This window comes from Lygodium microphyllum, chromosome 29, assembly GCF_053477565.2.
Source record: "Lygodium microphyllum isolate KBCC chromosome 29, Lygodium_microphyllum_v1.1.10, whole genome shotgun sequence".
Classification (NCBI taxonomy): domain Eukaryota; kingdom Viridiplantae; phylum Streptophyta; class Polypodiopsida; order Schizaeales; family Lygodiaceae; genus Lygodium; species Lygodium microphyllum.
In genome coordinates, this window is record NC_141163.1 from 96,022,239 (window position 1) to 96,166,417 (window position 144,179).

At 40.9% G+C, this 144,179-nt stretch overlaps 2 protein-coding genes across 2 annotated transcripts; both read right to left on the reverse strand.

The window, feature by feature from the left end:
- Positions 1-29,691: 29,691 nt before the first annotated feature.
- LOC148010937 (EH domain-containing protein 1-like) lies at positions 29,692-69,558 on the reverse strand. The gene is made up of 16 exons (XM_087671254.1): positions 69,306-69,558; positions 62,092-62,171; positions 36,798-36,866; positions 36,657-36,714; positions 36,459-36,511; positions 36,294-36,330; positions 36,086-36,147; positions 35,628-35,741; positions 33,290-33,392; positions 33,152-33,201; positions 31,469-31,597; positions 31,120-31,371; positions 30,872-30,951; positions 30,570-30,696; positions 30,350-30,493; positions 29,692-30,255 (listed from the first exon to the last, which is right to left on the reverse strand). The coding sequence occupies exons 1-16, from the start codon at positions 69,388-69,390 to the stop codon at positions 30,070-30,072; spliced, it is 1,629 nt and encodes a 542-aa protein (XP_087527380.1). The 5' UTR covers positions 69,391-69,558; the 3' UTR covers positions 29,692-30,069.
- Positions 69,559-108,438: 38,880 nt separating this feature from the next.
- LOC148010938 (aspartyl protease family protein 2-like) lies at positions 108,439-112,882 on the reverse strand. The gene is made up of 2 exons (XM_087671195.1): positions 111,174-112,882; positions 108,439-109,240 (listed from the first exon to the last, which is right to left on the reverse strand). Exons 1-2 carry the CDS (start codon positions 112,122-112,124, stop codon positions 108,683-108,685), a joined length of 1,509 nt encoding a protein of 502 aa, XP_087527321.1. The 5' UTR covers positions 112,125-112,882; the 3' UTR covers positions 108,439-108,682.
- Between the last annotated feature and the right edge of the window lie 31,297 nt (positions 112,883-144,179).

Consider the following 144,179-nt stretch of genomic DNA (forward strand, 5'->3'; position numbering starts at 1 on the left):
ACCAATTATTAAGTTAAAACGGTGCATTAACTCGATTCCCGGACTTCGATACCCGACTGGGTCTCTAAATGCAAGTTCATTGATTACAAATTAAGGTGATGTGGAGCGCTTTTTTGCCAACGCGTGCTCATGTGACGGCTGGGTTATTTTAAATAAAAAATTAAAGTGCCTCTGTAGCACACGTAGCATGTGCTAATGAATGGCTGGTTTATTTTAATTAAAAAGTATGTGTGTGTTGAGCGCCAATGCGCGTGGAAACTGTGGGTGAATAAAAGAGTTCATTTTAAGAATTAATGGGTGATTAAGGGGGAAATGAAAATAAATAAAACACATAAAATAAATACCTGGAAGGGGTGTGTATGTAATGCAGAAATGCGCACGAAAGAGTCTCCCAAAAGAAGTGAATCCAGTAAAGGAAAAGTAAAGACCACTGATGAAACAACAACGACAACACCTTAGCGGATGGGTTAATTTGGTTTTTATGGGTTTTTTAATTTGTGTAATTTGTGATTATTTATGGTTGAATAAATGAAAAATGATCAAGGGAGGTGAGGGGAATTTTTTAGAATTTTTTAGAATTTTTTACTATTTTTAAATGAATTTGCTACATTTGTTGGCAATTTAGGGGTAAAAGTAGGAAATATTTAATTTTCAGAAATTGTAGGGTGGGTAATTTCCAGCGGACAAACTCCCAAAAATTAGCAAAAAGGAAAGGGAATTTTTAGAATTTTTTTTATGGAAAAATTAATTTAGAAATTAATTAAATCATATAAATCATGTTAATCAGATAAGTCAGTTAGAAGTAAGTCAGTTAAGTCTGGTTAGTGTGGGTAAATCATGTAAGTCACAGGAAGTCAAGTCAGGTTAGGTTAGTTAGGTTGGATAAGTCAGATAAGTCCAGTTAGTAGAAACTAACCTAAAGGGGGTTAAGTAACCTAAGGTGGGTTAGGGTTAGGGTTAGGGTTAGGGTTAGGGTTAGTGTTAGGGGTCCTAGTTAGGGTTAGGGTTAGGGTTAGTGACAACTAACTAGGGTTAGTTGGTTAGGGGGTGGGGTTAGGGTTAGTGACAACTAACTAGGGTTAGTTGGTTAGGGGGTGGGGTTAGGGTTAGTGACAACTAACTTGGGTTAGTTGGTTAGGGGGTGGGTTTAGGGTTAGTGACAACTAACTAGGGTTAGTTGGTTAGGGGGTGGGGTTAGGGTTAGTTAAAACTGGTTAGGTTAGTTGAAACTGGTTAGGTTAGTTGAAACTAACCTGATGGAGGAGGTGGAAAAGGAAGAGGAGGAGGAAGGGGAGGAGGATGGCGGCGGCACGGCCGGGGAGCGGCGGTCCACGCGGCGGCGGCGTTGCGACGGGGAGGAAGCGGCGGCGAGCTCCGGGCGCGGCGCCGGGCGGCGAGGAGGGCAGGTCGGCGGCGACGACCTCTGACGGCGTCGGCAGCGACCCAGGCAGCTCCTGGCGGAAGGCTGGGCGGCAGCAGCGACAGTCCCAGAGGCGGCGATCCAGGCGGCAGGCCGGGCGACTCCTGGCGGCGACGCGCGTTCCGCAGGCGGCGGGGCGCTGTTCAGGCGGCGGCGGGCTGCAACCAGGGGCGGGGGCGTTTCCAGACGAGAGGCGGCTGAATGGCATGCAGGGAGGGGAGAGTAGGGAGGGAGGAGAAGAGGAGGAGGAGGGGAGAGGAGATGAGAAGGAGGAAGCAAGGAGGAAGAAGGGGAGGGAGGAGGAGAAGAGGGAAGGAATGGAGGAGGAGGATGGGAGGAAATGGAGGAGGAGGGGAGGGAGGAGATGGAGGAAGAAGAGGGAGGAGGAAGGTGGGAGGAGGGAGGGACACAGGGACGCAGGGAGAGGGAGGTGGTTGGAGGGAAAGGGTCGGGTGGTTGGGGGGAAGGGGTGGGCAGGGGCAATGGGCGGGGGAATAGGGGAGGGGGCCCATGGGGGGCCATGGGTTGGGTAGGGGTCAAGAGGGTGGTAGGTGCCCATGGGGGGTGGGCAGGGTCAAAAAAAAAAAGGGTACGTATCCCCGTCCCGCGCACGAGTGCGGGGCGGGGTAAAAAAAATTTGCCGTGACGGGATTGAAATGGCACCGGGATGACGGTACGGGTCATGCGGACACGACCAGGGTGCGTGGGGATACGTAAAATCGAAAAAGGGCACGTTCACGCGCAAAACGGGCGCGCGAATACACGTAAAAATAAAGAAAAATTAATAACTCCCAATCCGGACGTCAAAACGAAATAGCGTAAAAACAAAAAGTGGGCAGGACGACAGGGGGAAAACAAGGAAAAGACGGGACGGAGATTCCGGGGGGGGAAAGGGCGGTCACATGCAAAAAATCCAAAAAATGAACCAAAAAACGCAATTAAAAATTAATATCAAAAAATCCGTGCATCGGAATGAGGTGCAGAGAAAAGGAAAACTGTGCAAAAAGATGTGCCCGACAATCCTATCACATCAAAACATAATTCCGACGGAGATAAGACGCGTTCACATGGGAAAAACCCAAAAAACAAACCCGAAAATGGGATCGAAAATTAATATCGGATGAACCGTTCACCGGAATGACATGCAGTAGGAATGAAAAATGTCCGCAGGAAGGAGTGGCACAGGGTTATCACATTAAACCGCAGTTCCGGTGGAAATAGGAGGGGTTCACATGCAAAAAACACCAAAAATACTCCCGAAAATACATTTAAAAATTAATAATAATAAATCCAAAAGTCGAAAGAGGGTGGAGGAAAAAGGAAAAAGGTGGGGGAAGGAACAGGGGACACGGTTGTCAAATCAAATTGGAATTCCGATGCAAACACGGTAGGTTCACATGGAAAAATGTCAAAAATACGCACGAAAAAGGTGTAAAAAACCGGAAAATTAATAATGGACAAACCGTGTATCGGAATGATACGGAAGAAAAAGAAAAAATGTCAGGGTAAAAGTGGTGGTCATGGCTATGACGTCAGAGCATGGTTCCCAAGCAAGAAAAGCACGTTCACATGGAAAAACGACTAAGGTGTACAAAATGCTTCAAAAATTAATAACTCAAAAACCGTGCACCGGAATAGGGGTAGGTAAAAAGAAAAAATGGTCAGTTCAATGGAAGGAACAGGGCTATAAGGTTGGATTATGAGTTCGGTGAATGTAGGATGCATTCACATAGTAGGACCTCCAGATCAGGGAATGAAGGAAAACTGCAAGGGAACAGCCCCAAAGGTGGGTGGAACATAATCGGGTGGGTGGGAAGGGACCCCATGAGGGTAAAAGCAAGTCATGGCATACATGCATGAGCAGGGTAAGGCATATGCAAAGGGGTATGCAATGTAGACGCGCAGGGACGCGTCCCCACACTTAAGACCTTAACGGATAGGGTTAACCGAGCAACAGGGACCTAGAACCATGCCATGGATTATCCACTAACGTCCCCACACTTAAAACATGACTGTCACGAAGAAACAGAAGGTGTAGGGTTAGAAAAACTTGGCCCGTTTCGTCAAGAATCAAGGTTGAGTGTCGATGGCACGTCCAGTGTGGTTGTCGGCGCTGGAGGGACCAAGGCATCTTCTCGGCACACGTTCGTCATGGCAGGGGCCACGCGGCAGCACCCAGGGAGGTAGCTGGTTGAAGGAATCGCAAGAAATTCGTTGTTGATGATGAGGGATATTACACTCAACTCGCAGTCACTCAATTGGAATGAAAGAACAGTCACTCGCCCCATGACTAATATCACTCGAGGAAGAATGATTAAAACCCATATCTCGTACCCGATTGAGGAATCAACAAAGGGAAAATGGTGCAGAAAGAGTATGCCAGGGTGCACAGTTGATGGTGCATTAGTGCGTCCAACGCGTCTGGCATAGGTGCAAAGAGGAAGGCAAGGGAGCCTTACAGTGCAGTGTACAGAACAGGGTGCCGTGTCTTGTGATGACAGCAAAGACCCATCCTGTGGGTGCATAGGGAAACGGGAACATACCTGACTCCAAGTGTCGTAACGTCCCTCAATCTCACCTCTCGGTAATTGATTGAAGAAACTCCAGTCACACTCATCCCACCCTCTGTCTCACTCTCTGTTGATAAATATGGAAGGGCAGCCTTTTCTTGAAACCCATTGATGTAATCCTCACAGTCACTTGTGCAAAGGTTGTATGCCTTGTGCGCATTTGATGGTGCAACAGTGCATCCCGCCTTGTGCCGGCATACGGTGCAAGAAGGAAGGCCAGGGAGCCTTATAGTGCAGTGCACAGAAACAAATTGTGCTTTGTGCATTGAGAGGCCCATCCCGTGCGTGCAACACTTCATTCACACTACTCACCTCTCATTTGATTTGAAGGGAAAGACTGGTCTCTCGCCCCACCCTCTGTCTCACTCTCTCGGTAATTGATATAAGAGGGCAGCCCATACTCACGTCCCCATCCGGTTAGGATGAAAGCTCACATCACTCGATTGTTTGTCGATGAAGATCGCATCATCAGTTGTTGAAGAGGCGTACCCAGGGAGGTAGCCATCAAATCGAACGTTTTATTGGACAGGAATATATCGTCTGCTAGAGGACAGTTAGTCACTTTGCAGAGAGACCCAGGACACAGCGTACCAAGGGAGGCAGCTTCAGAATTGGATCCTAGGAATATCAATTAATGAATCCACTTTCTGGACTGCTGGGTGTTACCACCTTTTCCACAGCCAGCTTCCCGCCCAAGGGTGTTTACCACCTTTGCTTGGAACGAGGCCTGCTATGACAGGGAATTGCTTCCTTTTCTCTCATAACAGATTTTCTTTTTCTTTTTCTTTTTCTTTTTCTTGTTTTCCCCTATTCCCAAGGGTGTTTCCACCTTTTCCTGAAGAATAAGTCAGCATGACAGGGACCTAAGTCCTTTTCTCCCATGACCGATATGTTTTTTTTCTTTTCTTTTTTTTTTTGAAATGAGCAAAGGAATGGTAGAACTACCATTTGTCAAGACCAACCTCGCCACTGTCGCTGGTGGAAAATAGAGGATAAGAGATCAAGGCTGGAAGGGGGGTTTGAGGGGACAGAGGGTTGTGTCCACTTCATCAGAAGTGACTGAAGAACGGTTATCAGAAGTAGCATCATAAGAAGTACAATGCCGTGCCAATGAGGGAAAAGATCAGGTGTCCGTAATTGTCAAGATCCCCAAGGAGGGAAGTACTTCTTCAGGCGATATCCATTAATCAGAAAGGGATCATCAGAGGCATCAACGGTCTGCACGTGGACAGAGCCATTAGGGTTGACGGCAAGTACCTTATAGGGGCCCATCCACCGCTGTTGGAGCTTGCCAGGAAACTTGCCAAATCGTGAATCATAGGCTAGGACCAAATCACCTTCTTTGAACTCCTTGTGCTTGATAAAGCTATCATGGTAAGCCTTACGTCAAGCTTGCGTGGCTTCCATGCACTGTAGAGCCATCCTACGAATTTCGTCCAAACATTCCAAGTGCAAGAGACGGCGTTGCAGTGAATCATCATCCCCCAAACGCTCTTTGATAGCCACTCTCAAAGAGGGTAATTCCAGTTCAACAGGAAAAACAGCTTCTGTTCCATATACCAGTTGGAAGGGTGTCTGTCCTGTTGCTGCTTTATGGAAGGTTCTATACGCCCAGAGGGCCTCTGTAAGTCGATCATCCCAATCACGACGATGTGCAGCAATTGTTCTTGTCAGAATCGAGCAGAGGATGCGATTGGTGACTTCGACTTGGCCGTTGGCTCTGGGGTAATAAGGAGTGGACTTGCGATGGCGGATCTTATACAACTCTATTAATTCTTCCATGACTTTGTTGAGAAAATGCGTGCCTCTATCACTTACCAGCTCTAAGGGACTGTCAAAACGGGTGATGATATTCTCGTACATGAACAGGGCCACGCTGTTACCATCGTCCCGCTTTAGGGCTTTAGCTTCACACCACTTTGTAACATAATCCGTACATACGAGGATGTATCGGTTCTGTTTCCTTCTAGTGGGAGGATCGATCGGACCTATGAAGTCAATGCCCCACTTCTCAAACGGCTTTAAGGGAAGGATAGGTTGCAATGGCATGGCACTTGTCTTCGTGGGTTTCCCCATTCTTTGACAAGCATCACATCTTTTACAGTAATCATAGGCATCCTTATGAATGGTAGGCCACCAATATCCTGCTAGCAAAGCCTTCCTAGCTGTAGCTTCTCCTGCAAAGTGACCTCCACATGGCTCGTCGTGGCAAGCCTTCAGAACAATCCCAATCTCATTTCCTGCAACACATCTTTTGAGCACTTCATCTTTGCCTTTCTTGTACAGTGCACCACCTAGCAGGGTGTATGGGGCTGATTCTAGCATGAGCTTCTTCCTTTCCCGACTAGAAATACCAGGAGGATACTGTTGGGTTGCCAGCAGATTGGCAATGTCTGCATACCAAGGAGTTACAGTTTCTACCAAGAATAGGGAAGCATCAGGGAGGTCTGGATCATCCTGCTCCTCGTCTGCAGTTTGTGGGATACGCGACAGATGATCAGCCAGAACATGGGAACGACCAGGCTTAGTAATCACCTCAAAGTCGAACTCCTGAAATAGAAGGAGCCATCTCATCATTCGTCCTTTCACATCTGCTTTTTTCATCAAGAAGGACAGGGCCTCATGATCCACATAAAATTTAAAGTGGGTAGATAGGAGGTAATGGCGAAACTTTTCCAAGGCAAACACCATTGCCAAGCACTCCAGCTGTGTCACTGTATAGTTCCGTTCCCTATCAGTGACTTTTCGGCTTGCGTAATAGATCGGTTGATCCAACTTCGAGGAGCCCTTTTGGCAGAGGACATCACCTAAACCTTCAATTGATGCATCAGTGTGTACATGGAACTCTTTCGTCCAATCAGGAGATTGCAGAATGGGTGCCTCTATCAGACACTGCTTCAGAGTGTGGAAGGCTTTGTCACATTCTTCCGTCCAAGTAAACTCTGCATCTTTCCTCAGAAGCTTGTGCAAGGAAGTTGCCTTTGTCGCAAAATGGGCTATGAACCTTCTGTAGTAACCCACATGGCCTAAGAATCCCCTCAACTATTTGAGGTTGGTGGGTGCTGTCAGAGCTGCGATCTTTTCAATCTTTGCAGGGTCTGTTGATATCCCTTGTGCAGAGACAATGTGGCCCAACATAACTCCAGAAGAGACCCCAAAGATGCATTTGTCGGGGTTGAGGGAAATCCCATACTCCCGGCATCGATCAAAGCATTGTTCTAGGTGTTCCCAGTGTTCACGGATCAAGCTATAGACACAGAAGTCATCCAAATATACCTCAATGAAGTCGTGCAGATGATTCTGAAATGCAGCCATCATGACTCGTTGGAAAGTAGTAGGGGCATTGCAGAGCCCAAATGGCATCACTGCTTCTGGGTAGAGATCCGACTCCTTCAAGGGAGTGGTGTCCTCGTCTGATGTCCCACTAGAACCAACTTCTTCTTTTGGTGGAGACTTAGGTTGCTCCTTAAGATGTTGGAATGGGATTAGAGCCGTTTCGGATTTGGTTTCAAAACTAATTACCTCTTGGCATGAAGACTCCTCTTCTGAAGATGACACATCCAAGAACGTCACATAACAGGGACCCTCTGATGCCTGTTGGATTGGTGGGACTGGTGCTTGTTGGCACGGTGCATCATCATCATCTTTCTTTGGCAAGGAAGGGTTAGGACGGCAGGAGCCACTGCTAAAAGACGGCTTGTTCTTCTTAATCCATTTCTTATAAAGGTTTTGCATATGAGAAGATCCATTTACCAGACCAAATGGTACCATCACCATTCTGTCCCATAGCATGAGCTCGTCTGCTTCTGGAACTTCTTCTCCAAATGTATCCTCTTCAGGTGGGATAGACTCTTCCGTTTCACTTTCATAATCTTCTTCGTCCATATCATATCCAACCTCTTCTGTCTCTGTCTCTGCTTCTGTCTCTGCTTCTATTTCTGCTTCTGCTTCTGTCTCTGCTTCTGTTTCTGTTTCTGTAGGAGCTCTGTAACAGAAGAACAGATTCTCTATTTCCTCTCCTGCCTCTGTTTCTGGCTCTGCTTCTGCTTCTGTCTCTGTAGGAGCTCTGTAACAGAAGAACAGATTCTCGGTTTCCTCTCCTACCTCTGTTTCTGGCTCTACTTCTGCTTCTGTTTCTGCTTCTGTCTCTGTAGGAGCTCTGTAATAGAAGAACAGATTCTCTGTTTCCTCTCCTGCCTTTGTTTCTGGCTCTGCTTCTGCTTCTGTTTCTGCTTCTGTTTCTGCTTCTGTCTCTGTAGGAGCTCTGTAACAGAAGAACAGATTCTCTGTTTCCTCTCCTGCCTCTGTTTCTGTTTCTGCTATGGCCATGTAATAGGGAGAGCAGTACATCCATGCTTCTATCTCACTATCAGAAGTGATTTCAGAAGTCATTCCCGGTTCAGGCAGGAAGTATTCACCCATTGATAATGGCTTTGCATCTTTTGGAAGTCGGCTTACAGTATCCACTGTTAAGGAATGTGCCACTGTTTTCTTGGGAAGGATCTGTTTGACAGCATCTTCGTCTACTGATGTTCCATTTGTAGCCTCATTAGGGGAGTCAGAAGATAATTCCAAGGAGGTGGATCCATGTCCTTTTTGAGAACCATACAGTTTTAGCACCACTTTGTAGGGCCCTCTACCCAAGGTCAAGGTTTCTTTGAACCAATCCGTCCTTGCTCGAGCTTCAAAAAGCCATGGTCTACCTAGTAACAGAGGGTAAGATGTACCATAAGAGTTTGGCTTCACCACCAAATAGGTTAGCCAATAATCTTTTCCAGCCACTGTAGTCTTCACATATGGGAGAATGCCCAAAGGCTTGATCCTACTCTGATCCGCCAGTCTGATGAGCCATTGGGTGGGTTGCACACCTTGTAAGCCTAGATCCTTCATTGTAACATCCGTCATAATGTTCACTGATGAACCACCATCAATCAGTGCATTTGCGATGAAACAGCCTTCTATCCACACACCAGTCTCTGGAGTACCCGGATCTAGGAAAGCATTAGCCACATCCACTTCTTTTACAGGCTCTGGAGCCTTGTTGGACTTTGTTGCTGTTGAGGGAGCAATCCTTAAACCACGTCTTCTTGTTAGTATACTTTTGAACCTTTTCCGGCAACTGGGAGACAACATCAATAATTGTCAGAATGTGAGGTTTGGTTTAAAGGTATCTAGATCTCTGACCAGATCGTATTCCTTAATAGGATCCACTGGCTTCTCTAACCGGTTAGGGAATGGGGCAACACCCATTTTCATTTTTCCTCTTTCTTCCAACAGAGGAATTACAGGAACTTCTTCTGCCACTTGTGGCACTTCCTCTTCTTCTGTATCCTGGACCTCTGGTCCTATCTCTATAACTGTCTCTGTAACTCTCTGTGGCACTGTAGGGCTCTGTACGGCACTGTTAGGCTCTGTTCTGTTCTGTTCTTTTGGTGGAAGATTGAACTTCACTGTTCTGGCAGGAGGGTTATTTTCTTTCTGGACAGGTGGTTCCTTTTGCTTTGCACGAGTGATGGCAGCAACTTCCAATTCCACTAAATTGGAGGTAGGCTCTTGGGCCTTGGACGGACTATCAGTAGCACTGTTTTTCACTAGGGCTGGGCTTGGACAGTCTTTTACAGTGTGGCCTTCTCCTTTGCATCGACTGCATAAGGGCTTGTAATCCACTGACCTTCTGGGATTTGGACAATTTGGTGAAATATGTCCCTTTTCTCCGCATCTGTAACATTCCACTTCTGATCTCTGACCACCGCCAGACTGTCTTCCTCTGTAACTTTGGGAAGGAAATCTTCTGGGTCCGAAATTAGGACCAAACTCTCTCGGCTTGGGTCCAATATCTTGTGTTGTCATTTTGGATTCCAGCAAGTTGAATCTTGCGTCTTCTTCCTTCCTTCTCCTATCATGCATCTCCTTCAGAGAGCAAATGTCCTCTGTATGGTTCTTCCGCAAACAGTAGGAACAGAAGGCCCCAGGAATGGTTGGTTTTCGTGTACATTCAGTGGCTAAATGGCCTGCTTGATGACACTTACCACACCAAGTATTTGACCGCATCACATCTCTTCCTGCTCCTGCAACGTTGGATATGCTCGCTGTGTTCACTTTTAACGTCTGTAGCTGCTCTGTAATCACATCCATCAACTCCTTTTTTATGTTTGCAACTGAGTTGGATAAATAATCCTTCAAGCTTTCTCCTCCTGACGTACTGGCAGGAGGGTTTTGAGGAGTTTCTGTAATCACTGCATAAACTGGTTGGGCTGGTACAGAGGGGTCTCTGTTCTGGTTCTGATTCAGTGCTCCTGTTTGAACTGTTGGCTGTTGGCTCCAGTTGGTAGGATTCCACTGTTGCTGCTAATTTGACATTGAGGAAATTGGTTGGGACCATTGTTGTTGTGGGTGAACCACCATTTGAGGCATGGATTGTGGCCACTGTGGATTTGGTGCACTGTATTGTGATACCGGGGACATCTGTTGGTAGGGGTAGGGAACAGTCCCTGGGACTGCATTTGGTGAATACATCATTCCTGGCATCAGAGGAGGTAGGACTCCTCTTCCTGTATTCATCGCTAGTCTAGCTTCCACTTCATCGTATAGTCTTGCACCTTCTGTTGCAGCTTGCAGTGTGGCTGGTCTTTGCAGCTCCACAAACTTACGGACTTCTGGTTGTAATCCTCTGAGAAACACCCCCTTTTGAATGCCATCATCTAGATTATGATTAGTCCATCTCTTCAGGATGGATTCCATTCGTGAGACATAAGCTTCTACTCTTTCTCCAGAGGATTGACTTAGGTTCATAAATTCCTCTCGCATCCGCTCTTCAAAACCTTCACGCCTGAATTTAGTGAGGAAGGCCAACTTCAGGTCGTCCCATGTGCCAAAAGTTCCTACTGCTTGTCTCTCATACCACTGAAACGCCGCGCCCTTGAAAGTGGCGGGGAATATTGCTAACCAATGCTCAGGGGTTCTGGCATTGTTAGCCACACATGCTACCATAAACTCTGCTACATGAAGATCGGGGTCTTCATTGTACTCTCCCTTAAAAACTGGCAATGGAACTACATTCGCTGGCCTGTCATCAATATTTCCAGGACGGATCTGGCTTGGAAGTGGACCTCCAGCAGGAGGAAGGGCTTGATGTGCCATTGGGACTTCTGTAAAGAGTTCCGCAAGGGCATCAAAGGCGGCTTCTGCTGCTAGCTCGTTCTCAGCCTTGATTTTTACTTTCTCTCTTCTTACGTACCTCTGGACTCGTTCTAACGCTTGCCTCTTTATTGCGTCATTCATCAGGGGGTTGGCTCCACTATGTTGTTAGTGCTCCACAGAGGGTTAACAGAAGACTTCAGTCTCTGGAGGACTCTCTTGCCAACATTACTTCTACTTCTTTCTTTTCAACGTCCCTGAATTCTGCTTTCATGCCACTGCACAAAGGAAGGTATTCGGTTCTGAAGGTGTCAAAATGCATACGTCTGAGCATTGTGGTGGTGCCATCGTCATAGTAATGCCAGCTTCTGATGGTTTCAACAGTGTATGTTGTGAAAAACACTCTGTCTACCAACTTCCAGTGGGTTGCTAATTGAACAAACAGAAGATTATCAGTACACCAAGCATCCCATGTATCTTGCTGTTGAGCGTCCACGAATAAATTCCAACTTTTTTCCTTCTTGTCTTTGTGAACCTCTACAGACCAAGACTCCTGAAGCTTCTTCACAATCTCCCACTTGATGTTGTCTAGAAACTTTTCAATGAATGCCAAATCTTCCATGGATGGTCATTCTCTCTGTTTCTGCTCTTCAGTTTGTTCCCAAACAATTTGCCACCAAGATGCAAGTTTCTGCTGCTTCAACAGGAAGAGGAAACTGTCCACCACATAGAGCATGCATCATGATGGTGATGTGTTTCCGCCATTGTGGGATGAACTTCTTGTGGAAAGTGGCTTTGATTATGAGAAATTCCAACTCCTCAGTGGAAGAAGGAACTTTACAAACATCCATTGAATTCTTCTCTTCTTGGCAATGCCAATTCCTTCATTTTCAGCCTCTTCTGGTGCTTGTTGATGGCAAAGTTCCCTGACTGCGCACCAAAAACATGGAGCCCCAAGAGGAGCACCAAGGAAAAGGGAATTCTCTTGCAAGAAAATCTATCTTGTAACATCAACAAGCTTGTTTATCATGTTTCATATGATCACAATGAAGAAAAGAACACCAGGCACAACAAATCTTCATGCAGCATCATGTAGATCTCCCACGGATTTGATAGAATTAACCATATTCTTCAACAACTTCACAAAATCCATCAATAGAACAAAGAAAGCAAAGGAATACACCATCTTTGAATGGAAATACATCACATAGTATTCATCTTCAATATCTTCATAGTCTTCTCTCTCAATCTCTCATATACAATCACTTTGTTTGAGTAGAATTGGCTATCTCTGACTCTCTCTCTCTCTCTCCATCAATAATACATCATGTCCTCGCTACAATCTCTCAAAATCACCCTCAATAATCCCTCTTAGGTCGTGGATACCCCTCCCAAGAGGTATGTCTGATATGAAGAGTCACCAGAGCCACTACAGTGTCCTTTCATAACTCACTACTGTCACTTCACTCCAGTCTTCACTTGAGTCTTCAGCAGCTACTTCTTCCACTTCTTTCAGCTCTTTTGCACTTGTATTCACCTCTTTCCAAGGCTAGAAAACTTTCCCAAGCTACACTCTCATCCATCAGAACACATACAGAAGCATACAGAACAGTCACAGAACAGTACCAGAACAGCTACAGTACAGAACAGAACAGAACAGAGATAGAGGCTCTACAGAAGACCTACAGAAGGTTACAGAAGGTCATCAAAACCTCATAACTCATTCTCAAATCATTCCAAACTCTCAAAAACTATTCAGTAAACTTTTACAAGATCTCAATCTTCATCAATCAATACTCCATCCCTCCTTACAGAAGACAATCAGAACAAAACTGAGCAAAACAGAACAAAACAGAAGGTATACAGAACCTATCAAAACATCACAGAACCACCAATAAACATCATGAACTTCCAAAACACAATCATTATCATCCAAAACACTCTCAAACCACTTCCAAACCAATCAATCATCTCATAAAATCAACCATTCAGCTCTCAAAAACAACAAAAATCAGCCAAAAAAACAAGTCATTTCAACACTCAACACACACACACACACACACATCTCTCTCTCTCTCTCTCTCTCTCTCTCTCTCTCTCTCTCTCTCTCATTTTTACTACATGGTATTAGAGCACACCAAGCTCTTGAAGGCCTAGGTTATTAGCTTCCAAGTTTTATCTACTCAATTAATCCTTAGATTTATTTCTTGCATGCAATCAAAACCAATTGCTTTATGTATAGATAGTAGGATTTGAATCCATGTCAAGGTAAACTAACCTTATCCACATCCACCTTATCCTCATTATCTTGAACTTATTTTATCATGTCCACCTACTTCTTATCTATTCTTATCATCTTCACCTACTCATATCTTCTTCATTATCACCTCTCCTTAAGAGAGATATATTTTTCCTCTTTATCATTATTGTCATCCTTATCTCATCTTATCTCCTCTCTCCACCTACCTACCCCTTTAGTCCTTTGCCATATTAAAGTCTAAAACCCTTCTCTCTCACCCTCATTTGTGGCCCACCCATCCATTACCCATTAAAGTGATCTCCCACACACAATATATTTAATTTTCACCCAACCTTATCCTCAAAGAATCTTTTTCCTAGCCACACATATTTTATATCATTTCTCAAACCAACCTCATCCTCTTTGCCTTTAGACATTGAGCTATCCATGCCACATATACTTCACTCATTTTTAACCTAGCTTCAATCTTTACATTACCTCCCATTTTCCTCCACTTTATCAATCCTTATCCACAAACCTTATCTCTTATCTTATTCTCACTTACATAGACTACCTTATTGCTTTGTGCCAACATGCATATGCTTCACATAGTTTCCTAGCTCCTTGCCCTTGCCACATGTTTACTCTCACCTCTTTTGTTAAACTCTTAATGTTCTCCCTTATCTAAATTCTTTATCACAAGATATTTCTATCACATCATGCAAAACATATGTTCCATTCTTGTATCCTCATTAAGTCCAATATTCACACTCTCCTATCAACTAATGGAATACATAGAAAATTCTTTGATGGACAACCCCAATTCTCTACCAAATCAAGGTCCCTCACATCCATCTCTCTGTCATGACTCTTCCATTTTGTGCTCTCATGCTCTTAGCTCATCCATCCTAGCTCTCTCAATCACTTTCAATATTGTAATGTTTGTCACCACTTTCAATCTCTCCTCTCACATCCTAAACTAGAGGACTCTATCTTAGTTGAAACATGTAACGTGTCCACTTGTATCTTCGGGACACGTCTTAGCAATCCATCGGAAAGGATGTCTAGAAAGCTCTGCCCGGCACTCCCATGGAATGTTATGGGGTTTGCGATCTAGGGCTTTCCGCATCTGCCACATAGCAGAAGTATTCCGGACATTCCCACTTAGGATCCACCTGAATTAGGATTTTCCTTATTGGTCATTTCCTAACGGCAACTAGCGTCGGACCCAAGCAAACTACTTTACGCAAAAACGCCAGGTCCGAAGCGGATTCACGCTGCACTTGGTTCAAGGAGAATGGGAAACGAGAGGGATGCAAAGCTCAACCTCTCTGCCAAGGCATAGTCCCATTCCGTTCCCCTAAAACAGCGTAAATCGGGATCAATCATAACTCTAGGTCAACGCTTTTTTTGGTCATGTTCTTCGACGATCTTCTGGCTGTCCATCGTGATTTGAGAAAAGTTCCCGGCCAACCGGGACCACCCATCCGTAGGACGGACCTATGGCCACATCCACCGCACTTTTCTCGGGTTGTTTTAGTTATTTAATTACCTAGCACATTTAGTTAGACATGTAACAATCAGCTTCTTTAATTAGCCTGTTAGGCACTAGTTCTTTCACATAAATCATATCACTTGACATAGAAGAACAGTGTCAGACAAGTTCCTTATTAATAGGTTATCATATTTATCTTTGAAATACCAAAAGTCCAGCCCGCAGCCTTATCCACAATCCACCCAAAGGCTATCCAGCAATCCACAGGGATCACTAATCCAAGTTTCCACCTGTAGACTAGTATGCGGGCCTCGAGATCCAATCCCGAGTCATGTTAGCCTCTTGTGCAGGGCCCGGAAGGCGAGGGATTTATGGCCAGAGCCCCCTGGCACCCAAGCGTCTTCCTGCTCCAAGTAGCGCTCAACGGAGAGACCTCTCGCGGCGGGTTCGGTCCACTTGCCCGACGCGGTTAACAACCCCCTTGGTTAGGGTCAGGCAGGCAGTCGGGGGTAAATGAAGCTGCCTCTCCCTTCAGGCCTTCAACTTGAAGTATAGATATCCATTTATCTTTTAATTCATTGATCAAACAAAGCCAAACAATGCTCTAAAATCTGTAGCAAGCATAAACATTTCCATTGATCGTTTTTGTTGGCAAACTGCTAAGGAATGAATCCTTCCTTTCGAATGCGTCCAGCACTCGATCTGGGATGACTTGCGACTTGGCAAGATCCCTATATCCTGGGTTAGTGCGTACCCTACTAACCCGACTTGGTCAATACCTTAAGTTCATATGTTATACAAATTTATTGGTTTGTCCTTTGCTCCAAGCAATTATCTTTACTCAAGAAATATATTAAATTAGGATGATTACTCATCCTTTTGCAAGATAACTTGTGTAAGGACCTGCCAACCTCATTGTGAGAATTTGGCCATTCCCTTGTGATCCAATCACAAGATCATATGACTCCGCACTTGCTGCGCTAGTGTCGCATCGAACTATGAGACTTATTCTACTCGTCGAACGGAGTCACGAAACAATCTGTTCCTGATTATATTAGGCTGATGTCGTTAGTCCTAGGGTTCCAAGTTTCATCTTGTAAGATTCTTAGGGACAAACCCTAGCTCACTTTCCAAATATGTTTCACTGTCCCTACATTTCGGTGAATGTGGGCAAGTATTTAGGATATAGGAGTTTCAGTTTTAGCAATACGTAACGATTAGGTTACGTATTAATTCCTAGTGAATTTCTTGGAATTTAACTCATTCTAAACGAGTACTCCGGGGTTGAGGTGTTTAGGTTTTATGCCAATTTGTTTAACTCTTGAAGATCGTTACGTTATCATTTCATAAACACATGACTCGTTGTCTATGCGTAAATTGATTTTTCAACCTTAACTTATCGATTAAGGTCAGGCATAGGTTAGGTTAATTCAACTAATCTTCCTATAACTTGCGAACAAAATTCATGCTAAATAAGCAACCTTCTACTTGATAATTTATGCAGTTGACAAACGATAATTGCCTAGTGTTATGCATCGTAAGAATCATTTCATGCCTTGCACTTTCCTAAGGATTCCTAGCACTTTCCATGATGATTCAATTTGCGAAGAGGATATGGGTTAATAATGCGATATGCAGTTTATACTTCCATGTTTAAATGAGGTATACTATTTTAATTACGTTCTATAACAATGGACATTAATCTAATTTTAATTCATTGCACTACATAAAGCTATTTACTAGAAATGCATTTATGCGGCCTTTATTTTGCTTGTTTTATTGAAAATATTAATGACTAAATTCCTCCGTCGTGAGCTAATTTTTCTAAAGTATTTAAGACCAAAAAATGTATTCTATTTCCAACAATTATCCTTTGCACGATTGAGTTATAACGATAATAAAAATGATGAAGGAAAACCTGGACTTGGGGTGAGATGTCCACATGGATGCTAGGAAACGATCCTCTTGCGGTTGCGCCTTGGGTTTTCTTAGGAGGCATCGCGAATGCGGCCTATCCGACTTGGATGCAGATTTATGACTTGGCCGTTTCCTTTCCACGCATAGCTCCCCTTTGTGACAGCTTGCCCCGTCTTTCGGAAATGGTTTCTAGAAGGTTTCCTCCTACGAACTTGAGTGCCGATTTCCTACAGGAAGGGTCTTTAAAACCCCGTCTTAAAAGTGGGCAAAAGGCCTTGATCTCAACGGGGTAACGGGCTTGTAAACCCCACTTGAGAGGGCAATACGAGGGTTCACAGAAAAGGGCTTTGGATCCTGGGACTGGGTGGAAAAGAAAGGGGGAAAAAGGGTGTGTAAGACCTTCAAGAGGTTATTTTGTGTGAGAAGGGGAAAGGCCTTAAAGAGGCACATGAGGGTATTTTATATGGGGGAAATAAGGGTTAAAGATACCATATGAAGACCCTTTTAGGAAATTTTTGGGAGGGGGGAGGGCTTATAGAGCCCCCCCTTAGAAGCTTAGAAGCTTCTAGAAGCACAGGTGGGGGGGTACAATCGACAGACGTCGACGATGGCGATTGCAGGCGGCTCTTCCTTGGCACAGGCGATGATGGGCCCTCCTCCTCTCGATGAAACAGTCACTCTCCCTCCTCACGGTATTGGCGTCTCCCCCCTGGCTGCATAGCAGCCCAACTCCACGTTCAATGGCGGCCTCACTCCTACAGAGCATTAATGGCAGCGCCTCCTACCCCACAGAGCCTTCTCTCTCCCACTCGCAGTCTCTCCCTGTACAGCGTCGTCCCCCTTCAATATATATAGGGGAGGGGATAAGATCCTCCCTCCTTGCATGTCAACGGGCATGGGTGCAAGCTTTGGCAAGCTCCAGCAAGGAGCTTGCCCACCATACTAATCCCCTCTTCCTCCAGCTCGACAGTCGGCTGGAGGAGAGGGAAAATAAAAAACTTGCTTTTATCTAAAGGATAATTCCATTATCTTCTATTGGGTAGTTCGCGCGTGCAAAACCTTCGGGGTATTACAAAACAACATTTGAAGAAGGGAATATCCTTCGTACCTTACATCTCGAGGCCTAAGAAGGCATTGTATGTGGCCTCTTTATTGAATGCATGCAACTAACGACAAAAAAGATAAACATTTGACTATGATGAAGACTAACTCAAAGAAAAAGATTATACCTTACTAGAGGCCTTGCACCTCTTAACAAGCCACATTGAGCAGCAGTGAGTTGCAGAGCATATTCACAAGATCATTCAAGGCAAGGTCCATACAATACTGTCACATGCTGCTTTACCTCATGGATTTTGGGCAGAGGCTGTTATGACAGTCGTACACTTGATTAATCGGTCACTAAACAGGTCTTTGGAGGCGGGGAGAGTCCCTCAAGAAGCATGGTCGGTCAAGCCACCTTTGTATGCCCACTTGAGAGTGTTTGGCTGCAAGGCATTTGTGCACATTCATAAAGAAGAATGCCGCAAACTTGAGTCAAAGTCCTGTAAATGTATTTTTCTAGGATATGGTGATGAAGGTGAGATGGGGTATCGAGTCTTGCTCAAGTTTGAAGCAGGTTTTAGAGATTGCTTAGAGTTTTTTGAGAAGCGCAAGGAGCAATATTATGAGATGATTGCTATCCTTTACCTATGGTTTTGACAAAGATTGAGGTTGAGGGAGTTAGAGAGGACAAGAGCCAAAGCAGCCAAGGATCCTCCAGTGCCCCAAACCCAACACATGAGCTTACCAATGGGAGAGTGGAGCATATTCACACACCTTGCATTGACAACTTGAAGGTATTTTCCATATTTTGGTATTTAATATACTACCATAATCAATCTCGAATTAGCTTCGTGGATGATTTTCTTGGTTCTCTTACTGGTTTTGAGGAAGATTATGCAACCAAGGAGTTAGATTTCACTGAAGAGGCTTTACGAGTATTTGAAATGCCACTACATGTAGTACAAAATCCATCATTTCAAGATGTATTTTTGCAAGATACATATATTTACAGCATGCTGAATACTATTCCAGGTCATATCACTATTCAGTCTGAAGAAATTCAGCAAGTTATTATTGCTGTAAACTCTCAAGTTAATTGCCTGTATAAGCAGTTTTCAGGACAACAAGCTTTAGGACAGCAAGTGATCAGTTTTCAGCAAGTTTTCGAGCAGCAAATGATCAATTTTTAGCAATCTCCAGGTTTAAACAGCAGATTGAAAGTTAGGAATTACAGACATCACTCCGTTTTTGTGGTTTTCATGATGATCTAAATAAGTTATGCTTTATGAATCAATCTTCAACTGAGATGATTCAATGGCTTTCTTTTGAGTTGGAAAATGAGAGGAATGCAACAAAAATTGCAGTAGTTGAAGCTTTGTCTGTTATTCATCAGTTTCAAGCAGAGAAAGCATGGCTTCAACAGGAGGTTTCTCATGTCAAGCATGCAATGGATTTGCAAGTTTCTCATTGTTCAGAGGTTATTGATGCTCTTGAGAAATTTGTTTTGTTGAAAGATAATGAAATTGCTAACTTGCATACTCAGTTGGCTTATTCTCGGATTCTGAGTCAAGATGTTATTCTTGAGGATCTGTATGCACAAACATTTAATATGATTGATGAAGTGGAAGAAGATGAGGAATAATTATGCATGCAAGAAAATCTTTATGTAGTCCCTATCTTGGAGATAGATGTTGAAGGCATCATTCAAGGAAATCAAGGCTTTCCCATAATTGAAGAAAATGCAGTTTTGGAATAGCAAATTGTTCATTTTGAAGTCCAAAACCTATTAGGACAATAGTATTCAGGCAGTTTTCCTACAGATCAGGAGCAATAATTAGGCAATTTTCCTGAAGATCAGGAGCAGCCTGAATTTCAGGATAGGTTAGGGAATGAGCAGAATAACTTAATTCAGGACTCAAGAATAGGTTATCCTAAAAATAAACTCAATAGGAAACCTGAAAATCAACATTCTACAGATTCTAAGCAGATGGATAATTTTGATATGCAGGAGGAGGAATGACAGAAGGTTATTCTTCAAGTTGAGTAGAGGTATGAGCACACTATGAGAGGATTTGTACGAGTAGTTGAAGATGAAGTTCGAAAGGTTAACCTAAATGAGCAAGAAGAAGGCAAGCCTATTACAATGAGTATTTATGAGAAGGATTTTTTTCTTCAGGGAAATTTATCTGTAGTGTCAATGTTTGGAATGGATATGTATATCATGATTCAGAGGTATCAGGAGCAACCCAACATGTCTGAAAATGAAGTTCCTACACAACAAATTGCTCTTTCTACAATTTATGATGATTAAGCACATCCTGAAGACTTTTTGGTTGAGCAGGAGTTGTTTGAATTTCAGGGAAGTTTAGGGACTGAATTGGATAAATTATTTCAGAATTTTGGATCTATACAACTTTATCCTGAGCAGCAAGCAAAATCTCCAGATGAAGATATGGAAGCATCTCAGTCTATAATGAACAATGTAGATGTGAATGATCATGATAATGATCAAGTTGTTGATGTCTCAGTTCAGTTTGATATTTTTGAAGTTTTTAAGTATTCTAATTTGTTTGGAGATGAGGTTGAAGTGAGTAGAATCATGCAAGTACCTATAGTAGTTGATATCTACGCAGTTGATGCTATAGAAGGAATGGTTGATATGGGTCATATCAATCGATTTTTGAGCATGGTTACGAGGATATTGGATGAGTTAGATGACAGTTTCAAAAGTATATTGTGGTTTTCTCCATCAGGAAGTATTCAAATCCTTTACCTACAAGATTGTTTTTTAGGTTTGCTGAAATTTCCAGGTTTACAGTAGATTTCAATAACTCAGGATTATTCAGGTTTGCTGGTAATGGCAGAATTTCAATATGGATTGCAGCAACCTAAATCCCTACAACTTGAGTTTTTGCAACTTGAGTTCCTACACTAGTGATATAGTTTCCTACAACAAGATATCGTGTGGCATCATCCAAATCAACAAGGAATGCAACACGAAGTGTTACAACAAGCTGGAAAACAAAAAGTACAGCAGCAACCTGAAGATCAAGTTTTTCAGAAACTTGAAAATCGACCTAAAAATCAGGAGATATATGCTATATCAGGCAGGATTGATGCAAAGCAATATTGTTCAGATGATATAGTGCAGATTGAAGCTATGGATGAGTATCTCGCCTGCATGGTCATCATGCCATTCATAAGCATCATCAAGGACATTCTCAAAAGAAGCCAGCTTTTCCCATGCTCTATCCAGGCTTGAACTAGAACCCTTCTTGGTTGCTAAAGAGAACTTCTTATGGATACCATTGAACTATTGACATAGATCAAACATGGTGAAATATTCACAAGACTTCCCACTTTCAAAGGACTCATGGACATGTGGATAGCATTTGGAACTATGCCCATGCTCAAAGTAGACTTTGCATCTCTTTTCCTTCTTCTTGGATTTACCCATAATGAAGCATTTCTATAGTTTGAAAAAGAATCCGCTTTGCTTTGATCCAACCTCCTTCTGCAATGATGGAGTAATAGGTCTTCAACCTATAATACTCATGGTACTTCTGCAATTCTAGCAGTTCAGGCTGCCTGAAATGCTCCTTTATAGGTACTTCTTGAAAATTCTTGAAAACTCTTTTATTGACCAGTCTTCTCAATTTTATCAAGCTTCCTCCCATCTTTCTTGCAATTCAATTTATGCCTAACATTTCCACCCTGCAATAATTCAAGTAACTAGCTTGAAATTCCTGCAGCTCATGTGACTGCTTGAAATTCCTACAGTGTTCAAGTAACTGCGTGAAATTCCTGCAGCTCAGGTTATCAGCATGAAACTCCCTGAATAATTTGCCTCGAAGTCACAGCATTGAGAACTTTCGAAGAGATTGAATTCTTCAAAAACAAGAACTTCAAGATATCCTCCTTTAAACAATTTGATTGCAGGGTATTTCTTATGTAGGGATATGCTAATACCTACAACTTGTAGAAGTGCAAAAAAATGACTAAAAAATGCAAAAACACCTTGAAAGATCTTGAAGCTTTCGTTATGAAAAATTTGGTTCCATGCCTGGTGCCTAAATCATGAGAATTTTTCCCACAAAACCAACAAGATCGCCAAAGTGTTATAGCCTATCAAGACCATAACAGAAAATGCAAGAAACATCAAATTGTCTGAAACAACTATGTTACTGTAGGAAACTCCCCAACATGATTTATAGCCATTTCGTACATTTATTCTTCAGGAACACTATGCAAACACGAACTACATATTACATTCATCAACACAAAACTATTGTCCTGAAAACTATCACACAGTTCTCTATCATCACAAACACTCCTGATCAAATAACTTGAAATAGACATCTTAAATATTCAGGACACAAATACACAGTAATAGAACCAAATATGAGCAACCAAAATCTGGCGCTGTCCTGAAGAAGATAGCATTACTCATCATGCAGGATCTCAAAAGATACAATTTCCTGAACGTGAGGAAGGAGCCTAAATGTCATGTAAAAACTTCATATGACATTTTAAGTCACTTTACATATGTTGGTTCTACATGTATAGTAGTACTAAGGTATTAAATAGCAAATATATGGTGGAATCCGAGCCGCCCTAACAGTTCTATCCTATTTCCTTACATTTTTCACTCAACATCTAGTCTTTATCTAAACTCCATTTCAATATAACAAGGGAAAGGAATGGATAAAGGACAAAGAAATGCATGAGCACATTGGTGTAAGCTACTTTGTATGGATAAAAGAGCATGCTGACACTAAGTATGCTATTACTGAAGATGTTATGTCCAACTCTTGGAGTCCTCTCAAAGACAACATGCATGAAATTCCTCATCAATCACTGGCTATTCATTCCAAAATATCGTCACAAGCACCTTATCGATCTCTCTCTTACTATGATATATATTCACATTGAGATCATACCTCCATCTACAAACATGCTCTGACCATTGTTTTACTCCACCACTATCAAGTTCCAATTGCAATACATCATCTACCTACATAATGATCATGTCTCTTATCGAGTCTATCATGAAATAAACTATGGTGATCAACTCTTCATCAAGGTATCCATCAACCCAAGCCCAAATATCTTCATCATCAACTTACATCCCTTAAATCATTGTAAGCAAAGATTGATGTATATCTTCTGCAAGAACAAGGACAAGGTCTAATGCTATAGTCATCATTGTAATCTTACTTCTCTTGTAGCCAAAATGATTGGTAGAAAGCCTTTGTATTGTAAAAGGAAATCCTATTTTCTTTTGAGAAGGTAGTAAGAATGTTAGAATATATTGTTAATCTTTTCTAGAGAGGGGGAATGTTAGAATGGACATGTACTTAGAGAATATCTAGGAAGACAATATCTAAATATTTAGGAGAACTAAATAAAATAGATCTAGAATATGTGGAGGATACTTCGCTAATAAGACCTACCATATCCATCACTTTATTTTATATATATGTGTACTCTCATTTATTCCAATGCAAGTATGCATTATGTGTGTGACTTATTCTCTCTCTCTCTCTCTCTCTCTCTCTCTCTCTCTCTCTCTCTCTCTCTCTCTCTCTCTCTCTCTCTCTCTCTCTCTCTCTCTCTCTCTCTCTCTCTCTCTCTCTCTCTCTCTCTCTCTCTCTCTCTCTCTCTCTCTCTTTATTAATGCTTTTGAGGATATATGCAAAAACATGAATTGGTACAAACCATGAAAGCCCCATTGATGTTGAAGCTCTTCTTAATCTCAACGAGCTATGAATGTCATGTATAATCTTCATTTTTAATGTCTGAAGAGTCCACTCATCCAAAATGGGCCATTCCAAAGAATTGAGAGGTGGACAAGGAAGTAATTCAAGAGAACATACGATTCAACTAATGTAGGCACTATATACATTAACTTATGGAATAAAATCTTGCAATGTAAAAGATATTGTGATGACTTTCCAATCATCATTGTCTCACCCACATCCACTTGCAGAGCTTTGTATGTCCCAGACAAGCTTCCCAAAGGCTAATCCTTAACAAGATTCAAAGGGAAAATGCGTGACGAGAGGGAAGAAGTAAAAACCTCAAAAAGATATGAGAAGTTAAGAACATAAAAGCAATGACTTACAATTCAAGGGGAAATTTTGTCAAGTAGTCCCCAGGAGGTAGCTTCAAGTCCTTCACACCATACACATGTTGAATTGATGCAACAAGACCACCATCTCAAGCCTCCTGAAACCTAAACACTCTGCCCTTCCAATGATTTTGTAGTACACCACAAGGACTCACTCTATGAGGCCCTTAAAGGTTACATGTCGACCCATGAATCCTTCTTGAACAATAATCCTTTTCATTTTCCATGTTCATCCTTTGTATTGTGTATATAGATAGTAGATATGAAATGACGAGATCACCTTTTCTAACATGTAGATGCCATTGGAATGGTAATGAAAGTAAGGAGGATTATGTGGCTATGTTGTGTGAGCATAAAAATATGAGAAATTTTGTGGAATGGAAGAAAGAAAATTACCATGGGAGAAAGAGCAGTTGGGTGTTGGGTGGCTATGGCTGGGAGAATATGGGGGTTGTGTGGCTATGGCTATGCTCGAAAGAAATAGAGAAGTTGGATGCCATGTGTCTATGGTTGTGTGAGGATAGAAAGATGATAAGATTTGTGGAATGGAGGTAAGAGAATGACCATGTAAGAAATAGAGAAATTGGGTGTTGCATGGCTATGGTTGAGAGAAGCTAGAGGCTGTGTGGCTATGGCTTAGAGAAGCTAAGAGCATAGAAGGCTGAGAAGATTTGCAAAATGGGGGTAAGAGAGGATGCCCAAAGTGAAAGCATGTCTTGCAGAGAGACACCAAAAAATATAATTTGTTAATATACATGTCATAAGAAGAGGTTTTTTTTTTTGGGTGGGGGGGGAGGCAATTTTCAAATTTTGGGTCACCTTTTTGGATGCCCAATTATAGGACCCACCTAACATGGGGTGATAATAGTAGGCGGAGAGGGGGGTGTAAAAGGGGACACATGGGAATAAGCCTATAAGTGGTAGGGAAGGGGGAAAAGGGAGTGGATAAAATATACATACCACCCCCTCTCCCATTGGTCCATCTCAAATATCTTATCATTAGGAGAGTCATTAACTCTGACGTTAAAGGGCCCTTTTTTAGTTCATATTCCCCCTAATGGTTCAACACATAGGATATCGATAGAATATAATGGTCTTTTTCAATTATATATCTCCTTTACCATGATAGCATTGGCAAATACTATGTATAGTAGAGATATTACCATTGTGAGTAAAATCCAACCTAGAGAAATATTTAGCATGAAAAGTTATGTAAGAGCTTTTTCCACTATCAATTCACCATAGTTCTTCTTTGATTCAATGGTCTACACTATTGTGTTGTGTAGCCTCCTCAATAGAGAGTAGAGAGTTGTCTTGAGAAAACATTAAGAGCTTCATTCACTATCAACAAAGCTACTTGATCTTCTCTTCTAATTATTTACTTCTTCTTAAACTCTTCCTCAAAATTTTCATATTTTGAATAATAATAACATTGAATTAAGTTACGATAGCCTCTACCTCTACCAATGTCTCTTCTTCTATCTCCAGAGGAATGGCCTCCTCCTCCATAAGAAGAATGAGTACCTTTATGAGATTGTTAAATGTTATGGTGGTTGGGCTAGTTTGATTAATGTCTTCCTCTTCCTCTTTGGGTGCTAAATCTTCCTCTTTCTCCTGTTGAAAAATGTGTTTTGTCCATTGTGCTTGTAGAACTACTTGTAAAGTTGTCACAATAAATGTACTTGATAGCTACTTATCTTTGAGCTTCATCTCTAAGAGTCTACTCCAACTCATCATGTAATGTTTTTTGCCTTAAATGATGAGGTGCTATACAATTCCTTCATATCCTTCTTGCAAACAATGAATGATGGTTGTAAGGAACTTGTTCTCTCTCATTTATTAGTTTGAAGAAAGGATATAAAAGACTTGTAAAAGGCCTCATCATTTTAAGGCAAATGCCTTCACTTGATGAAATGGAGTATATTCTTACATATGAAGATCGAAGGTAAGTAGCCATGAATGACATTCATACCCAAAGAGGAAGAGGAAGACATAAGCAAACTTGGCTGATCACAAAAATAATCAACAAACTCATGAAAGTAAGCATTCTTCTTATGGAAGATTAGGCCATTCCTTTAGAGGTAGAGGAAGGGGAAAATGTAGAGACTTTCACCATAACTCAATTTCATATTAGTTGTATTCAAAATATAGATATTTTGAGAAAATTTATAGGAAGAAACAACTTATTGAAAAAGGAAAAATCATTCAACTTTGTTGATAGTGAAGGAAAGCTTTCAAAATGCTTCTCTCAGGACAACTCTCTACTCTCTATTGAGGAGGCTACACAAGCCAATTGTGTAGACCATTGAATCAAAGAAGAAGCATGGTAGATTGATAGTGGGGCAACATGACTTCTCCTGCTAAATGTTTCTCTCAGTTGGATAAAGGAGACATACCTATCCAGTTGATGAACACGTGACTAAAATAGACACTTGGAGATATTCTCTCAATACCCTCCTTGGGCAAGAACCTATTGTATGTTGTAACCATGATAGAAAAAGACTGCAAAGTGTAATTTGAAGGCTAGTAGTGCCTAGTCAAAGATACGCAAAGTCACTACAAAGTGGTAGCTAAAGAAAAGAATGGAAATTTAATTAAACTTGATGGATCAACTTCAATATTTGTAGCCATACAAGATGAAAAATGTTAGCCTCTCTTTCTCTTACTAAATTATGGTATAAAAGGTAGATGTTTGATTTGGGCACATGCTCTTCAATACCTCTCAAAGTACAATTGCCAATAGCCATGAAAGAAACCACACATTTCATAGAGTTGACACATGGGATTTATGTCAACTACCATCCAATAAGAAAGCCATATGATGTAAATGGATTTACAATATGAAATTTAACATGAACGGATGTATTGATAGATATAAAGTGAGGTTGATTAATAAAGGATTTGCTCAAGAATACGCTACTAATATATAATATTACGATTATGCACTTTCCCTTACTTTAATATGATTGGTCCTTTAATGCATGACTAGATTCTTAACTAGAGATTCAGCTAAGACATCACAAAAGGTAGGAGTCATATTAAAGGATCCACAGAACCCAGGTTCTTGCAAGAAACCCTTTAACCATTATGCTTTCTAAGTTGTTTGATTGACTATATTTTGCTTCTTAGATCACCAAGATATTGCACCACTTCTAAGGAAGAAAGCATTATAACTAATGCTTTTGCAAACAAATCAGTTGCATAATGAGAGTACTGAATCCATGTAGATTCGGCTTATCACTTGCATATAAGATGCCCCAATTCTAAGTATCTTTCAAGTACCTCAATATCCTTTTGGCCACCATCCAATGAGACAGTCTTAGACTCTACATAAACTAATCAAGTGAATTGAACACATAACAAACATCATGCCTTATGATAGTCAAATAGTTGAGAAAACCAATGAGCTACCTACATGTTATAGCATGATATACCACAAGAAACACTATTTCCATCCTTATTTAGCTTGAGGGTTAATTCCATGAGTATCTTTCAAGTATGGACTAGAAATACTTCTATTGAGAAATAAAAATGTCACGACTGTAAATTTCAATACTTAGGATATAATCCAAAATCTTTCATTTCAAATTCATGGGAGAGTTTTGACTTGACATCCTCCACTAAAACATCATTATTTCTTGTTAAAATTACATCATCCATATAAACCAAAGCAAGTACAATATCATTCCCTTTAATCTTATAATAGGAAGTACAGTCTAGATTTCCTTTTTTAATACTTTCACATTTGAGATGGTCATCTATTCTTCCATATCAAACTTAGACTATGCTACACTTGCATCTTGTTGGCTCTTCACTAGCCTAGTTAGTTGCTCACTAACTTCATTCCTTATATGTAGGGTTTAGCCTGTGCCCTTTTGGAAGCTCCTTCTTATGCATGGTTGAATTTGTTATTTACCCCTTTCGTTTGTTTTCGGGCTTGTTTCAAATCATGTGTGATTGTCTCTTTTTCCCAAGTCTTGCAGTTTGGTTCCCTATTTTGGTTCTAATTTAATCACCATTCATGATTTTAAAAATCAACACAATCCATCCTTTTTAATGTAGCATGTATTGTGTCCTCATGCACAATCAAAGCTTTTGGCTTTTTGTCAATCAAGAGATTATGTGCACAACCAATATCTATAGATGATATGCAAAACTCATGGTAGCCATATTTATAGCTAAAGGAAGCCATTGAATTACATCTCTAGTAGACTACAGCCTACTTGTATCAAGGACTATGTGTCACAATCAACAATTGTGCACTAGATGGGCAAGGTCAATTGGACTTGATATGTTTTAAGCAAGAATAGACCTTGTTGTGATAGAAAGGAGCAGGATGAGTCAATATGACACAAACATGAGCAAAGAGTAATACCCATCAACAAGAAAAGTTCCATTGTGAATTGTGTGTGTGATGATTTTGAGGATGAGCCTTTATCAAGGTCAAGGCAAGTTCACATAGTATCCCAGCAATAAAAGAGGCTTTCCAAAATCTTCATGAGGTCTTCTCAACTCCTGCAAACATTGAAGATCCTATTATGAATTGTCCTTGTGGGATTCGTTCAATGTTTACAAAAGTAAAGGTAGTTCATGGCAATGCACCTTAAGAGTAGTTATAATATAAGACAGATTAAGCATAGAGTAACATGGTAGGTTGTGTAGCACAATTGAAATTAGAATCTCATCACAAGAAATGTACTGAGGTAAAGTAATATTGGTAGAGCTTTTGCGAAGAGGGATTGCACACCTAGCTAGGTGCAATAGAGGGCAGGAAGCTGCCGGTCCCCATGCAAACCCCTTCCCCTGACTGCACCTAGCTAGGTATGTGGCACACCCAAAGCAAAAGCTCATGATATTGTCATAATTTACATGGAAATTACTGTGGGAATTTGTTTGGAGTTTCTTTTCAATGGCATAGGCATCTTTGCTTCCACCTTTGCTTTGATGCAAAGTGTCAAAAGCAATGTTGTAGCCATAGATTCTATGTTCCATTGATCATTGCATCGACTTTGCTTGCATTATTCGAGGATAGGGTTATTTATGACGTGATATAATTCCTGAAAATCTCTCCTTGTTGCTTCTTATAAGGGACTTAAAGTCTGTGTTCTATTCACTCATGCCTGTGTTCTACTCACTCTTGAACCGTAAGATGGAAGCCAAGACCTTGCAAGTAATCCAAGGAAATGCATTTGCAAGCCTCACCTTTCCATGAGTCTGCATTATTCTTGCAAGTAGCTCTGAGTCAAACTATGGTGAAAGGAGCAGGATAGGTTACTGTTGTATGTTTGTCCACCCAGCCTTCTTTTACAGGCATGCTCTCTGGACGTGTTGTGTTCACCCTCAGTGGCTGCACTAGAGATACAAACAAAAAACCATTGATTAGGTGCATTAACAGAAGATGGTAGCAAGTTCATCAAGCCTCAAGGTTGTACCAAGGGCTAAATTAGCCTTCTGGATATTGTAGAATCTTAGGCTTCTTCACACAGCTATTTTCTAAGCGTGGCTCTCTTCTTATCATTTAGAGTGGCTCTTTTACTTGGTTTTAAGGGGTCAGATTCACAACACATGGCTTATGGAGATCATAAAGATGTTAGAATCAGCTTGGAGCTAGCCCAGTGAAGAAAGCTTCCCAATTCTACCATAGAAATTCATTGTTCAAGAACAGTTATCTCACTCACATGTACTCCATGAAAATGTGTGAAAGAAAAGTCTGCTTACAACACACTTCACTATATCCAATCTCATAAATTTCTTAAATTAACATATGTGCAACTATTACAGACAGGAGTCTGAAATCAACCGTAGAATTGAAACATACAAGGCTTGATCTCCACGTATCACACAGTAAAGCTAAGTTACATGATTGTTTTCATGATCTTGTATTTCCAATATGCTTGCTTGTATCATTGTTGCAATGTGACGTATAGGAGAAAACTGCTTGTCTGCCAATGCAGCCGCTGCTGGCACACCTTTGACTTATGCTCTTCAGGATCAGTGATTCTTAGCACAGTTGAGCATCAGCAACACCTGCATTCTTGATGTGTCAACCACACGCAATCATCCAAGCCCATACAAACTGGGCCAAGGGAAGTTGATACTCCATCTACACCCCATGCTTCAGTCGTAGGGATTACGGAATCTCTTCAACAGATTTGGAATATCATAACCAAGCATATCATCAACAGCCTGTATCATCTTAGGCTTTAGTTTCTCAAACTTGTCAAAATTGTAGCCAGATAAGATATCCCGGAAATGATCTGCACTTGGGAAGTCGCCTGCTGGTAAGTGATGCTCCCTTTGAACCTGCATACAGTCAAAATATGAAGACTGATGTTAGTCTTTGAAAGGAACTTAAAGGCTCCTGCTGCCCAAAGAAAAAGCAAGATCAGGTAAAAACCTTTCCAAATTCTTCCTCTAGATTGTCAATCAGGCGCTGCTGTACTTTGGCTTTGCCCATCATAGCAGGCATTTCCTTCCTTAAATGTCCAATTATGTAAGCATGGATTTTTGCAGCTCGTGCACGCTTGACAAACTCATTTATCTACAAATGCAGGAAAGCAAAAGTCAGTCTGCAATTCTGAGAAGTAGAGTATGTGCATCTACACTTTACAGCTTACCCGGCGATCACAGGCTTTCCTGGGTATGTCCTTCAAATCTGCTAGCAAGTCTTCTTGTTCTCTCTCAAAAAGTTCCTTCCCAATAGGACCTACTGCTCTTTCATTTATAGGCTTGTCATTAAATGACCTGAAAGCCAAACAAAACCTTTACTACTGAGAAGTAGCAAAACTTTCCTGGCAAACTCCAAAAACAGCCTCTACCATAACCATAATAGACTAATAGCAGTGCAATCTGTACTCTCTAAATCATAACACTCGGTCAAACAAATGCAAGCAATCAATTGGCAGTTTGTAAGGCTTACCCTATATATACTCGCATGACTTCTGGAGTATTTAAAACTTTGCCAAGAGACCACATGAGCGCCCCATACACTCTCATTAACTACCAAAATACCATCACCCCAATTAGCCACAGGAGAATAAGTGGACTAAAACCATGGGTCAATGTTCATTTACCAAGTCCAAATAAGAGAACTGGATCCTAACTTGTAAGTAGTGCTTGGATCTTAAAATGAAATATTATAACACAAGCAGAGTATTTTTCTCCCACCTGTTGTGTATCAACCTGATCAGCCTTATTTAAAACAACTCTGATTTTATCATCATGCCCACGTAAGGAACCAATGACCCGTTTGAATTCATCACTGATATCCAGCTTATGAGGATCAAAGAGAAGTAAGATAAGGTCACATTTTGCCGCAAACCACTCAGTGACTCCAGTGAAGTCATAACTACGTTGCGTACGCTGCTTTTCTCCAGAAAGCACTCCAGGTGTGTCCACAAATGTGATGTGCTCAAGAAGCTTTAAGAGGGGCAAAAAAGAGATGAAAGTTGACTCAAAAAAAGTGGACCATGCATAGCACAAAAGACATTCAGATGTTGACTGCTGCAATACTTACAGGGTGTGGCATCTGTGAGCACTCAAACTTTGACAAAAAAGCTGTTCCAAACTTTGTCAGCCCACTGAAAGGCATATCAGCCTGAACTGCAATAGTATTTCCAGGAACACTTCTACGATCTGCGCCTCCCTGTACAAGAGCAATTCATACATTGAAACATGAGAAGTGAAGAAAGATCTCTCATGTAACTCACTCATCACCATGACTATTTACTGCACACATCAAGCTATGTACACCATACGATCTCACAGAAACATTGATACAACAACTTGACCTGAACCCATGTTTTCTGCAAATAGGGCAAAGAACTGGTGGGAAAACAATACCTAAATAGGTTTCAATGAGAGCACTCCCATAACAGACAATGTATGCATAAGGACTGAGTGTCAAAACAAAAAAAATTTGTGCTCTGGTTCCTTTCAGAAAATCCTTTGACTCAGTCTCCAAGTCCCACCTTAACACAATAGCAGCCTTACAGATGTGTCATATCTCCCACATGGCATACATGTGCATGTCATTCGAGAGGATGAGACACCAACCAAGCTGTTCCCCAAGTCCCACCTTAGCACAATAGTAGCCTTACAGGACTGTCATATCTCCCACATGGCATACATGTGCATGCCATTTGAGAGGACGAGACACCAACCAAGTCGTTCAGCAGATGTTACAACGCATGGGAGTGTTCTGTCTTCCCTACAATGCTACCAATTGGAAGGACCACTGGGTCTAGCCTCCCCCACAATGCTTATGGAAAGTGGAGGGTACAATTTATGGTACTAATACAGTTGATATGATATTGTATGGGCTGAGTTTGGGATGCCCCCTTTCTTGATTAACATCGTATCTTGATTGTGATCTATGTCAAGACACACTAGGTGCAGATCTAAGACTAGCTTTGATCTTGTCAACATGATGTGGGATTGTCTGGTTTGCCACAGTGACACAGCTAGGTGCAGATCTAAGACTAGCTTTGATCTTGTCAACATGATGTGGGATTGTCTGGTTTGCCACAGTGATACAGCTAAATTAGCTTATTGTAGCAGGGATTTCATGGCCCAGCCAGTGCTGAGACCAGACATTAGAGCACCTGGCATCAATTTATATATTTGTGCAACCAAAACTTTGAAAGAGCTAAGCTTCATCAGATCACATTGATCAGCTTCATGGTGTGCATTGAGTAATGACTGGACATATTAGATGCTGATACCACTGGCATCAGGTAAAGATGGAGGAACATTCACAGGCAGGAGACACATATGCAGAACTTGAATATGGAAGAAAATGAAGATAAGCACAGTAGATGCCTTGTTTGATATCATGATTTAGAAGCAGCTAATATCATCTTTTCCAAGAGAAGCTTGGTCATCTTGCCACAACCAGCCTGTCCTAAGAATTTGACATTCAATGAATAGACAATAACTGCATGATTTTCTAAACCTTTAAGGAATCAATTTGCCATTATTCACAATGGCCACACTCAAAAGCTTCAGAACGTCAAATTGCCATTTAATTTTTTGTGCAGAAGTTCAGATTCTGATTACCACGGTCATCTTTCTAGATATGAGGGACTATGAGAGGTGAATCCCACAGGGAAGTATGGACTTGTGCTTTTTTTCTTTTTTTCTTTTTTTTTTTGTAGGGTATTTGCAGAGTACAAAGAAGGAATAAGGGCATGTACCGTACCATCACAACCACAAAGCGATCTGTTGTAGGCTCTGGCCCAATATGAGCTCCTAAACCAACCAACAAACACATGTTGATCTTCATTAGTTATTCCAAGCAGGTTTTAGCAATGTAACCAAATTATTTGCAGTGGCTCACCTGGATAAGTTCCCTTTAATAAATGTTTTATAAAAGTGGTTTTCCCAGTGGAATATTGACCAAGTAGCATGATCATAGGCTTAGCATCAAATTCACTCTCTGTCTGCGTAACATATTATAAAAGTCTCAACATAAGCAAGAACATTCTCTTTTTACTACATAGCAGGGGAGAGAAACATCAAGTCAAGACCTTGTTATCCAATGTTTCTCAAATCTCTGCTACTCCAAACAAACACAACAATCAACAGAAAAGAAATGCAAACTATTCACCCATGCATCAACAAATATAATTGTGCTGGTTCCTTTCACATCAGAGTGTATTTATATTACTTACAATGACACTGAGTACAAAATAAAGGGCACAATATGAGAGAGAGACAAATGGATAAGATCAAGCCAGATATGTCACATGGCATATGCAGGTGGTATGAAACAATGCTCAATAACAGTCCGACGACATCAAGCTGTCCATACATACGAGGCATTGATATTGGTAATAATCTCCCATCTATCCCTGCTGTAGAAATTGATAGACAGCACACTGCATGATGAGGGAATATCCTCACAGCCCAAGACGTTGCTTGACTCGACAAGCTAAACAACAGCTGCTGATGGTCAGGTGCAGACATATGTCATGCCTAGAAAAAGAGCTCAACAGCTGCAGAGCCAAATCTGCTATGCTACAGGGCAATCCCACAGGCAATGGCATGGTGCCTCACTGATACACAATAGCTGATTACCAACCACAGAACTGAAAAGCTGCACAGCAAGTATGAAAGCCACATTTACATGTCACAGGGTCACTACATATAATAGGTCATGAATTTGTAGTGTGTTTTGTACTGCAAGGTAATGTGTTCTGTAGGAATGTGTTAAATCAGGTGGACAAGAACGGCTATGAGGAAGTATAGTGACAATATGATTTGAAATTTGAGTGTCCTAGTCAAAGCCCCTTGTTGAGAGGAAAGATCTGCTATGACTGAGACTGAGTCACCTTGAAGCTAATGCAAGCGAGGGTACCCATCAACAAGCATGGATCTCACACCAGCCATTACTCAAGCGACTGCCATATTCACACAAAAAACACAAACCAAAAAAAAAAAGGAACAAAAGCAACAGCAGCAGCAGTAGCAGCACATTGTCCCATATTAACCATGACAAACATATTAGAAGGAACATGTTAAGAGAGAAAATTCGGAGGTGCACCCTAAAACTCAAACTTTGACCCCACATTGTTCCAACGCATGCCTTGGAAGGGGCAATACGTTTGCTCTAGATAAACATGAAAATGACTTGTACAGGTTTTCCTTGAGAGGCATCACAAAATGCTTCAAGGCTTTTATTAGAGGACAAGCCCACATCCCAATAAATGGTCCTTCAAAGACTTATGATGCTTCTTGTCAAACCATTCTGGATAACTCATATCATACTTGCCCATCTCAATATTCTTTCTTCACCACTACTATCATCATTCACAAGCTCTGTGATGAAGGGTAAAGGACCGCAAGGAAAGGTTTACCACACATATTATTCAGGCCTGGACCATGTTCTTGTTGCTGAGATGGCAACAACTACTGCAAGTGTTGTGGATGCCTGAGTGCACAAGGCAATGTGTGCAGCCATTGCAGGTGAAACTTCTCACTTTGTGACCGCAAAAGGCACCAAAATAAAAGGCACACAACCACTCCAAGTGTTGCAAAAAGTCCAACAGCTTACAAGGCAACAATGTCTACAGCTGTTGCAGATACCAACTTCCAGCTCCAGAACTGCAATTCAAATCATTTGGCACTGCTAAGGCAAAGAGTATAAAGGTTGCAGATGTTTGCTTTATTTGGCTAGCCTTTGCCATAGGCTGCAAAAATCTGCAGAACTGTCATTGATCTTACAGTGAGTTTAAACATTAGAATTGACTGTCATTCCAACACCTAGAAAGTGTGGCCAAGTGGTACATGTCTCATTGCAACATAAACTGGAACTATGACTCCCAGCAGGCAAGTCTTAGATTATGAAACCAATATTGCAGTACTGTATAGGACCATATCCCTTGTTTCCTATAAATATGCATGTCGACAAGTTGTTGACATTGTCATACCCTTTTCAAGTTTTCATAAGCTCTAAGTGAAGTTTGTCCCTAGATTACATAATCTGAAAACCTCACCTTATTGTTTACTTCCTTGCTAAAACTTCATACAGCACTTAGATTATAAAAGTGGCATTTTAACAACACGATAATGTTCATCAAACACATAAGGAAATCTTGAGCATTTGACACTTGCAGAGAAACAGTTAGTCAACCAGTAGGAATCAAGCAAAAAATTCAAAGGAAGATTTGTCTTACCAATAAAGATGAAACAAAATCATTGAACTGGTATGTGACCTCCAAAGGCTTGAGCTTTTCAACATACAGTTTTTTTAGGCCATCAATAACAGATGTAACATGTGACATTGGAATCTGAAGAAGGAACATAGTTTTTAAGCATCCATAATGTGGTGAACAACAACTGATGAAAATCCAAAGACAACAAAGGCATCTTGAGGTAGTTATATCCTCACAGTCATGAGTTAATACAATTGAGTATTAATTAAATGATTAGTTGACTTATTCTGGTAACTAGATCAGCAACCATAAACTTTTTCAAATGAATTTTCTATCGACTGCTTAGATTTCTTATGATAGAGTACTAAGAGCACACATTCATAGTAATGATTATGATCATAGATACAATTCACATAGTGCAAAGCATGTCGAAAATACATCAGAACATTATTCAGCACTAGAACCTCAGAAGAGCATACCTTCTTACTACCCTTTGAGTTGAACCATTGAGCTGTTGTTGTTTGCAATTGTGGAGAGGTTCCTGGAAATGGTTCGATGTTACTTTGCAGGAGAAAAGAAGTTGAAATTCGCTATATATTTGATGCACACCAATAATTGAAGCTTGCTATATATTTGATGTATACCAATGTTATGGCTATATCCAACATGAAACAGACGAGTAATTACCATTAACAAAAACTTCTGCTGGTTGCAGCTTACTTTTCTGAATCACAATTCAAATCAGCACAGAAAATTATAAGAAGACGAATTTCAAGCTGAAGGTTTTACCATCACAAAGCATTACTTCCCCCAGCTCAAAAATTATAAAAATTCAAGCAAAGTGGCACATACTGATAATAACTCCTCCATCCCTTCCATTTCAGGAGGACTGATATTTTCCAAATCTGCTAGTTTAAAAAATACAAGTCAATGTATCCAGAACTCAAAAATCATGTACAATTATTGTAGATAGCAGTTTGAATCTAACATTAAATAGAACGGAAACCAATTTCAAATGATAGTAAAATAGGCCAGAGTATTCATCATTGCCTGAATCTTTCAGCATGTCTGCAGATATTACGTGACCAGTTTGTGCCATAGAAATTATCTGCATTGTATGAACACACCAAATAAACTTCATAATCTTCCAGCACAGTAGAAGATCACAAGCTGAAAACACAATCACCTTACCTGCATTGCAGTCACAAATTCTTGAAATCCAAGATAACCTTGACGTTTGGAATCAGCCACTGCCCAGACCTGCAGTAATTGTATCTTCCATTAAGAGAAGTGGTATTATTAATGGCAACCAAAGAGGTACTAGGGTTGCCATAGGAATTAGAAGCACATTCACTAGCAACAAAAAATGTAAAATGATCACTGTTGAACATGAGGGAAAGGTTTAGTTATCAGTAAACCCCAACAAATACTCTTTAGCACATTTCATCCTAGCTAATAAGTTCTGGCACCCCAGACCACAAGAAGAATAGTCATGTAGCAGCATGCTACTGCTTCTTCCAAATACTTGTATAACAATGCGATAGCACAAGCATCCACCACGATCTGCAAGTAGCTCCCCTGCATACTGAGCTAAACCGGGGCTGACAACATGGACCAAACTTATGTGAAAACTTGTAGAGCTAGGTGCAAAAAGGTGTGGCTAGATGTATATTTATTGTTCATGCCTCATAAATTGGCACAAAAGATTTTTGCTACTTCTGAAGCTAATGTTAAATCTCACCTTTACTGCCATGTAAACCTGATTTGTGCTGTTATTTTAGAGGTTTACTAGTGCCCTGAAAAAATCATGGAATATCTAGAGCTAGCTAGCTAACATGGATCAAAATATAAATATCAAGAGAAGAGGTAAGGAAAACACCAGAAAGAACGAAATGGGCTCCAACATAAGTTTTTTTACTTGAGAATATTGGGTATCATAAGCACAAGGGCCTTCTTACATACATTTTTAATGAGGCCCAATTCCCTTGTACATCCGTGTGAGATGCAAGCACTAGTTTCCAATTTCTTTTTCATGGGGCCCAAGTTGCCACATGTTAAGTTTGGGTCAGTTTTGGGCTGCATGGAAGTATATCTTCCACATTATGCTCTTTTTTCCCTATTTTGCTCAGGTTTCTAGGTCATGCTGTCAGAGTGCAGCAATGCAAAAGCGTAGGACAAAGATTGAGAGAGAGTGAACACAGAGAGAAGAGAGAGAGAGAAAAGGAGACAGTGTAAACGCAGAAAATCTGCAGTGTAGTATGCTGTATAAGACTGCAGAAATACACGAGGCAGAGGAAATATCTGCGTATGTATCTGACTTGATGACCTCGATCTCCGTCAGCCCGAGCACAGTCTGTCTCAGCCAACAGATCTCAAGATCAGAATCTGAAAATAATGAATGCTGGAGTGTGCCACAAACTGGCTATAAATAGCCAAAAAATAGGAAATAACTACACCAGGTCGGCTGCATTAAATGCAGCCGACTGCAGTAAAAAAACTGTCCGACTGCAGGTGCTGACATGGCGCCTGCTGATGTGGCACTGCCGTACTCACTGTCCAGGAAATGACTGGCTGACACCCCCTCTCAGATCCTGGACAAGTCAAAAGACTAAGGGATCTGGAATGCTACCGAAGAAGAGCCTGGGGAAGCACCTTCGTAAACAAATCTGCAAGATTATCCTCCATCTTGCAATACTCCACATCAATGGTCCCATCCAGAAGCTTCTCCCAAATGAAGTGATACTGGATCTCAATGTGCTTTGTTTGGGCATGGAATACAAGATTCCATACCAAGGCAATGCAACTCTTGTTGTCACATCGCAAAAGAGTAGGACAAGTCTGGGGGTAGCCAAGCTCCTCCAACAATCTCCGAAGCCACACAACCTCACATGTGGTGGAAAACGTAGCCCGATACTCCACCTTAGAAGAAGAAAGGGTTACCGTGGGCTGCTTCTTGCTACTCCAAGAGATAACACCTATACCCAAGGTAAAACAGTAGCCTGTAGTAGACCGTCGGTGGTCCACATCGCCAATCCAATCCGAGTCACTCCAACCTGCAAGAACCAGATCTAAAGCATCTGAACCTACGGGATAAGAAATCCCTAAGTCAGAAGTCCCCCTCAAATACCGAAGAATCCTCAGGGCAGCCTACCAATGCACCTGTTTGGGTTCAGTCATGAACCCTGCCAAAAGACCCACAGCAAAACAAAGATCAACACGAGTGTTGAGAAGCCAAATCAAGAATCCAATCAATTGACGGTAGCGTGAAGCATCCATCACGAGAGAATTTGAGTGTGAAGTGGCCTTCCAATTCGGATCCATAGTAGTAATGGGCCGACAAGTCTCCATCTCAAAAGTCACCAAGAGCTCCTGAATGTACCTCTACTGAGAGATGAAAATCCCCCTCAGAGACTGATAAATCTCGTGACCCAAGAAGAAATGAAGAAGCCCCAAATCCCTTATCTCGAATGCCTGATGTAAAGCGGTCTTAGTCTCTCAAACCTTCTGTGCATGATCCCTTGTCAAAATCAAATCATCAACATATAACACAAACAACACATGACCAACCTTGGAAGTGTGGACATAAAAATGCGGATCGGCCGTGGAGCGCCAATATCCCAACTTCGACTAAAGAAAGAAGTCAATCTTCTCGTTCCATGCACGCGGAGCCTGCTTGAGGCCATACAAGGCCTTCTTCAACCTGTAAACTTTCCAGTCCGAGGATCCAAAGCCAGGAGGCTTCTCAACATAGATCTCCTCCTGCAAGTCACCATTAAGAAAGTCCGACTTCACATCCAACTAATAAACAGGCCATCTCCTATGGCCAACCAAGGCAAGAACAGCTCGAATAGTCGCCATACGAGCAGTGGGGGCAAAAGTATCATGGAAATCAATGCCTGGGTGCTGAGCAAAACCTTTAGCAACAAGGTGAGCCTTGTGCTTGTCCAAGGAACCATCGCTAAGGTACTTGGTCTTGAAGACCCACTTGATACCAATCACCTTATTGTGAGAGGGACGAGGCACAAGAGACCAAGTGCCATTCCTCTCAATAGCCTCCAACTCAACTTCCATGGCCTTCCGCCAATGATCAGGCTGCAAAGCCTCCTTCACTGAAGTGGGCTCACGATCCTGCATAACACGGGTCAGCAAACAATAGTTGGAGCAAACAAGCTCCGAAGAATGTTAATGGATCCTCCGCGACCTCCGCGGTCCATCCTGCGGTCCCCACACCTCAGGGACCCCCTCAATCCCTGAATCTCGGAGTGTGTCATGGGCCCAACGAGGAGGACGAACCTCTCCCTGGCGCTCTCCATCTGCTGAAGACTCGGGTACATCCACCGGTGGAAACTCCTCGGGGGTGGCCAATGGAAGAGAAGACTCGAAATCAGAAGAAGAATCTTCATCAAGAGGCTCTGGCTCCAAAGGAATTGTCTCGGAAGCCCAACTCTCCCCTGGATCTCCAGGGACGGTGTGCTCCTCACCCCCCTCTGTGGCCAGTACTTCCACGAACCGCACATCTCGGCTCGTGTAGACATCCCGCTTTACGAGATCAAACAAACGATAACCTTGGGACTGGGAGCTATAGCCAACAAAAACATGTCATCGGGAAGCCGCCTCGAACTTATCACGTTGCGTCTTCGAGATGTACACATAAGCGTCACACCCAAAGATCCTAAAATAAGAGACATCAAGCTTAGTCCTGAAGTAAGCCTCAAAAGGTGTCATCCTATCAACGGCTGAAGTGGGAGATCGATTGAAGATGTGAACGGTAGTAGCCACTGCCTCGGCCCACAGAAACTGAGATGTCTGTCGGTGCTCCATCATGGTACATGCCATCTCGATCACACTTCAGTTCTTCCGCTCCAAAATGCCATTCTCTTGGGGAGTGTTTGTGTTAGCAAACTCTTGGTGAATGCCCCTATCTGCACAAAAACGAGCAAACTCATTAGACATAAATTCACCTCCCTTGTCTGAACGCAAGGTCTTCAGTCGCCGGCCAAAACGGTTCTCTTCAAAGAGAAGCCAATCCTTGAAGTGAGAGAAAGCCTCCGACTTCAAAGTCAAGAAATAGGCCCAAGTCATCCTGCTGTAGTCATCTACGATCAACATGAAGTATAAGCTCCCCTTCAAGGACTCAGTCCTCATCGGGCCACAAAGATCCGTAGATACAAGCTCCATGGGTGAAGTATACCGCCTAGAAGCTTTGTTGGGAATCGCATCCCGATGCAATTTCCCACGAATGCAGGAGACACATGGCTGATGGCTCACCACTATGTCTGGCAATCCTCGAACAAACGACCGTCACAACGCCTTCCAAAGGTACTCGTAGTTCAGGTGGCCAAACCGAGCATGCCATAACTCGAACTGTGTCTGAGAAGTAAGAAGAAGAGAAGTAAGAGTTGGAGAAGACTTCAATTTGTAGACGCCATTCTCCTCATACCCTGCAGAGAGAACCTTCCTCGATCCACGATCAAGGACTCGAACAGTATCACTGTCAAACTCCACCAAGAGGCCAAGAGCACAAATCTTATGGACCGAAAGTAAATGATACCCCAAACCTGGCACATGCAACGCCTCAGAGGTGTGGATATCACCACGTCCATCTGGAATAAGCTGCATCTCACCCGGTGCAACAATAGACACAAAAGAGCTATCTCCAATGAGAATCTGCCCATGCGAAGGTCACAAATGGGCAACACCAACGGAAAAAGAAGTCATGTGCCGTGAGGCACCACTGTCCACAATCCACTCTTAAGCTTGGGGAGCTATCATCGCAGCATCAAAAGTCTTCGATGTAGAGTCCTCAATGACTGCTAAGTGTAGAAAAGCAGCTGATGAGGGTGCAACCACCGCTCCAGAATCCTTCGTGTCCTTCTTCTTGGTATCCTTCTTGTCTTTGTCAGGGCAATCCTTTCTTCCAGTGACCGGTCTTTCCATAAATATGGCAAGTCGATTCCTTCTTGTCCTTCTTGGATTTATTGTCCTCCTTCTTCTTCTTTTGGTCCTTCCCCTTCTTCTGAGAGGCTTGACCAACCAATGCCTCCGATTTGGAAGCATTATGCCCCTTTAATTGTTCCTCCTGGTCCAAGACCATAGGAACCAACTCTTCCTACCGAAGAGTCGACTCCCGCCCTGATGCAATAAGAGCGAAATAAAAAGTACCGAATCGTGCAACTGGGATAGTAAAGTGATCGCCATGTCTTCGGAGGAAATAGGCTCCCCCGCATTTTGAACCTACATCTGAAGTTGCCGAAGCTTGTTGATGTGTTCCCGAAGCAAAGAAGACTTATTCATGGACAAGGTCCGCATCTGCACCTCCAAAGAAACCCTCTTCATCAAGGTCATCCAATTGTACATCTAATCGAGCTCCAACTATATCTCTCGAGCCACCATCAAGTGATCAATGTGAGCTATCACGGCTGTAGTGCAAGACGGAAACAGAAAAGATCGAATCCTGGCATTCAATTTGTCCCAATGAGACTAGGCCTTGGTCAACTCCACACGAGCATTGGAAGAGAGTTTGGACTCATCCCTCACCGAGGGCCTGTTAATCTCCTCCATCACCAGTTCCGCCAAATCATAAGACTCCAAAATGGCCAACATCATCACCCGCCAGATGCGGTAATTGTCACCATCAAGCTTTTGATCCGATGGAAGAGCCAGTAGGACAGGCATCTTCCTGTCCATGATCGCCTGGAACTCCAAATCAGTCTCTATAGACATGTTAACCTGCAATACCTGCACAAACGCAAAATCAGTCCCCCTCTGACTGTGAAAGCGCAGCCTTCGAGGGTTGGTTCCTCCATTGCCCAAACCTTCTTCACCCGCCGGAGGCAATGAAAAGGTAAAACCTGCAATGGAAGGCCTCAAACACAGCCTTCCTCCCCTTCGAACAGCAATAACGTGCAGCAAATTCACTGATTAGACTCCTTTCCCGCACACCCACACTCACTTCAGCCTTGATCCGATGCGTAGCCCTCCCGCTCGCTCTCGAATCCTAGAAACGCAGCCTTGTGTCGCGCTGAAATCTCCTCTTCAGATAGGTTTGACCCTCAGTCAGTCCATCTTCACCGCTCTGATACCAGGTCAGAGTGCAGCGATGCGGAAGCATTGAACAAAGACTAAGAGAGAGTGAACACAGAGAGAAGAGAGAGAGAAAAGGAGACAATGTAGACGCAAAAAATCTGCAGTGTAGTATGCTGTATAAGAGTGCAGAAATACACAAGGAGACAGAGAAAATATCTGCGTATGTATCCGACTTGATGACCTCGATCTCCGTCAGCCCAAGCACAATCTGTCTCAGCGAACAGATCTCAAGATCAAAATCTGAAAATAATGAATGCTGGAGTGTGCCACGAACTGGCTATAAATAGCCAAAAAATAGGAAATAGCTGCACCAGGTCGGCTGCATTAAATGCAGCCGATTGCAGTAAAAAAGCTGTCCGACTGCAAGTGCTGACGTGGCACTGCCATACTCACTGTCCAGGAAATGACTGGCTAACACATGCAAGGCTAGAGAAGGCTGTGGAGATCGGTTTTTGGGCAGTACACAGCAGGTGATGCACATTTTGGAGCAGTTCACAACTGCTGAATTAGATTTTGGAGGATTAACAGCAATAGAGCCCCAATTTCTGCAAGGCAATGTGATCTACAAAACTTTCTAGGAGTAGAAACCCTAGTTGTCCATGTCCAACGGATGAATTGACTCATCCGATCTGTCATGTCCAATACAACACATCCAATGGCATCCGATGGAAATTGTTAGACTATTTTAAAGTGCCTATTTGTGACCATCTCGGGTTTCTTTTGGGGTAGTTGTAGGTGTTTGTTTAGGCTTCCTCTCCCACAACACATCTCTCTCTCTCTCTCTCTCTCTCTCTCTCTCTCTCTCTCTCTGTGTGTGTGGAAAGATATTGAATTAAGTAGCAATATTTACATCAAACCATCAAGTCGGCTAAGAAAACAGAATAGACACAAATCAAGCCAGAAGGGTAACACACAAATATCACACAGAAAGTACAGCTGGAGTGGAGTGAACAATATCCAAGCCAGGGAGCAACAATGTCAAGAAGAAGCAAATCAGCCGAAACCATAGAGGAGATTTGCCATAATAGTAAACTACGAATATGGGCCACATGACCATGGATGCCCAAGGCAGAATCAAAAATAAAGGCATTCCAAGTACGCCAAATATGCCACAATGCTGTCCATCGAAGGTAATGGAAAAGGCAGGAATAATTGATTGCAAGGCGGACATAGAAGGCATCCTTCCCATAATCCACGAACGAGCTGAAATCTACTGCTAAGTCGCCGAAGACCACACACGGGAAACAAAACTCCAAATTTGTTGAGCAACAAGGCAAGAGACGAAGAGATGATGCAATGTTTCATTGCATGTAGTGCAAAATACATAGGGAGCACATGAGATCTTGCAAGCACGCAACACATCCCCAATTGGAAGACCCCCAATAAGCAACCTCCACATGAACACTTTACTCTGATAAGAAACAAAGTTGGAGGAATCTCTCCTACCACTTCTTTTTGTTGTCCCGAATATGCCATATTTTATTGGCCTTTCCAGTGACCCATCTCTTGGCCTCAACCATCTGATGATAGATTTGATTAGCTGTCCTTTTCTCAAAATCATTAGGAAGCACAAACATCCAATCCCACCAAGGAGACGATGGCTATAAAGCAAACAATGGATAGAACCTCAGAAGCTTCTCCTGAAAAGACGACCAAATGTCATGATAGCCACGAGGCACCCGAAAGTGCTGACGAATGCACCGGAAAGAATAAAGACGAGGCTGCCCAGGAATGATACCATCATGGACTATCTACAACCCCAAGCGAGCCATCCAACTAAACTTGTCTTGCTGCAAGTCTTTATCATGCCAATCCAACAACCTAGAGGTAGCCAACACTTCTCCTTGCAGCGAATTCTTCTCCTTACGAAGATCAGGAGGACGCCAAACTCCAAAATGCAAAATCTCCTGCCAAGATGCAATCAAATGAGAAAGGAGGAAAGACTGGGAGACCTTTATAGGCCTCGTGGAGTTCAGCACATGCTACCAAGAAACTTAAATAATTGTGCGACCATGCGAGATACAAATCTTTTCAATGAAAATTTTTGCAATATCTGACTGGGGATGACTATGCACACATAATGCCTGCAAAAGTGTCAATCTCAAAGCAACCATATGGAAATTAACATCCAATAAAGCTGCTCCCCCCATCCTTTTAGGAGTAGTCGCATGCTGCCAAGAAATCCACACCTGTCCCAAACAATTCCCTTTCTTTTTCCACAACATGAAGTGGATAGGTTGAACCAATTCCAAAAGAGACTTCTTAGTTCAAGGAAGTAAGGGCAAAAAAAACGAGACCATACTAATCATAATGCATTGAGCAACTTTAAGTCTGACATGAAGAGGCCAGCCTTGAGATTTCCGGTAAATGAACTGATCATGTATACGGGATGACATCCAATCAAGCAAGGCATGGGGAGCTACATCCACACCAATAGGATAACCCAAGTGTCAGGTAATATCTCCTTTAGAAATCACTGCTCCTTGCCAACCCAAAGCTTGCAAATCACTTTCCATACAAGAAATCAGGGTAGATTTCTGAGCATTAATACGAAGCCCCGACACTAAAGCAAAAAGATTCCACATAACCATTACCCGATTAACATTAGTGCGATCAACCTTAAGAAACATAAAAGAATCATCAGTCAAAGATTGACCCAAAAGTTGGGCACCACTGGGAAGAGACAAACCAACAATCTCGCCTTGATCAACCAACTTATCCAACAATAAGAGCATTGGGTGAGTGACCAAGGCAAATAGCAAAGGACTGAGAGGGTAGCCTTGCCCAAGAGAACGGGACAAGGCAATTCCATATGTGATCCCCCCATTAAGTGCAATACGAGCCACAGCACCCTAACTAATGGTATCAACAAGAGAGGTCATGCGAGGACTAAATCCCATGGTAGACATCAACTCTCTCTCTCTCTCTCTCTCTCTCCCCCCCCCCCAACAATATATTCTATCCCTCTAATTTTAAATTCAAATTTCAAGCTTAACTTTCAAGCTCTCTATTCTCAAACTCTCTCTCCTCAAGATCTCTACATGCTAACTAGCCTCTTAAACAGCCCCAAAACATGCTTAATTAATGAAAACCCTATAACAGGAAGTGGTTCGAGAGTGTTTTTGTGTAAACCCTAATTTGGGAGGGTCCATCCACATCTATAAATAGACAAGCTTCCCGCCATTCAGCCCATCCTTTTGTGCAGGTTTCTCGCTCTACCATACAGATTTCAGCCATTAGCCATCTACAATCTGCTGTCCAACCATCATCGACTACAGCCCATCACTATCCACCTAGGCGGCCTGTTTCCAGCCATTGCCCTGCTGTTTGGAGGTTTCAATCTGCTACATCATTATAGCACTTGATCAACTTGCATTTTCAACATCTGGTGCCAAGCAAAAGGTTGCTATCATCTTTTCCACTAGGCAACTACTGTAGTATCTACGTTTTTGCTATCCAACAAGCCACCTACATCAACAAACACCTCTCCTATTGTCTTCTGTCAGTTCTCTACCTTGGGTTCAATTTTCAGCCTTCTCTAGCAATACACTACTGCGTTTCGTCCTTCTTTGCGAGACGAGTCCAAACTCTCTTCCAATGAGATAAGGTGGAGTTGACAAAGGTTCAGGCACATTGGGATAAACTCTATGCTTACATTCGCTCGTTTTTATTTCTTTCATGTACTACAACTGTTCTCTCTCATATTGAGCATTTGACGGTGGCTCGAGAGATATGGCTAGAGCTTGATCAGATGTACAATTGAATGACCATCATAAAGTGAGCTTCTTTGGAAGTGCAGATGCGGAGCATGAGTATCAACAAGTCATCTTCTATGCGGGAGCATATTAACAAGCTGAGACAGCTTCAAATGCAAGTTCAAACGCACGGAAGATGATCACTTCTGAGGACATAGCAATAACTCTTCTTTCACAGTTACCGCTCCGTTTCAGTGGTTTTTATTCCGCCCTGATTGCCTCAGGGCGGTCTAAGACTCTTCAATGGGAAGAGTTGGTTCCTATGATTTTGGATCAATAGGACCAATTGAAATGTATCAATGCTTCGAAATCTGAGGCTTTGATTGGTCAGTCCTTTTAGAAGAAGGGGAAGGACCAAAAGAAGAAGGACAAATCTAAGAAGGACAAAGAAAAGGAGTCTACTTGTCACATCTGTGGCGAAACTAGTCACACGAAGAAGGATTGCCCCAACAAGGAGAAGAAGAAGAAACCTTCAAAGGATGCCGAAGCAGTGGCTACTCCCTCATCAACTGCCTTCCTCCATTTGGAGGTGGTTAAGGATTCACCCTTGACCGCCTCTGATGCTGCGTTGATGGCCCCATACACTCAGGAGTGGATTGTTGATAGTGGTGCCTCCCAACAGATGACTCCTTCTTCAGCCGATATTGCTCATTTGCAGCCTTCACATAACCAGATTCTCATTGGTGACAGTTCATCTATTCCTATACAGGGACAGAAAAACATGCATCTTATTTCACATCGACGTGGTGGTGCCCATACATCGGAGGTACTTTATGTGCCAGCCTTGGGATACCATCTACTTTCGGTACACAAGATTTGTGCCCTCGGCTTGATGAGGATTCTTTTTGGATTCTTGATAGTGGATCGAGGTAGGTTCTTTCTTCAGGTTACGAGGAGAATGGAATCTACAAGTTGCAGTCTTCTTCTGCCTTGACTTCTCTTCTTCTTACCTCCCAAACTCAGTCCGAGCTTTGGCATGCTCGGTTTGGCCACTTCAATTATGATTACCTTCGGAAGGCATCAAAGGGATAGCTCGTTCGAGGTTTGCCAGATATTGTGGTGAGCCAGTAGCCTTGTGTATCCTACACCCATGGGAAGTAAACTCATGATGTTCCCAGCAAAGCTTCGAGGTGGTCTTCCGCACCCTTGGAGCTAGTTTCTACCGATCTTTGAGAACTGATGAGGACAAAGTCTCTTCAAAGGAGCTTGTATTTCATGCTAATTGTGGATGATTACAGCAAGATGACATGGGCTTATTTCTTGAAGCTGAAGTCGGAGGCTTTCTCCAACTTTAAGGATTGGTTGCTCTTTAAGAAAAACCGATCAAGCCAAAAGCTGAAGACCTTACAATTGGACAAGGGTGGGGAATTTGATTCTAATGAGTTTGCTCGTTTTTGTGCAAATCATGGTATTCACCAGGAGTTTACCAATACAAACACCCCTCAGAAGAATGGCATCATGGAGCGGAAGAATCGCAGTGTGATCGAGATGACCCGTAGAATGATGGAGCATCGTCAGACACCTCAATGTCTATGGGCTGAGGCTGTGGCTGCCAGAGTTCACATCCATAATCGTTTCCCTAATTCTATTGTTGTTGGCATGACTCCATATGAGGCGTACTTTGAGTCTAAGCCCGATTTTTCTTATTTTAGGGTTTTTGGGTGTGATGCTTATGTTCACATCCCGAAGAGACAGCATGACAAATTTGAAGCGGCTTCCAAAAGACGGGTGTTTGTGGGCTATAGCTTCCAGTCTCAAAGCTACCAATTGTATGATCCTATTAAGCACGATGTCTACACAAGCCATGATGTTCGGTTCATGGAAGTTCCAGCTTTAGAGGCAGGTGAGAAACACCCTATTCTTGGAGATCCCGATGATAGCTAGGCTCCAGTAACTATGTCCACATCTCATGTGGAGGTCGTGTGTTGTTTGTCCTTTATGTGGACGCCTTGATTGTGGCAAGTGACCGTACTCAGATGGTCGAGTAGACAAAGACAGCACTTCATGAGAAGTTTGAGATGACGGATATGGGACTTCTTCACTTCTTTCTAGGTCAAGAGATCTATCAAACTCCGAGGGGGATCTTTCTTTCCCAACAGCAGTATGTACAGGAGCTCTTAACTACGTGTGAGATGGAGGGATGCAAGTCTCTTACAACTCCTATGGACCCAAATTGGAAGACTACAGCTCATTCTGGTTTTCCTTTGGCGGATGCTACCCATTATAAGCAGTTGGTTGGCTCCTTGATCTCACTTCTTAATACTCGTGTTGACTTGTTATGTTGTAGGTGTGTTGGTCGAGTTCATGAGTAAACCCACGATGGTGCATTGGTAGGCTGCTCAAAGGATTTTGAGGTTCCTACACAAGACTCATGATCTTGGGATCTATTATCCTCCTCGTACACGTGCTCTGGACTTGGTACTTATAGGTTGGAGTGATCCTAATTGGCCTAGTGATGTGGAACATCGAAGGTCCACTAGTGATTATTGTTTTACCTTGGGTGTTGATACTCTTTCATCGAGCAACAAGGAGCAACTCACAGTTGCCCTTTCTTCGACTGAGGCTCAGTATCGGGCAGCATCTTCTATTACCTATGAGACGGTGTGGCTTCGTAGGCTCTTGGAGGAGCTTGGCTGCCGGCAAACAAGTCCTACAATTCTATAGTGCAACAATGAGAGTTGCATTGCCTTGGCCAGGAATCCTGTGTTTCATGCTCTGACGAAGCATATTGAGATCTACTATCATTTCATTCGGAAGAAGATTCTAGATGAGACCGTTTCCCTAGTCTATTGCAAGACAGAGAACAATCTTGCAGATTTGTTTACTGAGGTGCTTCCCCAGGCTTTACTTCCATAGCACTCCAAATCCCTCAGCCTTCTGCCATGCCCAGGATCTGAGAGGGGGTATTAGAGCTGGTTAGCTGATCGTTCCCTGGACAGGAGCAGCAGGCACAGCAACTCGTTATCAGGCGACAGGTGCAAAAGGCATGTCACATGGCAGCTGATATGGCGCGGGCAATTGGACAGCATTCGGATGCATTTAATGCAACTGACTTGCATTATTTTTTGTGTTTTTCCTAGCTTATTTATAGGCCCTAGTTTCAACAATCTTTATCAATTGGTTGTCACAAATTTCAGGCTACAGACCGTGGAGACTGCTCTCCAAGCTAACGGAGACTAAGATCTTCAAGGTGGAGACATACACAGACATTCTCTCTGCACCCATGTATATTTTTGCATTCCTATATAGAATCTTCACTGCAGATTTTCTGTGTTGCACTGTCTCTTTCTCTCTCTCTCTCTCTTTTCTCTCTGTTCACCCTTTGTATTGATTATTCACTTCCGCATTGCTTCACTCTGACAAAAAGCTCATGCCCAATTGATCATGATCCCAAAACTGATGCAAAAGTATAGTCTCAGAACTACCGTAATAACCTACTCATTGCATACATCTCACAGTGGCTAGTACATTGAGTAGTGACCCCATGGTAGACATACTGTCATCACAATACCTTGGATTACATGCTTAATACATCAAAGATCCACTACATACGAGAGTTGTCCACAACTAGAGGAGTGAAAGTACTACCTCCCCCTTGAACATCACATAATACTCCAAATCCCTGCCCTACTGAACTTGACTAAGCCCGAATTGAAATCGGCTCTAACTAAAAGGTATCTGGGTAAAGCTATAATAACTAAGGCTAGTCTACCAAGTCATCCTCTTCCATCCGTTTTGCATCTATTGGTGAAACAATGTTGAAGCTTCACCAAGAAGCATATGGAAAGTTTACCTCTAACTTTACTTGCCTCAAACCTCCACTAGGTTGTAGGCTTTTCTTCCCCTTGAGCATTGCGATACTTTATACTTTCACATTGTTGCAATTCCAACTTAATTAATATGCAACATTGCATCTAGTTGACTAGCCCCTCGTATATACCTAACATGATAGGAGCACCAAATGCATTAGGAAACATTCTTATTTGCATACTTTTGACCATTGCAATGTGGTTGTGCATGCGAAACATACTATCAGACATAACAAGATACATTTTCCCATACATTGCATGCATTACTAGCTGTATTTTTCCTCATGACCAACACTATACGGAGCATTTGCATGATCAACATTATTACCATGAGCCCCATAAGCATTCAGGGGTACAAATGCATTACCAAATATGCTACTTTGTGCCCCAAGCATCAAGCCAACACTGCCATACATAGGGTTTTGCACATTTCCAGCAACACCTGAATACATTCGGCCTTGCATACCATGCATTGGCTGCTATGTACCATAGGGATTTGTGCCATACATTCTCGTATGTAGTCCCTGTCCAACCATAGCATGAATAATTGTGCTACCACCAATGTATCCTGGCCGCCCCATCATAGCATGCATGCCGGACTGTCCAAAATCCATTGGACTAGCACTTCCATGATGGCCCTGCATTTGCATTCCTTGCCCCACAGGTACCAACTATTTTGCTTCATTACCATCTTTGGGAGCTTCAAGTAAAGGCTTTGGCATTACCTTCGATGCACCTTGCTGTCCCGAAGACGTAGAAGATGACTTCTTCTTCTTGCCCTTGTTGTCCTTCTTCGGAGTATTCAAAAATCAAGTAAACTAGGGATCCTTTGCCAATTCAGCAAAGAAATTTGTTGTTGTCCTCATCTAATTCACTTTACTAGTCATCAATGTCATTATGCCTTGAAGGTTCTACATCTTGCCCGACAGCAACAATTTCAACTTCTTGTCCATGGTCTGAGCGTTGTCCAAGATCAAGCATTGCACTTCTTTCATTCCAATGTGAATGTTTATACTGCGAGGCATCATTGCTACTTGATTCCATCTCACTATATAAAGACGTATTGCTGTAATTTCTCAGCTAAGAGCAAAAATCAGCACTAGCACAAAGCTCTAGCTTGCAATTAGGTGCCTCATGCCTACCAAATCAAGAGATCTAGTGGAATCTCGCCAATGGAACCATGAAACCAGCCTTCTTTCTTGGAGAGGGCGGTAATTCCCTAATTAAGCACTTAATTAGGGCAATCAGCAAACAAACATAAATTATAATGCATAACTTACCTTAATAACCTTGGACATTGGAGACCTTCTTGACCCCAAAACTGGCACCCCTTTCGTTATTTCTTTAACTTTGATCGCTAATGGAATGAGTACAAGCTGAGATTCCACAATCTCCTTGCTATTCCAAAAGCCCCTTGATGTAATAACAATCAGCAAGCAATTCGGACCAATGAATGGACTAGCATCTAAATTCCCTAACAATTACACAAATTTCAGGGGCTGAATTCAGTATATGAAGCCTCCTCCTATTGGCATGGATCCAAAGGTGGCTGTCAAACCCTAAAACAGTCATTTCCTAGACAGTTGGTGGACAACAAAGTACAACACGTTCCACGTCAGCAGTACAGCAGGACATGACAGCACTACGGCAGGATGCCACGTGGCGTTGGTACAGTCGGCTGCATTTAATGCAACCGACCTGGTGCTGGGGATTTCCTATTTTTGGCTATTTATAGCCAGTTTGTGGCACACTCCAACATTCATTATTCAGATTCTGATCTTGAGATCTGTTGGCTGAGACAGACTGTGCTCGGGCTGACAGAGATCGAGGTCATCAAGTCGGAGAACATACGCAAATATTTCCTCTGTCCCCTTGTGTATTTCTGCACTCTTATACAGCATATTACACCGGAGATTTTCTGCGTTTACATTGTCTCATTTTCTCTCTCTCTCTCTCTTCTCTCTGTGTTCACTCTCTCTCAGTCTTTGTCCTACGCTTCCGCATCACTGCACTCTGACATGGTATCAGAGCGGTGAAGATGGACTGACTGAGGGCTGAATCTATTTGAAGAGGAGATTTCATCGCAACACAAGGCTGCGTTTCCAGGTTTCGAGGGCGAGCGGGAGGCTGTGCATCAGATCAAGGCTGAAGCGAGCGTGGGCGTGCAGGAAAGGAGTCTAATCAGTGAATTTGCTGCAGGTTATTGCTGTTCAAAGGTGAGGAAGGCTGCGTTTGAGGCCTTCTATTGCAGATTTTACCTTTTCATCGCCTCCGACGCGTGAAAAAGGTTTGGGCAGCAGAGGAATCAATCTTAGAAGGCTGCATTTTCACAGTCAGAGGGGGCTGCTTTTGCATTTGTGCAGGTATTGCAGGTTAACATGTCTACAGAGACTGATTTGGAGTTCCAGGAGATCATGGACAGGAAGGTGCCTGTCCTACCGGCTCTTCCAATGAATGCATCTGGCGGGTAATGATGTTGGCCATTTTAGAGTCTTATGATTTGGCGGAACTAGTGATGGAGGAGATTAACAGGCCCTCGGTGAGGGATGAGTCCAAACTCTCTTCCAATGCTCGTGCAGAGTTGACCAAGGCACAATCTCATTGGAACAAACTGAATGCCAAGATTCAATCTTTTCTATTTCTGTCTTGCACCACAGCCATGATAACTTGACGGTGGCTCGTGAGATATGGCTGGAGCTCGACCAGATGTACAACCGGATGACCCTGATGAAGAGGGTTTCTTTGGAGGAACAGATACGGACTTTGTCTGTGAATAAGTCTTCTTCGCTTCGGGAACACATCAATAAGCTTCGGCAGCTTCAGATGCCGGTTCAAAATGCGGGGAAGCCTATTTCCTCCGAAGACATGGCGATCACTTTACTATCCCAGTTGCTCTTATTGCTTCAGGGCGGGTTGACTCTTCGATGGAAAGAGTTGGTTCCTATGGTCTTGGACCAGGAGGAACAATTGAAGGGACAGAATGCTTCCAAATAGGAGGCATTGGTTGATCAAGCCTCTCAGAAGAAGAGGAAGGACCAAAAGAAGAAGAAGAAGGATAACAAATCCAAGAAGGACAAGGTAAAGAAATCAACTTGCCATATTTGTGGAAAGATCGGTCACTGGAAGAAGGATTGCCCTGACAAAGACAAGAAGGATACCAAGAAGAAGGACACAAAGGACTCTGGAGCGGTGGTTGCACCCTCATCAGCTGCTTTTCTACACTTGCAGCCATTGAGGACTCTACACCGACAACCTCTGATGCTACGATGACAGCTCCCCAGGCTCGAGAGTGGATTGTGGACAGTGGTGCCTCACGGCACATGACTCCTTCTTCCGTTGGTATTGTCCATTTGCGACCTTCGCATGGGCAAATTCTCATTGGAGACAGCTCTTCTGTGTCTATTGCTGCGCGGGGTGAGATGCAGCTTATTCCTGATAGACGTGGTGGTACCCACACCTCTGAGGTGTTATGTGCCAAGATTGGGGTATCATTTACTTTCGGTTCATAAGATTTACGCTCTTAGCCTCTTGGTGGAGTTTGACAGTGATACTGTTCGAGTCCTTGATTGTGGATCGAGGAAGGTTCTCTCTGCAGGGTATGAGGAAAATGAAGTCTACAAATTAAAGTTTTCTTCAGCTCTTACTTCTCTTCTTCTTACTTCTCAGACACAGTCCGAGCTATGGCATGCTCAGTTTGGCTACCTGAACTACGAGTACCTTTGGAAGGTGTCGCAAGGGTCGTTTCCGAGGTTTTCCGGACATAGTGGTGAGCCATCAGCCATGTGTCTCTTGCATTCGTGGGAAACTGCATCGGGATGCAATTCCCAACAAAGCTTCTAGGCAGTCTACTTCACCCATGGAGCTTGTATCTATGGATCTTTGTGGCCCGATGAGGACCAAGGCCCTGAAGGGGAGCTTGTACTTCATGTTGATTGTAGATGACTACATCAGGATGACTTGGGCCTATTTCTTGACTTTGAAGTCGGAGGCTTTCTCTCATTTCAAGGATTGGCTTCTCTTTGAGGAGAACCGTTCTGGCCGGCGACTGAAGACCTTGCATTCAGACAAGGGAGGTGAATTTATGTCTAATGAGTTTACTTGTTTTTGTGCAGATAGGGGCATTCACCAGGAGTTTGCTAACACCAACACTCCCCAAGAGAATGGCATTTTGGAGTGGAAGAACCGAAGTGTGATCAAGATGGCACGCACCATGATGGAGCACCGACAGACACCTCAGTTTCTGTGGACCGAGGCAGTGGCTGCCACAGTTCACATCCTTAATCGATCTCCCACTTCGGCTGTTGATAGGATGATGCCACAGTTCACATCCTTAATCGATCTCCCACTTCGGCCGTTGACAGGATGATACCTTTTGAGGCTTATTTCGGGACTAAGCCTAATGTCTCTTATTTCAAGAGCTTTGGGTGTGACGCTTATGTGCACATTCCGAAGACGCAGCATGATAAGTTCAAGGCGGCTTCCCAACGACAAGTTTTTGTTGGCTATAGCTCCCAATCCCAAGGTTATCGTTTGTTTGATCCCGTTAAGCGGGATGTCTACACGAGCCGAGATGTGCGGTTCGTGGAAGTATCGGCCACAAAGGGGAGTGAGAAGCACCCCATCCTTGGAGATCCAGGGGAGAGTTGGGCTCCCGAGACAGTTTCTTTGGAGCCAGAGCCTCTTGATGGAGATTCTTCTTCGGATTCAGAGCCTTCTCTTCCACCGGCCATCCCCGAGACGCAGCATGATAAGTTCAAGGCGGCTTCCCAACGACAAGTTTTTGTTGGCTATAGCTCCCAATCCCAAGGTTATCGTTTGTTTGATCCCGTTAAGCGGGATGTCTACACGAGCCGAGATGTGCGGTTCGTGGAAGTATCGGCCACAGAGGGGGGTGAGAAGCACCCCATCCTTGGAGATCCAGGGGAGAGTTGGGCTCCCGAGACAGTTTCTTTGGAGCCAGAGCCTCTTGATGGAGATTCTTCTTCGGATTCAGAGTCTTCTCTTCCACCGGCCATCCCCGAGGAGCTTCCGCCAGTGGATGTTCCTGAGTCTTCAGCAGATGGAGAGCAACGGGGAGAGGTTCGTCCTCCTCCTTGTTGGGCCCGTGACACACTCCAAGGTTTAGGGATCGAGGGGGTCCCTAAGGAGTGGAAACCGCAGGATGGACCGCGGAGGTCACGAAGGAATCAAGGCCATTATTCGGAGCTTGTCTGCTCCAACTATTGTTTACTGACCCGTGTTATGCAAGATCGAGAACCCACTTCAGTGAAGGAGGCTTTGCAGTCTGATCATTGGCGGAAGGCCATGGAAGTCGAGTTGGAGGCTATTGATAGGAATGGCACTTGGTCTCTTGTGCCTCGTCCCTCTCACAAGAAGGTGATTGGTGTCAAGTGGGTCTTCAAACCGAGTACCTTAGCGATGGTTCTTTGGACAAGCACAAGGCTCGCCTTGTTGCTAAAGGTTTTGCTCAGCGCCCAGGCATTGATTTCCATGATACTTTTGCCCCCGCTGCTCGTATGGCGGCTATTCAAGCTGTTCTTGCCTTGGCTGGCCATAGGAGATGGCCTGTTTATCAGTTGGATGTGAAGTCGGCCTTTCTGAATGGTAACTTGCAGGAGGAGATCTATGTTGAGCAGCCTCCTAGCTTTGGATCCTCGGATGGGAAAGTTTACAGGTTGAAGAAGGCCTTGTATGGCCTCAAGCAGGCTCCACGTGCATGGAACAAGAAGATTGACTCGTTTCTTCAGTCGAAGTTGGGCTATCAGCGCTCCCAGGCCGATCCGCAGCTTTATGTGCACACTTCCGAGGTTGGTGGTGTACTGTTCATGTTATATATTTATGATTTGATTTTGACAGGGGATCATGTATAAAAGGTCCAAGAGACCAAGACAGCTTTACATCAGGCATTCGAGATGACGGATTTGGGGCTTCTTCATTTCTTCTTGGGCCACGAGATTTTTCAGTCTCAGAGGAGGATTTTCATCTCTCAGCAGAGGTACATTCAGGAGCTCTCGATGACTTTTGAGATGGAGACTTGTCGGCCCATTACTACTCCTATGGATCCGAATTGGAAGGCCACTTCACACTCAGATTCTCCCCGATGGATGCTTCACGCTACCATCAGTTGATTGGATCCTTGATTTGGCTTCTCAACACTCGTGTTGATCTTTGTTTTGCTATGGGTCTTTTGGCAGGGTTCATGACAGAACCCAAACAGGTGCATTGGCAGGCTGCCCTAAGGATTCTTCGGTATTTGAGGGGGACCTCTGACTTAAGGATTTTTTATCCCGCAGGTACAAATGCTTCCAATCTGGTTCTTGCAGATTGGAGTGACTCGAATTGGGCTGGAGATGTAAACCACCGACGGTTTACTACAGGCTACTGTTTTATCTTGGATACAGGTGTTATCTCTTGGAGTAGCAAGAAGCAGCCCACGGTAGCCCTTTCTTTTACTGAAGCGGAGTATCGAGCTACGTCTTCCACCACATGTGAGGTAGTGTGGCCTCGGAGATTGTTGGAGAAGCTTGGCTGTCCCCAGACTTGTTCTACTCTTCTGCGGTGCAACAATGAGAGTTGCATTGCCTTGGTACGGAATCCAGTATTCCATGCCCGGACAAAGCATATTGAGATCCAATATCACTTCATTTGGGAGAAGCTTCTGGATGGGACCATTGATGTGGAGTACTGCAAGACGAAGGATAATCTTGCAGATTTGTTTACAAAGGCGCTTCCCCAGGCTCTTCTTCCGCAACATTCCAGATCCCTCAGCCTTTTGACCCATCCAGGATCAGAGAGGGGGTGTTAGACAGTCATTTCCTAGACAGTTGGTGGACAGCAAAGTACAGCAGGTTCCACGTCAGCAATACGGCAAGACACGTCAGCAGTACGGCAAGATGCCACGTGGCACTGGTTCAGTCGGCCAGATTTACTGCACAGTAGGCTAGATTTACTGCAGTCGGCTGCATTTAATCCAACCAACCTGGTGCTGGGGATTTCCTATTTTTGGCTATTTATAGCCAATTTGTGGCACACTCCAGCATTCATTATTCAGATTCTGATCTTGAGATCTGTTGGCTGAGATAGACTATGCTCGGGCTGACGGAGATCGAGGTCATTAAGTCGGAGACATACGCAGATATTTCCTTTGCCCCCTTGTGTGTTTCTGCACTCTTATACAGCACATTACACCGCAGATTTTTTGTGTTTACACTGTCTCCTTTTCTCTCTCTCTCTCTTCTCTCTGTGTTCACTCTCTCTCAATCTTTGTCCTACGCTTCCGCATCGCTGCACTCTGACAAAATCCTCCTGCTGTCCCACCAAATATGGCTGAGATCTGCTCCAAATGGCTAAGAAATGCTGAGATCTTTCGAGAAATTATTGGAGAAGGTGAGAGAAAACCAAGATGAGAGAGAGATCCGATTTTCTTCGCAGAAAACCCTAAAATCTGCCTATTGCCTGCTTCAGCCTGCATTTAAATGTAGTAACCTGCTGCCAAGCACCTCTAAAATGCTGCCACCTAATTAGCAATGCTGTTGCCAACCCCTACAAGGTGTCTCCCTACTATCCCCTGCCTACCAAAGCCCCCAAATGGCTGTCTTTTGCAGCAAATTGTTATTCTCTGATTAGAAAATGGACCAGTAGCTCCCCCTCTCTCTCTCCCAAGCTGTAAACGAATTGAACATCTAAGACCCAGCCCCCAAAAACGTTTTCTCAGTTTGCATGGGCATTTTTGCCAAGTGGCAGCCTTCTAAACCCATTTTTCAGCATTATCCAACCATTTAATTAATTTTCAAGATTAAATAATCCTAAAAATTAATTTCAACCTTCTCACCCTACCCAAAATTAAATGTGCCCATTCGTAATTAGCCATTTGCAACCTGGAGTCCTCCGCAACCTCCATTGACCCTTAGACTAGTATTAACTAATTAATTAATGCTAGTCCCTAGTGTCACCACTAACACTTATTGGCTAAACAACTGTGCTAGGGTTAAAACTAACATCAACTGACCTCCAGAGCCCAGTTAGCATAACTTATCACAACTTTTGCTTTTGACACAAACTGCATCCTCGAGGTCCTTGGCATGTTACCATGAAATAACTGCCACGTGCATCACATGTGCTAAACAACCTCGCACATTTGATTAATAACTTAATCAAATGTTATCGACAAGATTAAAGCATCTTAAAATTTCACGTCTTTGTGATACTAAAAGTGTTGAAACTTCCATAAACCTTAGTCCAAGACATTAATTGATCTAATTATCTAACCCATTGACACTAAAAGTCATTCCCAATGCACTTACTAGCACCTATCCCCCACAACTTTTGCCAAGCTCCCCATTGCCTAATCTAGGATTTGAATATCAACATTTCAACTTAACCTCACATATGCACAACATAAGTGCATAACTCATCCAAAATGCTTAAGCATGGGGCCAACCATCTCCAATATTGTCCTATTCTATTGCTCCACCACACCATTATCTGATGGTGTGTCAATACTAGCATACTCCATGTGAATGCCATGAAAACAATTGTACCACTGATACTCATGGGAGGTAGATTCTCCACCCTGATCCACTCTCATGGTTCAAGCTCTATGAGTGGATTGGCTCTCTACCATGGGTCTTCCAACCACAAAAGTGTTGAAAAGCCTCAAACATAGCCTTCAAATAGAAACAAATCTACAAAAAGCCATCAACAATCAACCTAATGTAAATGGCCTTGCAAATAATAAGAGTGCACGTGGGGCTGCACAAATCCATATGGACAAGTTCAAGAGTAGTGGTTGGACAAGAAGCCTTATGCGAGAAATGCTTTCGATATTGCTTGTCGGAATGCGATTGAGACAAGGTACCAATCAGCGCAGCCCAATATCAATAATCCCTCAACCAAATGTGCACAACTAAGCTAATGCGAGGCCTCATGGTGCAAGTGGCCATAAGGAGCATGCCAAAGAAGGCCCAACTTGAAGAAAGACCTCGATATAAGGGCCAAGAGCATATACAAACCACCCTCTTAAAGACCGAACTAGAGAGGCCGACCACTAGCCTAATCCTCAACCCGCACGTCTCAGTTGGTGAACACAATCCTAGTGCCTAGCTATGCAATAGCATAAATAAAAAGATGATTAAATCCCAAAATCTAGAGCATAAAGGATACCAAAAACTGACCTTCGGCCTTGACAATCTAGTAACAAAGGTATGATACCACACGACAAACTAGCATAAAAGACTTGTCACTAATGGTAACCAATCCCCTTTGTTCTCAACATCCTGCTAACCACCCTCGATGACAAGTCATGTGGCTAGTGGCACCACTATCCACTAACCAAGACTTTGGCTCTGAAGATGCCAAAGTTGACAAATACGGACTTTGTAGTTGCTGCTACAAAGGTACAATCCTTTTAGCCATATCGAATGCATTAGCAGCATTAGAAGGACGCCAAAGAGGATGCTTCCGTCAACAATGATCCTCCATATGAATATTTGTTTTGCACTAAGGGCACCTCTTGAAATATCCAGAGTGTGAGTGCAAGAAGTGCTTTGAATTATGGATGCAGTGCAAAATGCAAGCCTAGGTACACAAGGGTACACACAAGAGTACATAGGTGTGTTAGTGCAAGTGCTAGTACACCAAAGTGTACATAAGCACAGACAAGTGCGTATACGAGTGCACACAAGTACACTATGGTGCAGGGTCTCTTCATTGACGTATGATTAGTGCTAGGATGGCACATGCATGCTGCAGAGTGCCTCGGTGTACCTCTAATTAGGCAAGAAACCCTAAAATATTGTCGAGTAGTGTTCTAGGCCAAAAAGATGAACCAAGGCAGAAAAAGAGGGATAAAAGACAATAAGACCAAAATGACCAAAATGAGTAGAACAAAGCTCCTAGTGTCCCTCATGGACTAAGCATAGGGCTCACAAGTAGGAGATGACCATGACCCACAACAAGATCATGGTACTTAAGTCACTATCACACTTAGAAAGTGATTGCTAGTGATGAGTTGGCACTCACAATCACAAATATGATTATGAGGACTTGCTTCACAACTTGGAAATTGCACATGCAATCCCTTGCTTCTAAGGTTTGCAAGATCAAAATTGTAATCTCAAATGCAAAGGCCACGCACAATCACATACTTGCCATCACGACTGGGAATCTAAACTCGCACTCGTAGTGGATGGGCTCGTAGTCACGAGTGCAAACTCACATTGACAATGGGCAGACTCGTAGTCACAAGTGCAAACTCACACTCACAATGAAAAACTCTTATACTTTCCTTTGTGCTAACCTTTTGTTGTGAACTCCAAATAGGATCTGGTGGTAACCTTTGATCGTGAACTCCAAATAGGAATTTTCTTATCCAAGCCTTTGGTCATTGTATCTCTTCTCAACAAACCTTCATTCTACATGCCAATTCTCAAGAAAAAATATTAGACCTGCCCATTCGAGGTGAGTTTTTCCATACTCAATCCACTGAAACTTTGACACTTCAAGTTGTCACCTTAGAGTTTTCAATCTCCTGGATTTTCAGTGGCAACCAGCATCAACATGCATTCTAGGCATCCTACAGGTAAGGTTGATGCCATTCGTATTGACATGACAACTTAACATGGTTGTGTTTTTATGTACTCAGGTTGCCTATGTTGTGTGTGGCTTCCCATGCGTATGCTTATGGTTTAAGACAATTTAAGCATACAATAGCTCTCACACAAAGGACATTAGCACAAAAAAACATGCTAAAATCCAAAGACTTTAACCTTTTGCTGATAGACAGAGTTGAAAGTTATCCATGTTGTACAATGATCTGACAAAAAAGTAAAATGATCTACAATGATAGACACAGTTGAAAATTGTTACCCCAAAGGAAAAAAGAAAACGTGTGCAAGTATATGCACATGTAAATCCAAAGATGTTCCATTCCATAGTTTTTCCACTGACAAGTTTTATACATGTTTCTTTTCATACTAGCAAGTTTTAGGGACTCCAACCCTAAGCATGCAAACTTGGAGGGACTGGAATTTTTCTCTCTATAGATTTTCAAAAAACAATACAACTTGGGCAAAGGTGTTTTAATGAGATATATGCTTGACGATTTTCCAAACACTCACTTCCTAGCAAAAGGGAATGTAGCACCCGCACCTCCCACATAGAGATCGTATGGTACAAGACATTGATTATATGCACTTGTTATAAGTTCCCACTGCTTTTAAAATTTTCCCATGGTGGCCTCTCCTTGAAATCCCTCACAATGCCAAAGAGTAGGGACTGCAACCCCCCCCCCCCCCCCCCCCCTTCCCGGATAAAAAAAGAAAGAAAAACAAAACAAAAGAGGGATGTCCGTGCACCAACACATGCAACATTTTTCCATGGTGGTCTCTCCTTGAAATCCCTCACAATGTATACAAAGAGTAGTGACTACAATCCCCCCTCACACCCCCCCCCCCCCCCCAAAAAAAAAAAAACAAACAAACAAACAAAAGAAGGGTGTCCATGTGCCAACACAAGCAACATTTTGAAGGTTCTTAAGCCAAAAATCAAAGAATTTATTTAAAGATAGACTCACTCCATACTAATTTGTCATTTGCAACTTGCCAAGTTTTCTGGTTATCTTTGTTCTGGATGTAGGAATGCCATGATTTTAGAATCCTTTTTAAATCCACACAAGCAACTCGTTGAAAAATCTACAATGTCTCCAAGACTTCCTTCCATCATGCATAACTTCAAAATCTTGCTAAAATTAGCTAACAGAGTATCGAAACCCTTTCAAAACAAAGCAATGTCTATTGACTGACAACATCCCCCCTAGTCCAGCCTGTAAGTGAGTACCTGCTTAAGATCTGGCCTAGACAGCTTTGAAAGAGAAAAAAAATTGACTGCATCTGCACCTGTAATCCTTCCATCACCATCTATCACCAACACACATGAGAGGTTCGATATGTTATCACATAATAAAAACAAGAATAAGAGAATGTCAAAACAAAATAGCTACACAAATTATAGCCTTCATATGTTAGTTACACAATAAAACAAAAATAAAAGGAGCACAAAGACACTAGAAAACAATATGTTAAGTTACAGTGTCCAGCTCATATCCAGGCATCCAGTGCATTGTGCGCTACTCACTGTAGTCACCATTTAGGTCACTTATGCTATGTGTCAGGTGGTGCACATATTTAGACCAGGCCGGCCATATTGTTGGATCTCACTAATGCAAGTTGGCCAATTGCATTCCCAATGCCTATTTATAGCATCATGACTACGCATATTTCCTTCATATTTAGTGATGCAGTCTGAGGCAGCAGACTGCTGTATTTTTGCTGGCAACAGCAAGTGACATCAGTGCATCATTGTTCTAGTGCAGATTTCAGCTAAGTTTCTGCACTACTATTGCCATCCAGATTCCAGCCCTCCCAGCCCCCAATGCATATCAAAAACATGCATGACAGCCAGCAAGTGGCTGTCTTTTGCAGTCAACATTAGCGTTTGGCTCTCCTGCATCAGATGCCACATTTCTAAAACATTCATCATCAGGTTCCAGCAAGTCATCACCTTTCCAGGCCAATCCTTATCATTGCTAGCTGCATTGTGCATCAAGCAACATCCCTTAGCACTAAGCCACAACACCTGTAGTTGTGTTTTGCAATTTTCTCCATCCCATTTGTTGAGCTAAAAAAGGTTTATTACATGTTAATGCCTTCATTAGATCATTAAACAGCCCACTAGTCAACTATGCAACCTGTTGCCATCATTAAACCAGGCTGTATTTACAATTTCCAGCCACTTCTCAATTTCGCCCACAGCCATTGGCCTACTTCTAGTGATTGCTGATCTGTTAAATACACCTCGTGTTTTCCTCTGAGTCGTTCTGGTTTGGGCGCACCCTGCCCACTGCACATTTTACCCTCTTGTGTGGGAGGAGCTTTTTGCATATGTGAATGTGAACACACTTCAATGTGTAGGCCTCTATGACCTTAGGGCTGTACCTTGTATTCTCATTCTTCTAATTCAGTTTCAATGAATGTACCCTTGCACACTTCTTTGTGTGTCTACTCACTCTCTCTCTCTACTCCACTTCTTCTTTATTGAGAGATGACTATGCCAGACACTCGTGACTGCTAATAGTGCGTGTCAATGTTCCATCATAGTTTGAGCCATCCCGATCACGCTCTTGTTCTTTTGCTCCAATATGCCATTCTCTTGAGGAGCGTTGGTGTTGACATACTCCTGATGAATCCCTCAATGTACACAGAACTGAGCTAAATCATTGGAAACAAACCCTCCATCCTTGTTGGATCTCACTATCTTAAGCTTCCATCCTGAATAGTTCTCCTTGAAGATAAGTCAATCCTTATAGTCTAACAAAGCTTCAAATTTCAAGGCCAAAAATTATGCCCATGACATCCTACTATAATCATCCACGATCAACATAAAATATAGAATCCCCTTAAGGGACTCCATCCACATTAGTCCACACAAATCTGTAGAAACAAGCTCCAAGAGCTCCTTTGCCCATCTTGAAGCCTTGTTGGGTATCACATCTCTATGTTGTTTATCTCGGATGCAAGATACACATAGCAGATGGCTCACCTCTGTTGAGCTAAAATATGCATTACTTGCTGATTAGCCTCTCAAACAGCCCCAAAACACACTAAAAAATGCTCTTTTAGAGTAAAAACCCTAAAACGGGGGGCAGTTCGAGAGAGTTCAGTGGAAATCCTAAAACGGGGAGCGGTTCAAGAGAGATCAATGGAAACCCTAATTTTCGGGGACTGCTACCACTCCATGCGTGTTTGCTCCTGCTGCTGGCGCCTTCATCCATGCCGACATCAGTTGCTGGCAACATCATCATCTGCTGCAATCTGATCATCCAGTCATCGCCAGCCACATCAGACATTGTTTCAGCCTGCTGTTTACAACAGACTGTGCACAGTTTCCAGCCTCCGATCGGTGGTACACTGCTGCGTTTACCAGTTTCCAGCCTCTAGACTGCTACGTTTTGGTGACCAGCCTGCTACCATTCACTATTCAGCACTCCTACACTCTGACTGGTGGTCATAGACTTGGGATCCATCTCCGGTGGACGTCACACTCCAACATTGCTTTGTCCTTGAGCACACTGTACACTCTTACATTCATTTACAGCATTCATTCACTTCAGAGTTGTGTTCTCTCTCCCTTCTTCTGTTTATGTTTGAGTTCTATGTTTGAGTTTTGAGTTTTGCCCTCTGTGTCTGTGTCTATGTCTGTCTCTTTGTGTTTCTGTCGTGGTCGTACACTCTGTGTGTCCTCAGTGCAAACCCTCGCAGTTTTTTTCACATGGTATCAAAGCCGGTGCTCTTGTAAAGAGTATCCTGCGGATATTGTGGAGAGCTAGTCTTTGTGCGAGGCACACAATACGACTCATAACCGAATCACAATGTCCCAGACACCTTCTTCTCCAATTCCTATGATGTCTTATCAGGCTTCTCCATCATTGGAGGCCCTGAGATGGCATTATGGACTCGGTGAGGAAGACGACACTCCACCTTCACCAGATTTCATTAACATGACAAAGGAGGACTTTGAGTACTATCGCAACAAGTACGGTAATGTTTACACCCCTCCTACTAGTTTTGCTACCACATTCGGACCGGATGGTGAGGCTGGCCACCTCTCCGTTCATGGAGGACATACAGCATTCGTAACGTTTGGTAATCCATCTTCATCATCTCAGCCATATCCAATGCCAAGTTTGTACAATTCTTTTGTGTTGCATGAATCAAAACCCTCGTATGTTTCTTCTTTTGAGGTACAGGATCCAGATTGCTTTGCATATGTGAAGTTCAATAAAGGGGGCTCAAGAAGCAGACAAAATTCAGGTACATCTACAACTTCTATTTCATTTGAGCATGTCATACACACTTCTCACTTCCCTCCCATCCCACCCTCTTCTATATCACGCCTTGATCACCTCTCATCATCTTTCCAAAACCTTGGATTATACTCCACATCTGCATCACACACCCTAGGGGTTGGATCTTCCATCTCCGCTCCTAGCGCCTTTTCCTTCTCCACCCCATTCTCTACCTCTTTGCACCATAGAACTTCGTTAGGGGAAATGCCACCCTTTAACACCTTTCAGCAAATGAGCACACCCATAACTCTTGGGTCGACTGTGATGGGCATCCCCTTCACTATCCCCAGCTTCACATCTCACATGACCACTCATACGCAAGGGTTTCCATCCTCAGCTTATGGTGCGTTTTCACCAGCAGACTTGCTTTGGTTCCAATTATGCATCTACACCTCCAAAGAAACCATCTTCATTATAGCCATCCTATTATAGAGCTGATCTAATTCCAGCCATATCTCTTGCATTGTTAGATGCTCGATGTGAGCAATCACAGCTAGCATGCATGAGAGAAATAGGAAAGGATGGATGTGGACCTTCAAATTGTCCCAATGTGCCTATACCTTTGCCAACTCTGTTTTCTCCGAATAAGTTTGGAAAGATCCTAGACCGATAGACAGCCAATGGCATCAATCACAAGCTCCACCAAATCATAAGCTCCAAGATGGCAAGCATCATCACCTGCCAAATGTGATTGTTCTCCCCATCATCTAGCTTTTGATCCTATGGAAAAGCCAATAACACTAAGACCTTATGGTCCATGATCGCCTAGAACTCCATGTCAATTTCTAAAGACATGGTTGCCCCAATAACTTGCACAAAAAAATGGGTAGCCCCTTTTGACTCCAAAAAGCAGCCTACTAAGGCTTCCTCCGCTCCTACTAAACACAGCTCAACCGCCGTGAATGATCCCTAGAAAAAGGGTTGGTAGATGGATTGTTATCCTCCAAATCAAGACCATAATGCCTCAACAAAGCATCAATTGAATGAAAAGTTTGACTAATGAATGAATGTGTACAAAATACTCAAGGGCAGAGCTATCCAACAATCGATGGCTCTCATCAGAGTGGGTTGAGGAAGGTGTTGATATGTATCATCCACCGAAGATAGATCCGAAGTGTTGTAACCACCAATCACAACAAAGATTAATGAAGAAAATGTTGAAAATGCAAAAATGCAAAAATGACCTACTACTGATAATGATGTTGGGGCAAAATGCAACTGTAGGAGTCGCTATGCGAAAAGGTGATAGTTGGAGATGATCCGGCAACAAATTGAATGAAGAGGACAACAATTGGAGCAAAATGTAGCTTGAAGAAGTCACCAAGATGAAGGGGACAATTGCGGATGGCATTACAGGAGTTGAGGTGATGGCAGCAGAAAACTAAAATGAAATTCAAGTTGGTAGAGTTGCCAAACCAATGGGCATCAACTGAGGATCACCACAAACCAACTAAATGAGGTGCCTAATGGATGGAGGCTAGAACAAACTAGAGTAACCTACAAACAAGGGATAGATCATGTGGCTGGGCATCCTCCTATTTATGGATGTGGATCCTCCCAAAGTTTGAATGTTTGCTTATGGGGCACAAAAACTTTGATAATTTTTTACCTTTGCGGTTGTTTTAACGAGTTAATTAAGGTTTAATGTGTAATGTATCTTTTTTAGCTTAGCATAGGATACATCAACTCTCTCGATTAGGTGGGTGGGCAGCTGGGCCCAAGACATGTTTGCAAGTCATGATTGCAAGCAATTTTCTGGAATAATGCAATACCTAATCTAGGAATACGCTTTCAGCATGAGTAGCATGCTATAAATATTGGTTTTGTTTATGAAGTTGGAACTTCAATGCATCATAATGATGGGAATCAGCAAGAACAAGTGGATTTGGATGCTCACTTTATGCAGTCCTTTAGAAAGGGAAGCAACGTTGAAAAGTGCAAGACACCTTCACCTTCTAATGTTTCGAAACAACATAAATCTCCAAAAATGGATGTGGCATGGCCATCCATCTAAATGCACCCAATGCATCGAATGAACATATGCAAATGTTTGCCTTGCAACAAGGACAGCAAATGCATAGGAATCTTAATAATGCATACATTATGCCTTTTGGACAGCAAGATCTATCTCAAAATATGGGATATTCATGGTACTTTGGTGGTGGCTCACACGTCCTTGAGTCAAGGCTTGATAAGGAAGAAGGATAAGATCTAAGGAAAGTATAGAGTCTGGTTGAGCAAGAAGAAAGTCTCAGTTTGTGCAAAGTGAGCTTTGTTAGTAAAATAAAGGAAGTAATATAATGATTCTAGATACCAAATTAAAGGTTTTTTATGTATTCTTGGGTGGGTTTAGATAGAGAGTAGGAGATTTGACGAGGGTAAAGGCTAATGGACAAAATAGTAATAGGGAATGGAGAGGGGATTGGTATTGATAGTTGGAAAGTCACTAGGATTGAGTTTGGGAGTATACAGATGAAGCGAGAAGACTGATTGTATTGGGCAAGGTGATTCACGAGTAGTTTGATCCTTTGGGGCCTTAGCACATCCCGACGTGTGTGTGTGTGTGTGTGTGTGTGTGTGTGTGTGTGTGTGTGGAATCTTGCTCTTTTTCTCTTACTCTCCTCTCTCTCTCTCTCTCTCTCTCTCTCTCTCTCTCTCTCTCTCGTGCATGGATTACATGGGAAAATGTATCCTCGAATTGTTGATGGTATGCAAAATACCATGTACAACCACATTGGAATGGTCTCTAAGCATGCAAACAAGAATGTTTGGTAACGCATCTAATACTCCTAATATGCTTGGTACATAAGGGATTGGGGCTGGTCAACAAGATGCAATGTTTTAAGCTGACATGCCATTTTTATAGCAATCTGAAAGTTCTGAGTTTCTAGGTGATCCTTAGGTAAAAGGCCTAGAACCTAAGGTAGCTTCAAGTTCTTTATACAAAATCATATACACCAGCGGCCCGCATCACCACTATTCAATTGGTGCTTGCATTTGCAGCCTATTACAAGTCGCCCATTCATGAGAGGAGGTTTATGTAGAGCAGCACAACAAATTCATCATTCCTATAGAAGGCCCTTTAAGGGCTGAAGCAAGTGTCCCCAAGCTTCGTATCAAAGGATAGATGCATTTTCTTTCTTTCATAAGGATTTGTTTGCAACCAGCTACATGCTAATCTCTATTTGCAATCATCTGATTCTATTTTATGCTTCCTCACTTTTTATATGGATAACTTGCTTATAACAAGATTCTCATGTGGCCAAGTTAGCCAATATAATGGAGCAGCTTCGTTGGACCTTTGGGGTGACTAACTGAGGTCAATTACATTACTTCCTAAGTATGGAGATTTCTTCTGGCGAGCAGTTTATATGTTTCGTAACATGAGTATTGTCAAGAGATCTTTGCTACATTTGGCATAGCTAAGTGCATCCTTCTGACTACTCCCATGCATCATCCCAACTCCATAACCTCGACCTACTGAAAACTTAGCCATGATCACTTCCGTAAATCACTCACAAGCCTATCATATCTGCTTGATGACATGCCACAATGAATCAACCTCACCTACCTCTATAGAGCTTTAAGAATCATCAATAACTGAGAATGCACTTTAACTGGTTGATCTAACAGCCAAAGATCTTTCTTGCTATAAGTCAGACTGCCGTCCGAACACTCAAAATCATTTATTGCACACATAAACCGCTGTTTTATAGTGAGGCGGAAAACCTCCATTAGGCACTCGATTTGATGCAAATAGACCTCATCAACTCTGTTCCTATTGTCAGTAGCTGTCGAATCCTATGGAGGCACTTTCATTGTTACCTCGTCCTTCATTTATAGTAAAGCATCTTCATCCTTCAGCAAGAGTGTTTGAATTATGAATGAATGCACGTTCCCTATTCAGAAATGCTGCTCAATAACATCAATCGATCCCATCCAATATCATTAAAAATTTATAACCTCATAAGGATAGTTCGCCCCGCAGAATAAAACGATTTAACCAATGCACGTGACAAAGACCAGATCCGACCATTTCAATCCTTCACAACGTTCATGGAAGGAAACTTAGGGTTCTATAAAGATCTGTCGAGCTCGAGAAAGAAAAGTACTAAAATGGAGGCAAGGCAGGCAGAGACTCAGTCACCTGAATCCGCGTAGTCGAACCACTGCTTGTAAAGCGGCTCGTCCCTCTTTGCATAGTTAACGTGTCTGACTGAGAGAATGTCCATGGCTGCCAAATCGAAGAAACGAGAGAGGAGGCCAGCAGAAGATGCCCACACAAATTAGGCAAATTAAGCCTAAGGCGCAGGATTCTGCGTTACGCGTTCATTGAGTATCTGTCCTAATAAGCCTGCTGTCCTTCGCGTAAAATGGTGTGCCAAGTGGAAGCTTCCCATAGGGTAATTAGCGCAAAAAGTGCTTCAAGCTTTCTACATGATCATTTGGAGAGGTTGTACGTAAGTTAAAGTTGCAAATTTTAGACTTAAAATTTTAGAGTTCACTCTTAATACTTTAAGTGTGGAAAAAGGATTTGGACACAATAATACACGTGTGCATATGGAGCATGAGTGGTGGTCATGTAAAGGAGTTATTTCTCTTTAGTCTTCCAATTAAGAAAATAGCCGCCTCGTATTGCACGTCACATCTTTGTTACATGCAACTGAACATTTGGGACCTTGCTCAAAGGGCTCTGCATAGGTCCATTGATACTGATGAGGCAATGAAGGAGGTGATAGCAAAAGGGTGCAATGGAGAGGAAGCAAGTCATGCAGTCACATAAAAGGAAGAGAGATGAAGCAACCTCTGCTTTTGATGAATACGATCAAATGCTATCAGCTGAGCGAGGTAGCAACTCTCCCGGAGTGGAGCAACAAACTCACATCAAGAATATGAACTGCAACTAGATGCCAATCCACATGCGGTTTTTGATCTCTTGGTCGAAGTGCTCTACAAAAACATTTAAGAGAGACGAGAGGGGGTGGCCAAAAGAATCACTCTAGACTTAGGTAAAGTCTACAACCATGTTCTTTGCTTTAACTCTCGTGGAGTTCTTGTTTTCTTTCTTGGGAAGCCACCAAGAGTCATGGGGGTGCCAGGGTGGCTTGACACAATCCTTAACACACTAGGATAGGTTGAGCAAATTTTTTGCGATGGCAAGGGGTTCTATGAAGTCCTTGCATGCAAAGTTTTGGATAAAGGGATTTACTTCTAGGGGATGGGTTTGATGTATATCACCACATGGAAGTTGATGGAATTGGGAAAGGAATCTCTACAAAAGAAATGTCTACCGGTTTGGGTTGAAATCCTTGACTTACATGCTTATAATTGACTATGTCTCCTTTGAAGCCCTAAGGAGGTGCAAGCCGAGCTTATGGATCTAGATATCCCACATGTTAGTGAGTTTTGACTCCGTCTAGTGTGGAGCAAGTTCATAGGATCATGCCATAACTATGGCAAATGGGAGCACTATGTCTCAAAATGCACAGAGCTGGTGGACAAAGAGGAGCGTGATATTTGATCATGCAACCCATATTGGGTGGAGGTGGCCAAGAACAACTTCTCATCAAATAGAGGCAAAGAATAAGAGGGACGATGGGGAAGTGATATGGAAGGTTGGCAGCAAGTTAGAGGCAAGAAAGGTAAGTCATCCCTTAGCAAACCAGTGCTCAAAAGACAGATCGTGCTAATCTCAACCGGCAATATATCAAGGGGTTTTAGTCAAAGGCAGCCATTCCAAAGAGCTTACAAAGTAGGGCCAGTTCATTTGCCAAACTCAACAAAATCCCATAGGAGGAGTTGGCTAAGGAGTATCTGGGCTTGGATGCTTTCACTAAATTGATTGCTTATTACGCATTCTCTATTTAATAAATTTATGTCAATAAATTAATGACTCACTTTTCTTTAAGTGTTGATTATGATCTAGCATGGCCATGAGACCATTTAGAGACCAGTATTCCTAGTGCATCACTTAATGGGGTGATCAGAGCACTGTGACGGGGATATCTGGTACAAGCAATACAAGTTATGAAGGGGGAAAGAAGTGTCTGCCAAGTGTAAGAGTGTATACAAGAACCAAGGACTTACACATAAATGAAGATGGATTGAGTTCTAAGAAGAGGAAGTGCATTAGCATTATGTATATGTATTTATGTGTGCATCTGAGGACGCTTGGGAATGTTTACTTGTGTGTAATGAGCATTGCACTCATTTGGGGTTATCCTCTCCCTTACAAGTCAAGGTTTAAGGACTTTTCTTTCATTAAGAAAGACGAGAGAGGTAATTCTCTCACTAAGAAAGACGAGAGACGTAATCCTCTAGAAGTGAGGAGAGAAATAATTTTCTCTTTCTAATGTCTAAAATGACACAAGCTTTTGTGTGGAAGTCAATCTTAAGGTTGAGGCCCAAGGCAATCTAATGAACTCTCCTTATCTATGGCTCAAGGTGGTTGCATGGACCACAAGTTAAAAGTATAGTTTAAAAAAGTGCAATTTTTAAAAATAGACATGGTGAATCCATTTTTAAAATATCTCGTGATAGAGAGACAATATCTAAAAATGGCTCACGTGCGTTATCAGAATCAACAAGATCTACAACTTTTGTGTTGGACATTTTTTCATCCGAGCAACACACAAAGAGATATCTCGAAATTGGTGCTACAGAGTAGGTCTTGGAATAGCCACATCTTGCATGAAGATCAACCTTTCCAATCTTGGCACTCAAGTCTCTCTCCAAGAAGAGAAGCTCTTGAAATCCTATAAAAGAGGAGGCTCTCCTTGGGTATGGGAGAGGTGAAGGAAGCATCTCTTTGCATGCATCCAAGAGGAGAAGAGAAGGTGCAAGTGCTGCGGAAGCTCTGATGAAATCGAGTGCTGCGAAAGCTCTGCTGAAATCAAGCTTCAAGAGGAGATCCCTACACATGTTGTGTAGAAGAGAAGGAGAGACTCAAGAAGGATCAAAAGGTGCCAACTTCCAAGTTGTGCAAGTGTTAGCCGGTTGTATACTGTGCAAGGAACTGTGATCTTGTTCCCAAGATCTACAAGTAAGAACTGGTTTATGTGTAATAGAGGAGCTTGCTCCTTGTCAATAATATAACTCCACAAGGGGGGACTGGCCCATCTTCCAGTCCCTAGTGTGTTGTCAATCCCTCTAGCTCTCTCTCTCTCTCTACATATTTCTTTTCTCTCATATGTTCTCTCTATATGCCATCATAATATTTACCATATATCTTTTAAGTATATAATAAAGTCAAGCGTGTATCTCAAATCTTATAACAGATGCCAAAATTTGTGCCGCTTCAGGAGAATTCCCTTGCCCACAAGGGCTACTTGCCAAGACTTGACAGGTGGTATTGCACACAAGTAGGTGAATGGCTCCCTAATGTTGCCCTACTAGAAACCAATGGCAATTGTCTTCTCTCTAATCACTATCTAGTCGTATTAGAGTTGTGTCTAGTTGAGCCCTCGAGAGAGGTGGGTACAAGTGCTTGATTGCCAACCACAAGAACTATGGCTAGATAGCAGTCCAATACATACTTTTAGAGGTAGCAGCCAAATTGAAAGAGGATTTAAACAATCAAGATCAGGACCCCTAGGGGTTATTTGTCAACACAATGCAACATGCAATTACCCTTCAAGGAGTTTGGACTATGATCAAAGAAACAAAGGAAGAGGAATGGGCTAGAATCATGATGACCAACCTCTCGACTATGGTTGGCCATAGACCTCTACTTCAAGAGGAAGTCAAAGATCTCACCAAGGTGCAAAATATCATAAGTCTAGCCTTGGAAAGAGAGGCGAAGAAGATCAACCTTCTATTTGACAAAAGGCTAATGATAGTCTCGAATTGAATTTCCCCGTAGCTCATCAGAAATCTATACAAAGAGGAGAAGGGACAGCTTTGGCAACCCTCCACAACTAGACATGTGCATTGGATCTCCAACCAACAATAGGTGGCATACATGTGCATAGCATATTTTGCCAAGCTATACCAAGAGACTCCAAGCAAGGTGAAAGTTGATGCGATAAAAAAACTACTTGATGCAATACCCAATGTGATCAACAAGACTGAAAATAATAGTTTGACATGCCCCTTTTCAACAAAGGAGTTAGAGAAATATCCAGGCTTAGATGCAATAATTGTGGAATTTCTTTATTTTAATTAGGAAGCACTAAAGCAGAGCCTAAGTGCCATGATTAACAGATATTGGCAAGTTGCAGAGTTTCATGAACCATGGGTGAAAAGCATCATTACACGGGTCCCCAAACAGAGACATGTCTACATTTAAAGGATTGGAGGCCAATATCCTTGCTTAACTTAGTCTATAAAGTTTTTGCAAAAGTCATGGCTAATAGACTTGTGCCACTGCTAGGCAAATGCATTCACAAGCATCAATTTTGGTTTATACAGAGAGTAGAAACCTCACTAAGAACATCCTTAATGGCATGATTGCAATAGACTGAGCTAGACCCTCTAAGCAGGAGGTGTTGTTGCTCTAGCTTGATATTGACAAGGCCTATGATCGAATTAGTTGGCAACACATAGAGAGGGTGTTAGAAAATATGGGGTTTTCTAGCAAGATTGCAAGCCTCCCAAGACTTGTAGCTAATTGAGCTAAGGCTAGCATCTCATTCAATGGCCTTCTCCTGGATCCCTTCCACATCTCCTATGCAGTCAAGCAAGGTTGTCCCCTAAGTCCCATGTTGTTTGTAGTAGCCACTCATCCTTTGTTTTGCACACTGGATAATTTGGCAAAAAAAGGAGAACTTCACAATCTCCATTATAGGGGTAAGCAGTTCCTAGGTCCAGATTTTGCAAATAAACTCTTAAAGGCCTTAAAAAACCCAAAAAGAGAATTCGGAAAGGGATTTGGGGATTTTGAGTATCCATGAGCAAGCGGCTAGTTTTGCTATCAACCTAAGTAAATCCAAACTAATCAATTTATCAATTGTGGATATATTTAACCTTAAATGGAAAGGAAGCCTAGTGGGGAGGGACAATCTTTTCAAAGACATGGGAATACCTCTTGGGGTGGACACCCAGTAATCAAGTAGGTCCTCTTAGGTACCAAACAAAGTAAGGGAGAAAGTTAGCAATTGTGGGCATGAGCCAACTGGACATTTCACATTAGGCTAAAACTACTGCATTACTTTGTGCTATCATTTTGCTTGCCATTTATTAGGTATGGAAAGCAAGAGCAAAATCAATGGAGCCCTTTGGTCAATAGATTCTTATTGGGCAAGCAAGGAAAGGCACAGTATTCTACACCCATTGCCTTGGACAAGCCCAAAGCTCCACTTTTAGAGGGTGGCTTGATCTTTCTAATCCCTTAAAGGAGGTGCATGCTCTTAGAGCCAAGATTTTAAAGAGATGCTGGTCAAAGAATCTTTCATGGTCTTATATGTTAGTTGACTTAAATAGAAAAATCTACAATAACATGGGGATTGTTAGCCTTAGACTTGATCAAAACTCATGCCTTGTCCAAAGTCAAAGCTAGGGTCTCATTCAAGAACTCATAAAATCATGGGACCGAGTATTGAGCATGGCTGAAATCTCTCAATCATCAAGGGAGGTTGATAGTGAGCACAATATCTTTTGGTCTACAAGATTTAATCCCCCCTTGATTTCTAGCCTAGGACGAAAAGCCCTACATCTGGTAAAAAAAGGTATTATCAAGTTCAAGCACGAGATTGGGGAGGAGAACTAAGAGCTAGAAAGTATTGAAGACTCAGCAAAGATTGGGTGATTCAATTGAGTGGTGGTCTACCACTAACTTTAACCAAGGAAGCCATCTTTTCCTACCTTAGTGTGAGGAGGAAGGACCTATCAAAGTCCCTCAACATAAGGGTTATCAAGGCTCATATTCTCAAGGCTAAAGGGCAACAAGCTAGTCGAGGCTTAGGGCATGCAATTAATGGTGGACAAGGCCAAAGAATGCTTTAGCAACACTTGGGCTTTGAGGTTCCCACTAAAAGATAGGATCTTCATTTAGAGAGTGATGCTAGGTGCTTTGTTCTATGGGTCCAAGTTAAAGAAAAGGGGAATATCCAATGGCTTTTGCATATGTGGAATGGACATGTGTTCTAGAATGGGTGTTTAGCTAAAGGTGTGTGGTCACTAGTGTTGAATCACTTTCCCAAGGTTGAAGAAAATGAGAATGTTAATGGTATTTTGAGAAGGCTATAGAAAGTGCAAGTGTCGGCTACTATTTTTTGGTGGATATTATTTTTGTGGAGCTCAGATTATCATGGATGCATTATTTTGTGAGAGCCAGTATCACTCCTGTGCACATTGTATTCACCAACTGCAGTTGTGTTTATTGCACCCACAAGTGTTGCATGGGTTGCACACATGTATTTGTGATTCTTAGGCTTGGTCTAATTGAGCTAAGGTTAATGGGCTAAGGTTAAAGCATACAATGATGATTGACCTGCCTAGAGTCCACAAAGTGGGTAGGATGCCCAAGGGAGGATGCAAACCCTAAAGGCAAAAGGGGTGCAAACCCTAACCCTAACCCTAATTCTTGGTCTATCTAAGGGTGAGAAGTCTCAGTTGTATTCACCCTTTTGGCACATCCATGTTGTGGAAGCTTTATCACTGTGATTACTCAAGCTTTCTAGTCTATCATCTTGCTTCCATTGTGTTGAGAGTGATTGAGAGGGAGAGAGTGAGAGGTGTGTTGAGCTTTTATTGTCTTCTCTACTAGCTCTTTGACTCATTGGTGTGCTTGGTTGTGGATGCGAAGGAGTGACATCATTGGATTGCGTTGATCGTGGTCATGGAACCATCTTCGAGCCTTCGAGTCATCAAATGCAAGAAGGTAAGTTAGGCGAGTTCACTACAACTCGAGACAGTCTTGTGTTCTTGCTTTCTTGGGTTGGAGAGGAAAATGTTTGGTTAGTTAGAGTGGAGTGTTGAGAGACAAGGTGAGAGATTGTCGCCAAAGTGAGTTGTAGCTTCTGAAACAATAGAAGTATGTCCAAAGCCCCGATTGTTAGTGTGTTAGGCTCAGCAGAGAAAAACCTACAAACTTGGGTGTTAGGGCTCTTGGATCCCACTATTAAGCACCATTATCTTGCCACTTGGTCAATCACACTTGTGATTTTATACCTGATCTGGCATGCCAAAAATCAAGTAGCCTTTCAAGGCATTAATACCATGCCATGCTATATAGAGATTAGCTCCAAGACTAGCTTCATATGGGGACTAGTTAGCAAGTTTAGGGTTTTAAGTGCCCAAGATGTGGCCATGATATTGTCTTTTTTGAGGGCATAAGTCCTATGTAACTGAATGTCTTCTTTATTATTAATACAAACTACCTTTTTGTGTGCAATAATTTAGATATATGTTTACATCATCACAACTTAGTGGTGGGTGACGCTCGAGGGGTTTGGGGGGGTCACTCATGAATATATCTATGTATCATGTGGGTTCAAAGTAAGGGATTTTTAATACTAATTTTATACATTTTTTAAAAACAAAAGGTGTAATATAAATGGATTATCCACAAATTTTAAAAAAAGGTTGTGTTTTATCTAGGAAAAATTCATAGATAAGGGTATTTATAAAAAGGCCTTGAACACACGTGATATAGAGGATATTTTTATAATGAACCCCCCAAGGGATGATGATACATAGAGGTATTTACATCATCGCAACTTGGTGGGTGACAATACATAGAGGTATTTATATAATCGCAAATTAGTGGGTGATGGTACATAGCAAAGCTTAGCTATTTCTTTGCAAAAACTTGAGGACTATTTTGAAACGTAGCAAAGCTTAGCTATTTCTTTGCAAAAACTTGAGGACTGTTTTGAAACGTAGCAAAGTTGCAAAAACTTAGTGGGTGATGATACATATGTATTTACATGATCTCAACTTAGTGGGTAATGGTACATAGCAAAGCTTAGCAAAAACTTGAGGACTGCTTTGAACATCAAATCCTTTTTCCTAGACCCCTAAGAGCTACCAAAAGTGCCTCTTTACATATTTTGAGTAGTTTGGATAGTTGGATGGTTCGACTGTTCATAGTCACCTTGATTGGCATCCCGGGTGTTAAGACAACTATAGAGCTGTCCCTAATGTATGACTTGAGTCATGAATCATTGGTAGTAGTATTGCTCCCCTTTATATTTTTGATTGTCTTTGAGTCTATGAAGTTATGCTACTTCTCCAATGTTAGCCTCTATGTATTCAAATATTGTCATTTACGTATTTGATGAGACTATTGTAATGGATATGGATATTAATGCACTTGGGAGTTTTGTCTAAGTATATTGTCTTTGTCTTTCTATTTTGGCTATGTTTGTCTTCTTACCTCGAATGTTGATAGTATGTTAGGGCAAACAATCAGGTAGCTGACTACCAAAATTGGGAGTAAATTCAAATCATTACAAGCACACATTGGGAGTGTATCAAGACCATGGAATTGTGAGGAAAAGCTAGTACTTGAGCTAGTTGTGGACTGAACCTACTTGAGCTATAATGTGATCTAACAAATGCTATTCAAAGCACACGAGCCAAATCTAGTCAATCAGTTTTATGCACTGCATTTGACTAAGACCTACTAAAGGGCTTACCCTAATGCATCACTTGGGAAAGCCAATGAGGTTCTCAATGAGATGATTAGAATTGATGATTTATTCAAGCACAGGAGCATAGATCAAAAGGGTATAAGCTATATTTTAGTAGCAAAAACTTTAGGTTTATAAGCTCTTGGTTGCTTTACAAGTGTTCTATACCGAATTGAGGCTTCAACTCTACTTGTATTCGACATGATGCAATTTATTGCTAAGAACCCACAATGCTTCCTTATCCTATTCTACACATGAATATTGGATTGAATTTAAGTACCCCTCACTTAGTATTGCTAGCTTCACCTAATCAATGATAAACTTATCCAATGGCTAGGATTAATCCCTCAATGATACCTAAACATTGAGATCTTATCATAACTTATCCACACGGTGACCCTCCTTCCCCCATCTTATCAAGGAAAAATACAATGACAAGGAATACACAAATCCTTTTGTAGATTATGAAAAAGAGGGTTACACAGTTCAGTGTTGGAATTGCCACCAAACATGGCACTTGTAAAACAACTACCCAAAAAAGCAAGGATCTTCATTGTTGGAAAATCAAGCACCAAACTAAATTTATAGGATGCAACTTTTCAATCCAAAAGGTTAAGGCCACAAAAGTCAACCTTGAAGATAAAGAGCTAATACCACCTCCATTTCTTAGGTTAACTTATTGCAAAAAGGACCACGTCACTAATGCTCTCATTGACAAAGGGGCAAACTTTAAAATCCTAGCATATGATGCATGCATTGAAATCATGGAACTAGAACTTGTGCTGACAAATGCAACAATCAACATGTATGGAGGATGTCATATTCTTCCCTATAAAAATGTAAAATAATTGACTTGGTTGTTGAAATTGAAAGCATACTAGTGACATTTTATGGGTTGTTGAATTGTGAGGATGTAGCAAAAGAAGTCCTATTGGAAGGCCTTTCAAGTATGCAACTAAATGTGATATTGATTATAGGGCACGTCAAATAAACTTGAGCCTATCTAACATCAAAATAAGTACAACTTTTTATAAGGGCCATCTTGTAGACTCTTAAAGAAAGGGAAAGAAACCAGCCTCCAAGACAAATGCAAAGCTTAGTGAGGAGAAGAAGAAAGTGCTCAAAGAATTGCTTAAAGTGCAAGAGAAAAAGTGAGGACCACTTAGCACTACACCTTCTTGCATAGATAAGGCTAACATTTCTATGAGCACTAAAACAATATCTAGGATTGTCATGACCAAGCACCAAAAAGCTCCAACTAAGCATAGAAGGCAACCTAGAGCTCACAATCGCAAATAATGATGGAGAACTAACACAAAGTAGTAATGGGTTTCCAAAACCCTTATGCATGCTAAAGAATACTATGTGGGAAATCAATGGTTATGGTTGCCTAAGTTCACCACATGACCACCTCCATAACCAATATTGAGGTTTAAGCATCTTCACAAAGAAGGATACTAGACCAAATCCAAATCTAGGTCAAAATCTAAATTGACAATGAAATTAAGACCACCCAAACTAATTAAGAACATTCAAGGTCTCATCTATTGGAAAGAGACCCTTAAGATTATGACTACGAAATAGCAATAATTAAGGTAGTTACTTATTTGCAAAAGAAATTAAATGCGTGTGAGAAGTCATCTCCTCAAAATGAAGTGACAAAACTACATTCCCCATGATTACTAGGAAAATCTAACAAGGGGATGGTAGAAACTCGAATATTGACAAGCAATAGTCAAATATAGTTGCTAGTCTAAACAAATGTCAAAAGTCCCTCAAACCTAATGAACCTTTGTCATCTAAACAAAATTGAGAATGCTATAATACAAGCCTTGTGTCACTACTCAAGCCACTAAAAGGAATCCTAAAGGGAAACAATTGCTTCACCAACAAAAAGAAGTCAAAAATGCCATTAGTGGCATCCAATTACTTCCAAGGTTCAATTAACTAGTCGCCCTTTGCTACCCATAGCCAAATCCACTGATGTTGCAATTTCTATTCCCAACTTGGAGTAGAACCCTAATAGTTGCACCCCCAATTATGACTAAAATAGTAAGCCCCACCAAGGAACAAACACTAAAAGCTCAAAACACAAGCATTAACTTTGAATGTGCCATCAACCCAACTCTTGCTAAGAAGTGATCTTCTCAATCAAAACCTTCAACTAGCTTAAATTCTAAGTTGATAGAAAGATCTATAATGGAAATGGCAAAATAAAAGGTAGAGAATGAAAATCAACAAATAATTGAGCGCTACAAGGAATTGATAACAAAATAAAATTGTTTGTACATGTGGTCATTCATGCTAACCTAAAAAGTTTTGGTTGAGGAATATAAAAATTTCGTATCATTGATATGGGAAGAGCAAGAATATGTTTGGGCATATTAACTAGAACTGGCTCTTATACTGAAGGAGCATATACCTAAAGCCAACCTTGAAAAGCTTCATTAAAATCCCTCCTTCCACACCAAGAATTGTGAAAAAAGCATGAAGTGCAAGCATTGTAATTAAAGACACAAGGACAAAGAGAGTTCAATAAGGAATGGTATTTCCATGCGAGTTTTGGTCGAAAGACTTGCTCAATTGATGGAGCTTAGATATGCTCAAAAGATATGGCATGTAAAGTGAATTTCTTAAAAATCAAATATCAAAATGTCATGTGACCTATCCTTTTATGTATTCCCAAATATCAAATGCAAAATGTTATATAGTCTATGTGGACAAAGTGCTAAGGATCTAAAGTCCAATCTATTTTATGTACTTAAAAGTGCTTTTTGAAAAGAAATAGTAATCTTGAAAGAGTTGTGTGAGAGGTGGTTAAGGGGGTTGCAAATAATTGCTCTCTCTTCATCATCCTTCTCTCACATATCTTTCTCCCTCTCTTTTTGGGCACCACACTTGCTTCTTTCTGTCTATGTGTGTTTCTTATTCCTGTCTATGGAGGAGGGAGATAGTGAGGATGAGGAGAGCGACTATCTTTTGTGTGCCTAGTTTGTTTGTGGAAGAGAGGAATATGCTTGAGGTTGAAAGCTAAGCTTTTCACATAGATTTTGTGGGAGTGTTCTCTGGTTTTTCTACTATTTATTGTGAGGGTCAATCAGAGTGGTGCGCAGTCGGGAAAGCTCCAATCTGGAGTCAAGAAAGAGAGAAGGTGAAGTGTAGACTCATATATGAGTAGGAGTGAATGTGCTGGCAAAGAAGAAGATGGAGTTGTTGTTGCTAGACTATTCTTGACAACACTAGATTGCTAGACTATTCTTAGTAGATGTTGTTGCTAGACTATTCTTAGCAGGGTGACAACACTAGATTGCTCTTCTCGATTCAGATCGTGGCACTTTTGGCCTCTCCATGCAGATGGATGTTGCAAATCTTGGTGTTGGTCTTGTCTAAGCACTTGGTACATCCAACATTTCACCCATTGTACTTCCATGCAAGCTTACATTCCAACAGATGTCTCAACCCAACTCAACGTAGGTCTATCATGCAACACACGGTTATTCGACATCCTTCACGTCTCTTCTCCCCACGGATTCGGTGCCCTCTTTCTGCAAATCTGACGACCTGTTCTTTTTGTGGAGTTCTGGTGGCGTCTCCATCTTCTTCCTCTTCCACAAACCTAATCTTCGTTTTACCTGTCAACCCTCATATTCCCCTTTTCATTAAAGCCATAAAAAATAAACATATTAAAAAACACAATAGATAGGCCCTTGTTCACATGCTATGTTGGACACACAAATATTTGGTGTGCTATCATGCTCTCAAGAACATTGGTGGACACCTTCATGGATTGCTGTCAAGGAACATTCTTTTCGAAGAATTTGTGATGTTTTTAGCATCGGAGTTTGCAAGGGTCCCTCCTCACCAAGGTTCATGGCAACAAGTTAGCTTCCTTCCTTTGGTTCCCTTTTCTTTCTCTTTCCTTGATGGTGGTTCTTCTGCAGTGGTTTTGCGAGGATGCTTCGCTTCTTAGTGCGAGAGTATGATCCATCTCAGATATGCTCAAAAGATATGGCATGTAAAGTGAGTTTTTAAAAATCAAATATCAAAATTTCATGTGATATATATCCTTTTATGTATTCCCAAATGTCAAATGCAACAATGTTATATGGTCTATGTGGACAATGAGGACAAAGTACTAAGCCTCTAAAGGTCAATCCATTTTATACACTTAAAGTACTTTTTGAAAATAAATAGGAATATTGGAAGAGTTGTGTGAGAGCTGGTTAGGGGAGTTGCAACTAATTGCTCTCTCTTTATAATCATTCTCTTGCATATCTTTCTCCCTCTCTTTTTGGGCACCACACTTGCTTCTTTCTCTTTGTGTGTGTTTCTTGTTCCTATCTACGAAGGAGGGAGATAGTGAGAATGACAAGAGTGGCTATCTTTTGTGTGCCTTGTTTGTTTGGGGAAGGGAGAGATATGCTTGAGGTTGAAAGCTAACCTTTTCACATAGATTTTATGGGAGTGTTCTTTGTTTTTTCTATTGTTTCTGGTGTCTATGGGAGGGTCAATAATCAAGTAATGGTCATCATTGAAGAAAGATAAACTAAGTGGGATTCTAGGAATGAATGTAGCCCCCGCTTTTGTATGAGTGCTCACAACTATCCCGAATGTCAAGCTACTTGAATGGGTCTAGGAACACCCTATATTCTCTGCAAGGTTCATGGTAATTCAACTTCCTCCTTTTGGTTCCCTTTTCTTTCTCTTTGATGGTGGTTCTTCTTCAATGGTTTGCGAGGATGCTTAGCTTCTTAGTGTGAGAGTAAGATGGAGCTCAGATATGCTTAAAAGATATGGCATGTAAAGTAAAAATTTTAAAATCAAATATCAAAATGTCATGTGATCTATCCTTTTATGTATTCCCAAATATGTTATATGGTCTATGTGGACAATGCAGAGAAAGTACTAAGCCTCTAAAGTCCAATCCTTTTTATGTACTTAAAGTACTTTTTCAAAAGAAATAACAATATTGGAAGAGTTGTATGAGAGGTGGTTAGAGGAGTTGCAACTAATTGCTCTCTCTTTGTCATCCTTCTCTCACATATCTTTCTCCCTCTCTTTTTGGGCACCACACTTTTTTCTCTCTATGCGTGTTTCTTGTTTCTACCTATGGAGGAGGGAGATAGTGAGAATGAGGAGAGTGACTATCTGCTTGGTTTGTTTGTGGAAGAGAGAGATATGCTTGAGGTTGAAAGCTAAGCTTTTCACATAGATTTTGTGGGAGTGTTCTTTGTTTTCCTTTGGTTTTTGGTGTCTATGGAAGGGTCAATCATCAACTATGATTATCACTTAAGAAAGATGAACTATATTGGATTTTGGGAATGAATGTAGCCCCCATTTTTGTATGACTGTTCACAACTGTCCCAAATGTCAAACTACTTGAATAGATCCACGATCACCCTACAATCTCTGCAAGGTTCGTGTAGCAAGTCAACTTCCTCCTTTTAGTTCCCTTTTCTTTTGCTTTCCTTGATGGCGATCCTTCTTCAATGGTTTGTGAGGACGCTTCACTTCTTAGTGTGGGAGTATGATGGAGCTCACATATGCTAAAAAGATATGGCATGTAAAATGAATTTTTAAAGATCAAATATCAAAATGTCATGTGATCTATCCTTTTATGTATTCCCAAATATCAAATGCACAATGTTATATGGTCTATGTGGACAATGAGGACAAAGCACTAAGCGTCTAAAGTCGAATCCTTTTTATGTACTTATAGTAGTTTTTGAAAATAAATAGGAATATTGGAAGAGTTGTGTGAGAGATGGTTAGGGGAGTTGCAACTAATTGCTCTCTCTTTATAATTATTCTTTTGTATATCTTTCTTACTCTCTTTTTGGGCACCACACTTGCTTCTTTCTCTTTGTGTGTGTTTCTTGTGTCAAGATTGTGGGAGAGAAGGAAGGAGTCTCACTTGTAGCTTTCTTGCTTACACAATGGGGGAATACACACAAGGATGGAGGCTGAAAACAGTTTTCCTCTTCTTAGTTGTGTAAGCCAAAAGAACTCTCTTACAAAGAAATAGAAGAACCCTATATGGGTCTCAAAACCAAACTCAACTAACTAAGGTGGCATACTAACTGAGCCACGAACTAGAGTAGATAAGGATAGCTATCATGTAGCTATTATTCAGGGGCGGTGTACCAACTGCATCTGCAACTGACAAGTCGGTGACATAAATGCACAACGGTCACCCTGACGTATCACAAGTGGAGCTCGATATGTCAACACTCCCCCTCGAGCTCAATCCCAATTCCTGCACACCAAGCAGGTCTCTGAACTTGTGCAGCTTCTCTGCGCCCAATGCCTTCGTGAATATGTCAGCTACTTGATCCTCTGTGCTCACATAAACTAGATCAATAAGACCAAGTATAACCCTCTCTCGCACATAGTGATAATGCACCTCAATGTGCTTTGTTCTAGCATGATAGACTGGGTTATTTTCCAAGTGTATACTACTCATGTTGTCACAATAAATGACAACTGGCCCATCTGTAGACTGATGCATATCATAAAGTAGCTTATGCAACCAAGCTACCTCACATGCAGCCATTGCTGCACCCCTGTACTCAGCCTCTGTGTTCGACAAGGCAACTGTAGGCTGTTTCTTGCTGCTCCAAGTGACTGCAGCACTCCCAAAAGAGAACACATATCCACTGGTAGATCGTCTATCAGAAATACTACCAGCCCAATCAGCATCAGTGTATCCATGCAACTGTATCTGAACCCCAGTCTCATAAAATAGTCCATACTGCAATGTGGACTTCACATACCTGAGTATGCATCTAGCCGCATCCAAATGTGGTTTCCTTGGAGCCTGCATAAACTGACTTACCAATCCAACAGCATAGCTCAAATCTGGCCTGGTAATAGTCATATAAATCAAACTTCCTACTATGCGTCTGTACATAGTAGGGTCTTCTAGAAGCTCACCTGCATCTGTGCTCAGCTTCACATTCTGCTCCAAAGGAACTGAAATAGGCTTACAGCCTATCATCCCATATTTGGACAGCATGTCCAATCCATACTGCCTCTGCAAGAGCTGTATCCTAGTTGGTGATCTAATCACCTCAATGCCCAAGAAATAACGCAGCTCTCCCAAATCCTTCATCTCAAACTTTTGCTTCAATAGCATTTTCACATGAAGGATATCTTCATCACTGTCACTTGTCATAATCAAATCATCAACATAAATGACAAGCAGCATAATACCTTTCTCTGTCTTTCTCACATAAAGTGAGAAATCTGCCTTGGAAATCTGAAAGCCAATAGTGACAAGATACTGCCCTATCTTGTCAGACCATGCTCTAGGTGCTTGCTTCAAGCCATACAAGGCTTTCTTCAACCTGCAAACAAACTCAGGATGAACAACATGCACATAACCTGGTGGCTGCTCCATATAGACCTCTTCTTGCAAATCACCATGCAAGAAGGCATTCTTTATATCCATCTGATGTAAAGACCATCCCTTTGATGCAGCCATAGCAATGACTGCTCTTACAGTTGCCATCCTTGCAACCGGACTGAATGTTTCTTCGTAGTCAATGCCATATGTTTGTGCATACCCCTTGACTACTAATCTTGCCTTGTATCTGTTCACAGAACCATCAGCATTGTGCTTCACCTTATAAACCCACTTACAGCCAATTGCATTCTTACCTTTATGCAAAGGTACCAATTCCCATGTAGCGTTTGCTTCCAAGGCATCCATTTCTTCATCCATGGCTTTCTCCCATTTTTCTTTTCCCATGGCTTGCTCAAAAGAAGTGGGTTCTGGTTCCTGTATCACCTTGACCATATATGCATAGTGAATGGCTGTAAATCCATCATATTTCAGCCTATCCACAGGATACCTAATTCTGGTAGACCTGCGCAAAGTGGGTTCACTCCCAGGTGCTCTCAAAACATCCCTGGTCTTCCTTACTCCAGGTGTAACAATAGAAGGAATACCCAACTCATCATCAATGCTCTGTTCTGAGCCACTGGATTCACCATCCACATAAGAGTGACCTGCATTCACATCAAACATGGGCTGATCAACCTTCTCTTTTCCTTTTCGTGATACCTGCATACCACTATCTGCATTACTTTGAGAAGATTCTCCTGATCTCAATCTGCCTGTCCATGGCGAAGAATGTGAACCACTACTAGAGGACGCTCCAGGTCCACTAATATTTTGTGACTGCTGCTGTGAATTTTGTGCAGCATTACCATTTTGTGCATCTACATCATCAATCACATTTACTGGTTTATACCAGCTACTCATCTCATCAAAAACAACATCTCTGCTCACTGTAAACTTACGAGTAGAGGGGTTATAGCATCTATACCCTTTCTGCTGCAGAGAGTAACCAATAAAGATGCACTTCTCAGCTTTTGGATCCAACTTGGATCTCAACTCATCTGGCACATGTACATAGGCAATGTAACCAAAAATTTTCAAATGAAAAATATCTGGTTTCCTACCAGTATACCTCTCCTCTGGAGTCATTCCATGTATTGCTGCAGTAGGAGTCCTGTTCATTATGTAGACTGCTGTAGCAACTGCTTCAGCCCAATAAAAATCTGGCAAGTCTTTTTCATTGAGCATGGCACGAGATACCTCTCCAATATGCCTGTTTTTCCTTTCTGCAATTCCATTTTGTTGTGGGGTATGACTGCATGAATATTGCTGCTTTATGCCATGCTCCTGCAGAAACCTTGCAAACTCATTTGAGAGGTACTCTCCCCCTCCATCTGACCTTAGGCATTTTATCTGTAGGCCTGTTTCTTTTTCAACCATTGCTTTAAGAATTTTGAAATGCCCAAAAACTTCACTTTTCTTTTTCATAAAATACACCCAAACTTTTCTGCTATAGTCATCAATAAAACTGACAAAATAATGACAACCTCCAAGAGATGCAGCTTTAGTTGTCCACACATCAGAGTGGATTAATTCCAATGGCTTCTTACTCTCTTGAACATGTCTAGGAAATGGTTTCCTTGCCTGTTTTCCAAACTGACAGGCTTCACATACCTTATGCATTTCTGCAACCTTGAATTTAGGCAAACCTGCAACAATATTTTGGGCCTGCATTGATTTAAGTCGCAAACATTGCTGCACTCAATTCAGACATGTCTGCATCCAACGTAAACATTCTGCCCTTCTTCTTTCCTTTTGCTATCAAGCGACCTTTATTTTTCATATCCTCAACAAAGCATCCATGAGGATTAAATCTGACCTGCAAGCCCTGCTCAACCATTTGACCGACAGAAACCAGATTCTTGGTGATATTTGGGACATGAAATACATCGGACAGGTATTTCTTTTTCCCATCCTGCATAGACAAATGAATTTTTCCAATCTGCACAATCGGATGTGCAGTATCATCACCAGTCTCCACAAATCCTGGTTTTTCCATTTTCCTTGCATCCTCCATCCATTCTGCATGACCTGTCATGTGGTTTGATGCACCTGAGTCAACATACCATACATCATTGCTTCCTTCTGCACTTGTCACAGAATTGTTCATGTGCTGCACCATGAACAAATGCTCATTTCTGTCATCACCCTGTCTACTAGAAGATGCATAATTCCCTTGTTGCAGTTTTCCATTCATGATGTCATTCTGCTTTTTATAGCAGTCTTTAGCCATATGACCCATTTTACCACAGTAGTAGCATTCAACATTACTGTTTGCATTTTGACCTCTTTGCCATCCACCACGACCTCTTTGGCTCCCCCTGCCTCTAGAGTTACCACGTCCTCCTCCATAGGACTGGTTTTCTTGAGTTTGCTGAATATTCTGATTTCTACCACGGCCTCCAAATCGGCCTCCTCTACCTCTGCCTCTACCTCTTCCGGCATTTGAGTAGAAGACAGCTTCTTTTGAAGCTCCTCCTGAAGAGGATGCACCACCATTTCTCTGTTCCTCAGAAATTAGAAGAGCAATCAACTCCTCAAAATCAGGAAATCTTTCACGAACTGAAATGGATGTCCGAAACTGTGCATAATCCTTTCCTAGACCATTTAAGGTCACTAAGACTAAATCATCATCTTCCACTGGCGACCCAATGGAAGCAAGTGCATCTGCAATCTTCTTTACCTTCATGTGGTAGTCATTGATGCTCATATTTTCTCTTTGCACATTATGCAACTCTTGCTTGAGCTGCATTTTCCTGGCTTGCGTATTTGTGCTATACATTTTTGACAAAGTATCCCATGCCTCCTTTGGCGTACTTGCATCCTGAATATGCACAATCATAGAGTCTGAAATACTGATAGACAGCCAGTACATAACTTTCCTGGCTCTCTCATGCCATGCTTTGAATGCCTGCATTTGCTGTTGATTGGGAACATCAGGAAGAACTGGTTCTTCTTCATTTCCTGCAACAAATTCCCAATATCCTTTTCCCATAAGGAAATTCGTCATTCTAAACTTCCATGCTTGGAAGTTGTTCTTGTCAAGCTTTTCAGTGACAATCTGTGAGAGAGAACCAGATGCCATTACAGAATACTGCAAAAAATTCTGTCGCTGCAAAAAAACACATCTTCACCCTCACAAGGGCAAATCTGCAAAACTGGCGAAAGTGGTATTTGACCACACAGTCACTTTCTAGTGACGATTTTGCATAAACAGGAACCAAGGATGATTCTGAAACTCCCAATGTCTCTGCGCACAAGCATACGATGCAATTTCTACAGTAACTTTTCACCGATCTGTAGAATAGTGGCTGCACAGCATAAAACTGAGCCTTTTCTTGAGTGCGTGCAGAAAACTTCCATCTGCAAAACAGGCCCCGAAATGGCCTCAAATCAAAAAAACAAGGTCGCCAAGGGCTAAAGCCCTTTCCCGCAGCATATACTGCCCTCTTGCTTCACCGCGAAGGGCGTCTCAACCTGAGACAATGCACTCTTGCAATTTCCGGCTGTGCTACCTGCAGAAATCTGCTCCCAAAACAAAAAATGAAAGCAACACTGCTCCTCTTACCAGAACACCGCGAGCTTGGCTTGCTTTCTTGAGCTCCTTACCACGAACAAGGCTCTGATACCATGTCACAATTGTGGGAGAGAAGGAAGGAGTCTCACTTGTAGCTTTCTTGCTTGCACAATGGGGGAATACACACAAGGATGGAGGCTGAAAACAGTTTTCCTCTTCTTAGTTGTGTAAGCCAAAAGAACTCTCTTACAAAGAAATAGAAGAACCCTATATGGGTCTCAAAACCAAACTCAACTAACTAAGGTGGCATACTAACTGAGCCACGAACTAGAGTAGATAAGGATAGCTATCATGTAGCTATTATTCAGGGGCGGTGTACCAACCGCATCTGCAACTGACAAGTCGGTGACATAAATGCACAACGGTCACCCTGGCGTATCACGAGTGGAGCTCGATATGTCAACATCTTGTTCCTATCTATGCAGGAGAGAGATAGTGAGAATGAGGAGAGTGACTATCTTTTGTGTTCCTGGTTTGTTTGTCAAAGAGAGAGATATGCTTGAGGTTAAAAGCTAACCTTTTCACATAGATTTTATGGGAGTGTCCTTTGGTTTTTCTGTTGTTTTTTGTGTCTATGGGAGGGTCAATCATCAACTAATGACTATCATTGAAGAAAGATAAACTAAGTGGGATTCTAGGAATGAATATAGGCCCCACCTTTGTATGAGTGCTCACAACTATCCCAAATGTCAAGCTACTTGAATGGGTCTAGGAACACCCTATATTCTCTACAAGGTTCATGGCAATTCAACTTCCTCCTTTTGGTTCCCTTTTCTTTCTCTTTGATGGTGGTTCTTCTTCAGTGGTTTATCAGGATGCTTCATTTTTTAGTGTGGGAGTATGATGGAGCTCACATATTGTAAACAGATATGGCATATAAATTGAATTTGTTAAAATAAAATATCAAAATGTCATGTGATCTATCCTTTTATGTATTCCCAAATATCAAATGCACAATGTTATATGGTCTATGTGGACAATGCAAAGAAAGTACTAAGCCTCTAAAGTCCAATCCTTTTTATGTACTCATATTACATTTTGAAAAGAAATAACAATATTAGAAGAGTCATGTGAGAGGTGGTTAGTGGGGTTGCAACTAATTGCTCTCTCTTTATTATCCTTATCTCACGTATTTTTCTCCATCTCTTTTTGGGCACCACACTTGCTGCTTTCTCTTTGTCTATTTCTTGTTCCTATCTATGGAGGAGGGAGATAGTGAGAATGAGGAGAGTGAATATCTTTTGTGTGGTTGGTTTGTTTGGGGAAGAGAGAGACATGCTTGAATTTGAAAGCTAAGCCTTCCACATAGATTTTTGGGAGCGATCTTTGGTTTTTTGCTGTTTTTGGTGTTCAGGGAAGGGTCAATCATCAACTAATGACTATCATTGAAGAAAGATGAGAACTCTATGGGATTCTAGGAATGATGCCCCCATTTTGTATTAGTGCCCACAACTGTCCCAAATATTGAACTACTTGAATTGGTCTAGGAATGCCCTATATTCTCTGTAAGGTTCATGGCAAGTCAACTTCCTCCTTTTTGGTTCTCTTTTCTTTCTCTATCCTTGATGGTGGTTCTTCTTCAGTGGTTTGAGAGGATGCTTCACTTCTTAGTATGGGAGTATGATGGAGATCACATATGCTAAAAAGATGTGGCATGTAAAGTGAATTTTTAAAAATCAAATATCAAAATGTCATGTGATCTATCCTTTTATGTATTCCCAAATATCAAATGCACAATGTTATATGTCTATGTGGACAGTGAGGACAAAGCACTAAGCCTCTAAAGTCCAATCCTTTTTATGTACTTAAAGTACTTTTTGAAAAGAAATAGCAATATTGGAAGAGCTGTATAAGAGGTGGTTAGGGGAGTTGCAATTAATTGCTCTCTCTTTGTCATCCTTCTCTCACATATCTTTCTCCCTCTCTTTTTGGGCACCACACTTGCTTCTTTCTCTCTATTTCTGTTTCTTATTTCTATCCATGGAGGAGGGAGATAGTGAGAATGAGGAGACTGACTATCTTTTGTGTGCCTGATTTGTTTGTGGAAGAGAGAGATGTGCTTGAAGTTGAAAGCTAAGCTTTCCACATAGATTTTGTGGGAGTGTTCTTTGGTTTTTTTGTTGTTTTTGGTGTCTGGGGAGGGTCAATCATCAAACTAACAACTATCATTGAAGAAAGATGAACTATCTGGGATTCTAGGAATGAATGTAGTCCCTCATATTTGTATGAGTGCTCACAATTGTCCCAAATGTCGAACTACTTGAATTAGTCTAAGAACATGCTATATTCTCTGCAATAGTCATGGCAAATCAACTTCCTCCTTTTGGTTACCTTTTCTTTCTCTTTCCTTGATGGTGGTTCTTCTTCAGTGGTTTGTGAGGATGCTTCGCTTCTTAGTGTGGGAGTATGATGGACCTTAGATATGCTACAAAGATATGGCATGCAAAGTGGATTTTTAAAAATCAAATATCAAAATATCATGTGATATTTCCTTTTATGTACTCCCAAATATCAAATGCACAATGTTATATAGTCTATATGGACAATGAGATGTGCTAAAATAAAGTTAAAATATAGCTAGAGGGACTTGCTTATGAATTTATAATCATTAGTTTTGATTATAAAGATATAAATTTTAAGGGTCAAATGGGAGTTCTTTTGCATTTTTAGTGCACAATTAGCGAATATTAGAAAGAAATGGTACCATCCACTAATAAAAAATAGTATATAAGTTTCATTCATTATGGGAAATCTTGTATTCAGAAGGTTTCTAGTTTGATCCTCTATAGGAATCATTATGAATATTTCTATTTTTCTAGATAGAACTAGAAGAAAATTAAAAAGTCAAAATAGAGTGGAATTTTGCTGATAGCACATAAAAAGGGACTCTAGTTCATAAAATTTCATTAATGGAGTTTGTTTTGGGGTACTTTGTTTGTAAAATACGATTCAATATCAAGGATTCTATTAGAGTATTAATGAGGTTAAGGTTGCATTAGAGGTTTTATGTTAGATGCCTTCTCTAACTTAAATATTGGAAGAATTGGACTTAATATCTTGATGGGTTTAGTTCAAAATGGGAGAGTTAATGTGTGAAACTAGAGAATTTGAGGCAATTAAAGTAGAAATAATGAGTTAACTTGGGGTTGGATTACATATGTATAATTATACTATCATTTACATGATCAATTAGAGACTAAAAGGCTATTTTAATCCACCATTAGTCTTTAATTGTCACAATGGCTTTACAAATAGCCACTTTGCCCATTTATCTAGGAGTCTCTTATGAGGCTGTCATTTTTTTGTGCATTTTCTTTGGGAGAGGCAAGCATGTTAATTAGGGAGAAAAAGGGGTGGTCTAGGCTTTTTGATAACTTAAATATAAAAAAAGAAAATAAATTACTAAGGACAAAGAAACCACACTAAAAAGGAATCGGAATGGAGGGAATACTTGTAAGATCTTTTGATTATTTAAACTAAGACTGTTCCAAAGCTCAATATCCCTGAAAGAAAACACAAAATAAACTACCACATGAATGGTAGGAGTAACATATGAGGAGTATCCCATGAGAGATGGGGAGAAGCTATAGAGCCTAGGGTTGGAATCTACACATTTGATGAGCTATTATGATGTAGCTTTGCTACATGGTTCTTTCCTAAACCTATAGGATATTCAATGCATTATTATCAATAAGGCTATGGACACTGAATTGGTGGATGGGGGTAAGCATTTTGACCTTCAATTATAGGTTGATGTCAAACAATTGTGCACTTGGAATTGGACGTTCCAAGATGAGGCAAAATGGATTATTTTGTTAGTATTGCACTTTAAATCATTAGATGAAATTCAACTCAACAACTATTAGCTTACAAAACCATTTCAATTGGTTTTGTAGGGAAGCATACAAGTCTTGTAGAAGAATAGATTGGGCCCATGTATCTTTGTGATTGGATTTTGACACTAAGGAAGTGAGGGAAGTAGCTCAAATATTAGGCTTAGTAGAATAGCTAGGTGATGATGTTACATATGGAGCGAAAGATAAGGAACTACCTGATATTCTTGTAAAGCTAAGTTTAAATAGCTAGGTGATGGTGTACCATATGGAGGGAAAGATAAGGAACTACTTGATATTCTTGTAAAGCTAGGTTTGAATAAACAAGGACTTCTATAGTAACTTACAATCCGAGATATGCAAGATAGAGAGAGCTAGAAGGTGCAATAGAGAATGAGTGAAAGCTAGAAAATCCCAGGAGATGAGAGAATGAGAAGAAGATTGGAAAGGAAATCTGAGAATAGATAGTGGAGGAGATAGAGAGATTAAATTTGGACTTGCAGAACACTTTGTAAGCTAGTTTGGACGTGTCGTTTGGAGACCAAAAAAGTTACTAGAGAGACATCCTCCTTAGAGACTACCTCATCATATTACCATTGGGAGAGACTAGTTTGGACTCAGGAGCTTTGATGAATGAGTGGGACCAATAAGGGTGGCTCAAAGAAGGAGTCAATTTGCAAGTGAAGAGATAGAGGGAGATACAAAGGAATATGATCAATGCTTTACTGGTTCCAATAACATTTCTATGAAGACCGTAGGACATAAGATAGATGAATACTCCACTAGTCATATCACAAAAAATAGCATTAAAGATAGATTTTTAGAATATATTACAATTTATGTGTGGTGCTAGAGACACAAGTGCTAGAGGCACATATAACTGAGTCCCATAAGCAAAGAGTGACGCGTATGTCCAAGCTAGAAACCTATCAAACAATATACTTGGAACCATCAAATCAATCAAGTCTCCTTCGTACTATCATGGTCTCATTCTTGTTCTTCTACTTTCCCCCATAATCTCTTATCCTCTTGCTCAACCATGTTTTGTAACATGGTATCAGAGTCTCTTTCCTAAAGGTCGTAAGGTTGTGGGAGCTGCTACTCAAGTTTAGGAGCTCAAGCATTGCTGGTGATGCTATCCAAGAAGGCATTGAAGTGAAGATTGTAGGCTAGGAGTTGTAAATATCATTGGAAAAGGCCACTATTCTTGAGGTATAGCTTTTCATTGTGGTTACTATCCATTTCAATCAGTCTCTTTATGAAGGAGAAGAGGAACAACAACCATAGGAGGGATTGCATAAGCTCATCTTGCTAGAATTTTGCATCCTCTACCATTTGCAAAGGGAGTAGCTTAAGGGCTATGCTTAAAGGTGAAGGGAGTGAGGAGTGGAAGCACACAAGCAAAAGAAAGAGCTATGGTGGAAGGAGAGAGAGAGAGAGAGAGAGAGAGAGAGAGAGAGAGAGAGAGAGAGAGAGAGAGAGAGAGAGAGAGAGAGGACGTGGAAACTCCAATAGTCATAATGCATGACTAGTCTTTCCTTTATTCAAATGTCACTAAAAGAATAAAGAATGAAGTGAAAATGATGGATGCTTGTCCCCTACAACATACAGGTGTGTAGCTACTATTAGTATAGTAATACACGAGTAGCTAGGCAAGCACAAGTGCATTTATCCCCAACAACCTCCCACTTAAAGGTGAATGTGTCCCTAGTGATGAGAGAAAAAGAAAAAAGTGACAAAGTACAAATGTACATAACTACAATAAGATGAGAAAAAATGTCATCTCTTTCAACATTCATCAACTTCTTAAGGAAGAAAAAAGGCTCCACTGAGAGACTTTTCATGAGAAAATCTATAGGATTTTGGTTGGTTGAGATCTTGAAAATGTCAATAGACCTATCCTCAATGACCTCTCTAATGAAGTGGTAATGCAACTCAATGTGTTTCTTCTTTGTATGGAAGACCGGATTTTTAACTAATTGGATAGCACTCATAGAATCCGAATGCAGTGTAGGGTCCACTTTAGTGTAATACCAAGGTCTACAACTAGATGGCCTAACTAGAGACTCTCCTTGCAAGTCGCCTCAGTGGTGGCTACAACATACTTAGCCTCAATAGTAGAGAGGGTTGTGCATTTCTGCACCTTGGACAAGAAACACCTCTGACAAAGTGAAGACATAGCTAGAGGTGGCTCCTACTGTTTTTTTGTCCTACATAATCAAAGTAAGTGTACTCCACAACTCTTGTATCTTGGCCACCATAATATATGCACATAGCTGCTCTGTCCTTTAGGTACCTCATGATACCCTTTATGGCATCTCAATGCCATTTGCTAGGTGTAGCCATATAGCATGCCATAACTCCCACCACAAAGGCTATGTAAGGACGAGTGGCTATCATGGCATACATCAAACTACCCACGGTGTCGAAGCCTTTGGGGTCGAAAGTCTACTACGAGGGTAAGAGATAGTAGGGTGAAGGAAGATTCAGGGAGAGCAATTGATGAAAGAGAAGGGGTTCAAAGAAATAGAAGATGTAGAAGAATACTCATGGAGGTGAAGCATGTCAATTTATTTCTACATCTTGAGAAGATAAATCCCTTGTAGACCAAAAATGTGAATCAAATAGTAGCTTCTTCTCTGTTGCTTAGACGGCCAATCTAATGCTTCCGTTGGCTCTGAAAGGGGGGGTAAAATACCAGGATACCTGATCAAAATTCTCCTTGATCACTCCTTCTTCTTCTCCCCAAGTATAAGACCAATTTCAGCCACCACAAGTGGTGCACTCCATCCTATTCTTCCTCCTATACTCTGACTTGCATCAACCAATTTAGACTTTGTTATTTTGCCTTTTTTCATGCAATCTAATGCCTATATCCAAACACGAGATTTTGGTTCAGCCATGGAATCTAATGCCTGCATCCAAACACAAGATTTTGCTTCATCCATGCCTCCTTTACGAGCTTCTTTGGTCCTTTCAATTCTCAACCCATATGTTGTTGAGAAATAGACAAATGATGTATGCTGCAGGATGAGGTGCTGTATCCCATAAGCACAGTGAGGAGAGTGGAGAAGTTGGAAAGCTATAAAGACATGTACTTGGTTCACTTTTAAAGTAATGCTATTGTCCTTTCAATCAAGTGTCAGTGTCGTTGTCCTTACACACAAGAATGTCTTTATGAGTCCAAGTCTCAATCTTGGAGCCTAATTCACTTGTGTGACAATTGGTCTTGTCTAGTCTATGACTTCATGAGTTTGTACTTTGAGTTCCAACCTCCATAGCTACCATGCTCTAGATCCGTGTTTTTCAACATGGTATCAGAGCTCAGTTGAGCATGGTTTAGCTCTCCTCTCCTCTCTGTCAATCCCTCTTCAACTATAGCTAGCAGCACCCTGTCATCTTGAAGCTCCTGTATCTCACTCGACAAACCAAATCTCTCTGAGCTTCCTTCTAGAGAGGTGTTCCCCACCTCACAAAGCTTCCCTGTATCACATCAATCCATGAGATTTGGCTATCTGGACCTCAGCATTGTCACTATTGTCAGTTGCTACCATAGCCCCAGTTTGTGGCTTGCAGGACATACCTCACTTTGAGCTCTCATATCTCTCAAAGCAGGCAATATTTTAGTATGCTTTCTTTTGGAGGATTGTTCTTCTACTCAAGGAGCTTCTTCCTATCACATCTAAGCTTGACATTGGGCACTCACAAGCCTGGTATTGCTGAAATTCGACATCGCTACCATAACTGCGCGTGTTTACGATTCGTTGATCTGCGCGCATACTGATGTACCCGATCTTGACGATTTTCATGGGGTTTCTTGTAGAGCATGGAGTAAGCTACATTTTTATAAAAAAGATTTTCAAAATGATCAACTCTAGCTCTAGATATCTGGAAAAAACCAGGTCTGGGTCAAAACCCTAATCCAGAAAGCCATAGCCATCAAGGTCCAAGCTCATTTTTTCTTCAATTTCTCATTCCCTTCAACTTAGGGCACACAGTGCCACTCTTATTTGAGTCTAAACTCAGTTCCCAGCAAGATTAACACTTCAAATCAACAAGCAAGAAGAAGAACAAGCACCGACATTCAATACTAAGCTCAAGAATAGTATCTATTGATACTCAACTAGTGTCAGTTGACACTAACCTCCTTGTGACACTTCACAAATCCCCCTTGCTGGTCTTTTCTCAGTTAATTGGAGCTGCTCAACATGGCAGAGCTTGAGCAAATAGCAAAGTTCAATGGAGAAGGCTTCCATGCTTGGAAGGAGAAGACCATGTACCACCTCATGCGGAAGGATTTGTGGGACCTATTTGAAGATGAGGAAGAAGATATAGATGACAAGGAGGAAGATGCAGAAATCGGGATACTTGCAGTAGCTCCACCAAGAACCAAAGAATGGAAGAAGATGAACAACAAAGCTCTAGGCATCATTGCATGGGGACTATCTGATGATGTCTTGCATCATATCTTTTGCATCAGAGATGCTACAAAGGCTAGGGAAGAGCTTGACAAGATCTTTGGTACTCAAGCAAAGAATTCAAAGGTAAAATTGCTCATGGAATTTTATAAGCTGGATATAAAGGATAGTGCTTCCATGTCCATACACATTAATAAGTTTAAGAGTTTAAAAACCCAGCTTGCAACTCTTAAAAAGAATATTGATGAAGATGAAGCAATAGCCGTACTGCTTGCAAATGTAAACAAGGATCCATATGAGAACCTTGTGTCCACTCTAAGTAATGTTTCGAGTCTCTCACTCAAAGATATTGAGCACTCACTGCTTGATGAAGAAAGCAAATTTAAAAGCAAAGATGTAAAAGAGACCAGCTCAAGGGAAAACCTCTTATACACTAGAGGAGCTACTGGACCCAAAGGAAGAGGTGGAGGATTCAACACCGACAACAAAAGTCGGATGACATGCCATTATTGTGGTAAGATTGGCCATGTAGCCATGAGTGTTTCCACAAGAAAAGAGCCCAACAAGTGCAAAGTGATCATCACCAGAACCAGTTCATGAATGAACAAGAAGAAGAAGAAGATGCTTCCGCTACCATCAACAACTCTGACAGATTGTTTTGAAGAATTTTTATTGTATCTTTCATATGTTTTTTCCCATAGTGGATCTTTCTGGATTTGACTTTGTAAAAATCCTACCAAAAATGTACAATTTCAAGCCTTAACTTGACTAGGCTGCCATAGAGCTAGTCTCCTGGTCCATCTTTGTATGCATGGGGGGCAAAAGCCAGCAAGGGTAGAGATTCATCATTTGAGGGGGGGTGTTGAGAAACAGACAAATGATGCATGCTGCAGGATGAGGTGTTGTATCCCATAAGCACAGTGAGGAGAGTGGAGAAGTTAGAAAGCTATAAAGGCATGTACTTGGTTCACTTTTAAAGTAATGCTATTGTCCTTTCAATCAAGTGTCAGTGTCGTTGTCCTTACACATAAGAATGTCTTTATGAGTCCAAGTCTCAATCTTGGAACCTAATTCACTTGTGTGACAATTGGTCTTGTCTAGTCTATGTCTTCATGAGTTTGTACTTTGAGTTCCAACCTCCATAGCTGCCATGCTCTAGATCTGTGTTTTTCAACATATGTGGCTGCATTTATGGCAACAAATGTTGTTCTTGTTGCCATCTCTTTCAACCTCTTTTGCATGCCATCATTTCCAAAATTTGGCTCTATTGGAATACCGGTTTCTGTTGCATGTAGAAGCTATACAGTCTCACTTTTCATGTTGTAAACGGTCACACCAAATGCATCTCCTCTCGTATCCTTCTTTGTATGGTATTTGGGCTATTTCCCAACCCTTCTCTTCTACCTTAATGTCCAAAATTTTGACCTTTGCATAGTTTTCTATCAAATTTAGCCTCAAATCTACACATACCTTTGATTAATTCGTCCACAGCATCACCTTTAAGAGCTGGACCAATATGTATAGCCGGTTGTTCTGCCATAGCCACAAGCGCCTTGGCTGTAATTTCAACCCCCTTTTGAGCACTGGCAGGTGTGGTTCCTGTACCCCATATTAATTTCATCTACTCTCTCTTTACCAACATATGCACTATCTCAGTTATATTAGCCCCCAATCTGATTTCAGCCCAGTTTCAGAAGAGTCATCTTCTAAACAATCAGTCAGCTTCTCCTGCAAGATATGATCTGCAACCTTCAAAAACAAATCAGTTTTTTGACTCTCCAATGATTGCTACTCATTGACAACTAACTACGCATATGGACTTTCAAATTCCTGGAGCAAAGTTGTAACAACCAATCCTTCATTGCACTTTTCAATCCAATATGTAAATGTATTTTTAGTTACCAAACCTGCATCTTCCAAGAAAAACTCTTCTCTCAAAGCTTTCTTAAAATTTTCCCAATTAGCATCTCTTCTATGTAACTCATCAATCCGATCATGCAATGTATGTATGGCCAAACGGGAGAAATACCGAATCCATGCATACTGTGGTACCCCATGAAACAACATCTTTTCTTCATACAACTGGATGAAGGCCGAAACATTTTGACCCTTAAACTACAATTCCTATCCTACTGCATGCAATCTATTCACATAGCTAAGGAATCAATTCTTTCTGCTTTCTATCGAGTTTGCATCTGCTGTTGTAACAACAACTATTGATGTTGTTATTGCTATAACAAAGCAATCATCTGTCGTTGTAAAGCATCACCACCACTTGAACCTGTAGAATCCCCCATCTTTACACACATGCTATTTGCCGATGTTCATGTCGGGTTCACCACTGTCAAAGTGTGTAAAACTATAACACGGGGGTAAGAGACAATAGGGTGAAGGAAGATTTAGGGAGAGCAATTGATGAAAGAGAAGGGGTTCAAGGTATCCAGCTCATCATGAGCACTTCCCCAGCAATAAGCATATTATCCACATAGAGTACCAAAATAATAAGGCTACTCGTATTTCCATTCCCCAGGTGCCCACTTGAGGCCATAAAGGCTCTTTCTCAACTTGCACACTAGGTATTTCCTATCTTTTTCTTCAAAGCCTTTAGGTTGCTACATATAAATCTCACCATGCAAGTCCCCATGGAGGAAAGTCATATTTACATCCATTTGATAGAGCTCAATAGATCTAGCTGAGTAATCAATGTGAGTGCTATCATCATTTTGACCACAAGAGTAAAGACTTCATTTGCTGAAGTCAATACCATGTTCTTGCTTGAAACCCTTAGCTACCGATTTGGTCTTATAAGCAGGCTTGCAACATCTAGGGATACTTTTCAACTTATATACCCACTTGCATGGCAGTGCCTTCTTACCACTACGCAAAGGATTCAAATCTCATATATGGTTTGTCTATAAGGAGTTAAACTTTGACTGCATAGCCCTCTTTGATGAGTGATTATCATATATGTGCATAGTCTCATCATGAAAGAGAGATTCACATGCATCTGTCCTCATAACATAATCCATGGAGGGCATAAAGTGCTCAAGTTGATGTCTAACTCTAGTAGAGCGCCTCAAAATAGGCTGAGCCTACACAACAGATGGATCCTAGGCCACTAGAGCATCAACTATTGTAGGCTATATAGCTAGCTATATGAGAGTAAGAGGATCCTCTGAAAGATCACCCTGCATACCTCAACCACCTACTTAGGTTGCTTATACATCTTTTTCTCATGGAAAACTACATCATGGATGCAGATAGCCATGTGAGCCTACGGATCCCATAGACATAGCCCATCTCACATGTATCTCCATAACTAAGAAAGACTCATTTCACGGACTAGGATCCAGCTTATTGCACTTGTCTTTGGGAACATGATAGAATGCCTCACAACCAAAGACACGCAAATGAGCATATGATAGAGGTTTCCCAATCCATATATCATCTACAACTTGGCAATCAATAGTAGCATAAGGGGACTCGTTAATTAAGTGTAGGGAAGTAGTAACTGCCTTAGCCCAAAAGTGCAATAGCAAGATTGCTTGGCTAAGTATACTATGGAGTCTCTCCTAAATCGTCATGTTCATGCATTCGGTAATGCCATTCTGGGGAGGGGTGTAAGGGGCCGTCAACTAATACTTAATATCTCGCTCATTGTAACTCTGCTCAAAAGCTTTTAAGATATACTTGCTTCTATTATCTGGCCTTAGGTATTTCAGCCTCCTATAGTGAGACTGGTTCTGAATATAAGAGCAAGCCAACGCTGAAAGCTAGACAAGACATTTGATTTTTGCTTAATAGGCTAAGCTTAGACCTTATGTAAGTAATCATCAATGAGTGTGACAAAATGCTTCACACTACTTAATGATTGACATGGCATGGGACCACATACATCTGAATGAATAAGAGCCAAAGGCTCACCCGTGTGCTTCATGCCAGACTTTTTATACATACTACGTATTTGCCAGCCATATAAAGAATGGTCACAAGACTCAAAATACTTATAGTCTAGGGGTGGAAGATACTGCAAATTGGTAAGTATTTTCATTCCTTTTAAGGACATGTGCCCAAGGTTGTGATGCCAAATAGATACATGTGTAACTGTAGCCACAACCAAAACATGGTCAATTGACCCAGATACAAGCAAAGGATAGAGGATACTAGACTTAGCACCATGTGCAATAATAAGATTCTCATGGATAATCTTCCATGAGGAATCACCAAAAGAGACAACATAACCTGTACCATCCAAGGTGGTAATAGAAATAAGACTCTTCATGAGAGTTGGTATATGGCATACATCATGACGAGTGAACATGCTGTTGACCAAAATATAGCTAGACATCACGAATACCAACTATCTCCAATGCAAGGTCATTACCCAAAGGGACACATCCAATCATTCTGCGATAGGAGTGAAACAACTCTCCATATCTTAATATAATAATGAGAAAATTGCCAAAATGCATTTATGAGATACTTATGAAGTAATCACAAACATGAATAAAAATACCTAGTATTTGTATAAAAAAATCTAGAAAAATAATATTAATATATAGACGAAATGCTAGCTAAATTTGTGTAGGAGAAAATTAGGTAAAACATTCAAAGTATTGCCTTACATTGTTGATAAAATGCTATCACATAGGAATTACATCACTAAATTTTATAATTAGTAAATAAACAGTTGAAGTATTAGCTAGAAAAAACACTGGTGAATGTTTTGCAAAAAGCAATAGTGAAACTAGGCGAAGGCCAATAAATTTATTTAGAAGAACACAATTTTTAGTAAGAAAATATAACCAATTCTCTTATTTTGGATATAGAATAAATTACTTATACGAGAGATAGAAGTAGTATAATCTCACAAATTCTTAGAAAAGAATGGTTGTAGCACTATTAGGAAAGGAATGGCATTGCTTAGAAAACTTTGATTATTATTTATACCATGAGATATTCTAAATTTAATCCATGCTCCAGATCCTAGATGGAATTAATCTGCATCACCTCCCTAAGGGCTTCACTAGGGCTCTTATAGCGAGCTGATTTTTACATATCTATGAGCATCTCACCAATGTCACTAGGTAGAATGTCAAGTACAAAGGGTTTCCCCTTATGGTAGAGTGAGAACCAAGGGCTCTAGTTGATTTTGATAATGCTCACTAACCAATCCTAGGATAGGGTAGAAATCCATATGAGTACAATACAGTGGGTGTCGAGAGTGTAGGTCTATAGATAGGGTGATAGTCCTCTAGTAGGGTGGATCTTTTTTATACTTATGTATCTTACGGATGGAATGGATTGTATTTATCCCAAATATTATCAAACTATTGTTTGGAAAAGAATTACCTTACTTGCTTTCATATATGTAGTCTGTATATCTAAAAGAAAGTGTAATGAACCCTATGTAAGTTTTAAGTAATGAAGTCGATTTTAATTGTCACACAATATTTGTACTATTCTCTACTTAGAAAACTAAAATATGCCAAGTGCATGTGTGGAAAGTAGGTGAGCACCTCCTCCATTGGGAATGCTTGATAGTTGAGTAGACTCAATTAGTTGGTGCTTTCTAATAATTCATGGAAAATAGGATCAAGGCTAGTCAAAGACTTCTTAGGATTGCTATCTTAGATTTGAACTAAAGGCCATTTTAAGGGGCTAGAATAGCCCACTCATAGTTCAACCTCAATCCCTCCCCATACAATCTAAGTCTGGCAATCACATTACTCAAATAATTAAAGAAGAGGGCCATCGATAATTGCAAGAATTCAACATACGAGTTGTAAATGATCCCTAGGTACTTTTTACACTCCTACTCCTATTCTTGACAACCTCAAATCCTAAACACAATTAAATCAAAAAGTAAAAAAGTCAATTCATGATCTTAATCATAAGAGGGGAAAGAAATAAATTATCTTCTATGGAAATAGTTATTATCTTTAGTTTGATCCCCAATAATATGATTGAGTTTTTATGTGTACATGTGTTTGTTTTCTCTCTCTCTCTCTCTCTCTCTCTCTCTCTCTCTCTCTCTCTCTCTCTCTCTCTCTCTCTCTCTCTCTCTCTCTCTCTCTCTCTCTCTCTCTCTCTCTCTCTCTCTCTCTCTCTCTCTCTCTTTGTGCATGCTACGTGGTGTGTGTGGAAGGGGAGGCTTGTCGATCAGCATGTGCCATGAATTTGGCGTATGCATATCATAAGTAGCAATCTTCTCCTATACCACTTAGTATACATGCATGAGTGTGCATGCATATGTGTATATGCTCATATACACATGTGATGAAAATGCTATACAAGTGGCATGCATCACGAACTTGACATATATATGTCATGAGCACTAATGAGGCAATCATTTTCTATCATTCACTATGTGTATGCATGCATAGTCCACATGGACTTGCATAACAAGGGAAAGCTTACAAATTAATATGTGTTATATATCATGAGATGGATCTCCTTTGTTATGCATTCTTTGTATGATCAAGTTTTTTATGTGTATATATGTTTGTATTATGGCACATAGAAAGGCTGGATATTTGTCTTTGTTGACATGGAATACTATATTCCACTCCAACACCTCACATACATTGCTAGCTAAATAGTGAGGAGAGTTTTAAAAAAGACACGGCAACATAAAGAGTATCTTAGAAGCTAAAGAAAGAATAAGGAGAACCTTTTTGGTAAAAATGAATTTGCATTGAAAAAAGATTCATACTTAGATGATCACAAATTCCAAAGTAGATTAAAAAGCTTCAAAGACACGAGAAACTCATTCATTCATTATTATTTTGGCGATGTGTCAAAAATGCTCTCAAGAATAAATGATTTTATCAATGATATTTTCTCATTTTCAAAGAATTTCATAAAAGAGAATTGATGATATGCATATAGTTCATAGGGCAGAAGGACAAACTCACTTTCATACAAGTAGCTTTATCCTCAGATTAGATGTTATCGCCACTTTGTGTGGATAAGAGGTGTATGCATGAAAATGAGCTTGTCCTTCTGCCATGGAAAACTTTGCATATATCATCACCTCTCTTTCATAAAGTTTTTCAAAAAAAGAAAAACTATGGTTTAAAAGTTTATTTATTTATGGGAGTATATTCAATGCATCACCAAAATAATTATGAGTAAATAGGTCTCATAATATCTTTGAAAGTTTTTAGACTACACTTGAATTCATGATTATCTAAGAATAAATCTTTCTACAATCCAAACCATTTCTAGAAATTCTTTCTAGCTCTTGCTTCAACTTCTTGAACATTCACTATGTTGTCTTTTCTATTTTGAGACTCTTCTCACTAGATACCATTGATCCACAATCGCTCAAATATAGAGACAAAGAAGATGCAATGCAAAACATGCCCATTTACCACACAAGGATATTGAGAAATAAACCAAAAAACAAAAAACAAGTAATACAACAATCCATATGCAAATGCTATTACTATATCGTTTTGACATATATTACTTATTTTTGTGATAAAATAAAAATTTGTCTACACTTAATGAATACATAATACATATGACATTAAACAAATTATTAAAAAATAAATAAACATGCAATAATGATCTAAACATTGATAGCAATGATACTTTGAACATTGATAGATTTTACGCCACACGAATATGCATAGACACATGCATATATATTGTGTATGCACACTTATATTGCAATTTACATAAGTAATTTATGTATATGGCTTACAAGCAATAATAAACGTAACATTAAAGCATATGTTAATGAGCTAATTTTGACCAATTAGGAACAATATAGTACAAATAGCATAAAATAATAACCATACAATGCGCTAACATTGCCGAAGCTAGAATGTTAGCCCATTAAAAGAAGTTCACACGTTTAATTGCTATTATGTAACCTAATTTTTCATATCTAATCTACCTGCAGTCTATGAGAGGACCAAGTACCCAAGATATAAAGCACTTTATGATTGCCCCATTGTTTGTTAAAAAACAAGAACGAAGTCTAGCAAACAATCAAGGATTACCTCTTGCTCCCTCTATAGAATAAGTAACTTGATCTTATTTGCACATGCTTTGGTTCCTTGTTTTTAAGTATTTTTATACAATGAATAAAATCTAGCTCATTAAAAGATTCTCAAAATCATCCACCCAATGCACAAGATGTCACAAGTCTCAGGGTTTTCGTGTAAGAGATTTATTCAGCTGAGAAGAATACACTCCCTAAGAGACTCGCCCAAAAGCTGAAAAAGTGACAAATGTGGTCAAGATCCTCTATATATAGTGGATTTCTAGGGTTTTAAGCCAACCGGATTTTCTCCATACCCCAGTGAGCCCACCAGGATATACAAGAATCCCTCCATGTTAATTGGCATAGCAAGTTTCATCCGGTTAGCATTATTTTTAATGTTATTGACATAAAATCATAGAGTTAATATTGTGTTATTATTATGAGACCACAAAAGCGTGATCACATCATCATGATCCTTGCCTATAGTGTGAGGGTGGCACCTAAGTAAGAGGGTTAGACTTGAAATGTCACCCTAACAACAAGATGTACTTAAAGACTTTCTCAAACTTCTTAGTTGCACCACCCAAGACAACCAAAGATCCAAGCCCATGGCAAAAATACTTGCGCTAATTAAATATGGAAGAACCCACTTTCTAAGGTGAACATGCACTTGGCTCAATTAGAAGAGAAGTTGGCTATGGAGGTGACTACAACTAATAAGAAGATTGAAGATGACGACAAGAGTGCAATAGGAGATACAAAAGGAAATCAAAACAAAGAAGGAAGAAGATAAATAAGGCATAATAAACACTCCTTTTTAAGCTACATTGCAAAAGAAGATTGGATCTCATGCATGACTATGAAGCCTTCCTGGTAGATGACACAAAGAAATACAGAAGAACTAGATGATAAACACCACCAAGAATGTTTGGAATCATATAAGTTAGAAAATGCCAATGTTGAAAAATCAAGGATCTTATTGGGTGACACCATGGTGCATCGCCAAACAAGGGAATAACCAAGCAATTTTAGAGTTTGGAGGCATACGAGATTAAGTTGAAATACTAAAGTGATCAAAATGATTCAAGAGAATCAAAATGTGGATCATGAATGAGCTCACATTGGCACAACTCAAAGCATGACCCAGTGACATCACCAAGATGAAAACAACTAGAAAATAAAGCAAATGGGTGGTATATCAAGGTGGCAAAGTCATTATAAAAGAGTTCAAAAATCCTAAGCATTAGGCTACTTTAGAGCCATCAACTTATATAGTATTTATTGTAACCCTAGTAGTTCATTTTCATTCGTGCCAATGGTACCCCAAAGTGGATTGTATCTAAAATCTTGAGTTATGCCCTTTTATAATATGCACCTTTGAGACAACTTAGAGGACACATGTGTGCGTGTGCGTGTGTGTGCGCACATGCCATTGCAGTTATCTAGTTCACCCTCTCTCATTTTGTCCTTAGTGTTTCCAATGCAACACCAATAAGTATTTTCAACAACTATCTTTCTAGGTTTCCATACCAATGTTTCCAAGTTCTCCATTGTTTTCACACTCTATCCCTCCCTCCCCTTACATAGAGGTATCTTCATGCCTTGTTCATGCATACAAGGCTAAATATTATCCTTATCTTTCTCATCACATTGCCTACTAGGGGAGAGGGTTAGACCTTGCCCTTGCCCCAATAGTGAGATGTAACCCAAATGCTTTCTTAATGGACTTGGTAACAACACTCAAGCTAACTTGGGACAAATACCTACATCTCGAGTTTGTAACTTGGAAAGAGAGAATGCTATCTTGAAGGAAACATTTACCAAAGTGCTTACATGCTTGGCAAAATTAGAAGAAAACTTGGCAATAGAGGTAGCTATAGCTAGTATGAAGTCAAGAAAATGACAACCAATATGCAAGAGTTATAGAAGGAAAGTGAAACAAGGAAAGAGGAAAATCAACAAGGTATGACAAACATTATCCTTTCAGCAATTAATGAAGCTAAATTGTAAACAAATGATTTCATACCATGGATGTGTAGGAGGCCTCCTTAACAAATGGCTTGAAGAAACACAAGGGGAACTAGATGATAAAGACCACCAAGCATATTTTGAGTCATTCAAACTAGAGGCCAAACTAGCACCAAGATTGGAAAAAACTAGGGTTTGCTTGGGTGTGGAGGATATAAACATAGAACATGACATTAAAGCATTAGAACAATCAAAATGTTTCGAGGGAACTAGACGTTAGATTACAGATAAGCTTACTTAATCACAACTCAAAGCACGACCAAGTAAAATTGCCAAGATGAAGGTAGCTAAGAAAGAAGGAAAATGGGCAACATTCCTCAAGGCGACACCGCCATCATAAAGGAGTTCAAAAAGCCTTGGCACTAGGCTTCTTTATGATCAAGATGTACTTAGTATCTCTTATAGCTTTAGCAATTAGTTTTCCTTTTTGTGCCAATGGCATTCAAAAGTGGATCATACCTAAAACCTTATGTGCATTCCTTTGTCCTATTAACATATACACTATGAGGCATCTTAGAGGGCATTATTGCATCTCTCTCTCTCTCTCTCTCTCTCTCTCTCTCATAAGAATGCCAAAGCTCAATCTCTCCTCAAAGAACACACATTGGAGAAAATAATCACTATGAAGAAAGACAATGAATGCATGCAAGATATCCAACAAGTGTCCATTTAGGACTTAAAAAGCACAAAAAGCATTAGAAAGATTAGGAATTGACTCCTAGTAGACTCATTACAAGATAAATTTGCTTTCTTGTCCTCCACATTGCACCTCCTACTTTGCATTGCTTTGACTGAGCAACCCCACCAAATACCTCCCAATATGCGTTTGCAACTAGAATGCTTGCAATTTTTATCACAATGTTAAATAATGAGCTAGTACCATGAGTTTTATCATACTGAAAGTGTGGCGTATTTGACATATTGATGCGACATAACTTTTAACTCAACATTACTACATCAGGCAATGGTTTTACCCTTATTTATGGATGATTTATCTTCAACTATTGGGAATGCCTTAGGCTACTTGAACATTAGTTCCTTGACAACTACAGAGTTGACATATTTACACAGCTTTAGTTTTACATATTTGCACAATCTATTAGAATGAGCACAGTTTGCAATGCAACACAACGTAAGTGGAATTAAGAACAAGAATCCAACCAAACAAAAACTCTCAAAGCACAATGTTTATGTGCACTCGGGCTTTTATGGCTACGTCACTATCAATTGCAAGCAATGGTTCTATTCTTATTCATGTAAGATTTCTCTTGACTCATTGTGAATACCTTAGGGTAAACATTTGCTGTAGTTACTACACAATAAGAGAGTTCACTTATTTACACAATTTGTGGGAATGAGCACACTTTGTTATCCCATGTGAACCTTGTAGTCAGGCTCATTGGGTATACAATATTACAAAAGAGAGAGAAACGTAAACTTGTACCCATTCAGTATGCAAAAGAAAGCTGCCCGAGGCATGGCGTATTATCATGTGACAAAAGAACGAATGCTCAAGTGGTGTATACAAAAGGAGGGTGCATGAGGATTAGCTGAGCTGGATTATATCTATAGATAGATACTGTATTATTACAGAAGTAGAATAATAATAATAATGAACCCTTAGGGGAAGAGAGAAAATAATTGCAAGAAGAGAGAGTGTGAGTTTTGAGAAAAGGGCCCGGAGTTCGAATCCCGGCATCAGCATTGATTGGGGGCAAACCCCAGGCGCGAGTTGACGCCGTCGAAGACCACCCGGAAGCCCTGTTGCTGGATATTTCCGATTATGGAAAGGCCGCCGGCGGTACTGGCGAACGCGAGGCAATAGGTGCCCTTGGTGTCGACGGGGATGAAGTAGTTGGAGGCCGGGAGGGCGACGTCGGCCTGGCCGGCGAAGTGGAGCACAATGGTGGGGACGCTGACGGAGCGGCGGCCGGCGAGGTCGTAGCATGTGTCGAAGAGGGAAAAGCCGCCCACAAACGGCAGGGCGCGCGCGCCGGCACGGAAGGCGGAGCGGAGGGGCCCGTAGGCCACCTCGACGAGGCGCGTGACGGAGGTGCCCGAGTCCACGATGACGCCGCCGTCGCCGCTGGCGTCCATCCGGAAGGCCGCCTCCGGGATGCCCAGCGCCTGCCCACCCACGCTCATCCCCGCCAGTGACACGTAGTAGAACGTCGCCAGCGACGGATTCCGCAGCAGCGGCGTGAACGCCGCCCTCCGCGGCACCGCCGCCTTCCCGAACACCAGCGACGAGGCGCCCTGCCACCCACACCCACCACACGCCAAACCACCACAAGCCATAACCATAAACTTAAAAAATACTATGATGAAAAAAGGATATCACCAAACCTTCCATTTAAAAAGCACACTTAAATGTAGAAAATGATTGTCACTTATCACAAACAACTCCTGAACATGGAGAAATCATTTTAATGGAAATACAAGTGATACACACACACACACATAAAGTAAGTTTTATAACGAAGGATTCAGCTTCGGTAAGAATTTATTGAATTCAACTCTTATAACCCTTAAGACATCTACTATTTGGATTGTATAGAGAAATTATTTGAAATATGTCACAACAGGAACAAGTCCAAACACCTCGTAATGTGAGATTTCCCACCAAGGGACTCAATTCAACCCATAGCGTAAATCTACTGAACTCAGGCCACACTAATACCTTACGACCCCATTGGTAGAGTTTGCTTCAGTAGTACCCTAATGAAACACCCTCAAAATGTGTGTGAGAGAGAGTGTGCGTGTTAGTGAGTAAGTGTGTGTGTGTGAGCACATGGGGCAGGGGGGATGGGTATCTATTATCCTAAAGGTGTGGACTCAAGCATTATCCTAAATGAATATTCACAAATTATGCACTTGAGAAAACGCAATCAATGTACTAGACCAATATCCACAAGCTTAAAGAGAGAAAGAGAGAGTGTGTGTGAATGTGTGTGCACGCACACATACACACGTTTTGTTAAGAAACAAAAAAGAATATTTCTTATTTTCCACCACATAACACTGAAGGGAACAACAAAAACCTTCTAAGTTTCAAGCCACAAGCAAACAAGTTTTAACCCCTAAATGATTTTTAATCCCTTGGCATGGTTTTCAACATACAATCTTTGGTCTAAGACAAAGTATTTACTTTTTGTTTCAAAGCAAATCCCCTTCAACATTAATCTAGCCTAATTGTATGAATTTCTTGCTACACATCCGTCTCATTTGTTATACATAGATTTTGAAGACATAGAGGCGATGCACGAGTTTAGCTGAATGGTTAACTTGTGCCCAAACATCTCGATAGTCAAATTGTTCCTAAACATCTTTGTCCAAGTGTTATCAAGGGCCTTTCAATTGCCTAACTCAATACGATTCAATTCAATATATGACTTACAATTCTATATTGCATACACATCCTTAAGAATATGGATCTTGTCATATGAACTGTGCACCTAAATGTCTTGCAACGACAATTCAAACCAACTAGCAATTGTGTGATGTATAAGGAAAGTAGTCTAAAAGTGAGAGTCCAAGCTCATCTAACTTTAAAGTCCAATGGAAGTTGCCAAATTGAAAGACAAGCTCTAGAGCATGGACCCTTTTGCAACTCTCCAGCTTTATCTAATAGTGCCAAACCCTCCCCCCCCCCACCAAATCCAAGTACACCTCCTCCCACCCATCGACTCTTTGGATACTAGCCTTCAATACTCCTAAGACCTTTGGATGTCCAAGCAAGTGCACATGAATCTAGAAAACAAACCTTGGATCTGAACATTCCTTGTCACCTTTGAATGAGTTGGCCAATTTCTAAGCATTCCATCATAGGATATCCCCCCCCAATGTTTCACATTTGTATTGTCTTGTAGGATATGGTCATATAAAAAAAAAAGTAAAGAAACCTTCAACAACTTGATTGCCCACTCCATTGCCATCTATGACATACACATGGAAATATAGCTACATCAAGCATCAACTTTCATAAAGGTGAGGGTGTCAGTTTTTTCTTCACGAGTGCTTTTACCATGCCAAAAAAGCTATGATGACATTTGAATATTTGTTTGTAACTTCATTGTCACCTTTCTTTTTAATCATTGACATTGGAACTATGTAGTGTGCAAGGCAATTATTGTTAGCTCTCAACACAAGACTGAAAACTCGAAAGAGAAGTAAGCAACCAAATCCTTACTTGGAGATTCGATCTATCGACAAGGCAATAGGAGAACATTTTACTGAATTGTGGACCCATTTGGGAGGGGAATGAGAGGGAACCACCGCCCAATCCGAAGAGGCCGGACGCGCCTGCAAAGAGACCCTCATTGTCATGGCCGCACCCGATGCCCACCCCTCTCATTGTGGCCCCTCTAAAGCTAAGGGTCTCTAGGGAGAAGTCCCCAGCAGTAAAGGACCCATCGCCGTAGGCGACTTGGTACTGGCACGCGTGTGTCCGGCCCTCGCACCCATGTAGCTCAAGCATAGAGCACATGGGTGAGGCACAAGAGAGCCTCTCAAATGAGCTGGAGGCCATTGGGTTGAAAACCGGGTCGGTTTGTGGGTAGCAATCGATGCATGGCGTGCACTGGAGCCACACCACATCGCTCCCGGTGTCCACCACCATGTAGGTCTCCCTAGCGGGCGTTCCCACGCCGAGCCGCGTGAAATACTCACCACTGCCCTGCTTCAATCCGGACATGACCGGGCCCATGAAGTTCCTGGAGGAGGCAGCTGCCGTACTTTCTGCATATTTGGTGGAAGAAGGGTCTGCAATAAGGTCAGAGGGTTTGATGCCCTTAGCAGCCATGGATGCTCTGCTGGAGAGGGCATCTACTCTGGCAGTATCTCTGGAGAGCCTCTGCAGGAGGAGGTCCTGAGGGGAGGCCTGTGAGTCTTTGAAGGGGGAGAGGGGGGAGTCTCTGTGGAGCAATGAGAGGGTGAGGCTGGGGCCAAGCTCTGGGTCTTCTGCACTGTTTGTCCATTGGAAGGTGTCCTTCTGGGAGTCAAGGTCATGGGGTGAATCCTGCTGCTCTGGTAAGGGAGAGACAACCAGGAGCTGGTATCCGTCTTCTGACTCGAGCAGATCTCTTGCAGCAGCCAGGGAGGCTAGCCAAAACAAAGCCAGGAAGCCTTGTGCGATACCCATTGCATGTATGTGAAGAGAACCCAAAACAAACACACACACACACACACACACACACACACACACTCTCTCTCTCTCTCTCTCTCTCTCTCTCTCTCTCTCTGTGTTATTGTGCAATACGCAGGCTTGTTTGGCCAATCCTGTCACACACACACACGCACACACACTCTCTCTCTCTCTCGCCTCAAGCCTCAATGCCCCAGTTTGTGTGAGCAATCACAGTCAAGCCACACAGACAATTTGGGCTTAGCTCTACTCTCGCAATTGAGATCAAGTGAGTGAGGGAGAGAGAGAAAGAGAGACGCACAGAGAAGAGAAATTCTGAAGAGCTTCAGCTAATAAATCGAAAAGAGTGTGAGTCTTCATCTTCTTACTCACAACCCCAAAGACCCGGTGGCGCGGAAGCGCGCCAGAGAGATAGCCCAGCAAAAGATCACATCAAGAAGACACGCGGGAGCAGGAAAAACCCTCTCTCTCTCTCTCTCTGTCTCTCTCTCTCTCTCTCTCTCGCTATTCTAATCTCAGATACCCATGCCTGCCCGCATTGCATCACAGCATGCAGAGCACTGGCCTCTACTCCTGGCAGCACCTGAGCCACAAGGACCCCCTGCTCCCCTTTTAAAGGCCTTTTTAAATCCTTGGTGCAAATGCAGGACCTTACAATAAGCCCAAGGCCTCCCTCCCACCATCACAAAAGAAAATATATGAAGGCAATGCCACAACCAAAAAGACAAGGAACTTTACACATTGCTTGCCTTAGGCATAAGTTGTGGTTCCAACCATGCCACCACCCCCATCGTCCCACACCCCCAAAATAGCTTTCCATTGCTTGCTTCCACACAAGAACCAACAAAGAAATCCGGTAGCTTGACAAGGGTAGTAGGGTAGTCTTTTGCCAGTTTGTTAGCTCCTTTGTTGACTTTGTCGCTCGGAGCCTCTGTGTTATCAAAATCACTATGGGCTTGCAAGTGGCCACCATCGTTGGTTGCACTACCAACTCTCTGAAAAGCGTAAGAAAACCCAAACACACTCGGTCCTCTTTATGGCCTAGAGTGCTTTCAAGAAACAAGTTACTATCCTACACACACCCATAAGTTCCAAAGTGGAACAAGCTTCTAAGTCACACTAGCAACTCTTAGAAAAGTAAAAGAAACATCAAACAAGCACCAACTTATATATACTCAACACTCACTATGACCTTGAGGGCTTATTCAAACCAAGTTACTATCCTACATGAGCCTATAAGTTTCATATTGGAATGGGGTTCTAAATTGCACTTTCAACTCCTAGAAAAGTATAAGAAACCTCAAACAAGTACCAACTAATATATACTCGACTCTTGCTATGGCCTATAGTGCTTACTAGAACCAAGTCACTATCCTACATGAGCTTACAATGGACAAGCTTCTCCTATGCATTTATGGATTCATACTCTAGATTTAGCTCAAGCCACAAGTACATTTTTTAATCGTACATTTACAATGTTTATGATGAAGCCATTTTTCAAGTTCCAAAGTTGAGCCATGTATAGGCTCCAAAGTTTTACCTAAGGCTAAATCCTTGGTGACTAAGCTAAATAACTATTCTATTTACAAGCTTATATGACTTATAACATCCTCCTTTGCCTATTAAGAATGAATGGGCAAGTCACGAATGCATACAAGTCATGTCAATGCACTTAAGAAAGCAACACGAGTACCAAAAACACCTATAACTAAGCAAATGCCATTGAATATTGAGTGGAATAAATAATGTACTTTTGGTCATGGGGGTAGCTAAGATTGGAACATGCAGAAACCTTTAGGACCATAAACAATGGTTTCATTGAGTGTAAAGGAAAATAGGCATTTGTAGAAAGAGAATCAACTGTTACTTGCAAGGATTAAAAGGTCATGCTCCAACAAGAATATGTTCAAGAACGAATCAATCTTTGTAGTGCAACTTGGATGACTCCAAACTTTTGGATTCAAGAAATTTTAGCTAGGTTCCTTAGAGAAAAGACAAAGTATAATATCTTAGATATGGCTTGATGTCATTTCAAGCTTTTATATATTTGTTGTACAACTATTTTTAAAAGCTATTAACTAGTCTATGGAGTTCTCAATCCTTCCTAAATAGGCAAGGTTTTGCTTCAACTTAAAAGAGATGAGTGACATAGACAAGATTTGCTTCAATTCAAAGATAGGAACCTTGAAGGACAAAGGGTGGCCCTTTTGTGCAAGTGTGTGTGCTAGATGGAAGAAAAATGCATGATAAAGTTGTACCTATACATTATGGTGAAGGGTTGTGATGGCCGACAATGTGACACCAAGTTATTTCAAATGAACTCAACAGTCAAAGACACAGATGTAGGGATGATGAAGTATTTTATGATAATTTATCAATGCATTGTTTGATAATCGCATAACTACATCCATCAATGAAAGTGCAACACTTGGACCCTTACACAAATAGTCACAAGTTGCTCTTTCATGGAGAGTAATAAGAAAGGGCTTTGCTCATTAAATTGCAAAATCCTAGACCCTTGAAAGTACACCAAAGATGAAACAAAGCAATGTGCTTTCTTGATAACTGCACAAGCCCGTTTAGAGAGGTAAACAACATAGCACAAACCCAATTGTCCTATTGATTTTAAGTAAATTACCACAATATGTATCATTTTGCTATCCATTAATGCTTTACCGCAACTAAGAGTAGCATAGTAAATTGTGTAAATAAATATGTGTTAGACCTATGACACACATCTATATGTGTCAAAAAGAGTATTTAAAATGACTAAGAGTTGTACATGCTTAAGCTTGATAGCACGCATAATGACATTAAAAAACTTATGGAGAATTCTTGTGCAAGCTAAAAGATGTTTACTGATGATATAATGTGTATACGCTACATACACGCCTATGCAATGCACAAGCTATGCATGCATATATAAGTCCATGTATATTTGGGCACCCACATATGTGCACCTTTGTTTATGCACATGAATCTAGGTACCTACATACATTGTAAACATATGCACACATTTTTTTGAAACCAAATTACTATACAAATGTTCAATGCTGTAAAAGTGATGAGCATCACAAAAAGTATCAAAGGAATTCAACAAATGTAGATACAAGATTCGTGAATGATTTTGAATTGTAGAATAACATAGAGATAGTGTTGGATTTGGGGAACAAGGTAAGTGACTAAGATGCAAAGGGTCAAAGATAGAATGATTCCTTACTCTCCATAATGTGCACAAACATACAAAACCTACTCTAGGTGAAGAGAGCAACAAATGTAAAATGTCAAGGAGAATAACAAAAAAAGCTCTATTCTCAAACACATGCACATACATGCATGCATGTGTATATCCATGCATGCATGCATACATACAAACATACAACTCCGCAATCATTCATTCACATGTATGCATACACAAAAACATATGAGCATGCACTTATTCATCCATTATCCATTCTTTTGCTCTTGTTAAATAATGGTAAGCATAAATAATATACTTGTGTTTGCATGTGTGTATGTGCTGTACATAGAAAGCTTTGATTTGGCATGAACAAGTATGAAAAGATTTTAAGATAGTGCGCGATATTCCTCACAAGCAAAAATATCCATATGAGACTAATCGGTATAAAAAGTTTTAAGACATGGAAGTGTGATATCCCTCTCAAGCAAAAGTATAATGTAATAAGGGTCCATTTGAGAGTTTTCAAACTATCTTAGAATCACTCCACCTCTTAGTAAAAAGTATGAAGATCCTTCATGAGCTTGTGTGGGTCTCATACCCTTCCAACCTTAATGATGGATGCTTCTCATGAATTTCACTATTATACTTGAGAAGCAATGACATTTGTTTCTAAATGCAAATATGTCAAATGCTATATGAGGTCATGTACTAGCACTAGGCATCATCATCAATTCCATACAAATGGCCTAATTTCAATTGTGTTATCATGTTTTGCATAAAAATTTCTTGTAAGTGCACATTCCACTTGACTAAAATAGTGACTTCTTCTAAATACCATCAACCATGATCATAAGTGGACATTCCACTTGACTTGAATCTTGGTTTTTACACATTTAAATTGCAACATATTTTATATGAAGCATATCCAAAATGCACAATGAATATCTTAAAATAAGGATGGTGCTTTTACTAAGATGTAGTGATGCCCATTTGAAGGCAAATGTTTGGACCATATGTATATCTCAATATTGAGAGCAAAGAACAAAGAACATCTTACTTGAAGGTGGAAAATAACATAGATTAAACATTTCTATTGAACCATTTACTCCTCATGAATTAGGTAGCATCACTTGGGCATTTTGATAGTATAAGTACTCATTTGAATACTTTAAAAACACTAGTTTCCACATTATCATGTGCAAGGTATATTTGCTTTTACAAAGCTGCCATGTTGCACCTTTCTTCATTCACAAGCAATGTTTCATTATGAGTGTAGCAAAGCTTTTGCTCTACTCCACACTAGCTTCTCTTCTCTCACAAACCCCCTTGTAAAGTTTCATATTCACAAATTTGGTTAGTTTCCTCTCTCTCTCTCTCTCTCTCTCTCTCTCTCTCTCTCTCTCATGGTTAAAGGTTCAGTTCATGTTATCATTTAATTTTGTGAACAAATTCAAGGTAAGAGTTGATCAATATGGCAAAAAATGGCATCTCTATTTCCTATTACTCTTGTAAGTATGGTTAAAGGTTAGATTCATATTTCATTGAATTTGGTGGAGAGAGAGAGAGAGAGAGAGAGAGAGAGAGAGAGAGAGAGAGAGAGAGAGAGAGAGAGAGAGAGAGAGAGAGAGAGAGAGAGAGAGAGAGAGAGAGAGAGAGAGAGGATTATCTAATGGGCGAGGGCCATGTGTGGTTCCCATGGAATCCAAATTCCCAAAGTTATACTCTGAAGCTTTCAGAAGAGTCCAAGATGTAGATGGCATAAGATACCTTGTCCCTAGGGCCCCAACTCATTTATGTAGTGAGAAGCTCCTAAGGTAACCTAGGTTTCCTAGGTTCATACAAGCCATATGTGCTCATAAGACTTTACCCCAAAAATAAAATAACAAAAAGGTGTGAAAACGATGCGCAAAAATCATTAAGTGAGATAGGACAAAGCTCATGATTTTGAATGATGTGGTGGACTAAGTGGTTTGGTCCAAAGGCTTGAAGATAACAAAGAAATTGAAATCCTCTTTGAAGTCCAGCAAATCTAGTAAGTTCAAGGAAGGATGGAAGTTGAAATTCATCGTTGAGCATGCCCTTCCATTTGAGTTATAATTGATTGAAAATTCAAATATTGTGTGGCTATCGTGATACAATCATGAGTTCCAATTATCTTTATGTTTACAATCTCTCCATCATCACCAATGTTGAAATGGGAGGGCTTGCATGCTTTGTAAGTTGAGAGAGGTGTGAGACACAACATGCAACAAAATGGTAGAATGTATGTTGCTTCCCTAATCTTATAAATTACTATATAAGGTCCATAAATACAATGTATTAACTTTTCATGGTGTCCCTCACTGTGAGTGTGCTTGTAGAACTTATCTCAAGTCTGAATAGGACTAGCTTTCCCCCACAAGCTATAGTAAATGCTCAACACCCTCAATGCCATTCATGGACACCATATAACTAATAATCTATGCAATCTCTAATGGAAATGAGAAAGAGGTGGAGCTGAATTCTTATCCTCTCTGTACAATTCAATGCCCATGCTATAGTCCATGTCAAACATATGTGAGAAAACTCAACTCCCATGAATCTCCATGTAGTCGATTATCTCCTTAGATCTCATAGATTGCTTCTAGACTTACATATCACCTCCATCCACTCTTCAATGGCAGCACAAAGCCTCCACATGATAGAATTTAATAGATCATGGCAAGGAAGAAAGAGAGAGCAAGAATGTAGAGCTCAACTTGATTGCACACATGCGTGTGCGCACACACGCACACGCACACGCACACGCACGCACGCATGCACGCACGCACACGCACACGCACACGCACACGCACACGCACACGCACACGCACACGCGCACACGCACACACACACACACACACACACACACACGCACACACACAGTACATGTAATGCAACTCGACGTGCACTTTGAGCTTTGAGTAGAGCTTAAATATGCAAACTAGCTTGTTGTGTTAGGGTCCCTGCTTTTGTCTTATGTTTGACTAACTCATTGCATTAAAGCTTTCTTATTGTCACATGGCTAAGTAAGTTTGACTCTAAAGTGTGGTACAGATCCTTCTCCAATGAGGAATGTAGCATCAACTAAGGGAAAGGAGGTCATTAAGAGAGCTCCTTGAAAGAAAGTTATGATAGTTCCAAAAGGTAACAAGCTACCATGCATGTTCTTCTACTCTATGAAGCCAAATGTGCAAGAGGTGCATGAACAACTAATATCCATGTGGGAACTCAAGAAGTGCAATCAATAGAATATCCACATTTGTGACTTGAAGGAGACTAATAATAATGACTTCCTAAATGTAAATAAGATGAGAGACTATTCGGCATCATTGATGAATAATGAGGTGGGCATTGTCTTAACACATACATATGTAGCAGCCATGCATGGCACTAAGGTAGATTGGGATGGCTGAGGTTGGTCACACATTGTGACAATTGGAGTTCCCACATCCAGTGGCTCTCTCTCTTGCTCTCTTGCTCTCTTGCTCCATCTACCATAGCTCACATCTATATTGCTTCTTCTTGCTTGTTTCACATTTCAATTGGTATCTATTTACCATAGCACAGAGGATCGAAAAATGGAGCAGAGGAGCGGGAAAATGGAAGAAGGTGATAACCGAAAGGGCACAGGACAAAGGAAGGAAAAGGCACCCCAGACCCTGAAAATTTTGAATGACAACCTCCTCAGAAGGCCTGAATGTCGCCTCGAGAAAAGAAAAGAGTAAAAGCACACCATTAATTGTGAAAGCGCTCCTGAATCCTTGTAAAAGAGTGCCACGCTCACTCCTGTGCAAATTGTATGCATTAGTTGGGAATGGGATAAGTTAGAACGGTGGAAAATAGGAATAGAGGGCCTAGGCTAATGGCCAGCCATGTAAAAAGTGGGGATGACTGCCCAAAAAGTAGGGCGTATATATAAAGTTCAAAAGTGAATGAGAAGCTCATTCTTGTGTGTGGCCAAAGCTTCTTCTTATTTCTTCTCTTGTTTCTTACCTTCTTGCTTGTGCTTGAGTGAGGGAGTGAGGAAGTGTGAGGGAGTGAGGGAGTGAGAGTGAGGGATCATGGAGAAGAAGCTCCCCATCTTCTCTCTTCATCTTTTCTTATTCTCTTCTCTCGCGCGGCTATGGAGGATGGAGCTTGATGGAGGGAGCTTGAGGTTGCTTGAGCTTGCCACAAGGATCGTGGAACTACCGCGGAGTGCAAGAGAGAGGAGGGAACTCGATCGAGCATCAAGGTAAGCTCACTACACTCGTAAGGTAGGCATTGCGCATCGGCTATGTGAGAGGTAGCCATGGCCACTCGGCTTGAAACACTTGATCAATAAGCGGTCCGTAGGTCTCAGGGTAGAGCTCCGTAGCTCCCCTCCATTTTGGTTCCGTTGCCGGGACCGATGGAATCGAGCCTTGAGCATTGCGCACATCGAATCAAGTATAGAAGTAGGGTTTGCAGCCCGAACCGGTGCTTGAGATAGTTAGGAGATTTAGGAGGTTTTGATCCTTGGAGCAAGTAAGTATTTTGATTTGTTGTTGAATATTAATTCCGTGTGTCTAGGGTGGAATTTGAGGTCGTGAGATCTTAAATAGTGGAGGAACCTGGAATAGGCAGCCAAGGAGGCCAAAAAAGGCCCCAAAATCAAGCAACCATGCCTAATTTTAAGGGGACTTTGGTTGTTTTCAAAAGGGTGCAATTTTTTAATGTAGCAAAAAATGAAATTATGGCACTTGATTTCTTATTCTCCTCCTTGCAAATCTTCATCATTTGGCACTTTTAAATACCTAATCAGAGCCTATTCACTAAGCTCTATGTGATGAATCAAAGAAATAAGAACGTGTTTTTTAGTCTTTCTCTCTTCTCCCTCAAAATAGTATTTCTCTCTCTTTCATTTCCTCTACATAATGGCTATTCTTATGAGAGAAGGGGGATGGGTGAAAGAGAGGGAGATGTGAGAGTTATGTAAAAGAAATGGTTTGTGGTATATTGCTGGTCTCTGTGGAGGGCTCCTCAAGCATGTTAGTGGCTATGGTAAGTGTTAATGGCCGACGGAACTACTCAATGTCTCATTCGTATCACGACGTATGAGCGGTCAATGGGTAAGAGGGCTAGTTTTTATAGCAAATAAAATCCAATTAAAAATATTTTAAAAGCATGTAAAGGAAGTTATGAAGATAATTATCAACACTTAAAATTGGTTGTTCTGAGTTAATTTTATATGAATAAAATGACTAAAATTTAAAAAATAAAAAAATTAGCCAAAAAATTCAATAAACAAAAAAACACTAAGAATGGTCTACTAAACTTAAAATTGTAAAAGTATCTTACTTTTCTCGTCAGTTTTTTAGAAAATCAAGATTTTTAAGCACAAAACATACGTATTCATAGCATGGGGTGGCCCTGGTGCCATGTGTAGTGATCTAAATGGAAGAACATGTTAATTTTTGAAGAATGTTGAGAATGGTGTTTTCTTGTTTTCATATCATATCTAGGGCAATTATGTGTGAAACATGTACCCAAAAGTAGCACAAGTGAGGAACACTTGGTGCTTTTGGGGTGTGTGCAACATCGATGCAATACATAGTTAAAAGTCATGAAATGATATAAAGGCTTGTTTGATGCATCCACTTCTTGTTTTCTCACATTCAAAATGCTTGTGCGCTCTCATCAACACTATGCATTGAAGGAACTTTATGCATATGCCGTTGCATAGCAATTGACCGAGTGGATGAGGAGATCCAAGTCAATTAGTATTGATGTTCAAAGGGGTTTCCAATGATGATGAGTAGAGAGTAAGTGTTACATTTGTGCTAAGAGATGAGGACCGATGGGTCAACTCCCTAACCAAATAGATCACTTGTAACTAGAGGCCGTGACAATCTGCCGAGTAGGTGCATTTGTGACATTTATGTAGTGTATTAGATACCTTATATTGGGCACTCTTGCTTGGCGTTTGGGGCATGTAGTTAGGAGATTGGACCACAATTCAATGTGTTAAGGTTTAGAGAGAGAGCCCTTAGTTTAGTTGATCATGGCCATGTAGCCACGGGGGTTGGTCTTGTAAGGTCCATCAAAATGAGTTTGAGTGTGTGAGAGCTGCTGTTGGGCCCATTATAGGTCTCGACAACTTAGTTCCTCCCATGCTTATTGAGCACTTAACACCTCACATATAGAAGTTCGTTGAAACACCTAAAGTAAAACATTAAAATCTTTCATGTTGATCTAAAAGTGCTCCCAATCACCAAATGTCTTGCTTTGATTGTATACTAAAGTGCATTGAGCCTTGCATGCCTTCATTACACTCACTACCTAGTTGAAGAGCCCTATTCATCAAGGTAATATAAACTCTATTTTTTTACCCTTCACAATCTTAGTTTCATCCAAATTGATAATAAAATGGCAACCCCATTTGCTATTGTTTATTCTAGCTTCTAAAACTTGACCATAGCTCTCTACAAAGTCCTCAAATAAAAGAATTTGTTATTACAAAAACTTTAGCATTCTCTTATTTTGAGGATATCTATCTATGATATGAAAGAGCTCACGAAGGACTTCCAAGACTCTCTCGTTGATATTGCATCTTATTTTGTTGAACTGAAGATGTCTTTGGAAGCAAAGACCCCCATTAGGGGAGTTTTGAGGTTTGCGATTGTAGAGAGAGAAAACATTTTAGGAAATAAAATCATTTTTAAGATTTTTAAAACATTTATATTTTGGTAAGTAAATATATAAAAAATTATTAATAAGTCCTTGTCGTGATATTCTTGTGGTCACATCAAACCTAGAAATCTAGGCCGTCGTAAAGGTGACAAAGATTGCCATAATGAAGATCTGACTCATCCTCATTAAAGTGAAAACTAATATTCAATTTGAATTTGTTTGATGTTTGATTACTTCCCTCCATTCTTAGTCCCTTCTTTCTTCCCCATCCTTACTACTTTCTTCTTCGTTTTCCTTCTTATTTCTAATTCACATAGTTTTTCAATCCAATCTTTTAATCATATCCTTAGCTATGGATCCGTCATCCAATGATCTTTGTAGCTCTAATAAAAAACCTCTTTATCATCTTCATATTGAGTTGGATAGTGTGTATGAACCAATAAGGAAGAGAACAAAACCTGTTACTATTACAGAGTCTATGAAACATATACTCAAGTTTGAAGGAAAGAAGAATCTTGATATTTGGTTAGATGGCATGCTATATCCCAAAGATCCTAGCAAAAATAGCACTCTGCCTTTCTATAATAGCTCTGCCCCACAACAGAACCTATCCAGCCGTTCCCACTAGGATCGACCTGAAGTCTGGGTTCCTAACCAACATTGTCTAAGATCATAGACCGACTTTTTCTTAACATTTCTCGTTAACATTTCCTTTGAGGAAAGCTCTTGGCCAACCGAGACCACCCTTCCGTAGGATAGACCCATTGGTCACATCCACCACGCTTCCCTCGGGGGTTGTTTTAGTTATCTAATTACCTACCACGTTATGTTTGACACATAAAAGCAGCTTCCTTAATTAACCCGTTAGTCACAGGTTCCTTTACGTAATTTAGGGCACAGACACGAAGACAAGATAAAACAAGATCAAACACTTCCTTAACTTATCTTCAAATTAATGTTTGTCTCCCGCCCATATAGGAGAATTAAGTGTTCCTTTCTGCCTCCACAGAAAAATCCTTCCGTCTCCCAGCAACAAAACCCGAAGGTTTATCCTACCAAGATTCCCCCTTGTAACTAGTATCAAGGCCTCGAGATCCCATCTTGAGTCACGTAGAACTCTTGTGTAGGGCCCGGAGGCATTGGGATTTACGGCCAGAGCCCCCATTGGCACCTAAGCATCCTCCTACGCCAAGTAATTTCCATAGAGAGACCTCTCGTGGTGGGTTCGGTCCACATTCCCGGTGCGGATTCACAACCCCCTTGGTTAGGGTTTGGCAGTTCGCGGGGGGTAGCTAGCACCATCCTTCCTTAATTATCCCTTTAGGAAATCAACCACAACTGAAGCAACCAGCCCAATAACATTTACTAGGGAAAACATCCCTTTTGTTTCCACGGCAAACAGTCATCTTAGACCCGGCCATGCAATCATCAATCACACCGCACTTGGGTTAACATCCAAAACCACATTAACAAACAGTTGAATGCACAGCCTCTTGCTTCAAGGCATCGTAATCCCATTGCATGCACAATCAGAATTTAACTTGGATGTATCAAAACACTTGCTCAAGGGATTTACAACCTTTTCAAACAACCAAGCATAACTTGGGTCAGCAATCCATTTAGGGTTAGGTCACTGGCTTCAATTAAGCTAGGAGTGTATCCATTTGCGATAGTCCACAGCATGATCAATAAAACAATTCGTAGGCAATTATACTTATTCCTAATGCACCGGATCTCATGAAGGTCTAGGTTTCTATCCATTGGGAACTATCATTTCATATGTTTCTTTTAGTCATGATCGCGAAGTATGAATTCTAAATGACTATTCATGCACCGAACTGGTTTAAAAGCTATTATTTTATGTGAAATAATGTGAAAACCTTATCATTTTATGTGTGTAAAAGCTATCATTTCATGCATATAAACTTATGCGAACTCCATACTCTACCATTTCACGCATGCAACCGAGCGCTTAGAGTAAATAAAAATCCTACGACTCGTCCTTGTTCCATGCACGTAGCTAACCCTTTTATCTCTCCCATGAGAAATAAATTAACTATAACACTTAAAGAACCTGGGTTTGACTCGTGCTCGTAGGGACATTTATTGCGATGGTCACTCCGCTCCGCTCGCCTCTCCTACATTACCGGTACCAACGGTCGCTTTGGCTCCTACGCTTCCCGCGATTTTCTTCTTGGGAGCCATTACTACTCAGGGTTTGGATAGTCCGGGCCTTAGCGGCCTTCAGGATGACCGGTTCGAGAGGGAAAGGTCGCGGCCAAGGGATCCTTTGCCGATGAGGGGTGGCTTGAGTGTGGCTCCTCGATCCGTCTTCACTCCCCAACTCTCTCCCTCCCTCTCTCTCTCTCTCTCTCTCTCTCTCTCTCTTTCTTCTTCTTCTTCTTCTCTTCTCCTTCTCTCTCTCTCTCCCTCTTCTTCTTCTTCTTCTCGTCCTCTCTCTCTCTCTCTCCCTCTTCTCCTCCTTCTTCCTCTCCTTCTTCTCCTTCTTCTTCTCTTCTCTCTCCCTCTTCCTTCTTCTCCTCCTCCTCTTTCCCCCTCTTCTTCTCCTTCCTCTCCTCTCTCTTCCTCTTCTTCTCCTTCTTCTTCTCCTCTCTCTCCCTCTTCCTTCTCCTCCTCCTTCTCTTTCCCTCTTCTCTCTCTTCTTTTTCTCCTCTCCTTCTTCTTCTTCCCCCTTCTCTTTCTCCTTCTCCTCCTCCTTCTCTTTCCCTCTTCTCTCTCTCCTTTTTCTCCCTTCCTTTTCTTCTTCTCCCTTCCTCTTCCCCTCCTCTCTCTCCTCTTCCTCTCCTTCCCTCTCTTCTCTGTTCACGGGAAAAAAAGGGGGCGTACTGCTGGGCCACTGGACAGGATGACGGGCAGGGGGTGGCGCCTGCAGCAAACGGGGGGGGGCTGTGCCAATGGAGGGAGGGGGGGTGGTCTTTATAAAGGGGGGGGCACGGGGGCACACCGGGGGGGGGGGGGGGGGGGGCGGGGGGGATGTTACATTGACTCTCAATGCAAGCCTCAAGATCTCCTTAAATGCTTTATCAAGCTCAAGAAAGGAGATTGGATCATCATCATGCTTGGTACCAAATGATAGGGTGAAACCATTGGAAAACCCAACTAAAGTAAAGGAATTCGACCTTGTAAAGGAGGGAAAAACACATAAATCCATATTTATTACTGAGGATTTGAGTAAGAAAGATGAGGAGGATCTCATTTGGTTGCTCAAGGAGTTATATAATATGTTCAATTAGATTTATATAGACCTCAAAGGTGTGCCACCACAAGAACTTATTCACACTATCCCTTTGTGGTTAGACACCAAACCTATTAAAGCCCTATTTCATGAATCCTCACTATGCTGAGCATGTGAAGGAGAAGTTGATAAATTCCAAAAGACGTGATTCACTTGTGAAATTGAGCATACTTAATTGACATCACTTATTGTTGTGATACTCAAGAAAAACAAAATAATGAAAGTATGGGTCAATTATAAGAAGGTTAGTGCAACAACAAAACAAGATCATTATCTATTTCTATACATAGATGAAATGGATTCTACAGCAACCAAATAGATCATTATCTACTGCTATACATAGATGAAATGATTAAAAGAGCGGCCTAGAAGGAGCCTTATAGCTTCATGTATAGATTCTCTAGACACACTCAAGTTTAGGTTCACCTAAGCAACAAGCATATGATTGCTTTTACAACTAAATAGGGCATCTTTGCTTATATTTTCATGCCATTTAGATTGATCAATAAACCTTACATAACATGGACTTTCTAATTAGATTTGCAAGCAACAACTCATTAAGACTGAGATGAATTAATCCACCATTGAATAGAAAGGTTTACAATGGTATATTGATTTAAGAAGTTTTTGTATTATTTTCTTGCCATTACCTTCACATTCTTTGTTGATCACCAAGCTCAATTTTGTCTTGTGAACAAGACATGTGCTACAAGAAGAATTTCCATATGGTTGTTACTTTTTCTTGAGTTTCTTAAAAATGGTGTGTATGTGAATATGAGATTGAGCATACACTTTGGGAAACCCACAAGGGCATTGTTGGTAGACACTTTGATGACCAAGCTATAGTCTAGACAACGTTTTATAGTCACAATTGTGGTGGCCTACATTATTCAAGGATGTGGCATGCTTTATTAAGCATTGTGATGAGTACCAACACACCAAATTTCCAATTCAAAAGGACAAGATGGAGCCGTCATCAATGTTTGCCAAGAAACCCTTTGAAAAGTGAAGAATTGACTTTATATAGCCCATCACTCTAGGAAATCCTTTGAAAAGTGGATAATTGACTTTGTAGGACAAATATCAATTTAGCCGCCTAGTGTTCCACACAAGCATGCTATGTCATTATGGCACAACTGAGTACATGACTAGATGGGTTGATGAGGCATGAGCCACACACAAGAAGGATGCCCGTACCATGGCTAAGTTCTTATGGGAGCAAGCAATTTCTTGATTTGGCTACCCTATTGAGTTGGTTATATTTAAAGGGATGCATCTTTTGAATGAACTTATTGAGCATTTGATCTCCACATACTTGATCATGCACTGTAAGTCACCTCCTTACTATTCACAAGCCAAAGGACAATATGAGTCCACCAACAAGATCTTGCTTAGTGTTTTCCCTAAGATTGCTGGTACTTCACTTGTAGATTATGATACCAAGATTATGGTAGCCCTATGGGCTTATCACTTAGATTTTAAGACCAAGAATCCATTATGGTTTACCTAGCACTAATGCTATTATGGTAGTAGAGTTTCTAGTCCCCTATCTTTGCATTGTAGTGCAAGGGAATTGGGAAGATACCAATGCTTAGAGAAATTGCATTATAGAGTTGAAATTACTCTCATTGAGATTTGTCTTTTGACAACATATTCCCTTCTTCTAAAAAGCCCCTACACATAAGGCCTAGTTTGACAAACATGTGTGACAGTGAACCTTTGACAAATGCTACTTGGTACTCTCGTATCCTCTTAAAGACCATAAGTATAAATTGAAACTCCAAGGCCTTGGACCTTATTGCATCTATGAAATCAATAGGATAGGCAATATTGAGCTTAATGTCCTAGAGGGAGGAGGCATTGGACACTTCAATGGAAGCTTTATTAAGTAATATTAACATGCAAGATATTATTTATGTGAACACCTCTTGTATCCTGCTAATATTTCTGCCAACATGGTCATGGTGCTGAACAAATGTAGTACAAGCAACTTGAGTAAAAAGATGATGATCATATATGTTGACTTTAGCGAGCCCCATGTATAACCCCTATTCATTATCTAATGTATGGGATATTTCTATCTCTCTAGTGGACCAAAAGGATGATATTGCCATTCTCTTGTCATTCCTCTAGCCTTTCTTCAAATCTAGTTGATTGTTTCCAAGAAAATCACTATGGATGCACTCATTGGTGAAGGTTTTGACTATAACCCACTTCCATATAACATCCATATGTAGTTGGGTCAACCACTTTGACACCTACTCACAATAAAATTGACCTTTATGGTGGCCAACCCTACTCATTACAAGGGAAATAAAAGCTCTTGCTTATTGTTGAGTTTGAGAGCATCCCCCTTCTTTTTATGTTCTCCTAAACAAAGAAGATGTGAGAAAGGAACTTCTCTTGGGATGGCCTAGGTCTCGCACATTATCAATCGTATTGATCAACACATTCACATGCCCTCAAGACAAGCATTACCAAACACCACTTAGTTAAGCCACAAAATCCAAGCCTAAGCAACCTACTCACCTTCAATGGGCAACCTAACATTTCATCATAGCCCCCATCTCAACCCTTTTCACCAATATCACTATATGTCTCCACCCCTATTCTAATCTTGTCCCTTTGCACAACCATCTTCACCTCTTAAACTACTTACTTTAACATTACCTAAATATCAAGCGAGAAGAAAAACCACACTCGCCATTGCAATAAGCTACTAGAAGGAGGAAGAGCTACCAAGGGAGAGGTGGAAGCTACTAAGTACCACAAGAAATTGCAATAGCATAATAATCACAATTGGTGCAAATTTATTATTGCTAATCCTCCTCACATTAAGATCTTAGTACCGACCATCAACAATTAGGAGAGGGAGTGTTGTAGAGAATAGAGAGAATGGTTGAAAAGGGCCCATGTAACACCCTGGCTTCTCTGACTCTCACCCTATTTGAATGTCAGGATTAAAAATGGGCCCAACACTAGCTTTAAGGCTCTAATGGGCTCCTACACTCTCCATCAACCCTCATGGCCTTGCGGGGCCAGGAGTGTTTGGATGCTACAAAATAATGTATCTAACTAATGTGTTTGGATGTCCATTCCGACTCCAAGCAAAGGAAGCCTCACACACATAAGTGACTATTTCACCTCGATACACACACATAAAGGGTACTCCCCAACAGATTGTTGTGGCCCCTACGACTCTCCTATATCCTAATGATTAGCCCCAAGATGTGCCATCTTAATACATAAAGAAGAAAGAAACATACTCCACTCTTTCCTCATTAATATCCCTTATGACCCACGTATCTCAACAGCTTGGATGTATCTTGCACATTCGGTTAATAGAATACAATTACAGTGCAACAGTATATGCAAGATTGTGCTTGTATCCAAAATGTGAATGAATGTGCATAAACAAGTTTAATAAGACAACCAAAGTGTGAATGTGTAGCAATCATTCCTATACATCTTTCCATGAATTTTCTACTCATTGTGGCATTGCTAAAAACACACCCCAAAGGCACTAAGTCCTCCCGATTCATATTATATTTGGGAAGATAAATAACATATGACTATTGTACTCATGAAGTACAACAAAAAAAGCATTCTTTTAAAAAATTATTCTCTAATTTTTTACACATGGATTCCTTTAACACACCACAAATGGCACCCAAACCACTCTAGTGCTACTGAAACGCCTTATTTAGATATAATAATGCTTATTTTATGATTTTTAAATTCATACATAAAACATAATTATGTTTTATGATTCTTGGATTACATCTCAATATTCCGCTATTTATTGGTATTTTTCTCTATTTTTTCATGATTTTTCTTATTTTAATCTATTTATTTAATAAAAATTAAATATAATAGCAAAAACAAATATGGATCACACACACAGCAATCATCAAATGCCCAACATGATAACATTTTTCATTTTTTGCCCACTTTTTCCCCTTCTTTCTCTTCCAAATGACTAGATGCATGAAGAAAAAGCACCCCTTTGAGGCCTACCATAAATGACCCTTCAAATGGGGCATGCCCACATGGTTTTGGAGCCTTTTTTGGCCTCCTTGGTTGCCACTTAGCATTTCCACATAAATTAGGGTCTCGCGGCCTATCCCAAGAATGCAGAATTAAATTATGCCCTAAGTGTGTAGAATTAATGCCCAAGTGATCGTTGGATGCTTCATTATTTGTAGATTCGACTTGGCACTTCACTGTGTCTCAAACTTCAAAATGCTTTGTCTCTTGTGCCTTGATCGGTTTGCACCACGAACCACTTTGGAGCCTAAAATCTTCATTTTCTCTCACAAACGCCTTGTGGATCTATCTAAGATAGTCCAAAATCCCAGAAAGTGCGCCTTTAAATATGCCTCTCACAGCAGCAAGGGAAAAAGAGAGAGAAGATTTGAATGGGAGGGTGTGGCCTTAGATGCATCCAACTTTTTGACTCTCATTAACATTAATATTCTTGGTTGATGAAGGTAACTCTTTTGTGGTGCATTAAATTCTTGGTTGGTTGTGATCACCTTGTAGTGCACAATGCACAATGCATAATGCATAGTGCATAGTGCATATTGCACGCACACACACACACACACACACACACACACACACACACACACACACACACACACACACACACACACACACACACACACACACACACACACACACACATGTTGAGATAGCAAGCTCAACACATACATGTATTGATGATAGAGTGCATGGTTAGATGGATTTGCACATCTACACTTAGCACCTTAGTGGTCATTATGATCCTCACATGGGCACTGCCTTATCACTTATTATATTTGGTTTGTTGTATCTCCTACCTACAATTGGCATAGTTATAGTACTAGTCGATTAATATAGTTAGCTATGCACTATTTGACTTAGGTATTGTTTGACTTAGTAGGCCACTTTCCTTTATGTTATAACTTATATATACTTTGTCTACATTGTATTTTTGTAAAAAGAAGAAGAAACTAGTAAGAAAACGTTGTTGTCTCCATCTCTCTGCTTGTGTTCTTGAGTGAGCTTCCTCTTGAGTGTATGGTGTGTGTTTGGCATAGTAGCTCAAGCAAGCCCCCCCACCACGTGATTTATGATAACACATATGTGAACACTACACATCACACATACTCTAATGCACACCACCATGCATTGGTACTATCTTAGTGTACACACTTTACACTCACTTGTGCATGCACAATGTCTTGTAAAAATGCACTTGCATACTTGTTGAATCCCTCTCTCTCTCTCTCTCTCTCTCTCTCTCTCTCTCTCTCTCTCTCTCTCTCTCTCTCTCTCTCTCTCTCTCTCTCTCTCTCTCTCTCTCTCTACACCTTCCTTGGTCACAAGGGCAGACCAATGGAAAGGAGGAGGAAGGAAGGTGGTCTTCTGTTGCACAACCCCTTGTGTTCTCACTCACCTTAGACAACACTAACACTTATACACTATATCCATGGATAGTGCATAGTGCACAATGCACACATGTATGGTATCCTTGCACAATGCACCCCACACTAGTATGCACTACCATATGTTATTTTTTCATAGTGCACTATCCCTTCCATTTTCCCTTACATCTTAGTGCATAGGCACACACACCTACTTGTATACCATCTTGCACACCATAGTGTATGTAGCTTGCACTTAGGCTTATGACATTTCATTTTAGAATAGACCCATCACAGTGCACAATGCACTACTACATGCGCATTATATATGATCAATATATACAAATCTAGCTTTGTGCACATATGCATACACACACACATCCTCATGTAGGAAAATGGGTGTAAGCTTGTGCACCTACTCATTGTATGTTTATTCTCTCTTTTGCCCATTATCTACCTTGTTTGTAAGGGGGTTCAAGGGAAGTGAGGAAGAAGGAAGTTGACACCTTATTATGCACTTTTTTAGGACTCCACAACTCATTCTAGGATCATTGTACATAGACAACATTGCACTTAGAGGAGTATGCACAAGTAGCTCATTCTAGTGCACATAACTTGTGCATTAGGCACCATAGTACACGGCATCCCCATACACCCAAGTGTACATATGCATCAAACCAATGCACTAGTGAACCTTAGTGCATGTACATCACATCCCAACTTAATGCACTACACCTGGTACACTGTATGTAGCGCATTGCACTTAGTTCACAACATTCAATACACCATACTAACTTGTACATACCCTAGTACACAAGGCCGAAATTGCATTACACTCAACCTTTTTCCTAGTCCATTGCATCATGCACAAGTGTGCGACACTAGCATGTAATGCACAATGCACATGCTCTAGTGTACCCATGCACTTGTGTACACAACCTACCCTTAGTCCACCTCTAGAACACCCAATGTATCCATGCACTTGTGTACCTACTCTTGGTCCACCTCTACCATTAACCAATTAGCATCACCTAGCACATTTGTCCCACACTACACCTCTAGTTTAGCTCATGGAATAAATTAGCCTACCTTGCATTTCAATCCTAGCCTCACCCCAATGCACAATGCATGGTGCACATGCATAGTGCATACATACGCACACACATGCACACATGCGCACTAGTCTACACATCCATAAGTACTCCCATTTGCATTTCTCCTCCACACCTAGTACACTCACCATGCACTATAAGCCATTAGAACCTTAGTTCTAATCTCACACACCATTTAGTGCACAATGCATGATGTACACATGTACACATGCACCACGCCCCCAATCTACAAAGTGCACCCACATTGCAAACCCCTATACCTTCACACATCCATACTTACTTTACTACATCCTAGTGTACTACATTATGCACTAATATATATTGTCATTCCATAGTGCACATGCAGTGGTGCGTATGTATATGTATACTCATAGTAGTGTATAATGCATAGTGCATGTTTAATGTTTGCTAGTATAGTGTAGGTGTCCATACCCAAGGCTTTTGGATGTCTCGCTTATACAACCTCCACAAACATGCCAAGAGCTCCAATGGACCCTGCCTATAAATCTTGGCTCCTAACACATCTAAGCAGTTCTACTGCCTATAAAGAGTCTACAAAACTAACAACTCCATCATTACATGAGTGCTGATAAGTGGAAGGCATTATTCAAGACCCCTTTTTGGTAAGAAAATCCTGGCTCATTTTATGAATTAATAATACCCTTATGTAAAAAATACACACGTGCACAAAGTATTGCATCTAGTATACACATGTACTAGTACATCCAAATCTTAGATTATCCGTGTACGTATATATCTACATGTAGTCTATTGCACATATCCACCCTAATTCACTCTAGTACTATTAGTAGTCATGTGTGTATTATGTGGTCATCTCCTACTGCCTGTGAGTCTCAATCTAGGTCAAATGAGAACATTAGGAGCTCTAACATTATATTTTTTTGTCATTTTACATGTTTTAGTGTAGTTCTTTTTGTGCACTTTTAGCCATTTTTTGGGGGTTTGATCACATTTAGGATTTTCCTCTTTTTTTCCTATTTATAGGAAGCCTACTCTCCCACTTTCATTATCCAATATCCATCATTGATCCATTGTGCTTAGCTAGTCCTCCTCATTCTCTCATCCCCCTACTATCATCTAGCACCCACCCTAACACATAAAGCTGCATGTTGGGGCTAACTATTGTTGTCTTGTACCTTTAGCCATTGCAGTCACATTGTTCATTCTCCCCCCTTGCGGTTTCTCTTTGTATCCTTCTTCTATCCATGTTCACTTTCCTCTTTCAATTGCGCACTCTCACATGGTATCAAAGCCATGTGTAGGGGCTAAAGATCTTGAAGAGGAGTGTGATGTCCCTGACAAAACTTGCCAGGCATCATCCCAACGTGCTACAAACCTTGCACTTGGAGTCAAATAGGGCAAGGCGATTTCCAGCCCTTTTTTAAGGCTGCATTTATAGGATAGATTTGTGTTTTGTATCTAGGTGGCCTCTACCAAGCTAGATGGCACCATTACTATACGTGAGCCACTATGCAGCCATTCTATTGGCTAAGAAACACCAAAATAGACGTTTTTTTGTAGGCAACCCCTATATCTTTGTGTTTTGGGTAGGCAGGTCATTGGTCCTCTTGGGTGTGGCACATTAGCAGGCTGCGCGGCACCTGTTCTCTACTAGATGGACTATTTATAGGCAGAAAAATTTCTTTGTTTGTTGTGTTCTTATGCTGGCTAATCTTTGTTGACCAACATGACTTTTTTTAATGCTAGGTGGCCTCCATTGCAAGCCCACATTAGGGTAGATTTGCGTTTACTATAGGGACTCACTTTTCAAGCAGTCCTCATCCTTAACAAGCCCCTCGATTGGCTGTGTTTATAGATTGAAGAAATGCTTTTCTCTATATTTATTGCTCTCTTTCTCTACCCAACATTGTGTGCTCCCTTCGGCATTAGGTACTCCTCGTCTACCTTGCCCAAGTCAATCTTCTTTTGTACCATGGCCCGATGGACCTTGATTATCCCAAGGATGCCTCTTATAGGTCACATTTATTTCAATGGTGGTAGCATCTTCTTTGTTTTCTTATAGATGCTTTATTAAAGGACATCTATGGTTGACATGTATGCCATGGGGGATCATGTGGTTCAAGATCATTTAGATCAACCACCATCTTATTACTCTTTCATGTTATATTCTTTTGGAGCTTCTAGTCCTTAATTAGCATTGATGGCTTCACTTGAACTCTCCACACCTGACAAGCTAGATGGAAAAGACTCCTCTCCATGGCCATAATGCATTTGATGATTGTGACCTTTGGAATTTTGTTACAATCCTTATACTCCACCTACCGTGGATCCTCACGATGCTGTGACTATGGATTTGGTAGCTTTATGGGATTGATTGAATGCCAGAGCCTACTCTTCTCTCATTTTGAGTTGTACAAATTCTGTGCTCTTACATGTTTGATATCTTTGCACCACAATAGAGATTTGAAGGAGATTGGTATCTCTCTTCTAGATCCAAAGATTTGGGAATCGATTATCTCATGAGTTGACACTACAATAGCTTTGTGTCGCAAATTCCCCTAAAACACCATATTGGGGAATATGGGAAATTTCCATAAGTTTGAGATGTGGTCAAATCTTTGGATTTGTCATAACTTGAACACTATAACTCCAAATCGAGCGCTCTATAGCTCAATAGATTCTATTTTTCAGACGCTTTCCAATGATAGGTCACATCATATGGTTTTGAGAAACTTATGGGCATGTTATCTGGGTGCCACCTTTTTAGTAGTCAAAAAATGGGAATTGGGAGATTCCCAAACTCACTAATATTGTGTTCTACGATGAGGTATCACATTCATAGGATGGAGGAGACTCGAGATGAGCTTTCATTCCTTGGTATAGACATTTCTTCAAAGGACCTAATTGTGACACTTCTCATACATCTTCCGTTACCGACATATGATGTGTTCTACACTAGTCTTGTCACTCCTCATAGCCAAGAGACTCACACTTGGGAGGAGCTAGTCCCATTGGTGCCTAAGTAGGATGCACATCATAGTGATCCTGATTCTTGCAGAGCCTATGCACATGGCTATGCTTATGCAACTTTATCTATAAGTACAGGACAAGACAAGCAATAGCTACTTAGGAGACAAAACTAGCAAATATCGGAATGTTAGGTCTCATGTTTGAAGGTGTTTAGGTCTTTGACCAAGTCATATTCTTTGATAGGATTTATGGGGTTCTCTAATCAACTAGGGAATGGGGTAAAACCCACTTTTATATTCTTTTTTCTTCCATGATTAGCAACATCTGCACTTCTACTATAGGAGGTACTTCTGCCTCTTCCATCTCTTGGACCTCTGAACCTGTCCCTGTAACTGTCTTTGTAGCTCTCTATGGCACTGTAGTACTCTGTACTACATTGTTTCACTCTGCACTATTTAGTTTCTCCTTGGGAAGTTTAAACATCACTGTTTTGATAGAGGGAACAATCTCTTTTGGAACTATGGATTCTCTCTTCTTGGTACGCGTTATTTGGGACAACTTTTAATTACACCAAATTGCAAGCAGGTTCTTGGGTTTTCTCTTGGGCTCTCTCATGGACTAGGATAGTCTTTTGCAGTGTGTCCTTCTCCTTTGCATCGATTGCATAAGGGTTTGTAGTCCATAGACCTTCTGGAGTTTGGACAATTTGGCGAGATATGTCCCTTTTCTCCATATCTATAACACTCGACTTTTGATCTTTGGCCACCACTAGGATTGTCATCCTCTGTAACTCTGAGAGGGAAACCTCCTTGGGTTGAAATTAGGACCAAAATCCATAAGCAGATATCCTCTGTATGGTTCTTCCTTAAACAATACAAATAGAAGGCTCCATGGATGGTTGGTTTTTGGGTACATTTAGTGGCTAAATATCCCACTTGATGGCATTTTCCACACCATGTATTAGTTCGTATCACATCTCTTCCACCTCCCGCGGGAGTGGATATATTGGTGCTATTCACCTTCAGCATTTGCATTTGTTATCTAATCACATCTATCAACTCCTTGATGCTTGCAACTAAATTGGACATGTAATCCTTCATATTTTCACTCCTGGAGTACTTGTAGTAGGGTTTTGGGAAGCCTTTGTAATCACTGCATAGATTGGTTGGGTTGATCCAGAGAGTCCTCTCTTCGAGTTCTAATTTAGAGCTCTTGTTGAGACTACGGTTTGTTGGTTCTAGTTGGTAGGGTTCCATTGTTGTTGTTGAGTCATCATAAGGGAAACTATTTGAGATCATTGCTATTGTGGTTTAACCATCATTTGAGGTACTGTCGTCTACAACCACCACTGTGGATTCGGTGTACCACATTGCGACGTTGTTTGCATCTGAGGGTAAGGGTAGGGAACTGTCCCTGGGACTGCATTTGGTGAATATGCCATTCTTGGCATGGGAGGAGGTAGGACTCCTCTTCCTGAGATCATTTGCAGCCTTCCTTCAATTTCATCATACAGTCTTACACCTTCCACTATAGCTTGTAGGTTGACTAGTCTTCTCAATTCTACAAACTTACGAACTTTTGGTTGTAGGCCTCTAAGAAAAACTCCCTTCTAGATGCCTTCATCCAAGTGATGGTTGGTCCATCTCTTCAATATGGATTCCATTATAGAGACATATGCTTCCACCCATTCACAAGGAGGACTTAGGTTCATGAACTCCTCTTGCACCCACTCTTTAAAACCTTCATGCCTGAATTTAGTGAGGAAGGCTCGTCCCATGTGCCAAAATTTTGTGTTTCTTGTCTCTTATACCATTGAAACACCCGTGCCTTTGAAAGTGGTGGGGAATATTGCCAACCAATTCTTGAGGGTTTTGGGATTATTAGCTACATACGCTACCATAAACTTTGCTACATGAAGATCATGGTCTTCATTGTACTCTCCCTTAAAGATGGGCAACCAGACTACATTCACTGTCCAGTCTCATCAATATTTCTAGGATGGATCTGACTAGGAAGGGGACCTTGAGTCACCATGGGGATTTCTGTAAAGAGTGTTGCTAGGGCTTCAAAGGAGGCTTTTGCTTTGCTAGCTTGTTCTTGTCTTTGATTTTTGCCTTCTCTCTTCTCACGTACATTTGGACACATTCTAGTGCTTGCCTCTTGATTGCATCATTCATCAAGGAGTTAGCTCCACCCAGTTTGTCTGTACTCAAGTGAACAAAGCTAGAGGGGCTTCAGTCTCTAGAAGACTCTTGAGCCAACATTTCTTCTACTTCTTTTCAACATCTCTAAATTCAGCTTTCAGTCCACTACAGAGGGGAAGATGTTTAGTTCTGAAGTTATCAAAACTCATTCTTTTGAGCATTTTTGTGGTGCCATAATCATAGTAATGCCATCTTCTGATGGTTTTAACAGTGTATATTGTGAAGAACACTCTTTCCACCAACTTGCAATGGGTTGCTAATTGGACAAATAGAAGATTGTTAATGCACCAAGTGCCCCATGTATCTTGCTGTTGAGCATCCACTAACATATTTCAACTCTTTTTCTTCTTGTTCTCATGAACTTCCACTGACCACGACTCCTAAAGCTTCTTCACAATTTCCCACTTGATGATGTCTAGAAACTCTTCAATGAAGGTCTGTTGCTTCAACAGGGAGAGGAAATAGTCCACCACATAGAGCATTTATCATGATGGTAATATGCTTCTGCCATTATGGGATGAATTTCTTGTAGAAAGTGGCTTTGGCAATAAGAATTTTCAATTCTTCAGTGGTTGAAGAAACTTTGCAAGCATCCATTGAATTCTTCTCCTCTCAACAATGCCATTTCCTTCATTTTTAGCCTCTTCTGATGCTTGTTGATGGCAGTTGCACCAAAAATATGGAACCCTGAGAGGAAAACCAAGAAAATAAGGAATCTACTGCAACAAATTCTATCTTGTATCATCAACAAACATTTTCTTCATATTTTATGTGACCACAACAAGGAAAAGAACACCGGGAACAAGAAATCTTCACGCAGCTTTATAGAAACAATTCTCCCACAACTTTAACTTGAATAAAATCTATTGTGCTTTTCATATTATTCATAGAATTCATCAAGTTACCAAAAGACACAAGAGAATACACCACTTTTAATGAAAATCATCACATAGTACTCTTCTTCAAAGGTTACACAGCTTTCTCTCACAATCTCCCACTTATAGATACATTGTTTTGCATAGATTTAGCTATATCTCTCACACACTCTCTCTCATACATGATCTCTATCAATAGTACAATGATATAATCAATAATAATAATTCATAACCCCTCTTTGGGCGTGGATACCCCTCCCAAGAGATATGTTTGATATGAAAGGTCACCAGAGCCACTACAATGTCCCTTCGTAGGTCAATAGTGTCACTATCACTTCAATCTTTACTTTGACTCTTCAACAACTATTTCTTCCACTTCTTTGAGCTATTTTGAACTTTTATTCATCTCTTCCCAAGATTGAAAACTTTTCCAAGCTAAACATCCACCCTATATAACACCTACAGAGGCATACAGAACAGAACAAAACAAAGACATAGACTGTACAAAAGCTCAACAAAGAGTCTACAGAACCATATAGAAGGTCATCACAAAGTCTTTAGCTCAAATTAAAACATTCAAAACCATCAAGAATCAATCAATAAGCTTCCAAACACTCTCAAAATCCATCAATCATCATTCCAACCTTTCATACTGAAGAAAATAAAGCAAAACAGAAGCTCAACAGATTCAATCAAAACCAATCAAACACTAACATAACATCAACAGAACATATCAGAACATCATATCTCCACTATAAAACATCATGAGCTTCTCAAACCATTTCAAACCAACTGACTTTCAAACTTACAAAGGACACTTTAAATATTCAGAATTAAATCCACCCAAGGTCTAGCCTAAACAATGACGAGGGGTGGTTTTCTATTTCTCATGGTGATGGGACAAGTGGCACAAAAAGTTCTCATATAAGGTGCCCACCCATCAGCTATCTAGGCATGCTTTTAGCAGTCTATCGAGAAACAAATCTAAGCGTCATTGCCCGGCACTCCCATGGAATGTTTCGAGTTTTGTCGCCTAGGGTTTTCCGAATCCGCCTCGCAACAAAACGTTCATGGCCAAACCCACTAGGATCGACATGAAATTTGGGCTCTTAATGGCCAAGGTCTCCTAACAACATTCTAGCATCGAATCCTAGGTATCCTACTTTATGCAAAGATACCCAAGCCGAAGCAGACCCATGTCGCACTTGGTTCAAAGAGAATGGGAAACGAGAGGAATGCACTGCTCAACCTCTCTGTCGTAGGGCATAGTCCCATTCCTGTCCCCTAAAACGACATGAATCAGGGTTCTAATCTAATAATTCCTAAGGGTCGTTGGACGTTGGTAAAACCTTGTGAGAAGCCTTCCAGTTCTCAGGGTCCACCCTCTATCGTATGCCAGACCCGTTGTGGGTCTGCCCACCTGCTTCCCTTGATAGCTTTAGTTTTCTAATTAGGTCCTACCACATTTTTTGCTGATTACTTCCATTTTTTTCCTCTTTGTACCATTAAGTGTTACTTGCTGCCCCTTCCAAGTAAACTCCATAAAATGCCCTGTACATACATGGAAATGCTTAAGAATTGGTTGGAGTACTCCAAAACCATAGAGCCTTGCTATCTAAGATTATATCACTTTCTTTCAAATCTTTCTTTTTCCATCGGAAATGCAAAAACCTATGTCATGGTTGATTTTAAGCCCTCCCACGTATGAAAGACCTACCCAATTTTTATCATGTATCTTCGCCATGTATGTGCATATCCCTCTACATGTAAAGCTGCATAGAAAATATTTGCCTCATCATGGTGTGGATAGAGTGTGAAACACATTTTCAATCTATTAATCCATTCTTCAAGCTCTGTTGGTGAGGGATTGTCCCATGTATGGTATGCTGGTTTTCTCTCTGTACTCTCTATCGTAGTGGTAACGATGACTGTTGTCGTTGGGTGAAAAAATTATTGCCTTGGAGATAGATTATCCAATATTGGCTATCCTGTTAAAGGATTTCTAACCATTCTTGTTGTTGCCAAAAGAGTAATGACCAAGTGAGTTAGTTCCACATGGCTGATGACTATGAGGATGTTGAATAGGTAAAATCATTTCCTCAAGATCTTCATCATATTGAACTCTTTTCTCTCTTCTTGAATCTTTATGAAGGTGTTGACCTTGCCTATTCCTTGCATTAGGCATTTGTGAGTTGTGGATAAAACTGCTTATGGAATGAGTCACATCCATGAATGCTATCTTCTTTTTAAACATACTAAAAATTTTCAGCTGTCCATGATCCTTTGAAGATTCAAAGTTTTGTCTTCCCCTATTCCAAGAGTTAGAAGGAGGTTGGAATATTTTCTTAACACTTGGTGGACCACCTTGCTCATAGGTTGAGTGTATAAACTAATGGGATGCTCTTGACTTCACATTGTCATGTGAAATTAATGCCCCATTATCATTGAAAGATAGAGTGCTTTGCCACTTATTGCTCAAGTTGCTGAGAATAGAGATTATTTGATCAAACTTAGTGTCCAACAATTGATTATGCTGCCCAAACTTCTCAAAGTGATTGACTATTTTTCCAAAAATATCATCAATTGTTTGATTCAATTGAATGATACCCTCATTCATGCATTCAATCTTATGAGAAAATTTTTGAAATTCATTTGGTTCATGTGATCTACTCACTTCAAACGTATGTACCTCATAAATAGGGTCCCTTAGCTATTTTCACTCTTCATGTATATTGTCATAATTCCCATCCTTTTGTCCATGACTGCTGGCTCTAGTGGATGATTTTATCTTTGCTTGATACTCAACTAAGTCTTCATTTATGCTCTCCAACATTTTCTCTTTTTTCTTATTCCTCGCCATTGGAATGGGTGCAATAAAGAGAAGATTGATTATCAATAAATGGACTATAACAAGAGTTGTACCCCTTCAATCTTGTATTTATGGGCTCAAAATGAAGCTTACTATGTGTAGGTAAGGTAGATTTTCTAAAATCTCAAGTTGAAAATGAGCAAGGAGTAGTCCTAGACCAAAATAGTGTAACATGTCTAGTTGTCCAGGAGCTGTTTTAGTGACCACCTGTCAAAAAAGGGGCATAACTTTTGCTTCATAACTCTGATTTTCAAAAATTTTGATTATAATAAAGCTTACTTTTTTCTCTACACAATGAGTACAAGAGTTCTATGCCAGAATTAAAATATCTAATTCTCAATTTCACTTTTCTTTACTGCCCAGACTATGATAGCTACTTGTTTGGTTGACCTTGTAATTGCCATGTTTGTTACTTTTGACCATTGGTATGCATCATACACTATGTTTACTGAAGTAGAACATGTGTACCCTTCAAATATTATATATCCATATGTAAAAGATGAGTAAACCTATAATGACCTACAATTTCTTTATGTTCACTGGCTTGTTTCACCCTATTTTAGTACCATGTTTCCCAATGATCTTCAATCTTCATCCACTCTATCTTTAGTAGTCTTATATAGTCCTCCACTTATGGTGAGGAATAAAATGGTAGATGGGATACCTAAATGGGCTTTGAAACTCCAAAAGGTGTGCAAAGTTTCTTCCAAGCCAGGTTGTGCATCCCAATCGAAGTCCTAAATAGCAAGGGAGGGTCACCTCCCTTTTGTCTTGCTATCTCATCTAGCATCAACCTTTTTCCTTAGTTGGTAGGTATACATGGCAAAGCTAGTGTTCTAGAAGAGAAGAATGCTTTGCATGGTTGAAATAAAGCTTTGGGCATTTAATGAGATGTAGGAATTGAAAATTGAATGAAATGAAGAGGGCTAAGAAAGGTGTACCTTTAGTAATTAGTGATTCACTGAAACTACTAAACTCACATTTTACAATTTCTTGGTTAGTTCAATGTAAAGGATCACAAGAAATCAAAATTTCAGAGATTAGGCAATCACATGACCAAGAATTTACTAAAATTATTAGATTGGAATATACCATTACATGAAAGAGATCAATATTGAAATCAAGCTGAAGGACTAAATTATCCATCATTTCATGAAAGAGAATCAATCAACAATGAATAGACATTCAATTTCAACATAAGTGGACTGTATGTATCAATCAAGCAAAGAGGACATACCCAATTCAACCCCTCCTTTAGCAATTGGCTAAGCCTCACCAATTGGAATCAGAGAGATTAAAAGTAAGTAGATGATACCTTGTTTGATGCTTGAAGTTAATGTAGATTGCTGAAATAGAGCATATGCCTTCAAGATGGTTAATGGGAGTTGTGTATAGCTCTTCCATTGATTAAGAGTCCACTTGAAGCCTTCAAGAAGCTTCAAGAATGCCAACCTTGATACATAATTGCTTACATTGTGACTGAAGTATAACCAAATATCCATAAGTCTAAGCCAATACCTTCAAGTAAAGTTGAAGATTAATCCAAAGCTTCAAGAGATGATTCAATTCTTGATGAAGATCAATCTAAAGCTTCAAAAGATGCTCAATCCTTGATTAGAACAAGAATCCAAGTGATTTCAGTAATCCATAGCTGCCCAAGTATTCAAGAAGAAAGAAATGCTATAAATCAATATCTATTGCTCCAATGTTGGATCAATCTTGATGGAAAGGCCTTGTACTTGATGCTCAGAGATTAAAAAAATCATAATCTAAAGAATGGTATCCATGAAGTATTTGAGTAAAAGTCCCATGAAATTTACAAGGATTACAGCTTATTGTCCATAAACTCCATGGCTAGGGTTTAGAGGAAGCTTGAAGAGGAGAAAATTGCTCAATCTTTGAATGATATAGCAAGAGAATACTTCCAACATCTTAAAGAAGTGAAAGCCCCATGAAATCTTGAAGAAATTTGTTGAATAGTCACTACTATCCTTAATACTTAGCAAGGTGGAGAGAGAAAATCACCATAGCCAATCTTCAAAAACTAAAGAAGAGTGTTGCCCGCTTGTTGCAAAGTCTTCATTTGATCCTAGGAGCCAAACTTGATGCAAGAGAAGGATAAAAGAAGCCATAGATTATAGCCTGATGCAGCTTGAAATTTGTGATGAATTTTTTGCCCTCCTCTCATGACTAAACTACTCCATATTTGGTCAATTAGTTGCTCCAAATGCTCCAAACAAAGTGAAGAATGAAGTGGTGCACTTAGTGGAAGAATATCTTTGCATGGAAGAAATATATTAGCAATATTTCAACTATGGAAGCTTGGGACTGGCTTAGGAAACCCTTAATTAGTAAAAAGTAATCTAGTTTAAGCTTTTTCTAAACTCTATTAACCCAGTTAGTCTTGGAACCTTCAAAATGAGCCTCTTCTTATCCATGAGTTGCCAAAAGATCTCATATTCCAACATTTCTTCTTTAGATATTCTCTAAGACTCCAAAAATAGTGAAGACTAATTGTAGGAAACCCCAACTAGTCACAGTTTAAATTGTACCAAGTCTGTAACCAAAACTTGAACTCTAGTTACCCTAGATGGTATTGGTAACCAAATCTAGGCTTGAAAATGACATTGCCAAGAATCAAATTCAAGGCTCTAATACAATTGAAAAGAACTTAGCCTAGACTGAATTAAAATAGTAAGAAATTCAAGAAACAACAATTGAATCAAATGGCCATAGCCATGCCATAGTTGAAAATGTATTAAATCTACATCACAATGAAGCCATAGATAAATGATGGCAAAGGTACAATGAGAATCTTTGATGAGAGGAGGATGCTGCAAGAAATCCACCTCTTGCGTACAAGATAACTTTGCAAAGGTCTCTCCTTCTATCCTAATAAATATTGGGGGTGAATTCAACCTATTTCCTTAATTTTTTCTTTTGTGTAACGATTGTGATTTCTTGTTGCTAGCCCTGAGGTTACTAGCCTCACAAAGTTACTTCAAACTACTCCACAATGCTATTTCTCTACTCCACAAAGCTATCTCTTGCTATGTATTTATCTAGATATTTGGCCATCATTAGAATCTTGGCTTGTTCTTTAGTATAACTGGTATTATAGTAAGCCCACAAGAATCACTGTCCCTAAAGCTACACCTGTCCATGTAATTATCCAAGAGTTTTCTAACTAATAGATCAACTAACAAGTGATTAAAAGTTTCCCATGCCTTCTTACCTCCATGTACATCTTATTTTAGCTTAATTTTGGGCTCATGTCATTCTTGGTTGGAGCATCCCCTCTACTACGTTTTAAGCTTCTCAGGTAACCTCCACTCAAGATTTCCAATTCAAGTTGAAGTTCTATCTAGCCTTTTTTGGTTATTTTCCTTATGAGTTTCCTTCATTCCAATCTATCAGTTAACTATTATGGGTCAATAATGGTCTTTTGGTCCATAAAGAGTACTTAATACCACTGTTGTTAAGGTTTTTAGGCTCACTTGGAAATCAAGATGACTTTATTAGT

Coding starts and splice junctions, on each gene's coding strand:
- LOC148010937 (XM_087671254.1), bottom strand. CDS start 69,390: ATGGACATTCTCTCAGTCAGACACGTTAACTATGCAAAGAGGGACGAG. Junction 33,202..33,289: donor ATTAAAGGGAACTTATCCAG/GTGAGCCACTGC, acceptor TGGTTGGTTTAG/GAGCTCATATTGGGCCAGAG. Junction 31,372..31,468: donor GCTCACAGATGCCACACCCT/GTAAGTATTGCA, acceptor CCCCTCTTAAAG/CTTCTTGAGCACATCACATT.
- LOC148010938 (XM_087671195.1), bottom strand. CDS start 112,124: ATGGGTATCGCACAAGGCTTCCTGGCTTTGTTTTGGCTAGCCTCCCTG. Junction 109,241..111,173: donor TCGATAGATCGAATCTCCAA/GTAAGGATTTGG, acceptor TGTGGGTGGCAG/GGCGCCTCGTCGCTGGTGTT.